Source organism: Prionailurus bengalensis, chromosome A1 (assembly GCF_016509475.1).
Source record: "Prionailurus bengalensis isolate Pbe53 chromosome A1, Fcat_Pben_1.1_paternal_pri, whole genome shotgun sequence".
In the NCBI taxonomy this organism is placed as follows: Eukaryota; Metazoa; Chordata; class Mammalia; order Carnivora; family Felidae; genus Prionailurus; species Prionailurus bengalensis.
In genome coordinates this window covers 163,863,060-164,007,238 of record NC_057343.1, presented here as the reverse complement: position 1 = coordinate 164,007,238, position 144,179 = coordinate 163,863,060, and the positions used below count along the sequence as shown (strand labels likewise).

Here is a 144,179-nt window from a genome sequence, read left to right as displayed (position 1 = left end):
TATGGATGCAAAAATTTTCAATAAGATACTAGCAAATCGAATTCAACAGCATATAAAAAGAATTATTCACCATGATCAAGTGGGATTCATTCCTGGGATGCAGGGCTGGTTCAACATTCAGAAATCAATCAACGTGATACATCGCATTAATAAAAGAAAAGATAAGAACCATATGATCCTGTCAATCGATGCAGAAAAGGCTTTTGACAAAATCCAGCACCCTTTCTTAAAAAAAACCCTTGAGAAAGTCGGGATAGAAGGAACATACTTAAACATCATAAAAGCCATTTATGAAAAGCCCACAGCTAACATCATCCTCAATGGGGAAAAACTGAGAGCTTTTTCCCTGAGATCAGGAACACGACAGGGATGCCCACTCTCACCGCTGTTGTTTAACATAGTGTTGGAAGTTCCAGAGTCAGCAATCAGACAACAAAAGGAAATCAAAGGCATCCAAATTGGCAAAGATGAAATCAAGCTTTCGCTTTTTGCAGATGACATGATATTATACATGGAAAATCCGATAGACTCCACCAAAAGTCTGCTAGAACTGATACATGAATTCAGCAAAGTTGCAGGATACACAATCAATGTACAGAAATCAGAAATCAGTTGCATTCTTATACACTAACAATGAAGCAACAGAAAGACAAATAAAGAAACTGATCCCATTCACAATTGCACCAAGAAGCATAAAATACCTAGGAATAAATCTAACCAAAGATGTAAAAGATCTGTATGCTGAAAACTATAGAAAGCTTATGAAGGTAATTGAAGAAGATATAAAGAAATGGAAAGACATTCCCTGCTCATGGATTGGAAGAATAAATATTGTCAAAATGTCAATACTACCCAAAGCTTTCTACACATTCAGTGCAATCCCAATCAAAATTGCACCAGCATTCTTCTCGAAACTAGAACAAGCCATCCTAAAATTCATATAGAAACACAAGAGGCCCCGAATAGCCAAAGTAATTTTGAAGAAGATGACCAAAGCAGGAGGCATCACAATCCTAGACTTTAGCCTCTACTACAAAGCTGTCATCATCAAGACAGCATGGTATTGGCACAAAAACAGACACATAGACCAATGGAATAGAATAGAAACCCCAGAACTAGACCCACAAATGTATGGCCAACTAATCTTTGACAAAGCAGGAAAGAACATCCAATAGAAAAAAAAACAGTCCCTTTAACAAATGGTGCTGGGAGAACTGGACAGCAACATGCAGTAGGCTGAAACTAGACCACTTTCTCACACCATTCACAAAAATAAACTCAAAATGGATAAAGGACCTGAATGTGAGACAGGAAACCATCAAAACCCTAGAGGAGAAAGCAGGAAAAGACCTCTCTGACCTCAGCCTTAGCAATCTCTTACTTGACACATCCCCAAAGGCAAGGGAATTAAAAGCAAAAATGAATTACTGGGACCTTATGAAGATAAAAAGCTTCTGCACAGCAAAGGAAACAACCAACAAAACTAAAAGGCAACCAATGGATGGGAAAAGATATTTGCAAATGACATATCGGACAAAGGGCTAGTATCCAAAATCTATAAAGAGCTCACCAAACTCCACACCTGAAAAACAAATAACCCAGTGAAGAAATGGGCAGAAAACATGAATAGACACTTCTCTAAAGAAGACATCCGGATGGCCAACAGGCACATGAAAAGATGCTCAACGTCGCTCCTCATCAGGGAAATACAAATCAAAACCACACTCAGATATCACCTCATGCCAGTCAGAGTCACCAAAATGAACCAATCAGGAGACTATAGATGCTGGAGAGGATATGGAGAAACGGGAACTCTCTTGCACTGTTGGTGGGAATGCAAACTGGTGCAGCCACTCTGGAAAACAGTGTGGAGGTTCCTCAAAAAATTAAAAATAGACCTACCCTATGACCCAGCAATAGCACTGCTAGGAATTTACCCAAGGGATACAGGAGTACTGAGGCATAGGGGCACTTGTACCCCAATGTTCATAGCAGCACTCTCAACAATAGCCAAATTATGGAAAGAGCCTAAATGTCCATCAGCTGATGAATGGATAAAGAAATTGTGGTTTATATACACAATGGAATACTACGTGGCAATGAGAAAGAATGAAATATGGCCCTTTGTAGCAACATGGATGGAACTGGAGAGTGTGATGCCAAGTGAAATAAGCCATACAGAGAAAGACAGATACCATATGGTTTCACTCTTATGAGGATCCTGAGAAACTTAACAGAAACCCATGGGGCAGGGGAAGGAAAAAAAAAAAAGAGGTTAGAGTGGGAGAGAGCCAAAGCATAAGAGACTGTTAAAAACTGAGAACAAACTGAGGGTGGATGGGGGGTGGGAGGGATGGGAGGGTGGGTGATGGGTATTGAAGAGGGCACCTTTTGGGATGAGCACTGGGTGTTGTATGGAAACCAACTGGACAATAAATTTCATATATTGAAAAAAATTTAAAAAAAAAGAAAGAAATGAAAGAAGAACTAAATAAGTAGAGATATTCCGTGTTCATCAATAGGGAGACTCAATATTATCAAGATCTCAGTTCTTCTCAAATTAACCTTAGCTTCAATATGATTCTAACAAATTATTTTACAGATAGGACAAACTGAATCTAAAGTTTATATGGAGAGAAAAAAGACTCAGAATAGGCAACAAAATATTGCAAGAGAAGAATAAAGTTGGTGGAGTAAATCTATCTGATTTTACGGCAGTATAAAGCTACGGTAATCAAGATACTGTGGTATTGGTGAAAGAACAGACAAATAGATCAATGGAACGTAATAGTCCAGAAATAGATCTACATAAATATATTCAATTTATCTTTGACAAAGGGGCAAATGTAATATGATGGAGCAAATAATCTCTTCACTTAATGGTCTGGAACAATTGGATATCCTCATACCTCATACAAAGACAGACTTTATACCCTTCACAAAAATTAAATTTAAATGAATCACAGACCTAAATGTAAAATGCAAACATTTTACATTTACATCTACAAAACTCATAGAGGACAACATGGGAGAAAACCTACAAAATCTTGAGTAAAATGATGACTTTTTAGATTAAATATCAAAGGCACCATCCATGAAAGAAATAATTGGTAAGCTGGATTTAATTAAAATTTATTGTCTCTGCAAAAGACAATGAGAAGCTGAACCACAAACTGGAAGAAAATATTTGCAAAAGAACTGATAAAGGATTGATATACAAAATATAAAAGAACTCTTAAAACTCAACAATAAGGAAAACAAACAACCTGATTGAAAAAAATGAGCCAAAGACCTTAGCAAATATCTCACTAAAACAAACAAACAAATAAATAAAAATACAGATGTCAAATAAGCATATGAATAGATGTTCCACATCATATGTCATCAGGAAAATGCAAATTAAAATGAGATATCACTATACACCTATTAGAATGGCTAAAATTTGAAGTATTGACACCTCCAAATCCTCATGAGAACATGGAGCAACAAGATTCTCATTCATGACTGGTGGGAATGCTAAACGGTACAGCCACATTGGAAGACAGTTTGGTGGTTTCTTAGAAGAGTAATCACACTCTTACCATGAGATTCAGCAATCACATTCATTGATATTTACTCAAAGGAGTGAAAATTTATATCCACACAAAAATTTACACGTGGATGTTTACAGCACATTTATTCATAATTACTAAAACTTGAAAGCAAACAATCTGGTCTTCAGTAGGTAATGGATAAACTGGTACATCTAGACAATGGGATATTATTCAGTGCTAAAAAAAAATGAGCTATCATGCCATGACAAGATATGGAGGAAATTAAATGCATATTACTAAGTGAAAAAAACTAATCTGGAAAGGCTACATATTGTACAATTCCAACTACATGACATTTCAGCAAAGGTAAAACTATGGAAACAGTAAAAAGGTGAATAGTTGCCAGACGTTAAGGGGGACGGAGGTATAAATAGAGCATAGATAATTCTTAGGGCAGTGAAACTATCTGTATATTCTAATGGTGGATAGATATCATTAAAATTTTGTCCAAACCCATGAAATGTACATCAAGAGTAAACCTAAAGTAAATTATAAATTTGATAATAATTTGTCAATGTAATTTCATCAGTTGTAACAAATGTACTACTCTGGTGAGGCATGTTAATGATGGAGGAGGCTATGCGTGTGTTGGACAGGGGATAGGGTTTATATAAAAAATCAGTGTACCTCCTCTCATTTTTGCTATAAACCTAAAACACAGCTCTAAAAAATAAAAGGTATTATAAAAAATGTACTCTTGACCTATTAGAATATTTTTTTCCATAAAGTTACTTTTGCCTTCTTTTTCTGCCTCTTTTTTTTTGCCTTCTTTTCTTCCTTTTTTTTTTTTTTAATTTTTTTTTTCAACGTTTATTTATTTTTGGGACAGCGGGAGACAGAGCATGAACCGGGGAGGGGCAGAGAGAGAGGGAGACACAGAATCGGAAATAGGCTCCAGGCTCTGAGCCATCAGCCCAGAGCCTGACGCGGGGCTCAAACTCACGGACTGCGAGATCGTGACCTGGCTGAAGTCGGACGCTTAACCGACTGCGCCACCCAGGCGCCCCTTTTCTTCCTTCTTTAACTCATATATCTTTAAGACAATGTTCTGTTTATTTCATGGTAGCTGTAGCTAGTTATGCCCTTATGTGTATGGTTTTGCCACACTAAATAAATGTTATGCTTCTTGAAGGAAGGGATTCTATTTTATTTCTCTAAATTTTCTCTCTTCCAAGTATATATAGGCCTTGCTCTCTATATTTTTATAAATAAAATATAAGAAAACTTTTTTCTGCAGAATGATGTTCCATATTTATTTTCCTTTCAATTTGCATTCCATATTCTATAATTTTTCTTCAATGTACCATGCTGACATTATTATTATTATTTTGATTAATGTAATCCTTAATACATTTTGCTTCTAAAAACATTGGAGGCCGCAGGGAGCATTTTTTTTAAAGGAGAAATAAATTATAGGACTATCTAGGAAAACAGGATTTACTTGTTCTGGAAACTGATACTGAAATGTGTATGGCAATGTATTACTGAATTTACTTTTCTTCTTCCTTGTCTCTAAGACTAAAAGAAAAACATATTATGTTACTTCATTCCCATGAACTAATACAAGGAAGCTTATTAGTTCTTAAAGTCTTTAAATGTGAATTTTATATAAAAGTCATTGCATAACATAATAAGCATTATCTTTAATAGCAGGTACGTCAAAACTGCCCAAGTATTTTTCATATCCTATGTGGTAGGCAAAATTATAGCTCCTCAGATATATCTATCTCCTAATCTCTGGAGCCTGTGCATATGTTATGTTCTGTGGCAAAGGAAAATTAAGGTTGAGAATGGAATTAAGGTTCTAATTAGGTGACTTAAAATAGGGAGATTATCCTGGATTTTCCAGGTATCTTGTAATCACAGAGATCCTGAAATGTGGAAGACAGAAGCAGAAGAGTCAGTATCAGAATGATGTGAATTGAGAAAGACTCAACTGCCCATTTCTTGCTTTGAAGATAGAAGGAAGCAGGCTATGAGACAAGAAATGCCAATACCTTGATTATAATCCTACCCCTTTTGGATTTCTGGCCTTCATGATTGTAAAATAATAAATTTTTGTTGTTTTAAGTTACTAGTTTGTGGTAATTTGTTAAAGCAGCAAGAGGAAACTAATCCACCTATCTCATTAGACCTCAAAGACAGGAATGGCACTGTCATCGAGATAATATTCATCAAATATTCTATTCCCTCGCCTCACTTAAATTTTCCCGTCTCTGTGAAGTTAGATGTTACTCATTCTGACCAGTGAAAGGCGAGCAGAAGTGAAATGGGCCCTTTCAGATCAGATTCTTTTTTCCCGCGTGTTTGGTTCAGATGGTACAGCTACAAGGTGGTAGATCCTCAGTCAACCTGGGCCACAGAGTATACATGTATGGCACAGCAAACACTCTCAAGTCATTATCGAACATGTAGTGAAGCTAGACAAATTTTTTTATTATGTTAAGCCATCACAATTTGAGTGGTAATTTGTTACTGCAAAATGACATAATTTATCCTAAAAACAAATACAGGTACCAAATTATAGCTTAGTAAATATCAGGAAATAAGTTTCTTTGATTTCTAGACTCCTGGTTTAAAGAGTTTACAAAATTTACGAGACTTCATGGCTAACATTGCCTTTGGACTGTTACATCCCACCTGTACTTTTAGCACACAAGATTTACAATTCCAAATTGTGCTCTCTGGCTAGTGACTAAAAGGAAGACTGTGTATACTGGGTATCTTATTAAAAAGTCGTACATTCTTTATGAACAATGGTCAGTAGCCAAATAAAATGCAGTTATCGAAATTAAAGATGTTTTATTTTTGCTAAGGATTAATCCCACCTTTTCATAAATGTGCCTGAGGCAGAGTCTGTAGCAGTAATTCCTGGCCCAAGGAGACAATATTTTTCTCAAAGAACTTTGAGCCTCTCATACGTCTGAACAATTATTTCTTTGACAGTTCAATTTGTCAGAGAACTAAAAGTTATGATTTTATCATAGTCTAGAAATTTTAAAGGCAAGCTGTTGCCATTTGATTCAGTCAATTATAGATGAACTTTAGTGTGAATCTGTTATATAAATTAACCAAAGGTGGCCCTTAGGTTATTTCTTCACAGAGGTCTGGGGCCTATTAGCCCAAAGGCCACCAGTGCCAAACTAAAATTTTTACACATCCAAAGTTTTTAGCATAGCCTAAATAAACAGATTTGTATCCATTTTGAGCCTGATTGCTTTGCATATTATGGAAAACAATGCCCAGCATGTGCTAGCCATAGATAAAATAAACCCTGTAGTGTAAAACATCCAAGCTGCTGCTGCCCTTTGGAGCTCTGTGACCCAGACTCCCTACTCAGCTGTTGAGTGACATCACCTCCCCCCCCATCATATGATTGTTGGTAGGATTCAGTGTTTTAAGGGATGTTGGACCAACAGCCTCAGCGACTCACTAGCTTTTGACCAGAGGCAGCCCTCAGTTCCTTGTCACGTGGACCTGTCTATGTGGGCTCACATCAAGGACGTTGCTTCACCAGAACAACAAGCTAGAAGAGCCACAGAGTAAGTGCAAGCAAAATAAAAGTCACAGTCTTCTGTAGCCTAGTGTCAGAATTGACATCTCATCACTTTTTTGTACTTACCATGCCATGAATTCATAGGGAATGGGTTCCAGCAGCTTAGTCCTTTCCATTAGTTCTCACAAAGTTTTCTGCTTTGGGTGGAGCAGGCTGGAGCTTCAGTCTACCCCAAATCCCTATGGGTTTGGCTTCCTTCTTTTTCTGATCATTTTCCTTCACAAGCTTCAGGAAGCTAGCTTGGCTTTTTGAATACTTCATGGGCTCAATACGTGCATTAATTCTCTTGGCATGAATCTTGCCCTTAAACTGGTTTACAACAATGTCAACTCAATGCTGGGTAACATTGTAGACTCTTTCAGGTTTGCCATGGTAACATTTGTGGGATGTTCCTTTTTGAACAGTGCCCATTCCCTTGATGTCTACACCACCTTTCTTGTAGGTTTGTGCAACACAGCCAAAGGAACAACTTCATGTTTTCTAAAGGCCTATAGAACATATAATGGGTGTCTCTCCTCTTCCCATTTGTGTTGGGCATTTTGGTGAGTTATTGGAAGATGGTGGTTCTGGCAGAAAGGTGACATCAGTTTTTAAAAAGTTGTTTTTATTATTTTTAATTTTTATTTGAGAGAGAGAGAGCATGAGCAAGGGAGAGGGGCAGAGGGAGAGAGAAAGACAGAATCTTAAGCAGTCTCCACATCAGCATAGAGCCCTATGTGGGCAACTTGATCCCATGATCCTGGGATCCCGACCTAAGCCTAAATCAATGGATGCTCACCCAACTGAGCCACCCAGGCACCCCTCATCACTTAAAAAAAAAAAAGCTAAACTATAACTTTATTCAAAGGTGACCAGTTTTTCCACCTATGTTCTCTGTTCCATGGCCCAATCCAGACTGTCACATAGCATTTAGTTATCATATCTCCTTAGTCTCCTTGCTCTGTGATCATTCTTTCCTTGTGTTTCATGATCTTGACATTTTTTAGAAGAAATGGTAGTTATTTTGTAGAATGTCCCCCAATTTGGGTTTGTTTGATATTTGCTCATGATTATACTGACGTTTTGCATTAAGGGAAAGATAACACAAAAGTGATTTGCCCTTTCCATTGCCTCATATCATGGATATGATATCATGGATACATGATGTCATTATGTATTGCTACTATTGTTGACCTTGATAATTTGGTCAATTTTGTATGCACCAGGTTTCACTCTGGCAGAGTTCCCTTTTTATCATCTCATTCCTTCCAGTTTTAGCATATCTTGTTTGTTGGAGACAAGTCACTAAGTCTTGCCAGTACACACAAGGGAAGGGGATGACATAACGGGTTAAATGCCAGGAGATAGGGTTTATTGGGAGCCATTTAATAAGCTGCATATCATACTATGAAGGGTAACACGGGGCTACAGTGGTAGGTAAGGTAAAGATGTAGTAGGTAAAGTAATGATACATAAGTCACATAAATGACTTAACACGTTGCTGTCAAAGTGAATGATAGCTATTATGATTATTATACAGTGGTAACTTTTGTGGCTCTCTTTCAAATTGATTCATTCAATAAGTGTTTGTTGAACCCTTATTCTGATAGAACTGAAAATACAAAACTCCTCTGGTTTAGGAGGGAGATAATAATAAACAGGTTAAGGAAAATATTTGTGAATTGTGATAAATGATATAAGGAAAGTAATCAGGACAAGGTGATAGAAAATGTGTATGTGTGTGTGTGTGTGTGTGCGTGTGTGTATGATGATTATCTCAATCCAACAGAAAAAGCCTTCCTGAGATGACATTTATCCTGAGACTGAATGCTGAGAATCAGCTTTACAAGATCCTGACAATAACATTTTAGGCAGAGAGAATAACAAGTTCAAGGGCCACAAACAGAGAAGAGTTTGTTATGTGAAGGAAATAGGAGAAACTTATGACTAAAGTATATTTAGTAAGGGGTAAAGTGTTATGAAATAATGTTGGAGGTAGGTAGGGGCTAAAATAGATAGGGCTTTGAAGGGTGTGAGAAAAACATTATTTTACTCTAAGTATGATGGAATGCATTGGAGAGTTTTATGAAAGGTAACAACAAGATCTTATTTTTACAAATTTGGTCTAATTGTAAAATTACAGAAGACTTGTAATAGTGCAAGTAAGTTCCATACACCGTTCATGTGAGGTGAAAATTATATGATAATTCCAGTTTTGTATTACTCTGATCAAATCCATTCTCTTCAAAACATCTAAAATGGTATACTGGCCTTTATTTTTCTAGGATTAAAAAAAAGATGTTTCTATACCTACTATATAAGAACGAGGAATTATAATAATTTGGTCCCATTCTCTTTAAATATTTAGATAATAACTGCAAATATATTTGGGAACTATTAAAATTATCCATAGTGTTTATGCTTGGGACAGCCAAGCGTAGGGACTCCTATTGGCTGATGGAAAACTCTCTTGTGTCATTCCAAGTATCCCATCAGCAATTTTATCTTACTGCTTGAATTTTACCTTGAATTTTACCTTTAAGATATTTGCCTTTACTCTTGATTTTCTTCCTTTTTTGCAAGGAAATATAGGTATAAGTTTCTGAACTATGGACATTATAAAAGAATGCATAAATGATTACAAAGCTTTGATACCAACAATGATGCTTGAATATTATTACACACACATTATAGGAACCAATTAGTATTTATGTTTACAGTATCTTCATGCTTATAGAATACCATACTGGGGCGCCTGGGTGGCGCAGTCGGTTAAACGTCCGACTTCAGCCAGGTCACGATTTCGCCGTCCGGGAGTTCGGGCCCCGCGTCAGGCTCTGGGCTGATGGCTCAGAGCCTGGAGCCTGTTTCCGATTCTGTGTCTCCCTCTCTCTCTGCCCCTCCCCCGTTCATGCTCTGTCTCTCTCTGTCCCAAAAATAAATAAACGTTGAAAAAAAAATTATTAAAAAAAAAATACCATACTTAATTGATTTATTACACTTTGGTAAGTCTTGTGTGGCATTTATTCAATATACCTCTTATATTCAGGTACATTATTTGGGTAAATATTTGTTGGTGTACAATTGTGTATGCCTTACTGTTTGATGACTTATTCCACTTCATGAATAACTTTAAAAGTATGTAGTATTCTCATCTGGCTTTATTCTTGTTTTCTTACTTTCCACTCACATCCCAGCTTTCTTTCTTTGCTAACATGTACTTTGAATACCTGAGACATATGTAGGGAACAAGAGCCCACATACACAGTATATAGAAGCCTGAGAAATATTTCATACCTTCAGTCAAGGAGTACTATGAAGGTAGTTACAACCAACAAACATCTTAGCCAGTGAACTCTTGAATGGTTCCAGTTAAAATAGAACATGTTCCATTTATTTGCCTTGCCAAAGCCTGGAGGTAAACATAATTGCTAAACTATGGGAATAAAATCAGGGGAAGGAATAAAAATTGTTTAGTGGGAAGATAACAGAATTCTAATTCTAATTATGGTTCTGACACTAAGCAGATGTTTGATAAACACATTTTAACTAAGTTTATGTTCCTGTCAGTATTTTCTTAATGGATAATTACAGATTTTTAGCATAAGTGTGTTTCAGATTTGGAATGGTCTTCAATGGCTTGAAGCTACTTTATTTAGTCTATCCCATTTTCCCATTTTATATAGCTTTAATTCAATGGTTCTTAAACTATTTTGTCTCAGAACCTATTTATACTCTCAGCACTTACTAAGATTGCAAAGAGCTTTTGTTTATGTGGGATATATCTATTTATGTTTATCATATTAGAAATTAAAATGACACATTTTAATAATTTTGAATAGCTATAAGCTCATTACATATTAACATAAATATTTGTAAGCCTCAATAATTATAAGCCAGACCCAATAAGACAACTACCTCATGACCTCACTTATATGTAGAATCCAAAACAAAACAGAACAGTTCAATTCATGTAATAGAAAGTAGAATGTTTATTACCAGGACCTGGGAGGTGGGGGAGTGGGGGAAGGGTGATGTTGTTTAAAGAGTACAAACTTTCAGTTGTAACATAAGTACATTTGGAGATCTAATATACACCACAGGGACTATAGTTAATAATAATGTATTGGATACTAAAAATCTGCTGAGAGTAGACCTCAAGTGTTTTCCTCATACACGCAAACACACACACAAAGATAACATGTGAAAGACAGTGGATATGTGAATTAGTTGACTGTGATAATTATATCACAATGTATACATATATCAAAATGTCATATTGTATACCTTAAATATATATAATTTTTATTTGTCAATCATACCTCAATAAAGCTAGAAAAATATATTTTCAAAAATTATAGTGAGAATGGAATGGTTTTACCTTTTTTTCAAATGTTTTATGCTGGCTTAATAGGATTTTCTTATGTCTTCCTTTTGTAATATGACGCGTCAAGTAGCCTTTGGAAAAGCATCACTGTAGGCTCATGAGAAAATGAGAATCTAAAAGGCAAATAGCACCCTCATATCATTTTGAATATAGTTGTGAATTTGAAGACCCTTCGAAAAGGTTTCAGGTTTCCCCTGGGTATCCTGGGTAACCTATTGAGAACCACTTCTCTATAAAGATTTTCCTTTATTTTTATTTTTACTTTATTTAGTGCTCACTTTTGAGATAGAGGAAGAGAGAATGAGCAGGGGAGGGGCAGAGAGAGCAGGCAACAGAGGATCCTAAGTGGGGTCTGTGCTGACAGCAGAGATCCCAATGTGGGGCTTGAATCCATAAGCTGTGAGATCATGACCTGAACTGATGTCGGATGCTCAATCGACTGGTTTTCTTTTATTCTGAGTCCACATTTTTCTTCTACTTTCAAGGTCCTTGTGCTAATCTCAAGAACCATAAAGAATAAGTCTGATCTCTGTTTCAAATGATAGCCCCACTCAAATATTTTATGTCAGCTATGTTGTTAACCCTATATCTTTCCTTCAGGATCAACTTTCATAGTTATTTCAACTAATATTTATGTGAGAAATTTCAATTTTTCTTTTCACATCAGTTACATTATTCATGGGCCTGCTCTCATTAGTCATTTGTTCTTTTGGTATAACAATTAGAGATGAATAAAATATTTCAGAATAGTCTGAATGATGGAAAGTAGGGAAAAATCTTAAACTGGATTCCATGTCTCTTAAATTCATATAAATTTGATTCATATTTTAACTTGTTAATGTTCAGTTAAATCTTTCCTATTTTAAAGTTTGATTTCAGTTGATTCACAGAATTTTTAATAATCTATGTCATCTTATTAGATAAAGGATCAACAATTTAGCTCATGGATCCTAATGATATTATATAAAGTATTCATAATATTTATGCAGACACAATGCTATATATTCACCAAACTGTTTCATTTTCCTCCTGGGAATACAGCACAACCACATACTGAGCTCTTTAGCATATAGGTAGAGCATAGACTGAGTTCTGGTCAGTGGGGTGCAGGCAGAAGTGCCATATAATCCATTTCAGTGTTGGCCAGAAACCTGCAGTACAAACATCTGCAGTCTCTCCCCATTTGACTTGCTGCAAGCAAAGAACTCTGAGACAACTAGGAAGTGGGAGGAACCTGGATCCCTGAGTTCACTATTTGAAGGAAAACTTCCCAGGAAATCCTCCGGAAGAGGAAAATCCACATGGAACCTTCCATGAGCCAGAGAGAAACTGTTACACATTACGTTAGGCTCAGGGGATTTTTGATAGCCTATCCTACCAAATGTTCTCAGCTTTATTGAAACACTCTATGATGACATTAATTTGTTATTTAGTCGCTGTTTTGCCATAGTCATTTAATCAAAAAGGATCAGTCAACTTCAACTGTACTAATTGTACTAACAGTACTGTCATTTGCCCCACACTTATTTGTCTTATCCACAAGAATACAAGATAATTTTTGATAGATGCTATGGTGAAATTCAGATAAATGATGAGTAATGCTGTCATCCAGCATGAGTTGGATTGTGTTCCCTTATCCTTAATTTTCTGAAAGAATTTGTGTAGAATTGGTATTAGTTCTCCCTTAAATGCTCAGTAGAATTCAGTACTGAAGTCATTGGGCCTGAGGTTGTGGAAACATTTTTAACTGCAAATTCAATTTCTTTAATAGATATAGGTTGTTTAGGTCTCCTATTACCTCTTGAAAGATCTTTTGTAATTTGTTTTAGAGGGATTTTGTCCAATTTATCCATATTGCCAAATTTATCAGCGTTATTTATCAGTTATTTATCAGAGTTATTAAAAAATTTTTTTAATGTTTATTCATTTTTGAGAGACAGAGAGATAGAGTGTGAGTGCAGGAGGGGCAGAGAGAGAGGCAGACACAGAATCTGAGGCAGATTCTAGGCTCTGAGCTGTCAGCACAGAGCCCCAATGCGGGCTCGAACACACCAACTGTGAGATCATGACTTGAGCTGAAGTCAGATGCTTAATAGACTGAGCCACTCAGGTGCCCCAAGTTATTTTAAAATATATTTTATTTATATATATATATATATATATTTTTTTTTTTTTTTATTTATTTATCACTGTATCTTTTTAATGTCTGCAGAATCTGTGGTGATACCACCTTTCACGTTTCAGATGTTAGCAATTTGTGTTTCATCTCTTTTTCTTCTGGTCTCACTAGAGGTCTATGAAATATACTTATCAAAGAACTCTGTTTTAGTTTCATTTTTCTCTATTGTTTTCTGGTTCTATTTTATTAACTTACTCTGATCTTTATTATTTCCTTTATTCTATTTGCTTTGGATTTAATTTGTTCTTCACTTTTTGATTTCTATTGATTGATAGATTGATAGCACGAGCAGGGGAGGGGCAGAGAGAGAGGATAAGAGATTCCCAAGCAGGCTCCACACTGCCAGCACAATGCTCCATGCAGGGCTTTAACCAACAAACCAGGAGATCATGAGCTCAGCCAAAATCAAGAGTTGTATGCTTAATCGACTGAACCACTCAAGCACCCCTTTCATTCTTTAATTTCTTAAGATAGAAATTAAAGTCACTGGTTTGAAAACTTTCTTCATTTCTAGGCATATTGTAAGTTTTCCGTTAAGTACTGCTTTTTAGTAGTATCCTACAAATTCTGATGTTTTGTTTTTATTTTCATGCAGTTTATAATAATTTCTATTTTTCCTTTTGATTTTGTTTTTGATCCGTGGGTTATTTAAGAGGTGTTTGTTTTTTTTTTTTTTTTTTTTTACACATTTGGAGATTGTCCAGATACCTTTGTTACTGATTTCTAATTTATTCCCTTGTGATCAAAGAGCATATTTTGTATGGCTTGAATTCTTTTAAAATTACTGAGACTTTTTCCATTGCTCAGAATCTGGTCTATCTTGGTAATTGTCCCAAGTGTCCCATGTGTACCTTGAAAGATGTGTAGTCTTTTGTTGGTGGTGGAAAGTTTTGATAAGTGTCAGGTCCAATTTGTTGATAATGTTTTTTGAGTCCACCATACGCTTTTGATTTTCTATCCTATCAATTATTACTATCCTATCATTTATATGTATCTCTGGTATAATTGTTGTTTTGCAAAAATATTTTTCTTTGCAGTTCTATCAGTTTTGTCAATTTTGACATTGTTTTTAAGTGCATGATTTTTAGGATTCTTAAGTCCTCTCTGTGAATTTACCCCTTTATCATTAGGAAATAACCTTCTTTATCTCAAATAATATTCTTTGCTCTGAAGTCTACTTGGACTGTTATTAATGTAGTCATTCCAGATTTCTTTTGATTAGTGTCATTTTCAATGTAAAGCCTATTAGCATTGATATTTGAAGTGTATTTTTTGTAGGCAGTATTTAATTGGTTCTTGCTTTTTATATCAGATCTAACCATCTTTTCCTTTTAATTAGAATGTTTACCCTATTTCCATTTAATGTAATTATTAATATAGTTTAAATTATCACCTCATTACACGTTTTCTTTTTGTCTTATCCATTTTTTTTTCCTTTTGTCCCTCTTGTCTGCCTTCTTTGGATTAATGGAATGTTTTTTAGGGTTCCACTTTTTCCTTTCTTGGCTCTTGGTTGCTTTAGTACTTATAAGTCATTAGAGTATTATACCTTTGACATGATATCACTTCACATATAAGACGTGTATTTTTTCACATAAAATACTTATAATAATATACTTCCATTTCTTTGTACATGGCCTTTGCATTATTTTCATACATTTTACCTTAAGTGTAAACTTAAGTGTAACTTAAGAGTACCACAATACTTTTAAATTTTTGTTTAAGCAGTGAATTATCTTTTAAAGATATAGAAATAACTTAAAAATCATATATATTTCTCCATCAGCCTTAACCTACATCTCCTCATTTTTGATGCTCTTTATTCCTTTGTATAAATCATTATTTCCACATGATATCGTTTTCCTTCTGCCTAAGGTACTTCTTTTAATTTTTTTAATGTTTATTTTTGTTTTTTTGTTTTTTTGGTTTTTTTTCAATATATGAAGTTTATTGTCAAATTGGTTTCTATACAACACCCAGTGCTCATCCCAACAGGTGCCCTCCTCAATACCCATCACCCACCCTCCCATCCCTCTCACCCCCCATCAACCCTCAGTTTGTTCTCAGTTTTTAAGAGTCTCTTATGCTTTGGCTCTCTCCCACTCTAACCTCTTTTTTTTTTTTTTTCCTTCCCCTCCCCCATGGGTTTCTGTTAAGTTTCTCAGGATCCATATAAGAGTGAAACCATATGGTATCTGTCTTTCTCTGTATGGCTTATTTCACTTAGCATCACACTCTCCAGTTCCATCCACGTTGCTACAAAGGGCCATATTTCATTCTTTCTCATTGCCACGTAGTACTCCATTGTGTATATAAACCACAATTTCTTTATCCATTCATCAGCTGATGGACATTTAGGCTCTTTCCATAATTTGGCTATTGTTGAGAGTGCTGCTATAAACATTGGGGTACAAGTGCCCCTATGCATCAGTACTCCTGTATCCCTTGGGTAAATTCCTAGCAGTGCTATTTCTGGGTCATAGGGTAGTTCTATTTTTAATTTTCTGAGGAACCTCCACACTGTTTTCCAGAGTGGCTGTACCAGTTTGCATTCCCACCAACAGTGCAAGAGGGTTCCCGTTTCTCCATATCCTCTCCAGCATCTATAGTCTCCTGATTGGTTCATTTTGGTGACTCTGACTGGCGTGAGGTGATATCTGAGTGTGGTTTTGATTTGTATTTCCCTGATAAGAAGCAACGTTGAGCATCTTTTCATGTGCCTGTTGGCCATCCGGATGATTAATGTTTATTTTTGAAAGAGAGAGAGATAGAGTGTGAGCAGGGGAGAGGCAGAGAGAGAGGAAGACACAAAATCTGAAGCAGGCTCCAGGCTCTGAACTGTCAGCACAGAGCCTGACATGGGGCTCAAACCCACGAACTATGAGATCATGACCTGAGCCGAACTCGGATGCTTAACCAACTAAGCCACCCAGGCACCCCTGAAGGATTTCTTTTAACATTTGAGTAGGTGTTCTGGGTATTAAATTATTTCAGTTTTCTTTTCCTTTTTTTAATTTGTAATGTTTAAAATCTTCTTTATTTTACCTTCTTTTCTAAATATTGGCACTGTCTCTCTAATACCTTCATATGATTCTTTCCCTGGACTAGGATGGTTTCTTCATATGAATGTGCTATCTGTACTCTGCTGAATACTTGGGGGAACCCTCTGCACATTAAATCTGTGCAGCTTTCTCCTCTCCAGTATTCTTCCCTATACATTCTAGCCACTTGGTGTCCTTGGACCTTTATTTTGTCTCCAACTCAGAGTCAGCTGGATTTTCTGTGGATTTCACATCCTGCCCCACCCTTCCCACACTTAAAAACTCTCAAGGCAGTAAACTGCTCACTTGGTTTGCTTCCCATCTCTTAGAGACCACTTTTTTAATTACCTGAAATCTGGTGTCTTGAAAACCTTTTTTTTCTTTCATATGTTTTTTCTTTTTTTTTTTCTTTTGAGTGTTTCAAGAAGTTAAATCTGACCTCTATTATTCCATCTCGTCTGAAAGTGGGAGTCTCTTCAACTGGCTGTACTTTTAATGCCCATTTTTAAAAAGTTTGCCTTTGTTTCACCACAGCCTCAGAAGTTTTACTTCTTATAGCTTTTTGGTATTCTTTTATTTTCCTAGCCCATCAAATTTTCATCTCCTCTGAAAAGCTGAAGTGTGGAGATTTTTTTTTTTTCTTTAATGTTTATTTTTGAGAGAGAGACAGAGACAGAATGCAAGTGGGGGAGGGGCACAGAGAGAGGGAGACACAGAATCTGAAGCAGGTTCCAGGCTTTGAGCTGTCAGCACAGAGCTCTATGTGGGGCTCAAACTCAGTGAGATCATGACCTGAGCTGAAGTAGGAGGCTCAACCAACTGAGCCACCCAGGCACCCCATGAAGTGTGGAGATCTTTCTATCTTCTCTTCAAACAAAGAAGATACTTTGATTCTGTGAATTTTCTCTTACGCACACTTAAGTAATCCTCGGTTTTCAAAGCTCCTTTGTAGGGTATAAAATCTTCATTCTTGTCTTTTAGGAACATGCTCTGAGATTTTCACAAGTTGTAAAGTAGAAATGTAAGATTTTATAAAGGTTTTTATTTATTTTATTTATGTCCAATGATTTGAACTCTGTTCATGAACTCTCTTATTTGTATTTACAATTAAATTATTTTACTAATTAATTACAGCCTGCTAGCTCCCTCAACCTCACACTAGACTTCTACCAACTCTTAATACATTGTAAAAAGATTACTATTAAAGAATATGTAATAATTCCTCATATTGTGCTGGCTATCAATCTACCTTGTACTGGCCTATTTCCTGCTTCTGATTGTGTTGAACTGTTGGGTGTATTTGACATTAATCTTCCTAGAAGCAGTCTTCTGTAACAAATGACATCTTGATGTCCCTTATAGTTCTATAAACCTAAATTTTAATAACCTTCATCATCTACTTTCCTTTGTTAAGAAACAGTAGTGGTTAAATTGTAGAAATGACACGACCATCAAGAGTGGCAGCATGGCTGTTTTTCCACTCAGTAAAGCTGGCATTTTGCCATGATGATGACATTGTGATTATATATATTCTATAAAATCATAACATTGAAGAGTGTTTCTTGGCATCAAAATCAGATCTTGAGTAGAAAATAAATATGTTTTAGAATATTATCCTAATCATTCATTTACTGTAGGATAATTTCTTTTAGCTTAAAGCATTTCTTGATATATACAAATCCAACTATATTATCTCTGTGATATTTGTATCATAAATATTGTAGTAGGAGTTAACAGTATTTTGAGTAAATTATAATAATAATTGTTTATTAGTGAAAAGCTTAACTTGACATTGTAAATTTTACACTAGTAGTACATTTTCACTGCCTACTGGGTTAGCTTTCTCATGGGATTATAGTATTAACTGTTCACATTTTTTAAAAAATTATAATCATCTATGTTCATGGATATATGTCTTTCTTAATTATTTATTAGCATTACTAAAGAAAATATAACTGCAATTTCTTCTAAACATAAATATATTTTTCTGTGCAACTGTAATAAAATAGTATTAAAAATAATCTAGTTCAGCATTAAATTTTTCTTAGATATAATTTGTTATTTTTAATTACACATCTTGTAGAGCATTTAAAAAAGAAAAGATGAGTGGGGCGCCTGGGTGGCGCAGTCGGTTAAGCGTCTGACTTCAGCCAGGTCACGATCTCGCGGTCCGTGAGTTCGAGCCCCGCGTCAGGCTCTGGGCTGATGGCTCAGAGCCTGGAGCCTGTTTCCGATTCTGTGTCTCCCTCTCTCTCTGCCCCTCCCCCGTTCATGCTCTGTCTCTCTCTGTCCCAAAAATAAATAAACGTTGAAAAAAAAATTAAAAAAAAAAAAAAGAAAAGATGAGTGAAGAATATTAAGAAAATCACTTAGATTGTGCTATTGCTTTAATTTAATAAATATAAGATCCAGTGTTATTAATCAGTCTTTAATACTTGGATTTTTAATTACTTCAACAATATCTGCACTTTACCATCTTTGTATTCAGGCTTTCTCAAGACCCTGGAATTTTAATATTCTGTGAGCCACATAGTGTCATACTATTAAAGGATTTACATCTAGTCTGCAAGTGGAAGGGAACTAATAAATTATTAAAAGCACACATAAAGAAAAAAATGATAACATACTTAAAATAGGTATTTAAGTATATTTCCATCCTATAGGTATATCTCCATGGAAGGCCAAAATATAATGATTAGATTTAAGTATGGAATCAGAGCAAGGGGAGTTAGTGAGGTAATCATGATAGCTTCTGTCATTAAGCCACTTCATCTTGGTTCATCTAATTCCTGAAGGAAAAACCTACTGCACATTCCAGAGTATGATCCATAGGCAGGGACACCTGCTCCTGTGTCCATTGTTGGAGTTTTACTATAAAATTTGGATACTGTTCTTTATCCTACTCTCTACCCTTTAAAAATACAGCAAATGAGATCCATTAAAAGAATAGCAATATGTTCATTACCTTCTGAAATTTAACATGGTGTATTTTGACTATGCTCACTAGATTTACCCTAGATTGACAAAAGAATTAAAAAGTGGTAACTTTCCACAGAATTACAAGAGACAAAATTTATCAAAATTTTTTTTTGCTTTGCTTTGTTTTGTTGTCTTTGTTGCAAACCTGAACCCCCTTCCTTCTATCATTGCAGCACAAAGGATGTAAGGGAACAGGAAAGTGGTGTTGATAACACTTTCAGTAAGAGCAAGATGTATTTAAGATGAAGCAATAGCACTTTCGCTAATCTTTAAAAAAAGTTCTACTCTCCAGCAACGCAAAAGTGGAGATCTCTCCTTACACAGTATGGATTTAAGTGCACAATGAGTATGCTACTTTGATTTTGATGGTGTAATTTGAATTTGTTAATTCAAAGCTGCAAGAGTTAAGCCATGACCGTTTAATCATCTCATCAAAGCAAAATTTGCTGGTTGTTTAAATTATTTCATATTTCATAGATGAAATGGTGATCATATGTACACTTATACCTTTAGACATCATTTTAAGTCCATTTCTGTGGAAACTTTTTACATTAGAAGGGCTAGGGGGATTCCATATCAAGCCTGACTTGGATATCTACAAAATCTGAATATCTGCAGTTCAGAGCAGAATTAGTCTTCTAAACCTTATCAACATCAGATTACATGACTGTTGATCTCTTAGAATTGCTAGCAAACATTCTAACTGACAGTGATAGGCTGTTGAAATTCAAAGGGAGAAAATGCAAAGACCAGGGAGGATATCAGGCTGAGAACTTTGAGTTCAAGTCCTAAATAAGTGGCAGGCCATTTATTTGCTATATGACTTTAGGAGAATTACTAATTTCCTGGAATATAGATACTTTAATATGTAAAATGTAGATAATAATAGCTATTGCTCTAGTAAACATTAATAATGGAATAATATTTACCACATATTTAAAAAATGATAGTTCTGGGAGGCCTGGGTGGCTCAATCGGTTGAATATCTGACTCTTGGTTTTAGCTCAGGTCATCATCCTAGGATCTTTGGATTGAGCCCTGAGTCAGATTCCTCACTGAACTTGGAGCCAGTGTAAGATATTCTCTCTCTTTCTCTCTGTCTCTCTCTCTCTCTCTCTGTCCCTTTGCCCCTCTCCCTAGCTCACATGTGCATGCTGGTGTGCTCACTCTCTCTCTCTCAAATAAAATAACAACAAAAAAATAGTTCCTATATCTACTTATTCCCTATGTTCTCAGCCAGTCTAGACTGTCAGGGAACAAGCAACAGGATGTATGTCTGTTTCCAGTAAGATACATGTACTTTCAATCTCAATCCCTCATCTCAGTAAATAAAGCATATATAATGGAAACAAAAATTTTTACAAATTAGTACCTATCATGTGTCTAGTTCATTTCATTAAGAAATAGTGTTTGGGGGGACGCCTGGGTGGCTCAGTCGGTTAAGCGTCTGACTTTGGCTCAGGTCATGATCTCATGGTCTGTGAATTCGAGCCCCGTGTCAGGCTCTGTACTGACAGCTCAGAGCCTGGAGCCTGCTTCAGATTCTGTGTCTCCCTCTCTCTGACCCTCCCCCATTCATGCTCTGTCTCTCTCTGTCTCAAAAATAAATAAACATTAAAAAAAATTAAAAAAAAAAAGGAAATAGTGTTTAGGGGCGCCTGGGTGGCTCAGTCGGTTAAGCGGCAGACTTGGGCTCAGGTCATGATCTCATGGTTTGTGAGTTGGAGCCCTTCGTCTGGCTCTGCACTGACAGTTTGGAGCCTGGGGTTGCCTCAGATTCTGTGTCTTCCTCTCTCTCTGCCCCTCCCGGTCTTGTGCTCTGTCTCTGTTTCTCAAAAAATGAATAAGCATTAAAAAAAAAGAAGAACTAGGAGTATTTGAAAAACATTCCTCTAGACCATTTTAAATGAGCTTAGCGGGGCACCTGGGTGACTCATGTCCCGCTCTTGATTTTTGCTCAGGTCATGATCCCAGGGTTGTGGGTGTCAAGCTGCCACATCATGTTCCACGCTGAATGTGGAGCCTGCTTAAGATTCTCTCCTCTCATAGGGGAAGGGAAGGCAACAATAAGATAAAAACAGAGACAGAGGCAAACCAGAAGGGACTCCTAAACACAGAGAACAAACTTAGGGTTGCTGAAGGGGTATTGTGTGGGGGGATGGGCATTAAAGAGGGTATTTGTTGGGATAAGTACTGGGTGTCACATGTAAATGATGAATCACTAAATTCTATTCCTGAAACCATGATCACACTATATGTTAACTAACTTGAATTTAAATAAAATTAAAATAAATAAATAAAATTCTCTGTTTCTCTGTCTCTCTCTCAAAAACAAAAAAAAAGTTAAATAAGCTTAGTGACTATAGTTAGAAGAAATAAACACGTCTTTTTTTTTTTTTTTTTTTTTTTTTTTTTTTTTGAGAGAGAGAGAGAGAGCCTATAAGCAAAGGAGGGACAGGATCTTTTATTTTTAAAAAAATTTTTTTTAACTTTTTTTTGAGAGAAAGAGACAGAGCGTGAGTGCGGGAGGGGCAGAGAGAGGGAGACACCAAACTGGAAACAGGCTCCAGGCTCTGAGCTGTGAGCACAGAGCCAGACGCGGGGCTGGAACTCATGAGTGGTGAGATTATGACCTGAGGTGAGGTCAGACGCTTAACCGACTGAGCCACCCAGGCACCCTGAGAGAAAGAGAATCTTAAGCAGGCTCCAAGCCCAGTGTGGACCCTTTTGCCAGGCTCATTGACCTGAGCTGAAATCAAGAGTTTGATACTTAACCGAGTCACCCAGGCATCCCTAAACACATCTTGTTTTAGGATGAGAGGTAACCTTTCCATCACTGCATTCTCTTCTCTGGAACTAAGGCTATGCTTGGATATGACCTATCATTGCTATTCAGGAGGTATTAGTACTGAATCTAGAAGTATTTTCTTGGACAGGCAATTAGCTTAGTGTTGAATTAAGAAAGCAAAACTTGAAAATCTCTCTAAAAGTTGACAGAGCTTGATTAATTTTAGTGAAGTAATCTTTTTTAAAAGATTTTCATAATTAAGGAATTTTTAAAAAGTTAATTAATTAATTTTTAAAGTAGGCTCAGTGCCCAACGTGCGGCCTGAACTTACCACCCTGAGATTAAGTGTAGCATACTCTACCGACTAAGTCAGCCAGGCACCCCCTGAAGTAATCTTTGAATGAAAGGGCCCTTAGTGTGTTGCAAACAATATAATATAGCAAGTATAGTATCTAGTAACATCTGAGAACTCTGGTAACTTTACTAAAGGTAGTCTAGACACATTGTTGTGAAGTTTTTTTTATCATCAATAGATTTGAGGAAGTGGGTTTCTTAATACTCTGTATTCTTACGAAACTTAACAGTTCTGTGTATGTAGCCCTGATATAAAGCAAAAAGCAAATATGTGTGTGTGATTTATATTATGTTCCTTATTGCAATAAACATTTAATTTAGGGAAAGATAAACATGTTGAGATCTTGATATAGTTTTAAAAATGTCTTTGTTTAAAATATTTTTAGGATGCATTAGTGTATCTTCAGAAGGGGAGAGAGAATGGATCCTTTGAAAACCCAATCATGACATGGTCATGTCACTCCTTGGTTCCAACCTTTCCTATTTTACTCACAGTGAAAGCCAAAGTCCTTATAATGGCCTCCAAATTTGGCCCCATTCACTTCTCCCCCACCTCATCTGCACCCCTTTACCTGCCCCCAACTCCTACTGTTCTTCAACCATGTCACTCACCCCAGCCACTCTGTTCTACCAACATAAGGGACTCCCTCCCTTATCTCCTTCAGGTCTTTGCTCAAACTCACTGAGGCCTTCCCTAACCACCGTTTCTTGATGAATAAATACAAGAATGAACTTTAACTACTATTGCATAATGGTGTTCGATTTTTCAAAGTGTGTGTGTTTTTAATTTATTCCCCAGGTAGAAATTATTACATGAATATCATCATTGTTGATCTTAGATATGAAATATACAGCAGAAAGAATACCATATATAGGTTTTTAAAGTTTCCTAATTTCTGTTATCTTCAGTTTTGGGGAAGTCAAACCAAAAAGGTGGTTATGTTGTGACGTTCATGGCGGTCAGGTCTTAATGGGGAGGTGGCTGGTGGGGATTTCTGTTTCTAGGGCAGATGAGAGGTAAAAGTGTCACCAAGATGCTCAAAATCCAAAGTCTTGTACTTATGGCTGCTTGATTCTTGGAAGTCGAACCTAGTAAAGGAAATAAAACGCAGGATATTTTCTGGAACGATCTCCTGACGCAACTGTTTACAGCTTTCCTGTCAGCACCCAGGGGGAGCTTTACGGCCACCAGACTCTCACAAGCTCTGGTTAGTTCCCAGTCCCCGGGCTCTGGGAAGCAGCCAGGCCGGCTGAAGGGCCTCGCCGGGTCACCTGGCGGCGTCCTGGCCGCACGCACACGCCTCGCATTCCGGTTGGCCCGGGCGGCAACAGGTGAGGCGCGGCCTGGCGCGAATCACACAGCTGCCGGCCAGGCGCCCGCGCCCTTTGCTCCAGGCGACTGCGAGCTCGAGGAGGTAGGTCCCGGCGGCGGCGGCGGTGGCGGCGACGGCGGCGGCAGCGCCGAGAGAGCTCCTGCACGGAGGCGGGAAGTCTTCCGCACGGGGGCGCTGCCACCTGCGCAGGGGAGGTTCCAAAGGGGAACCGGGTTTTTGTGCCGCTCCGACGCGCTGGAGTTGGGAGAACCCATCCTGACCATGAAGGGCAGCAAAGGCATCGAGAACCCGGCTTTCGTCGCCTCCAGCCCGGACACCCCGCACCGTTTGTTTGCATCGCCCTCTCACGTCGAAGTCTCTGACTTGGCCATCAAATCCCAGGGACCGAATTCGAAGCCACAGGAGCCCCCGGAGCCCCAGACGTCACCGGAGGCACCCCAGCCTTCAGCGGCTCCCTCTGCTTCCCAAGAGCTGTCCAGGCCAGAGTCGCCGCCCGAGTTTGAGGAGGGACCCTGCGGGTGTGGGAACTTGCAACCGCAGTGCCTCCAGCCCTGCAACACACCCCAGGGCTTTCTGCTTTTCTATTGCCTCTTGGCCCTCACGCAAGGTAAAGTCCAGCGCCGGCTGGAGAGGGCATTGGCCCCGCGCGGGGCGCGGAGGGACCTGGCAGGCGCGCGCGCTCCGCTCAGTTGACTCGCAGTGCCTGCCCCGGCCCGGGGTCCTGAAGCGTCCCACAGGCGTCAGCAGGGCCGGGCCTCCGCATTTTAGCTTTTCCTTTGTAGCAACTTTTGAAACTGCCCTAAGGGCTCTTTATCTTTCGCGTTTAACCTCATTTGAGTCCATTCGATTCGTTTAGGGAGGGTGGAAATGACTGGAACCTTTGGGAACGGTTTGCCCTTCGGGGAATCCATTCTATACCACAAAAGCATCTATTTTCCTAAAGCCCTCGTTAAAAGGAGGTTTTTGTTTTGTTTTGCTTTGTTTTGTTTTACATTGTTTCTGCAAGGGAAGGATTAACTTTTAGATGAGGGTAGGGTAGTTCTCAAAGGAGAAGCTTGCTTGAATAGGTTAGACAGCAGCATTCATGTTTTGTTGAGGATATTGAGTTTGAGCCGTACGTAGGCACAGGTGAATGCTAGCAAACGCTCGAGGCGGTGTTGAAGGGCGAGGCTTTCGAAATAAAAGAGTTGTGCAGTATCTGTTTTGCTTAAGGATCTCTTTCAGTTTCTCTTGGGAGTTACCTGATAAAGTCCAGGTTTATACCCTTAGGAGTTTGCAGGGCAAGCCTGGTTTGGAGGAGTGAGTGGGAGAGTAGAGGAAGAATGGCTCCCAGGAAAGAAAGATTGCAGAAGGTAAAAGCGGCCGCAACATGGAATGCGGGGGGCACGGGGGTGTAAGAAACGGGAAGTTACGCCAATGTGACCCACACGTTGAAGAGAGGTGGGCCTTAAGGTAGAGGAAGGAAATGCTGAAGGCTAGTTAGAATTTGGTGGTACTGTATGTAGGTATATTTGGGTCACCTGAGTCCTAGTTTCACAGTATTTGTAAAGAGGCCATCCAAGGGTGATTGGAAGAAATGCAATCCAAGGAAAAATTTTTTTTTGGGGGGGGGGGTTGGAAATTGCTCTTTTTTTTTTTTTTTAAGATTAACCGAAGAGTAAATCTAAATATCATCTTCCTATTCTTGTTCCCACTCCCCTGTCTGAAAGGAGCTCCTTGCCCCTTGCTTTGCTCATGTTAGGTGTTAAGTGAGTATACCTTGATTGCAAGTCAACTGCAGCTCTTCTGTCAAAGGTTGTTTTGCGCTAAAAAGTTATTTTGGTTTCTGCTTTTCTCATTAGTTCACCTTCTCTCAGTGTCTTGATCTTAGTCGTCCAAAATCTCTGTTGACGCACTTCAGTGCCAAAGGAATGCAAAGTTCAAAGAAGTTGGACACAAGTAAAATTTCTTGCTTTATCTTAAAACATAGGCTGAAATGTCTATATTCCAGAATACATCATTTATTCCAGAAAACATGCATCTATTATAAAATATTGTTTAAAATCGTTATCAGATATTATTGGCACTCTTAGAAACATGTGTCAGTTTTGGCTTAGAGCTACATCTACCCAGAGGTCCCCAATTTAAGAAGCATAATCCTAGATGAAGGTGATCCAATAAATTCTTTTTTCAGTTTAAATTTGAATTATTGCCATTGAGTTTGAGTTATTACCATGTTTCTCAGACATGATCCTTGGGAGGACCATTTACATGGTATATTAAGAAGTGCTTGGGGAAAAAAAACCCAAAACCATAAAAGTCCAAACTTGTCAGGTTAGTTGACTTAACCCAGAATTTCTCAATCATAAACAGGACTTCTCATAGCACTTAATCACCTAATGTGCTTCCTATCTTCATGTATATACAATAGAGAGATACACTATGCAATATTTCTGGGAATTTCTTTTTTTAAAGCAGTGTTCTTAGAACTTGTGTAGCATAGAATTCAGAGTGGGATTAATAGGCTTAAAGTGCTGTGCCTCTACAAGAGTTTACAAATGTACTTTTTCAGAGAAGTTTTACCATAAAGGCAATGAGTTTTAACGAGTGACTTTTAATCAGTATGGTAAGTGTGCTGGGAAGTTGATTTTTTTTTTTTGGAAGGGGGGGTGTTGGGGAGGAGTTGATTTTTGGTTAGGGAAATTTTCATATTCTCAGATTCCTTATAAGCATGTCCACTTTACCTTGAAATTTTAAGAATTGTAAATTGGTTTTTGACTTACTAAGCTGGCATAAAAGTAAAATGAGTTTAATGGTAGGACTTTTAAAGCTTGTTATATCAACTGTATTGCAACACATTTCCAGTTACAGTCTTAAGCAAAATTTAAAGAAACTGTAGAAATCATGGCTTGTGTATACTCTGTTAATTAACAAATGAAAACAGTTCATGGTATCCTCTTAAGTAAAAGGGGTTATCTAGTTTCAAACTTTGTAATTTGATCAGATGTTTTTTATTTTCAATTTATATTAATGTTTAAATTGTAAATTTAATCTGTATCTGGACAAGACTTTTTTGTTAAGTCAGTCAAAATTGGATTTCCAGTTTTCCTTGATTACCTTATATTTTTCCATCAGACTTGTAATAAGCAGAGCGAGTGTGCTTTTTTTGTTTGCTTACTTTGCATATGACTTAGAATGCCATTGTTGAAAACACTCTTGCTGTGTGTTTAGTTTTGCTCTAGGACCTTTTAAATGGTAACGTTAAGGTCTATAAAAGTGTTAGAAGAAAGGAGGTTTGAGAGCTCAATTTCACCTTTCTTAAGACTAAGGCAAGGAACTCTAGTTATATATAAATATGTCTAATAATTGAACGACCTTGGAAGCAATTGAGCATTACTTTAATGACCTCTGGAGTCACCTGTAATTTTTTTATACTTTCCTGAATGAAGTCCGTGAGAGTATGGTACTCTTGGAATCTCTGTAGCAAACTGGCTTCATGAGAATTTACCAGTCTGACTTTTTATTTGTCATATAAAGAAAAATGAAGTCAGCTACATTTTGTATGTGGTAAGCATCAATTTTATTTAACACCTGAAAATTCACGAGTATACTATTTAAAAGCAAACTCATTTGTAAGGAAGTACGTTTGAGTTGCTAACTTTGAGACTTTTGAAATTGGTACATTAAAAAAAAAATCAAAATAAATGAACAGCAACACTTTAGTCACAATCAAACTTTAGTACATTTTGTTGACAATCATAATCTGTGTGGTAAAGTTAATACAAATCATGCACATAAATCTTCTTTTCTTTCTTTTAGGTGTTGTAGTAAATGGCCTCATAAATATTAGCATTTCCACTATTGAGAAGCGCTATGAAATGAAGAGTTCCCTGACGGGCCTGATATCATCAAGCTATGATATCTCATTCTGTGTGTTGTCTTTATTTGTGTCATTCTTTGGTGAAAGAGGACACAAACCAAGGTGGCTTGCATTTGCATCCTTTATGATAGGACTGGGAGCACTTGTATTTTCACTGCCAAAATTTTTTAGTGGAAAATACCAATTGGGGTCCCTATTTGAAGGTAAGTTTCTGTTGTGTTATTTATTTGTTTGTTTGTTTATTTATTTATTTATGTTTTAACTTAAGAAGTACTGTAAAACAAGGCCTTTACTTCTATCTTGCAACTTACTTGTACAGGTAAGTATGATAAAGGATTAGTCTCCTCTACTGCTTACTGTTTTGTTTTGATGTGAATTGTGTGAAGTAGGAGATTGCAGAAATAGATTGCATCATTCATCCCTTCAGTAGTTATTAAAGTTGTTAATCATCTGATATGCATTCCCCATATTACACACAGTCCTGCTCAAAAAGCAGTGATTAATTTTCCTGTGCACTTGTAGTCTCATTGGGGTTCTAAGATCTATAGTTTTCCCGTTTTTGGTTTCATTTCTGTGATTATAGCTCTGCACCCTGGACATGTTGATTCCTGATTCTTGAGGTAAAGAGAGGTGAAATTTATAGGAGAACTGAAGCTTTTCCTAAGAACTGAAGCTAGCTGTATATCTATGACTGTAGTTTAGAGACACAGAACTTCATGACTTACCTAATGTGTTGCTCCAGTTAGATGAAAGAGTACATTATTGAAAGGCTCAAAAGGAAATATTATTGTATTTCTACCTCTTTTTTCCTCCAAAGAATCGGTTTTCTTTTAAATGTTTATTTATATTTATTTTTGAGAGAGAAATAGCACATGTGTGGGAGGGATAGAGAGGGAGACAGAGAATCCAAAGCAGGCTCCAAGCTGTCAGTCCAGAGCCTGACAAGGCACTTGAACTTAACCATGAGATCATGACCTGAGTTGAAGTTGGCTGGTTAACTGACTGAGCCACCTAGGTGCTCCCCAAAGATTTAGTTTTAGTGGAAAAACAATTATGATAGAGCCAGAGGGATGTGCTGATGAAGACCTTAACATATTTTTGTCCTTCCAGGGACTTTTAATAGTAAGTATTGAGAAGAAGAGGCTATAAAATTAGCTTTCAGGAGTTAATAAGTGAAGAAAAGCCTTAGAGTAAGAAGAAAGGAGAATTGGGGACTGCTGCGATACAGGCATTATTTTTAAAAAGTTAAAGTTGTTACATTTGTGAAATGTTAATATTGAAAATTAATATTAAAGTGTTGACATTTCCTAAGACCAAATTCCTAATTATAGAATGATAACAAATAGGAAAATATTTTTAACAATTAAGTACATATTATGTAGCATGGTTTTAGGAGTGTACTAATTAGGTTAGCAGACTTCATTTGGAAATAAAAATAGAATACGCAAGCATATAGGACCAAAGACCATGTTTTTAAAGCATGGTAGAGTTTGGAATAAATGAGATAAGGAGAACATGTTATCAGTGGAAAGATCACTTATATAGATTCTAGTACATTATCTAAGAATGGAAAAGATTGTGTAAGGCCAATTTCACATAATTTCACTGGGGGTAGTTTTAGGAACAATGTATACACTAGGCTTTAATAAAAATAATTGAAATCTTAACAGTAAGGTAAAATCTTAATTGTAGTCACAAAAGAAACATGGTACTGACTTTATGATAGTAAAAATATTATTGTGTGTATAGAATTTACTTGAGAAACTTTGTACTGAATCAAATCCCTCATTCTTCCAGTTGATCAGATGCCCTACTTGTTCTTAAACTATATGAACTTTGATAAAATATCTGACTCTCTAAACTAAAACATAACACCTGTTCCAGTACAGAAGCCTGATCTGTCCTCAGCAGTCTTCTTAGCTTCATCCCTTGCCATACACACTTTGAATTGCAGTTAATCTGACCAAGTTATATTTCTCAATGGGAAATGGCCACAAGTTAAGGTGTGTGTGTGGGTGGGCAGCAGAGATGAAGCCAAGAGGATTGCTATTGCCAGATCACAAACTTTTAGTTTGTTATAGTGTACTATGCAAATTTTCACCAAGTTATTTCTGATATGTCTTATTGATGTTTTTTATTCTTTTAATTGAAGTAGATTAGATAGAGGAATTGGCTGTTGTGTGAAGTTTTTAGTGTAAACTAAGATTCATAATTTAAATAATAGCTTATCATTGGCAAATGAAAACAAAAACTCAGGCTGCTCTTATCTTCTGTCATTCATTCAATAAATATTTATTGATATGGACTGTACATAGTGCTGAGATAATAGCATTGAAACAGTTTCATGCCATCAGGGTTTTATGTAGTAGTGGGAAGAAATACAAAGCTGATAAATAAACAAGATAATTGAAGATTAAGGTGAGTGTATGAAGGAACAAATAATATGAAGTAATAGTGTATAAAAGGGCAAAGGAAAGCTGTTATAATAACAGCTGGATAACAAGGAACCGGCCTTGAAAGATGCTTTCCAGACTGGAGAAGAACATGGTTAAGGGCCTTGGAGCAGGAAAGAGCTTGGTAGGTTTTAGGAAATATCACTTTGGCCAGCATGATCAAAGCAATGGAAAATGTCGCATGTGATGAACTTGGAGAGGCAGTTAGACACCAACATGAAGCATTTCAATTTTCCTTTAAGTGCAGTGGGTAGTCATGAGAAAGTTTTTCATAGGGATGTGCATCATCTTACATTTTGAAATGATAATTTTGGCTTCTCTTGTTCTGAAGGATGGGGAGTAAATGGTAGAAAATCACCCAAGAGTTAGTTTTTTTTTTTCCCCAACTAGTCCAGGTGAGAGAGAAAGGTGGTTGGACTGGGTTGGTAGCAGTAGAGATCTAGAGAAGTGACTGGTTTTCCATAGATTTTCAAGGAAAAAGAGAAGATTTTTTTGGTAGATTAATTATGAAAGAGGAATGAATAATGACTCATAATATTAGGCTTGAACAACTGGGGCTATTGACTAGAATGTAGAAGAACAGAATTAGGCGTGGAAATCAAGAAATCAGGTTTAGTCTTAAGTGTTTACTGCATATTATATATCCAGTGTTGCCGTATATATGTTTGAGCATACATGGGTATATAAGTGTGTGAGTTACTCCTTAGTCTCCATTCTTAGAAGTATAAATATTGAGTTTAAAGGGCTTCCTTATTCTAATTTCTGATAGATAATGCCACATTGACTTTTAGGAAGGGGTATATCAGTTACTCCCCCACAATCAGTATACAAAAATGCCTAGTGAATTTTTGCATTGTTTTTCCCTTGAAGGTTTTCTTTAATAGGGATTTCTTTGTGGTATATTTGTGTGTATGTGTAGGTGTTTGCAATAAAACAGATACAAAACTCAGGACTGAAATCGCATGACATATCTAAAGGAACCCAGGCATTTAGAAACAAAAGGAATGTTAGAAATCATAAATTCCTTCTTTCACATTGTAGAACCTTAGGACATGAGGTGAAATGACTTCATAGTGATTTCGTAGGTAGATCAATAATAACTAAAACTAATATTTTTCATGCGTTGTTTAATGTTTTTCAATTTTTTATTTCTCATAGTGGGTTTATTAACTATATTGGATAATTTAAATATTTTGTTGAGTTTATTTTTTAAGTGTTTACATATTACAGAATTATCTTTATGAATTTAAACCATTTCTTCCCCAGTTTCAAATAGCCCGTTATAATGATCTTTACTTTCTTAAAAACATAATAACTTGTCTGTTCAAGTGAATTATACCAGTTTTGCAAATTTTGGATTCCATAACCAAAAATCGGAATTATTTGTCCAAGTCTAAGGAGAGTGTAGAAGAAAAGGAGATTTAAGTGGGAAAAGGATATAAAAGAGTTGAAAACTTTCTGTAAATAAATTAGAAACCAAGGAATGTATAATTTTCTTAGGTAATATAACATTGAGAGAATTAGCATATTCCTTTGTGTGCTTTTTTGTTGTTGCTGTTTTTTGAACTTGAGAGCAAGTCGGGGCTCCCTTTGAATGAGATCATCCCTGTAAGAGGAGATTAAGGTAACATAATATAGTTTGTAAGTAGAAGAAGACAAAATGTGAGAAATATGATAAACATGTACAATTTCCACAGGTGTGAGGAAAACACAAAAGAAGGTGAGGGTTAGCAAATGGTAGAATAGTGTGTTTGAAAACAGCTTGTAAAAAATAAATTTAAGTAGGTTTGGGAAAGTATTGTTTTAAGGGAAGCTTTTATGAAAACCTAAGCAATTATCTGACTTCAGAGATAATAACATTTATGAAAGGGAAGTTTTGGTTGTTACTGGATACAAAAAAAGGGAAGAATTAAAATTAAGAGAAATGCTTCTCGGGCCTAATTTTTATATATGTTAACCTGAAAATAGAATAGTGTCATAAAATATTCTTAAGTACATAATATTTGACACTCACTTTTTATATATTTTAACTTGTTATGACGTATTTCAATATAACTTTCAAATATTTAAAAATGTAATAAATAAACATAATATTTTGTTTTCATCCAGGCATTTTTTAATTCCTTACTGATGAGTGTTAATTCAGTGGTGTTAAGCAAAATAATCTCTTTGTCTCTTTGAGCCTTTGGGAGGGAGTCATTAGTAAATGCTTAGAAACTGTAGAGAAGTAATTACTAAACCCAGTAAAGCTTTTCTTTACTGACCCATAGTTGGATAATTTTTCCTAAGTTATATTATTTTCATGTTTCTCTTTTCCATTCCTTTCTCTCAGAAAAAGGTAGCTCTCAACACTTTCCATTTATTATAGCATTAAATTTCTAATGTTTTAGATTGGTATTTTAGGAAGAATTCTGTACAAAAGAACGTTAGTTATGCAAGGTGACTTTAAAATGTTGAACTAGGAAAATGACTAGCGTGGGACTCAGTGTGATTTAATTTTAGTTACTGTTTGTCTTATCTTGTGTTCATAAGGATTTGTTTTAAACATGAAATACTTGACGAGATTGGAGAAGACATAGGGCCAAGAATCTTACAGTTTTACCACCACTAATTTAATACAGTATGCTTTAATTTTGCTTGGTCTCTGAGTGTTCTTCTTTCTTGATATTCCTTCTTCCTTATACAAATCAGTTTTATTTTTCTTATATTTCAATTTTGTTATAACAGAAATTAAAAAAGGAAAGATGATATCTTAGAAAATGTAATGATATAATAAAGCAGATGATTCAAAGATTTTAAAATTTAATACACACAATAGAAGAGCTAGAACTAACTTTTAGGATAGTCAGTGCTCCAGCTGAAACCACCACAATTTTTCACATACAAGGCACTTCGGGCTTCCCCAAACTTCCTAGATTATATGAGTTACCTTGGATGCTTGCTACTGTTATTTAATGCCTCTTGAAGATCCTGATTTAGCAAGTCTGGGTAGGACTCAGGAATTTATGTATTTTAAAATTACTCATGTTATTTTATCAGTCCATTTGGGGAAACGTATGTCCATCTTGATGCTTAATTATTCTGTAAAGCTGTGTGGGCACAGAGGTTTCTTTTCGTTTCAGTATTATTGCTTTATAAATTCCTTTGAAATAGAAGTTTCACATCCATCATGAAATACTAGATCCTTTAAGGTATCCAGTTTGGTTGAAATTCAAATGACCAAGTTTCTGAAATAGAGGAAACCAACAGAGAAAATTAAGTAGGAATGCATGTGTCAATGAGGTGTTAGCAACAAACTCAGTTCTGCCTGCTCACAGCTATAATTTGTAGATAGATAGATATTTTAAAATCCATGCCTTTGAGCAAAAGAATATAATGTCCCAGCATTTCCTAAAGTATGATCTGCAGAGCAGTTTCTGAAGATGTTAAGAATATATTAAAAATACTTTCCATGGTTCAATGAGTTGGGAAATGAAACTTAAGGAGTATCTCTGTTGCATCATTAAAGAGTTAATGCATTTTGTGAATCTTTAGTTAGGGCACGTGATATATGCAGTTCTGAACTTATTGACCATTGTTATGTTTGCCCTGTTTACTGTGCTTCTGTTCATTTTATGTTTTCTCCAGGTAAGTGTTTTGGTGAACAGGCTTTAGGAAAATCTGTTCTGTGCTGTCTTAAGTCATTTTGAAAGCCATGGTTGAATTTATAAAATTCATTATTGCCAGCACTAGAACAGCATGTGATATACATTGTAGGTGTTCAAGAAGGGTTTGTTGAGTTGTCACTTGCGTTAATGAATAAACGATCCTTTCAATGGAGGCATATTAAAATCTAATGACATGCCCTTCCACAGAAGGCAGTAAGAATAATGTCAGATAGGCAGTTTGGGATTCTCTGCTCACATTTGCCATAAACTTGGCCTAAAAGTAATGGGTTATTTTCTCTTTCTTTGGCCACTGAAATGGGAAGAATTGTGTTATCAGAAGCAAAGCATAGATGATCTTTATGGGTAAGATTTGGGATCTGAAAAATTTGCAGTGTGAAAAAGGAAGCTAAAATGAGAAGCATATTCAGAAATAGTAACAAAATGCTTTGATATTCTACTTTTGGTTTTGCCTTAATTAGTTGCTGAACTGCTGATGTCCCTATGTAGCTACCATGCTTCCAAGGTGATTCTAAAATGTAGGGATTGCTTTTTGATAGACTATTAGTAGTGATTACCCTTATTTGTCTTCATGTATAAAATAAAAGGAAATGCTCTGATAAGGTATTCAAGTTGACCATAGGCATAGTTGTAACTAACCAGTATAATGTATGGGAGGCAAAAGTTAAGCAATGCTTTTTGTAGCTTCCTCAGGTTGGTAAAAATGTGGTTTGTGGCAACAAAGAAATGAGGAAATTCTATTTTCTAAGTCACTGTTACTAAAAATGAACAAATTAGCCAATGTGTGTTTTAAAGTATCTTTTCCCTTTTATTTTAATATTATTAACACATGAGTGAAAGTATGCAGTACAGCAAGAATATTAGGGTCAGACAAAACAGAGTTTAAATTTTTCCTTGAACACTATGTGGCCCTATACTATAAGCTTTATTATAAATCCTGGTGATGACAGTAACCCCTACCTCATAGGAGACTATAAACATACAGTGATAGGCAGTGCCTGGTGCATGGTAAGTGCTCGTTAACTAGTATCAATGAATAATAATGATGTTCATCTTAATTAAGTAACAGCTATATTAATATAAAAAACTACCTATCTTGGTTTGTTTAGTTATTGGCAATGGTAGATACAAAATCCTATGAACAAGTAAAAATCTTTCAATACGGTAGCTATTTTTTTTTGTTGTTGTTGTTGGTGTCACTTGATATTGATGTATATCCAAAGTCTGGCTTAATAACTCCAAAATCATGTATTAGAGAGGGTTTTAATTAGACAAGTGTCCAGGATTATATTCTTAGGAGATAAGAAAATATATTTATTTGGTGTAGCTCATCTTAATTGGATTCACTCAAAATAGTATACCAAAATACTAGCTTTTAAATAGTCGAAATACCCCTTTTAAATATCTTTAATTTTTATCTAATTTTAAACATCATGCATCCTTGGCAAGCCATTCAGAAGATCAAAACAAAAACAAAAGCAAAAAGAAATGGAATAAAAGGAAAAAATGGAATAAATGGAACAAAAAAGGAAGGAAATAAAAAATTTTTCATACCAGAACCTAGATTACCCACTGTTAATATTGTTTCGCCTTTTTAATATATATACATTTATACATGTATTCACATTCACACATAATACACACATTTACATTACACTGTCATTAACACACACTCATGCATAAACCACATCCACACACTTAATATTCGTACATCTTACATCACATTTACCCATATGCATTCAAATGTACATTTTAAGGAAACATTTTGAATTTATAGATATCTACTTTTTCTTTAAGAATATATATTAGTTATTATATATTAAAAATAGTTGCAGAGTATTTATCTTTTTATATTCATTTCATAGATAACTTATTAATCAGTCCTCTTTTTTTTTATTAGCATATTTTTCTGGTTAGAGAAGTTCTGTTGGTCACTGCAGATAATTTGGATAATACTAAGAAATAGAGAAAAAAACCCAATTCTTTATTTTTTTTTTCTCAAGGGAAACAACTTTGGGACTATGTTAGTTAATGTTTTAGTGTGCCTATTTCTTGAAGAGTTAATATAATACTGTGTATAGTTTGAAACCTTTGAGCATTCTTATTCTTATGTAACATTCCATTTTAAATTTTAACCATTCTCATAGAGTTGAATATTTATATTTGAAAATTTTTCATATTATAAACTACATCATGATAACTGTCTTTTTAATGGTTGTTTTTTTGTTTATTTATTTTGAAAGAGAGTGCATGTGTATATATGAATAGGGGAGGGGCAGAGAGAGAAAGAATCTTAAGCAGGCTCAGCACTGCAGACCCTGCCGTGGAGCTTGATCTAATGAACCATGAGATCATGACCTGAGCCCCAACTAAGAGTCAGACACTTAACCTACTGAGCCACCCATGTGCCCCCTGATTACATATTTTTGTTTAAAGATTTTACTACCGTTTGATCATTTTACAGAATTTAGCATTTTGGAATTAGCTTTTTGCACTCAGAATAATTCTCTAAAAACTCATCTGGGTTGTGTTTGTCAATTGTTAATTCCTTTTATTGCTGATTACTAAGTATTTCAGGGTATGAATGTACCATGCATGGTTTGTTTAACCATTCACCTACTAAAGATCATCTGAGTTCATCTGTTCTTTGACTCTGACAAATAAAGTGAACATTTGTACGTATTTTTGTGTGAACATAGTTCTCATTTCTCTGGGATGGATGCCCAGGAATGAAACAGTTGGGTCATGTGGTAGTTCTATGTCATTTTATTTATTTATTTATTTTTTTGAGAACTGTTAAACTGTTTTCCAGAGTGACTGTACCATTTTATAGCCCATCAGCAACGTATGAGTGATCTCATCCTTGCCATCATTTGGTGCTGTATTATTTTTTATTTTAGCCATTCTGATAGGTTGCAATAAAATCTCACTGTGGCCTTAACTTGCATTTTCCTAATGGCTAATGATATTGGGCATCTTTGCTTGTGCTCCTTTGCCATCTACTTATCTTTAGTGTAATGTCTGTTTATGTTTTTGCCTATTTTCTAACTGGATTGTTTATATTTTACTGTTAAATTTTAAAAGTTACTTATGTATCCTAAGTCATAGGTCTTTGTCAGATAGGTGATTTGCAAATATTTTCATCCAATGTATAGTTTGTCTTTTCCTACTTTTAACAGGGTTCTTCACAAGAACAAAAGTTTTTAATTTTGATGTTTAGTTTGTCAGTTTTTCTTTCTATGTTTCTGTTGTCAAGTTTAAGAATTCTTTGCCTAGTCCTAGATCCTAAAGATTATCTACTTTTTTTATTTCAAAAAGTGTTATAGTTTTCCATTTTCCATTTAAATCTGTGACACATTTTGAATTTTGACTCTTTATATTCCCATTAGCATTAGCTGTGTCTGTTTCCCCCCCCCCCTTTAATACCCCAAACATGTAAGAAATGTATTTGTCACAGTAATCATTACTGGTTGGAAAGGGGAAAATACATAGATGTCATTAGTTCAGAGAAATCCTAAAATCCCATTGGGAAGATGTTATGCTTGTTCCTTGAGTAAACCTGCTTCTTTGGAGGGGCTCAGTGTTCTCTCTTGGTCATTTTTCTCATCTTTGGCTATATTTGAAGGTGGCAAATGGAGAATATACTCCTTGGGTGGTTAGAATCTGTGTCATCCGGTTTCTTACCTATAAAATTTGGGACTAAGGGTCATTTTAATACTCATTCAGTCATAATCTCTCTGAGAAGGGGCTGGTGGTTCATTTGGTACGACGTAATGGTTTCAAACTAGTTTCTTGTCTAATTGATTCAGGTATATGTGCCAATAACCACAGTTTTAGTTTTGTTATAGAGTGTATCTTTCTTAAACTCAAGCCTCTCTCTGGACTTAAGTAAGCCTGTCAGACTAATGGGAGAGTCATACCCTTAGGTACTTTTATGTAGGCTGTATTTTCCAATTAAAAGTATTTCCTTGTGCCACATTAATCCATTTAATGATATCAACAATGGGGCCAGAGCCTTGTTTTTATCCATGTCACAGTCTGTTTTAATTGATCTTTGTTGCTCACAAAGGCCTTCTGAATTTTACCTTTTATACGATTTGAATGCGAAGCAGTTGTCTCTTCCAACTCTAAAGTTCTAATCTTACTGTTCCCTTTCAGTCCATCCAAAATACTTGGCAGATATCCACTGGCCACCCACAATGTCATTACTGTCAGTTATGTGGGTTATTGGAAGAGGCAGAAAGGCAATGTCCCGTAAAGCTCTGTAGGATATTAAATTATGTTACTTAAAAAGAGTTTCAGCACAAGCTTGCACCATTGTTCAGCATATCATTTGGCATACGGTAGACAGCAGATATTTGTTGAATAAGGAAAGGGACATCCTATAATGCACAAGAGAGCCTGCCACATGAAAGGGAAGAAGGGAGGAAGGAACTGTTTCAGAAAGTTAATGAATAAACAAACTTGCTGTATTTCTTTCTTGCAATAATTCTAAGGATCTTGAATAGAACTAAATTGTTCATGGGGCCCTTGGGCATAATGTGAAAAACATTTCTTTATTGAAAAATTATCTATAGCCATGCCATTTTCTTTTCAGAGATTGTATTTCCTATTATCTCCATTTTCTCATCAATCTGGTCATGTTTACAATTTCAATTTTATAAAAGCAGTTAATAAGTTGCTATAATAAAAACTATTTTACCTTTTGCCTGAATTTTTAAAATTGACTCAGTGGTATTAAGAAGAGGACATATTGGTCTTTTGTTTTTGATAAATATGACATTTTTCAGGATACAATCTTTGTGACAGAATTCTGGTTACTTCAAACTGAAGTATATTCTCCAGTCCTAATGTTATTTACTTTCACTTAAATTTCACTTATTGCTATCTTTAATCTATGATTTCTATCCATTCTTCATATTAATTTGTTAAATTCTGATATTTCCTGTTCATTTTTTGGCATTTATGCTTAATTTTCTTTTGTCTATTTTTATTACTATAATATTTCGAGCATATAAATTTTGTATTTGTCAGGCTTTAATTTTTATAGTATTAATTACCACTGTTACTACATTAGACTGAATTCTGGGGAGAATGCAGGGATCATAATTCATCTTTTTCAGTAGCTAAAATATTACCTACTCTGTCAGTGTTTAATAAATTGAATTAACACCCAGGGTTTTTGCCATGAAATTTAATTGAATCTTATATTCTTATTGTAACCCTTGCTTTTTACAAATATAGAAAGACCTGTAGTTTATAAGTTGTACTGGATATTCTTCATTTGCCCATCCAGATCCTAGAGAGATAGAAGCTAAGGGGATATGCTGACTTTCAGAGGCAAGGTTGGCTCCAATCCCCATTACAAGTTTCAGAGACTGAGTTGACATATATAAGTGGGAAAATTCTAAGTCTCATGGGAAGAAACCCAATCTGAGTCAATACTGTAGGGCTTCACAACCCTTTTACCAATTCCCAGACCTGATCTAGTTTACAGACACAGAGTTCATTATTGAGAGGGAGGCTAGATCTCTTTGAAGAGTTTTACAACAAAGCCAGAAGTATATATATGATGCTCTTTCCCTAAACCCATCCTAAAGCCTCTTATCCAGTGTTGAAGGGGAACGGCAGTATTCATACTCACTGGAGGTGATCAGGTAATGGCTCTGAACTGATCTGATCTCTGGAGTTCTAGAATAGTGCCATGCTCCACTGTTAAGAATGGGACTTAATAGAGGTCCAATGATAGACTTGGTCCAAAACTGCTCTCACAGTGAGATCCTCATCCTGTAACTGTCTCTAGTCTTAGGATGTAGAAAGGTAATAGATACACTAACTGGTAGAATCCCCACATTGATTATCTGACCTGTGGATTGAGTGATCTTACGGTAGGAAGAAATAATTAGAAGCCCCTAAATGAGATAGTAAACCAGAAGTAATACTATTCCTTAAGGGAATTAAGAAGTTTAGTGATACCATCAAAGATCTGAAAGTTGTAGGTGTGGTGATTCCTACCACATTCTCACTTTTTTTATGAATTTGGTGTAAATGTAGGGGAAAGTCATGGAAAATGACTTTAGATCACTGTAAACATAATACTAATTATAACTTTATTTTGATTTTATTTTTTATTACTTTAAATCATAAAGTAAACGTAACACTACTAGCCACATTTCCAGATTTGATACCTTTTCTGGAGCAAATCAACATAGAGCCTGACATCTTCTATGTATTTCTTGATGTGGCAAATATTTTCTTTCACTTTTCAACTGCACAGATAATCAAGATAGCTTGCTTTTCTGTGGAGGAACAAGAATACACCACCACTCTCTTATATGATTACTACATATGTCATCTTGCTCTTTGGTATAATGTGATCTGGAGCAGTGGTTGTGAATTGAGGCCAATTTTCTATTTCTAGAAACATTTTTGATTGTTATGACTGAATTGGTGGGTGCTACTGGTCTCACTGGGTAGAGGTCAGGGACACCGATAGACATCCCACAAAGCCTAGAGGAGAGCCCCTGCCACATTGAGGAATTATCTAGCACCAAATGTCACTAGTGCCAAGGTTGAGAAACTCTGGTCTGGAGGTACTGTGATCATAATACTATCCCATAGAACGTCATGCTGAACTTCATACTGATGGTATTAAGCTAATTGGACTTGGTTAGTTGAAATATTTTAGAAGCCTTAGTAAAGTATATGTATGCTAGAGAAAAGCCACAAAGACATCAGCAGCTTACCATGACAGTAGGGCCTGGACCATGTTGTGGTATCCACTTTGCACCTTGTACATTCTGCACTTGAATAGCCCTTGGTATACTTTTTGGGATTTAGGAGACCTCACCTACCTCATTTGTATACATTAATGTAATGTATTTATTAGGTAATGTCTAAGGTTGCCAGAATTGACTAGGAACTTAAACAGGGTAAAGTTCTTGCAGCACGTATAGGTATCGTTTTTAGCAGGCAGGGAGGATGTAGGGAGCCTCTGACAGGCCTCCACAGTGAGGCCTCTAGGTTTTTGTTGTAAGACCACACTTTTGTCTGCTTACAGTGTTCTCCATTTGAAAAGCAACTCTTGGGGTGCCTGGGCGGTGGCTTAGTTGATGGTTTCGGCACAGGTCATGATTTCATGGTTCATGAAACTGAGCTCTGCATCGGGCTCTGCACTGACAGCCTGGAGCCTGCTTGGGCTTCTCTCTCTCCCTCTCTTTGCCCCTCCCCAATGCGCATGTGTGTGTGTGTGGGGGGAGGGGTACACATGTCCACGGGTGTGCACGCTCTGTCTCTCAAAATAAATAAGCATTGAAAATAAAAAAAGAAACTCGGGTTGCTACTAGATGCTGGCGTGTTAGACATAAGCATGATTATGACCTGAACTCCCCATGATGAGGTATGTGTTATCTACTGTAACAAATCATAAAATTAGACATGTGAAGAAGTACTTGTTATTAAATGAAATGGTAGATACAAGTAGGTTTGGAAAGCATAAGTAACCATATAGGTAGGCATCTCAAATTTGTATGCTACTTGTTTTTATTACTGTGTATGTGAATGTAAAGATATTTTTGTTACTTGTTAATGCTCACTTAAGGGTATCCTTTGTGGAAGAGGTTTTCAATCAGGAACAAAGATGGTCTGTAGAGTGAATGTCACTCAGTGACTTGTGGAATTGTCCCATGTAGAAAGTACCCATCATGGTATAAGCATGGATTCAAAAACATGCCTTTCCCTCATCAAGACTGGTCTATCTACCCCCACTGCATATGGATTGCCTGATTTACCAACCGTGGGGCTCAGTCCTGAGAGCTACCGATATGCCAATATTCCCCAGAGCAACCAGTATACCCAGAAGTGGTTAAAATATATCTCTCCTTGTTGCAAATTATCTGCCTGATGTAACTATATATTCTATATATGAACTTCTTTTCACTGCCCTTCAGTGCTTCTATCGACACTCAACATTGTTCGACTTATGAAATGCCTTATTCATTATTATTATATTCTACACAACATCATTTCTGACAAAGAAACTTATTTGCAACAAAAGAAGTATGGTAGCAAACTCCTGCTCATGAAACTCACCAGTGTGTCTTCCTGTGTAGCCTAAACCCAGAAATCACCGATTTACTGGAATGATGTCTATTATGTTATAATTTGCAGAATAAAATTTTCTACTCTAGTGAACATGGTGTATGTGTTGAATAAGGCAGAAACCACTCTGTTTTGCTGGATCCTTTATAGCCAGAATACATAGGGTAAGGACCTAAGGAGTGGCAAAGGATTAGTGCCTCTTCTGTAAAAATCCATTTATGCAATTTTTGCTTTCTGCCTTGGACTCGTGGAGTCCTAGTCCCCAAAGGATTCATGCTTCTATCAGACAACACAGTCATTATTTCTTTAAAGTTAAAGCTGAGAATGTACCCTAATTATATTTTTTATCTATTTATATTAAATAATCAACAGGAAGAGAAAATGGTCACTGAACTGGCAGAAATGATAGCTTCTATAGCTTCTAGTTACTAAGGGGAAGGGAAATTGGGTTGTTTCTATACAGTGTCCAAGAAAATGTATTTCGGACTGAGAGAATTCAGTTGGGTGACTCTTAACACTCTCATACCTAATAGTACTTGTTAAAAGGATAACTATGGCAAGCAAACAGAGATAAAACAGCTGAAGACTTGTAGATGCTATGTAGTATCTCAGGCCTGTTGAGTTACAGGAAGGAAGTAAAGGGAACACAGCCTGGATGACAGGAAAGGAAGGGATGTTTGTCATCTCAGGCTTTCTGACCAGCTATAAAACGAAGTACTATAGATCTTGTTAATTATCCTACTGCCCGTGTTTTTCTCTGACACCTTATGTGAAGACTACTGGTGATAACCAACATTTCAGTGTTGATTTGAGGTGGGAGAATAACTGGATTTGGTATTACCCTAGGATGATGTATTGCTGGTAGGTTTTTGTGGATTTCTTGTGTTACAGTTTTTCATCTGGACAAAGATAAAAATGGATACTAAGAAACCCCCCCCCCAAAAAAAAAAAAGAATGGACAGTGGTGCATATCATTTGTCCTTTGAGATCTGTCATTCATTTTATCACCCTGTTTAAGAGAAGAAGCCCCATGGACTATAGCACTTTTGCCCTCTGGCTTCTAGTTGGGTTTAGCCAGTGGGAGTTTACATATTGGAAAGAAAGAGGTTGTAGTGTTTTTTTTCCTGGCGTGTTTCCCACCAGAGTTGGTGTAGAAGTTGGTATGTGCCTTAACTTAAGATGCACTTTCTGCAGTGTTTTGGTAACTGCCTAGTGGTGTTAATACCTGTTTGTTCCCTTAAGTCTTCCTTTGTAAAGAATCAACCCCATAAAACAATCCATATCTATAAAAAAAGTTAAATTTCCTTCAGTTATTCCTTTTGTCTGTATTCTACTGCAGTGTTACCTGATACATAAAAAATATCCATACATATTTTCTAATTTTAGTCTTTTAAAAATATTTTGATTTAAAGTTCCTCCTTACAAATGACTGTTGTTTGAAATGAGGTTGTGCTAATACTCTATAGCAAATTGGGAAGTTTTATATTTTCTTCTCTATATTGGAATAGTTGAAACAACACAAAAGTGTTGATTGTTTTTGATTGAGTTTTGACATAAATTCTCCAGAAAAAACCTTTCAGATAGGTTGATTTTAGAGGCAAACTTTTGATTCCCATTTCAATTTATTCAGAATCATAGATCCATACAAATTCTGTATAATTTTTTAAAGATTTTTAAAATATGTATTTATTTTGAGAGAGACAGAGTGTGAGTGGGGGAGGGGCAGAGAGAGCATGGAAGACAGAATCCGAAGCAGGCTCCAGGCTCTGAACTGTCAGCCCAGAGCCCTAGGTGGGCTCGAACTCAGTGAACCATGAGATCATGACCTGAGCCAAAGTCGGAAGCTTACCTGACTGAGCCACACAGGCATCCCAGAATTTTGTACAATTTAAAGTCAATATATTTATTTTAAGACATTTCAGATTTCTTGGTAAAGATTATACATAGGATTTTCTAATGTTTTACGAAGGTTTTATGCATTTGTGGTCATTCTTATTAGATTCATAGTGTGTTGGATTCTATTTTTCAGGGGTTTGTATTTTAGAGAAGATAAGTAGATTGACTGTAAGAAATTATATTAAAAGTTTTTGCTTTTGTTTTATTTTGATAGAAACCTTACAGAAATGTTTTGAATTTATATCCCAAATTATTTATGTAACCAATTAATTGTACTTTATGTCATTATTAACCATGAGATAAATCTGTTAAAAGGTTAGGCTCTTAAGTCTTAGAGATTTTGCAAGTAGTTAATCTAGTCCTGATTTTTCTCTTCTGTAAAATGTGGAAAGTAACGGTACTTCTTCCATATGATGTTTCTGGGGATTAGATAATACATGATAGGGAAGGATCTTGCATAAGATGACCATTCAGTAAATATAACTGTTATTGCTGTTAACATAAATAAAGATCAAATATAAGTAAGGCATGATAAGCAAGAACCTGGTGCAACTTAAAACTTCAGGGTTCATTGTCACTGAATGAAGAAAGATAGTAAATGAAGAAAAAGAGTTTCCTTTGGCCAACTCGGGAAAACTTTTAATAATAAGTGGAATTTGAACTGGACTTGAACAATGGGTATAGTTTCAGGCTGAAAAGCATATGGTGTGGTCGTTTTAGGCAACGAATATGATGTTGAATGATTTTTATGTTTTAAACTTGACTAGAAAATAGATGTTGTAAACAGTTTTTGGAAAGTCAGGCAGAGAATGTGGTTTTTTGAGAATGGTGATGAATTTTGTTTTCGGCACATGAGGTAGAAATCTGGCATTAGAAATACAGTTCTAGAGCATAAGAGATACTGGAAGGTTAAAATTGAGATTTGGAGTCATCTTCTCAGTTTCTACGTTTGTGACTCTGGATGTTCATTTCAAAGGAGAGGGGTAGTAAGAAAGAAGGTGAAAGGCAAAATCCTAAATTTTGGCAACAGGAGTCATTAAGTGATCACTGCTAAAACTAACTCTGTGAGTTATCTATACAATTGTTAAATTAAAAAATTTAATTACGTAAGGTTCTTTTGTTTTACTTGACCCTTTTGTGATACTTGAAACCAGCATTCTTCAAAAGTGTGTTTTCTAAGCATATTCTGTGAGATATTATACATTAATGGAGAAAAAGTAACTTGAATATATGACATGTGAAAAACTTTATCGTATCATGTATAAATGCATGCTTAGTACTCTCTAAGAGGAGGGTGTAATAATAGAATATTTCCTTCACTGATTTGACCATAGAAGCCTTTGGTTCATGGAAATTCTCAGAAGCTTAGGGTTCCATAAAATATACTTGGGAAATATTGCTTTATAATTCTCTAGGTGATGGTTCAGCTTATTAAATTGTAATTTAGAGATCATGGAGAATACATCGGGGGATTAGAAGATTATAATCAGAGTACTAGGTTATATTAGAAAAACCTGACTATGCATAGCATGTGACTTAGGGCTTCAGTTTCCTCATTTATAAAATGATTAAAGAAAGTTATAAAGGTTAGGTTAGGAAATGTATGTGAAAGCTTTGAGTATTGAGAAGCACCATAACTATATTTATTTATTTCGTTTTTTTTCCCTCTTGAGCAATATAATCTGAGCAAATTAGGATATATTTCATTTTATTTTTTAAAGGTTTATTTATTTCGAGAGAGAGAATGCATGCACAAGTGGGGGAGGGGCAGAGAGAGAGAGAGAGAGAGAGAGAGAGAGAGAGAGAGAGATTCCCAAGCAGGCTCTGAGCTGTCAGTATGGAGTCTGACGTGGGGCTAGATCTCATGAACTGTTAACTGTGAGATCATGATCTGAACCAAAATCCAAAGTTGAACACTTAACCAACTGAGCCACCTAGGTGCCCCTAGGATATATTTCATTTTAGTGAAAGGTCTATATGTTAGTTATCATATTCATAACTAAAGTGTTTCTCATTTGTACATTCATAATTTGATCACTGACATTTTTAAATTTCTTACCCATTCTTATATTGTTCTCAGTAGCCTCTGGCCACCTGTATTCTGAAGTCATTTAGAAGTGTTTGTGACACTTGATACACAGTAGACTGCTGGTATTCTCTAGAAAGAATATTCTCAGTAGTCCATACATCTGTGCAATTTGCAGTGTCTCTTCAAAGTCCAGTCCAGGCTGTGTGTTGGTGATGACTGTTCATGTCATGTTTCTCTGGAAACATGTTTCTCTGTTATGGAAATTGAAGTATATGGATTTACATACATATTTTTAGATTTTTGGGACATTTTCTTAAATTATATCTTTGAGTATTTTATTCCATGACATTGTTTTTTTTCTCAGGTACTTAAATTATGTGTATATGTGATCTCTTTTGACCACCATATACAGTTAACATTTATTCTATTTCTTTATCATTTATTTCTCTCATTTTTCTCATTTCTATACTATATGACTGTTATTATGTTAGTCTCTTCACCTTTATGGCCCTTTCAATTTTATCTTCATTTCTATGGGGTTTTAATTTTTCTCTTTCCTGAGCTCTGCCAGCTCATGTTTCATCTCTGCTTTCTTTCTCTCACATTTCTAAGTTATTTCATTTCCACTTTGCTGTCTTCCTTCAGATAAATAACTGCTTTGTTTCATGATGTAATGTGTGTTCACACTTTTCTTCCGCACCATGAAAATACTTTTGTGGTCTGTGTCCTAATTTTAATTTAATAAAAGTACGTTGTTCTCTCTATTTACAGCATCTTGATATAGATGCTGTTACAGCTGCTTTTGAAAATCACTTTCTTGACTCAGGTTCCCATACGAGATGAGTGAGCAGGCTGGCATCCTAGGCAGATTGATTACATAGGCAAAGGCTTTGTCATCTTTTCAGTTCCCACAAAGCTAGAGTTCTGAATTGTCTGAGATTCCTTGCACAACTGTTTGCCACCCACCCTCTACGTTTATGAACAACAGCACCCTAAGAAGTGCTGGTGCCACCTGGCTCATCTCCTGTTCCTACATCAGTTGGATGAGGGCTTCCGAATATGGGTTCCTCATATTCAGGAAGAGTATTTTTCTTACTCCTTTCTCGGGTCTTCTGCCACCAGCTGCCCTTAGCCCTGGGCATAGAGGGACCCATATCATAGACACAGACTCAAAGCTAACTTGTTTTTCTTTTAAATAAACTTTTTTTTTTTTTTAAGTTTATTTATTTTGAGAGAGTCAGAGACAGCACAAGTAGGGGAGGGGCAGAGAGAGAGAATCCCAAGCAAGCTCCTTGCTGCCAGCGCAAAGCCCGATGCAGGGCTCATGAAGCCGTGAGATCATGACCGGAGCTGAAATCAAGAGTTGGCTGCTTAACTGACTGTGCCCAGGCACCCCTAAAGAAATGTTTTTAAAGAAAGGTTTTTGAAAGATTGGTGGTAGGATTAGTGAAAAGAGGTTGTAGGAGAGGCATGTGGGGATGATCTACACTCTCTAGGCCAGAAGATGCTGGTTAGAGACTTGGACCTGGGCAGGTTTAAACAAAAGCAACAGTCCTTTCTCCTTCTTTAGGGCAGTAGCTGGGAGATGGGAAGGGGAGCTGGGGGAGAAAACTGTAGTCATTCCCCGGGAAGGGAGAAAGAGAGGCTGTTTTTGATTAAAGTCAGCCACCTCAAATTACCTAATGCAGGTAATTGGGCAGACCAGGTTCCCTATAAAACTATGTTTCTTCTCAGGAGCACCTCCTGAAAATTAAAACACAAAACAAAACAAAAAACAAAAACCCAAATGTGACTGGGGGAGTGAAATCTCATCTCAAACTGCAGCATCGTGCCCTACCCCTGGCAGCAGGATGGGCCCAGAAGAAAACATGGTTTCTTAATTTCAAGGTTTGGAAGGTAAATAAATGCCTGGGGATAGTAAACTTTGGGCCTCTGTGTGGGAATAAGGGTTGGGCTGAGCTTCATATTTAACTTACACCTACCTTGATATGTACGTTTTCTTTTTACCTTTTGCCTTTAGCTTCTGTATATGTTAGTGGGCAGGAGTGGACACTGGTTTGTCCATTAAATGAAATTCTAAGCCTTGGTTTTATTGGGAACACTCCCTATGTTCATAAACATCATAGGCACTCCCTCTTGTGGTGTATTGTCAAATCACATGCTTTTGAATTAGTGTTGGAAATACTTTGTCAGAAATTTTTTCATTTCTCAGTAGATGTTGAAACTCTAGGTTCAAGTAGTTACCTCAACTAATAATACTGCAGAATTCACGTAATAGGTAAACCTAGCTATTTTTTAAAGCTATGTTATTACAAGTGAAATTTATTTATTTATTTATTTTTTAATTTTTATTAAAAAAATTTTTTTTTTAACGTTTATTTATTTTTTTGAGACAGAGACAGAGCATGAACAGGGGAGGGTCAGAGAGAGGGAGACACAGAATCCGAAACAGGCTCCAGGCTCTGAGCTGTCAGCACAGAGCCCGACGTGGGGCTCGAACTCACGGGCTGTGAGATCATGACCTGAGCCGAAGTCAGCCGCTTAACCGATTGAGCCACCCAGGCGCCCCACAAGTGAAATTTAATAAATTATTTAACATTTTATGATGCAATGGTCTTCAGGTCTCCATGGCTTCTCAGAATGCAGTATTTCTTGGTAGGCTGAAATGTACCCTCTAGTAGTTTTTGTTTTTGTTTTTTTCAGGAAAGGTCAATTCTATGAGGTTTGAAATATGTTTATATATTTGTCTTTTGCCTTTATATTTGAGTGATTGTTTGAGTATAAAATTTGTGAGTCACATTTTTCACTGATTACTTTTTGTAATCATTCCTTTGCTTTATGAGATTAATGTTGCTCTAGAGAAGTCTGATGCCAACCAAAGTTGTTCATTTCCCTCTACATGAGTGACTATCTTTTTTCTTGACTGTACTTGTCTCTCTTTATCTTTAAAATCCAGTAACTTCATAAGGGAATGTCTTAAAGGCCCTGCATCAAATTTTCCTGGATGTTCTATGCCATTTTAAATTAGAGATAGGCCTTCACTTATTTCGGGAAAGTTTCCTAAGTTTTACCTCAGAGTAGATGCTTTTTCCTATTCTGATTGATTATGCACATGTTTGATTTTCTTTGTCTGGATCTCATATCTATAATTTTCTCTCTAATCTTTTAAGTCTTAGTTTTTATGTACTTAATTTTGTTTATATTTCAAGTCACAAAATATATATTCTGTCTTTTTGTGATTCTTATAGTGCTATTCTTTCTTTTGCCCATTTTTTTTTTTTTTAAAATTTTTTTTTTCAAAGTTTATTTTATTTTTTGGGACAGAGAGAGACAGAGCATGAACGGGGGAGGGGCAGAGAGAGAGGGAGACACAGAATCAGAAACAGGCTCCAGGCTCCGAGCCATCAGCCCAGAGCCTGACGCGGGGCTCGAACTCACGGACTGCGAGATCGTGACCTGGCTGAAGTCGGACGCTTAACCGACTGCGCCACCCAGGCGCCCCTCTTTTGCCCATTTTGATGTACTTTTATTTCTGTGGTAGTTTTCATTTTTGTTTCATGCCTTTTCTGAGTTTTTTCAGCCCATTTTTTTTCACTTCTCTTATTCATCACATTTATGAGCTTATTAAATCTCTGTTTTCAGGGGTGCCTGAGTGGCTCAGTCGGTTAAGCGTCTGATTTTGGCTCAGGTCATGATTTCTCAGTTTCTGAGTTTGAGCCCTGCATACGGCTCTGTGTAGCTCAGAGCCTGGAGCCTGCTTCAGATTCTGTGTCTCCCTCTCTCTCTGCCCCTCCCCTGCTCATGCTCTGTCTGTCTGTCTCTTTCAAAAATAAATGAACATTAAAAAAAAAAAAGTTTAAATCCCTGTTTTCAGCTTTTGCTTTTAAGAAGCTATTGTTGGGGCACCTGGGTGGTTCAGTTGGTTGAGCATCTGACTTCAGCTCAGGTCATAAACTCATGGTTCGTGAGTTTGAGCCCAGCATTGGGCTCTGTGCTGACAGCTCAGAGCCCGGAGCCTCCTTTGGATTCTGTGTTTGCCTCTCTGTTGCTTCCCCACTTGCACTCTCTTTCTCTCTCTCTCTCTCTCTCTCTCTCTCTCTCTTTCAAAAAAAAAAAAAAAGAAGCAATTGTTGCCATCACTTTTAACGTATGGCAATGTGGTAATTTTTAAATCTACATCATAGTGACATTCTCCTGGAGACTATTTTGCCATGTCATTTGCTTTTCCTCTTTGTTTATTATTTATGTTTGAATGAGGCAAATTATTCCTTGGCTAATTTTTTATGAGATGTTTGTATTAGTTTTCTATTGCTGCATAACATATTATGCAAACTAAATTTGAAACAGCACAAATGTATTATCTTACTATCTCCATGGATCAGGAGTTTGGCACAGCTGAGCTGGGTTCTCTGATCAGACTTTCAAACTCAGGGTGTCAGCTGACTACCTTCTCATTGGAGGCTCTAGAGAAGAATCTCTTTCCACGCTCATTAAACTGTTGAAGTAATCAGTAATGAAGTAATCATTAAACTGTTGAAGTAATTACTGTGAAGTAATTTTTTGGAATTGTTTAACTGAGATCTCCATTTCCTTGACAATCATCATCGAGTGTTTCTATCAGCTAAAAGCTCTGCACATTCCTTGGCACCTGGTCCTTTTCATCTTCAAAGCCAGCAGCAGCTCATATAATCTCTACTTGGCTTCAGATTTTTCTGACATATGCTGCTGCTGCCAGAGGAAGAAGACCTCTGCTTTAGAGGGCTTATATGATTGGATCGAGCACAAGCAGATAATCTCCTTCCTAATTCAAAGTCAATTGATTAATAATCTTATTCTGCAAAAACTCTTTGCCACTGTAACGTAGTCAAAGATGTAGTAATGTCCTATTCACGGTCCCAGGAATTACGATGGGGACTCTCAGAGGACCATCTTGGAGTTCTTGCTTAACATATTTTATGTAGGAGAGGAACTGGAACCCTGTTCTGGACAAGCAGGGATTCTCTCTAGTTGAGATGGATGTTCCTCATACGTAAATTTTTGAGCTTTTACCTTTTTCCCCACATACAGAGATTGCTGTTCATATTTAGAATCTTTCTGTGGCACCTCACCTCTGTGACAAACTGTATTTTTCTGCCCCACCTCACTTGCTTCACTGTGATTCTAGGTAGGCAGTAGTCTTCATACAGCTTGTTCACATTTATTTAGGTGTATTTAGTTTCTTTTTTCTATTGTAAATTGTTTTTTCTTCCATCACATTATCCAACTTGAACATGTGATACTTACTGACTTTTCATATATTAATTTTATATTTATAAATAAACTTATATTACTGAATTTTCTTACTGTTTTTAGTAGTTTTTCCATTGATTTTTTTTTCACTGTTCCTGAAAGAATTTGTAATTTCTGCGTATAGAGTTAGTTTTACCTCTTGATCCTTGATCATAGGCCTCAAGGTTCTTTCTGCCCACAATACAGTATTGAAAAGTTGCAAAGATAGTGAGTATCCTTGTCTTACTTCTTTCTGACCTTAGTAGTATGTATGTGCATATGCATATGCATGTATATATCCATACTTACATGCCCATATATTTATTTGATCATGTTAGAGACATATCTATTCCTGTTTTATGTTGATTATGTGATTTGTTGTTGACATTTGTCATATGTCTACTTAAAATCTATGAAAGTGATCATTGAATTTTCTAATTAGATCTAACTTATTAAATTTTCTTAATTTCCAAAGCATGCATCTTTAAAGAGTCATGCTACATTTTTTAATATGTTGCTGGGTTTTGTTGCTAATATATTTTTTTTGTATTGATACTTAGATATGAGATTGGTCTATTAGTTTCTGCTGTTGTTGATCTTTTTCACGTGGTATCAATATTACCAAATATTTTGGTAATTTATGGGGTGTATGGGTGGCTCAGTTGGTTAAGTGTCCAACTCTTGATTTCGGCTCAGATCATGATCTCATGGTTCCTGAAATCCAGCCCTGCATCAGGCTCTACAACTGACAGTGTGTAGCCGGCTTATGATTCTCTTTTCCTCTCTCTCTGCCCCTCCCCTGCTCATGTTCTCGTTCTCTCTCTCTCTCAAAATAAATGAATAACTTAAAAAATATTTTGGTAATTTTTAATCCTTTTTCTATATTCTGGAATAATTTAAATGGCATTAGGTATGTATGTTGTTATTATAATTGTCATTATTATTTAACATTTAAAGTTTTGGCAAAATTGATCTCTGAAACTATCTGGTCTTGGGAATTAATTTCTTGTTTTTCAAATATATTTGCTAGAAATTTGCTCTAAGTAGTCTCTTGTGAATTTAAAAAAGTCATCTCCTTTTAGTTCATTTCCTTTTTTTCCATGTATTTGTATAGTTGTAATTTCTGCTTTTTCATTATGTTAGTCAGTGGTTTATTTTATTGATTATTTCAAAGGATTTACTTTTTATTAACTTTATTATTTTTTATTTCATTAATCATATTTCTAGTCATTTGTTAATTCTTTATTGTTTTAATTAGAGGGTCCTCCTCATTGTATTCCCTTTTTAGTATTTTTTTTCTAGATATTCTTTTGCATTTTATTTCCTCCATAGATATTCTATCATAAGCTCATCTTGCTCCAGTAGTATGAATGTTGGGGGTAACTCAGAATGTGACTTATTTTTATATATTTTTAATTTTTATTTTCCTTTTTCTGTTTGGTTCTTTTTTTGTTTGAATGAGATGCTTTCCTATAAGTACTACTTTCGTTGTAGAATATGAATTTTGATGTATTTTTTTAGTATCATAATTTCTGAGCATTTTCATAATTCCAAAATTATTGATCCAAAAATAATTTAAGAGTTAAAAATTTTTTTAAGTTTAAATTTTTTGAATTCAATTTTTTTATGTGCATTTTCATTTTCTATCGCATTATAAATTTCTAGTTTATTTCATTTTGGTCATAGAATGTTATTGTTATTTACTCTTTGGAATGTATATAAATATTTTTATAGCATAATATTTGGTCAATTTTTTTAGAATTGTCCTTGGGACCTAAAAATAGAAGACACAATTTCATCATAGTATGGAATTTGACATGTTTTCCTACATGCAGTGTTACTGATAATATTGTTTAGGTCTTATCTATACTTGCTTATTTTTATTTTTATTTTTATTTTTATTTTAAATATAATCTATTGTCAAGTTAGCCAACATTTGGTGTTTATAGTGTATCCTTGCTTATTTTTAATAATTTTCACTCTTGGACTGAGAAAGATGAATATTAAAGTCTCTTCTACATTTTTCTGTCTATTCTTACATGTCTCATAATATCTGACTAATTAATATTGTTGCTGTATATTTTCATTTTTAATTTTTATGAAAGTGTAAGACTTTAGTTGTAATTGTAATTTTTTTTTTTTACTATACTTGGTATTTAGAACAATTTTAGATATACAGAATAATTGTGAAGGTAGTATTAGGTATGAGAGAATTTCCAAATATACCAAATATACCACAACCATTTCCCTCTATTATTATTTTTTAAACTTTATTTTAGAGAGAGAGAGAAGGCAAGTGGGAGAAAGGGACAGAGGGAAAGAGAGAATCTTAAGCAGGCTCTATACTCAGCATGGAGCCTGACATGGGGCTCCATCCCACAGCCCTGGGAATATGACCTGAACCAAAATCAAGAGTAGGCACTCAATGGACTGAGCAACCCAGGTGCCTCAATTTCCCCCTATCATTAAGATATTACTTTGTATGCTATATTTTTAATGATTAATGAACTAGTGTTGATATATCATCTCTTAATGTTTATACTTATTACTTGATGTCCATACTTCATTCAGGTTTCCCTAACTTTTTTCTAATGCCCTTTTTCTTTTCTTTTTTTTTTTTCAAATTTTTATTTAAATTCTAATTAGTTAACATATAGAGTTAAATTGGGCTCAGAAGTATAACTTAAGGGTTCATCACTTAGATGCTCATCACAAGTGCCGTCCTTAATACCCATCACTCATTAGGCCATTTCCCACCCATGTCTATCAACCCTGTTTGTTTTCTATAGTTAAGAGTCTCTTATGGTTTGCTTCCCTCTCTTTTTTTCTTCTTCTTTCCCTATGTCTGTTTGTTTTGTTTCTTAAATTCCAGTTGAATGAAATCATGGTATTTGTCTTTCTTTGACTTACTTCACTTAGCATAATACAATCTGGCTCTGTCCATGTGGTTGCAAATGGCAAGGTTCGTTCTTTTTTTTATGGCTGCATAATATTCTATTGTATATGTATATACCACATCTTCTTTATCCATTCATCAGTCAGTGGACATTTGGGCTCTTTTCATAATTTGACTCTTGTTGATAATTCTGCTGTAAACATCGGGGTACATGTGTCCCTTTGAATCAATATTTTTATATCCTTTGAGTAAACACCTAGTAGTGCAATAGCTGGCTTGTAGAGTAGTTCTATTTTTAATGTTTTGAGGAACCTCAATACTGTTTTCCAGAGTGGTTGTACCAGTTTGCATTCCCACCAACAGTGTAAGAGGGTTCCCCTTTGTTTGCATCCTTACCAACGTCTGTTGTTTCCTGTGTTGTTAATTTTAGCCATTCTTACAGGTATGAGGTGGTATCTCATAGTAGGTTTGATTTCTATTTCCCTGATGATGAGTGATGTTAAGCATCTTTTCATATGTCTATTGGCCATCTGGATGTCTTCTTTGGAAAAATGTCTATTCATGTCTTCTGCCCATTTCTTCACTGGCTTGTTTGTTTTTTGGGTGTTGAGTTTGATAAGTTATAGATTTTGGATACTAACCCTTTATGAGATACGTCACTTGCAAATATCTTCTATTCCATCAGTTGCCTTTTAGTTTTATTTGTTGATTGTTTCCTTCACTGTGCAGAAACATTTTATCTTAATGAGGTTCCATTGCTTCACTTTTGCTTTTGTTTCCCTTGCCTCCAGAGACACGTCTAGGAGTAAGTTGCTGCTGCTGAGGTTGAAAAGGTTTCTGCCTGTGTTTTTGTCTAGGAGTTTGATGGTTTCCTGTCTTACATTTAGGTCTTTCATCCATTTTGAATTTATTTTTGTGTATAGTGTAAGAAAGGGGTCCAGTTTCATTGTTCTGCATGTCACTGTCCAATTTTACCAGCGCCATTTGCTGAAGAGACTTTTTTCCATTGGATATTCTTTCCCGCTTAGTTGACCATATAGTTGTGGGTCCATTTCTGGGTTTTGTAGTCTGTTCCATTGATCTGTATGTGTCTTTTTTAATGCCAGTATCATATTGTCTGGATGGCTACAGCTTTGTAATATAGCTTGGAGTCTGGAATTGTGATGCCTCCAGCTTTGCTTTTCTTTTAAAAGATTGCTTTGGCTATTCAGGGTCTTTTGTGGTTCCATACAAATTTTAGGATTTTTTGTTTTAGCTCTGTGAAAAATTCTGGGGGTATTTTGATAGGGATTGCATTTAAATATATGTATTGCTTTGGATAGTATAGACATTTTAACAATATTTGTTCTTTCAGTCCATGAGCATGGAATGTTTTTCCATTTCTTTGTGTCCTCTTCAGGTTCTTTTATCAGTGTTTTATAGTTTTCAGAGTCTGGATAATCTTTTACCTTTTTGGTTATGTTTATTCCTAAAGTATCATATGGTTTATGGTGCAATTGTAAATGGAATCGATTCCCCGATTTCTCTTTCTGCTGCTTCATTATTAGTATATAGCAATGCAGCATATTTCTGTATGTTTATTTGTATCATGTGATTTTAACTGAATTTGTGTATTAGTTCTAGCATATTTTGTAGTCTTTCAGGTTTTCTACATAGAGTTTCATGTTGTGTGCAAACAGTGAAAGTTTTACTTCTTCCTTGCCAGTTGGGATGCCTTTTTATTTCTTTTTGTTTTCTGATTGCTGAGGCTAGAACTTCCAGTACTATGTTAATTAACAATGGTGAGAATGGATGTCCTCCTCTTGTTCCTGACTGTGGAGGAAAACTAGTTTTTCCCCATTGAGGATGATATTAGCTGTGGGTCTTTTGTATATGGCCTTTATGATGTTGAGGTATGTTCCTTCTATCCCTAATTTATTGAGGGTATTTATTAATAATGGATGCTTTACTTTGTCAAATGCTTTTTCTACATCTACCGAGAGGATCATTTTATTCTTATCCTTTTATTAATGTGGTGTATCACATTGATTGATTTGAAAATATTGAATCACCTTTACCTGGGAATAAATCCCACTTGTTCATGGTGAATAATTCTTTTAATGTACTGTTGGATTTGATTTGCTGGTATCTTGTTGAGAATTGTTGAATCCATGTGCATCAGGGATATTGGCCTGTAATTCTCGTTTTTAGTGGGGTCTTTGGTTTTGGAATTAAGGTAATGCTGGCCTGGTAGAATGAGTTTGGGTTTTTCTTCCATTTCTATTTTTTGGAAAACTGATAAGAATATGTATTAACTCTTCTTTAAATGTTTGGTATAATTCTCCTGGGAAGCCATCTGGCCCTGGACTTTTGTTGAGAGATTTTTAATTACACTGACTTTTTTGCTGGTTATCGATCCGTTCAAATTTTCTGTTTCTTCCTGTTTTAGTTTTGGTAGTTTATGTGTTTCTAGGAATTTATCCATTTCTTCCAGATTGGCCAATTTGTTGGCATATAATTTTCCATAATATTCTGTTATAATTGTTTGTATTTCTGTGATGTTGGTTGAGATCTTTCCTCTCTCATTTGTGATTTTATTTATTTGGATCCTTTCACTCTTCTTTTTGATAAGTCTGGCTTGGGGTTTATCAATTTTACTAATTTTTTCAAAGAACCAGCTCCTTGTTTCATTGATCTATTCTACTGTTTTTTGTTTGTTTGTTTCTATATTATTTATTTCTACTCGAATCTTTATTATTTCCTTTCTTCTGCTGGCTTTAGGCTTCATTTGTTGCTCCTTTTCTAGCTCCGTTAATTGTAAGGTTAGGTTATTTATTTGATATTTTTCTTGCTTCTTGAGATAAACCTTTATGCTATATTGCTGTATACTATATATTGCTATATACTTACCTCTTAATGACTGCTTTGGCTACATCCCAAAGATTTTGGACCATTGTGTTTTCATTTTTCATTTGTTTCCATGTATTTTTTAATTTCTTCTTTAATTTCTTGGTTAACCCATTCATTTTTAGTAGGATGTCCTTTAACCTCCATGTATTTGGTCTTCCTGAACTTTTTCCTGTGGTTGACCTCAAGTTTCATAGGTAGGAAAATATGCATGGTATAATCTCAGTCTTTTTGTATTTATTCAGGCCTGATTTATGACCCAGTATGTGATTCATTCTGTAGAATGTCCCATATGCGCTCAAAAAGAGTGTATAGTCTGCTGCTTTAAGATAAAATGTTCTGAAAGTATCTGTTAGGTCAATCTGGTCCAGTGTGTTATTCAAAGCCATGGTTTTCTTGTTGATCTTCTGATTAGATGATTTTTACATTTATGTAAGTGAGTATTAAAATCCCCTACTATTACTGAATGAAATTCTTTATGCTTGTGATTAAATGATTTATATATTTGTGTTCTTACAAGTTGGGGGCATAAGTATTTACAATTATTAGATCTTGTTGGATAGACCCCTTTATTATGATGTAGTGCCTTTCTTCATCTCTTGTTATAGTCTTTGGTTTAAAATCTAGTTTGTCTGATATAAGTAGGGCTACCCCACCTTTCTTTTGATGTCCCTTAGCATTTTAAGTGGTTGTTTATGCCTTCACTTTTAATCTACAGGTGTCTTTAGGTCTAAAATGAGTCTTTTGTAGGAAGTATATTGATGGATCTTTTTTTTCCCCCATTCTGATACCCTCTATGTTTTAAGGGGAGCATTTAGTACGTTTACATTCAGAGTGATTATTGATAGATATTAATTTAGGCCATTGTATTACCTGTAAAGTCGTTGTTTCTGGCGATTTTCTGTGTTCCTTTGTAGTCTTTGTCCCTTTTTTCCCCCATTCAAAGAGTCCCCTATAACAGTTCTTGCAAGGCTGGTGTAGTGGTCATGAACTCCTTTAGTTTTTGTTTGTCTGGGAAACTCTGTATCTCTCCTTCTATTCTGAATGACAGCCTTGCTGTATAAAGTATTCTTGCCTACATATTTTTACCATTCAGCATGTTGAATATATCATGTCACTCCCTTCAGGCCGGCCAAGTTTTTATTGATAGGTCTGCTGCTAACCTTATATGTCTTCCCTTGTAAGGTAGGGATTTCTTTTCCCTTGCTGCCCTTAGGACTTTTCCTTATGTCCGTATTTTGCAAATTTTACTATGTATGTCTTGGTGTTGGCCTGCTTTTATTGATTTTAATGAGAGGTCTCTGTGCTTGGATTTGGATGTCTGCTTCCTTCCCCGGATTAAGGAAATATCCAGGTATAATTTGCTCAAATAAACTTTCTGCTCTCTTCTGTTTTCCTCTCCTTTTGGGACTCCTAAGATAGGAATGTTATTATGCTTTATGGCTTTGCTGAGTTCCCTGAGTTTACATTTGTGATCCAGTGTTTTTCTTTTCCTCTTCTTTTTAGCTTCATTATTTTCCATAATTTTATCTTCTGTATCACTTAATTCCTCTGCTTCTCCTATCCTGTGGTTATTATATCCGGTTGATTTTGCATCTTGGTTATAACTTTTTTTTTTTAAGGCCTGACTAGTTTTTAGGTCTTTTATTTCTGCAGTAAGGGACTCCTGGTGTCTTCTATGCTTTTCTCAGGCCCAGCTAGTGTCATTATGATTGTTGTTTTAAATTCTGGATTAGACATATTACTTATATTTGTTTTTTTTTAATGTTTTTATTTGTTTTTGAGAGAGAGAGTAAAAGAACAAGTGGGGGAGGGGCACACAGAGACAGAAGATCTGAAGCAGACTCTGCACTAACAGCCAAGAACCTGATGTGGGGTTCGACCTCACGAACCATGAGATCATGACCTGAGCTGAAGTCGGATACTTAACTGATCTAGCTACCCAGGCACCTCTACATTTATCTTTTTTTATTAGATCCCTGGCTGTGACCTTTTATTATTCTTTCTTTTGGGATGAATTCCTGCATCTTGGCATTTTGTCTAGGTCTCTGTCTTCTTGTCTGTGTTACGAAAACCTGCTGTGTTTTCTGTTCCTGACAAAAATGCCTTTGTGAAGAAGAGGTCATATACTGTTAGGGCCTGGTGCTTCAAGAAGTGTCTCTAGTGTATGCTGTGTGCACTCTGCTGCTGTGTTTTGTCTGCTCTTTTTTAGGGCAGTCTTCTGCAGGGTTTTCCTTGCCTGCAATGGGAAGTATTTGGATCTTGTCCAGAGGGTGGCGGGTTTTAACTAGGTGTGCTCTGTCTGGTCTGCTTGTTAAAAGAGACTATATCCTATTCCCACTAGAGCTGAAGCTTTGCAGCACTCTGTGGTTGGTTGACTTGGTGTGTGGGGGGAAGTTTGTGCTGGTCTTCTCAGGGGAAGGACCCACTATTTTGGTTCTCAGGCACACTTGCCCTAGTAAAGAAGCACCTGCAGAGTGCAGAGGTGTGGGACTTGGTATAGTGGCTGAGGTCTTCATTATTGGTGCTGTTTTGCTCCACAAAGTCAGTCCATGCTGATGGGTGGGTGAGAGAAATGGTGCCAGCCCTCTCCTTCCTCCCCAGAGAGGGGAGCTCGATCCCACCATTGTCCGGGAAGCCTTTACAGAAGAGCAAGCATTCTTCCTCATGTCTCCCAGGCGTCCCTCAAATTCCTACCTTCACCCTGTCTGTATCTGGACTGTCTGCCTTCCCAGCAGTACAGTGCACCTGTGTTTTATCTCAGGCACACTGAGTTTTAGAACTCCAAACTTTAGAGACCCAGCATGGCGTGGACCTGTGCTGGTCCTCTCAGGGAGGGTTGCTGCACTGGGGAGGGTGCCAGCTTGTCCCAGAAGTGCAGTCATACCCATAGGCAGGAATGTGGATTATAAAATGCAGAAAAAAAACAGAGTCCAAGTTTGCCACCCTTAGCAGGTGTTTCTTCCCCTATGCTAAGGAACCAGACAGTGCAGTGCAGCCTGCTGTCTCTTTCGTTCCTTGAGAAGTAATGACATCTCTCCCAGATATACTTCAAGAAGCAAAAACTGTCTTCTCACAGTTTGTCCCAGGGGTTCCTCAGATTGCGTTGTCTACTCCCAGGCCTCCTCCATTCTTCTCCACAGGGGCACATCTTCACTTGCCGGGCTCCATACCCCCACAGCGAAGACTTCTAAAACTCCAATTTTTGAGTTCCACTGGTTGAAAAAACTCACAATAATCAGCCCCTCTCATTTTCTCAGTCCATGCTTTTAGGGAAGTGTTTTTCTTGTGCTATCCCCTGTATACTGCTCTCCTCCTACCTGCCCCCCACCCCCCTCCAGTCTCTCGGGCTCTCACCTCTCTCCATGATCAGGGCTCCCCTCTCTTCCCTGGCACCCATAATCCTTTTCTCCCCTAAATCACATCTCCACACCTTCTGCCTTCTACATTGTAGCCTCATCTTTCCCTCTAGTTGTACAGTTTGTTGTCTCAGTCTTCAGATAGATTTCCTGGGTGTTCAGAATGATTAGATATTTATCTAGCTGTGCTCGAGGGATGAGGCAACCACATACTACTTCACCGTCTTAACCTCACCTCCCCAGGCTGGATTCTCTCACTTAGCAATATGCATTTAAGATTCATCCATGCCTTTCTGTGGCTAAGTATGTCATTTCTTTTTATCAATTCTAAGAAAAGCAATAGAAATAAATTATTCAGAAATAATAGAGTAGTATATTGGATACAGTAGTGTTCATAAGTAGATCTTTGGCCTTGTTTACTTGAGGAAAATGATAAAAGAAAATGTTAAGTATTAAAGAGTCTTTTATGCAGTACTGTGAAATGGGTTATAGCTGGGCTGAGATATTGATATCTCAAGGCTTAGAGAGCTGAAGTAATTACAAGAGATTTGAGCCGGAGAAAGACTGCAAAGATCAGTGACATAAAACTGAGTGTCTTTAATAAAAGATTCTCTTTGGTTAATCCAACAGAATGCTGCATCTCTGTCTTTCCCCACTAAACTTTATTACATATGAATTAGAAATACAATTGAAAAACACAAAAACATGAGTTTAAATTGTGTGAGTCTACTTATACACACAGGTTTTTTTAATAAATACAGTACGGGAGATGTATTTTCTCTTCCTAATGGCTTTCTTAACATTTTCTTTTCTTTAGCTTACTTTACTGTGAGAAAATAATATACAATACATGTAACATACAAAATATGTGTTAATTAACTGTTTATCAATAAGAGTTCTCGTCAAAAATAGGGTATTAGTAAAGTTTTGGGAAGCCAAAAGCTATACATGGATTTTTAACTGTGCAGGGTTTGGTGCTCCAACCCCTGCATCGTTCTCAGGTCAACTGTAAAATGTTAGGATAAAATCATGTTACTATGTACATTATCTTGGAGAAGGGAAGATTTTATAAGGCAAATATCAAAGCTAGGACCTTGAAAGTATATTTGAAACATTCATAGAAAAAATATGTAAGTGACAAATAAAATAAAAAATGCTTATTGATGACCTTAAAAATTAAATTGAAAAAAATACGTGTGTTAGGTATTTTTTAACCAGTGAGATTGGTAGTAATTTAATTTTATTATGGAAGATGTTGCTGTGTTGCTGGTATGATTGCATATTTGTTTAAATTTTTGATAAGATAGTTTGGCAATATCAAAATACAAATATTTATACACTTTGACTTAGCAGTTCCACTTTTTGGAAACTACTACATATAGACTTGCATAAATATGCCAAGGAAATTATAAAAATACCTATCACAACATGTTTGTAATGACCTAAATATATTTATAATATAATAATATGTGTTTTTTTTTTTTAATGTTATTTATTTTTGAGTGAGAGAGAGAGAGCATGTGTGAGCAGGGGAGGGCAGAGAGGGAGGGAGACAGAGAATCTGTAGCAGGCTCTGTGCTGACAGCCGACAGTGCGATGTGGAATTGAACTCATGAACTGCGAGATCATGACCTGAGCTGATGTTGGACGCTTAACCGAATGAGCCACCCAGGTGCCCCAGTATGTGTTATTAATTATTAATTATTAAGTGTAAATTGTGGATTAAGTAGATACATTAGAAGACATTTATGCTATGGAATGTTATGACAGTACCAACAAAGAAATTTAAATACAGTTAAATTTCAAAGATGTCCAGGATGTAAGTGAAAATTGGAAGTTGTTGAGTATAGGTGTAGTATGTTTAGTATGACTGTACTTGTGTAAAAACAGTAAATGGATAGGAAACATGTGAATGTGTGAGAAAGTGTCTGAAAAAATAAAAAGAGCTGTTAACAAAGGTCATTACCTCCCTCTGAGTTACATGGAAGATCATAAAGTGGAGACAGGTGGGGGAAGGAAGAATTTTCTCTTTCTCTTGATCTTCTGTGGTATTTAAAATTTACTTAAACAAACATGTTGAAACTTCATGTATTACTTCTTCTGGAAAAAAACAAACACCAAAACCCCAGAGAATACTCACATGGTCAAAATACCTACCAGATTAGTAAAAAATATATTTACCTATCATAAAAAAATATGAAAAATAATAAATTAAGAAATACCTGTATGTTCAATTTTGCAATGTATCAAATAATGAGATTATTCTTAGTCTAATCTACTACCTCCAAGAAAGTGAATGATGAAACCAGAAATCACAGTTCAAATATCTGACATGGCAAAGGAGGTAACACAAATAATGCAGATTTAGCCCAGTTATAGATACAAATTATCGGCCTGAATATTCATCAACCTCTTATAATCTGAATATGTACAAAATTATGGGGTATATTTTACATTAAAAAAAATAAGTATTTTGTGCAAGGGCACCTGGATGGCTCAGTCGGTTGACATATGACTCTAGATTTCGGCTTCTCTCATGATCCCAGAGTTATAAGATAAAGCTCCATGGTCAGTTTCCAAGCTGAGAATGGAGCCTGCTTAAGATTCTCTCTCTCTCTCTCTCTCTCTCTCTCTCTCTCTCTCTCTTCCTCTGCTCCTCTCTGCACTTGTGTGCATGTTCTCTCTCTCTCTGTCAAATATAAATAAATAAATAAATACATAAATAAATAAATAAGTAAATAAATAATAAATAAGTAAATAAAATACAATATTTTATACACAAAATTTGCATCTGAAAGTTTGATGGCCATGAATCAGTTAAAGAATCTTCAGGATTGGTGCTTTGGGGGTCTTACATCATTCAGGAAGTAATCTTGATCTGATATTAAGGAAGTGAAAATAGAATTAGCTAAGGCCATTGTTAAAATGCAGATTCCTAGATATTACACCAGATTCAAAGGGAAGGGCTGGGAATATATGTATTTTTAATGTTTATTTATTTATTTATTTAGAGAGTGCATGAGAAGGGAAAGGGTGGAGAGAGAAGGAGAGAGACCAGGCAGGCTCTACACTCAATGGGGAGCTCTATGCAAGGTTGGATCCCATGACTGTGAGATCATGACCCGAGCCTAGATCAAGTGCCAGATGCTTAACTACCTGAGCCACCCAGGTGTCCTGGGCTGGGAATGTATTTTTAACAAGCATCATTGCTCATTAATATTATCCAGTGGGTTTAGGAAATCTAGATTTACTATAATATCCAGTCTTTGAGTGTGATTTTTAAGATTTTAATCAAATCTTAAAGATAAGCATTTTTCCTTTGATGATATTCAGAAGAATATCCTCTAGAGCCAAAGGTTGCTTCAAAAAATAAATTTAATAAAATAGTTCAAGCTATAATAAAGAATTAGACATAACTTCAAATATTATGGCTTTGCTGTAAACATTGAGAAATTACTGTTTTAGCCAAAATATACTATAACCTAAGTATACTTTTCACATGTGTTTAAGGTATTGATTGATGAATTCATTATGGTTCTCATACTGTACTATAACTTGGAAAGAAAAATAAAGGCTAATTTTTTTGCTTGTTTGTTTGTTTTTTTCTTTTCTTAATTTGAAAACTCCTTCCCTGGCACCACATGCTTCAATTGTGTTTACATTAATTTACCCCGAACTTTGTGAATTATGATTTTTAAAGTAATGTTTCTCAGTTTTGTTCTATGTTTTCTGTATTTTAACATAATATTTAATAAATGTTCTTTAGTAATGTATGTATTTTAAAAGTAAAGTGAAGTGATTGAAAGAAATTAAGAAGGTTATGTTAGGCAAGTCTGATTTGTAAAGACAGATAGATAAATTAAATTTCTGTAAATTCACAATTTAATTTTTTTACCCCAAAGATACTTGCTCAGCAACAAGGAATGGAACTGGTTGTACCTCTTCAAGTTCTTCACTTTCTAACTACGTGTATGTGTTCATCTTGGGACAACTCTTGTTGGGAACAGGAGGAACTCCTCTTTATACCCTGGGAACAGCTTTTATTGATGATTCTGTGCCCACACACAAATCTTCTCTTTACATAGGTAAGTTTTCTCTATAAAATAAATGTTTCAGTATCATTTCATTGGTTTTTAAATTGATAAGTAAAAGCATAACATATGCTTATGAAAAGTTGTAATTTCATAGGCATTTCTATTCAATTTCCATTAAATATTAGATAGAGCAATATTAATCTTTTTGATTATTTACTGACACATGTCCTTCAGTTGAATGCAGTTATGAGTTTTGTTGACATCCCGCTCTATATCCTGTTCCGGGCATGCCAGCCCTCCTAGAACTGCCATCCAAGCAGTAGGCTGTCTGGATTAATTGAATTCCAGGTTAATTTACACAGGGTGGGGAGATTGAGTTGGCCATTCTACCTGATTTACTAAATCTTTTATGGACTTAACTAGAGTCAACAAAAGAAACCACAAGATAGTACCCAGAACTCTGTGGACTTTTCATTTCAGACTAATCCTGGTTATGTGTGGCTCAATTCTGGGTTGGTAGCTGGGGGAGGGGGGGGTCAGGGGAAAGGCAGTGCTGAACCTAATTTTTGGTAGCATAAGTTTCTCTTAAATTCCTTCTGTGATATTCTTGCAAGGTAGAGTTTACTAGGCTGTGTGTGGCCTTACATCAAATTAATGTGTTTCACATTCTGTAAGTTTTCATCTTATCAGTTTATTATTCTAATATAGGGGGCTGCCTTAGTTCTTTTAATCTGCTGTAACAGAATACCATACACTAGTTGGCTTGTAAACAACAGAAATTTATTTCTCATGGTCCTGGAGGCTGGAAAGTCTAAGATGAGGGTACCCACAGTTTCAGGATCTGGTGAGGCCTATTTCCTGGTTCATAGATAGCCATCTTTTTCTTGTGTCCTCACATGGCAGACAGGTAAGAAAGGGCTTTCTGGGGCATCTTCTTATGAGGGCACTAATCTAATTTGTGAAGGCTCCGCTCTCATGACATAATCAGTTCCAAACATCTCACCTCCTACCATCACACTGGAAACCTACATCCCAGGTTTAAACATAGGAATTTGAGGGGACACAAACATTCGGTGTATAACAAGAACTTATTGCTATAGTAACTGAAAGTCAAGTATGTTCAAAGCAGCCCTGATGGAGACTATTAAACCTACTTAGGCTCTTCCTTAATATGAAAAACACTACACTTCTAGTTGTTTTCTCTACTTGTTTTGTGTTGGTCTCTCTGCAAAGTCTCATTGTCTCTCTCTACAAGTTCTAGCTGATCTGTATAGCTTCTCTTTCATTTACTAATTAGTAATGCTTTTATTTCAATTAGCTAGTAATGATGCTTTTCACTCTCTCAGTTTAGCATATTTCCTTTCTGAAGTCCTCTTCTGATCAATAATTCTCATAAAACAGTTTAATCTTCATGTGTTAGTAACACAAAATTAGGAAGTTTTTCAAAAATCATTTAAACACGGTAGGTAGAGTGGAGGCCCACAGGACTGTCCCAGATTTGATAAATCTCTGGGAGGACTTGCTGGACTTAGCATACAATCATATTCATAGCTGTGAATTATTACAGGGAGGGATGCCAAGGAAAATCAGCAAAGGGAAAAGTACAGACAAAAACCAGGTACAAGCTTCGAAGATTTAGCTTCCTCCTAGTGGAGCCAGACAGTTCACAATTGATTCTGCCAGCAAGGAGTTTGAAATGTTTTCTACCAGTTAAGTTCATTAGAGGTTCAATGTCCAAGGATTTTATTGGGGGTTGATCATGTAGGGACCCTTTGCCTTGCATGTATTAAAAGTTCTAGACTCTTAAAAGGAATACAAGTGGTCAGCAAAACAATATTGTTTGTACAGTGTAGGTGCAGTCAGGCAGGCACCCTAATTAGGGAATGGTGGCATCCTTCTGGACAGTTAAATAAATCCCAAATGCCAGCCAAGGGCCAGCCTTGCAGACAGGTCTTTCTAGTTAACAGTCACAGGCTGCTATGTTAACTCTTTCTTATACTGTAGGAATTTATCAAATGGTAATTTTTGAGAGCAAAGGAAAACAACAGAAGTAACAAAACTGGGAAACACATTTTATCTCTTTATGTTAAGGAAAATATGAACACTTAATTATAGTATCTTATATACCTGATTTTTTTTTTTCAATTTCAGATAACCAGTATTTTTTAGTGGGTATTTAAGTTTTGTTGTGTGAAAAACTTCCTTTTTTATGCTTTTTATCTCTTTTTATTTCCCCATTTCCAAAATCTTCCTCCTTTCTTTCTTTCTTTTAAAACAGTATCTATTTTTGGTATCATACATTATTCTATGAAACAAATTTTATACATAACAAGGCAAAAAGGGGCAAAAAGAAAATCAAAATTTGCTACCTTTTAGAGTGAATTAAAAAAAGTAGTTAATGTAACATCTCAATCCTTACAATCTTTTCCAGGCCAATCACCCTTTATTCCCTTATTTCTTTGATGCTTTCATTGGGTTAACAATCTTTGTTCTTTAATTCCAACTTTTTAATTCATTTAATGTTATTTTGTGTTTAAATCTTTCATCTTAACATGTGCAAAACATATTTGCTCTATGTTCTTATTTCTTAGCCTTTTTTCTTTCTTTTTGATAATTTAATGTTTGTTATTTCATTTCTTCGCTTTTATCAATTTCCTCCTTTTATCAATATCCTTTACTGTTCATCTACTAATGACCTTATACGCAAACTTGATATTATGAAATTCTGAAATTAATTGATATTTTTATCACATTCCTGTTTATCACAAAGGTTCTAGAATTCTTTAAGTAAAATTTTTTTTAACGCTTTCCCTGATAAATATTTTCACTGGGAATAGATAACTAGTTGACCATTGATTTTTTTTTTCAGTACTTTAAAAATACTGTTTCTTTGTCTTTTCACTTCCAATGTTTCTTATATATGTTTGCATTTTTAAGATTTTTCTGTTTGATATGATTTTCTTCAGTTTTACTTATATGATGTGTATAGGTGCAAAATTCCTTTTATTTAACTTGTTTTGGATTTATATGACTTGGATTTACATGTTTTGGATTTACATGTTGTTTTGTACTTTCATTGGCTTTAGGATATTTCCTATAATTATTTATTTAAATATAACTTCTTTCCTATTATCTCCTCTCCTAGAACTCCAATTACATGTATGCTAAGCCTTTTTTTTTTAATGCATTCTTCATCTCTTACTCTTTTCTGTATTTTTTATCCTTTGTTTTTATTTTTTGTGCTTCTCGATAAATATTTACTGACTTAATTGTATTTTCCAGTTGGTAATCTTCAGTTCTGAGGAATCTGTTGTGGATCTCTTTCATTTCACTTTGACAAAGGTGTTTTATACTTGTACCACTTTTCTCCAAACCCCACTCTGTCTTTTAATAAACTCCCAATCTCTGATATATTTGGGAACACTGCAGTCTGGGATGCCCTTTATCTGACTTCGCAGGTTGAGTTTATTTGAAGCAAAGCTGTATTTACTTTGTGAGCAAGTCTATTTGTAATTCACCCTTACTTTTAGAGTATAGCCTCCTAGGTGCCAATGTAAAACGTAGGGTAGAGGAAGTTAATAACTTCCAAGTTAGGGGCCCTGAACTACAACTTCGGTTTCCCTCCTTCCCAGACACTGCCAAGGATTGCTAACCCCCAGTGTCTCTTGTAGAATCAGCCACTATATGTAGGAAAAAAATCAGTCCCATTTTTTTAGATGTCCCTCTTCAGAATCTTGACTCTGGTCCTTCAGAATTCTTATATGTTTCCAGATCATCTTGCATGGCTTCTACTTTGGAGACTTGGTCAAGTATATAAGTCATTTTTGCCATTGACACATGCTTAGCTTTGGATATGTTATATTTTGTTCTTTTGTATATGACAATGAGAATCTCAGCAATTAATAAAAAATTCAGAAAGTGGTAATATATGAAGATACTAATGTACACATCTTTTTTGGTAAAAATTTAAATGTTATGTATGGCAAAAATTTAAGTATCAGAGAAATAAGGTTAGTTTAATTCTGCTTCAAGTTAAAGTGGAAGATTCACTAAGTGCAGGAATTTAAATTAATGGCTTACTTTTATGAAACAGACTAATGACCAGATCCAGGTTTTAAAATCAGCTGCTGTAGTGCAAAATACAGATTGCTTTTGGAGTGTCTACACAATAGAAAAGGCTTCTCATTTCACATCATTTTTTCCATAAGAATTGTGAACAGTAGCTAATATCACCATCCACAAAGGGTAGTAGTAGATGCACTACCTCTGCCACCAAGTAATGTAATGTAACTTTCCATGAATTTATAGTTGTTAGATTTATTGCGATTATTGCAGTCTAACAATTTATACACTGAATTACGTAAATATTTATATTTAAAATGTTTTATATTTATTTTTAAAATATTTTTTAAGCTGTTTGACTTGACAAGTACTATTCAATGGTATTTTTTTACTGAAAATGTGTAATTTTGGTGTAATTCTAATCATTTCATGATTTTTCTAGTGTAAAATATTTGTCTTCACTGCTGTAAGCTTTTCAAAGCACAATTGTACAGTTGACTGTCTTCAATGTCTTTGTTCTTCCAGGAATTGGCTATTCTATGTCAGTACTAGGCCCTGCTATTGGTTATGTGTTGGGAGGACAGCTGCTAAGCATGTACATTGATGTGAACATGGGACAAAGGCAAGGCGACATCTCTTTTTCTTTTATATGTTTATTTTATTTTAATAATGTTAACATCATAGAACGTTTTCAAAGAATTTCCTCAGATAGCATGAGGGATTTTTCAGGAAACAGAATTGAATACACACAATATTTATATAATACTTTATCTGCACTTCATGAATTAATGCCATACCACCCCTTAGTATAATAAATTTATTCATAAATAAGGATGGTTAATAGTCATCTTAAAATTTTCAAAATACACCTCTAGGACTTCATGCATTGCTCAGAATGAAGAATTTAATCAAAATTAGTTGTGCTTTTAGTAGATTTAGCTGGATGTAGATAGCCTGAAAAGTCTCAAAAGTCTATGATTCTCAAACTAAGTGCTGTAGTAGCTTTGATATGGTCATAAGAATTGCAATTGTGTGGTTTCAGCTCTGGCCATAGAGGATAATAAGAGGTAATACTTATTTATCCCATACTATTTTCTATAGTTTTTTATAGGTTTTGTGTGTTACATTATTTTACATACTTCTTCATTTAATTCTCTTAATAATCCTATAAGGTAGTTGATATACAGAGGTTGTTAAGTGGCTAAGACATAAATCCAAGTAGACCTTTGACTCCCAAATCTTCCTTTTAACCACTGAGTTACCTTCTCTTTTTCCGGAATATAGAGAAGTCAGTAACCTTTGGTGAGTTCACATTTTCTCATTTTACCACTAGGAATCAAAACTGCGCAATCCTTTGTGTAACTGTGAGTAATGAATAGAAAATGTGGTCATGGATATGTGATTTGCTCTTTGAGCTGTTAGTCCCAGGTTAATTTTTAGAAACTAAATAAGAAGATGTGCAGATGAAGTCCTTGAAACAGAGAACTGGGTTTTTAAGAAAGGTTTTAAATTTCAGTGGAGAATTACATGAGTTGTAGTAATGGTGTGTTTGGGAGGGAAACCTTTTTTTTTTTTTTTTTTTTTTAAGTAGGCTCCATGCCCAGCATGGAGCCCAGTGTAGGGCTTGAACTCATGACTCTGAGATCAAGGCCTGAGCTGAGATCAAGAGTTGGACCTTCAATTGACTGAGCCACCCAGGAGCCCCAGAAATATCTTGATCTAAAATGATGGGAACTGTTATAAAACTTAAGAAATTACTTTAAGAAGAACTTTACAGTCGGACAGAGAAAGACAAATACTATACAATTTCATATATATGTAAAATCTAAAAAAAAACCCAAACAAACAAACAAACAAACAAAAAAATAAGCCCATAGATGCAGAGAACAAATTTGTGGCTACCATTTGGATATGTTATATGTTATAGGTGAGGGATGGGTGAAATGGGTAAAGGGAGTCAAAAGGTACAAGCTTACAGTTATAAATGAGTCATGGGATGTAATATACAACACGATGACTATAGTTAGTAATACTGTACTGAATATTGGAAAGTTGCTAAGACAGTAAATCTTGTAAGTTCTCAAAACAAGAAAAATACTTCTGCAGCTAAGATGTTAGACTTAATGTGATCATTTTGTAATATATGGTAATATCACATTATATTGTATACCTGAAACTAATATAATATTGTATGCCAGTTACACCTCAATAAATAAATAAATAAATAAAATGAATTTTATGTTTAAGTGAATGCCTTAAGACACAGTGTATGTGCTTTTAACACAGATCAGTGATTTGTTATAAGATGTATTCAATATAGTTGAGAAGAAAAACTTAGCCAAATTAGGTAGTTTAGAAATTCTATGTATGCTTTCAGATATTTAGCATATATATATTTACTCTTAAATATTTTACACTTTTATGTCATAGTGCCATTTTGATATACTTTGTAAACCATTATTATAGTTTTCATTTATGCCTGCTTTCTGTTGTCTGATTCATCACAGTGACTCTGCTTTAAATGTTGAATGTTGTAATAATATTCCCCTATATATGTACTTGAATTACAAAGTATAGTTATCATAACTAAATTTTAGTGAACAAGGTAAAGTTGACTTTTACATTTTGTTTTTCTGTTGTATAGCATAGATATTACTGAAGATGATCCACGATGGCTGGGGGCATGGTGGATTGGATTTCTTCTGTGTTGGCTCTTTGCTTGGTCTTTGATAATTCCTTTTTTATGCTTCCCAAAACATTTACCAGGTATTCATTTTTGTTAAAATCAAAGAGTTTTATTCCAATTCTAGGCCAACTGTTGCTTTTTGTATAGTTGATAAGAACCCTAGAAAATTCATTGTTCTATAGAATTTCAGTTGTCTGCCTATGCAAACTTTTTTTTTTTCAATTTTTTTTCAATGTTTACTTATTTTTGGGACAGAGAGAGACAGAGCATGAACGGGGGAGGGGCAGAGAGAGGGAGACACAGAATCAGAAACAGGCTCCAGGCTCTGAGCCATCAGCCCAGAGCCCGACGCGGGGCTTGAATTCACGGGCCGCGAGATCGTGACCTGGCTGAAGTCGGACGCTTAACCGACTGCGCCACCCAGGCGCCCCTGCCTATGCAAACTTTTGAACATTTGTCTTTAGGAAATACTGGGTAGCAATCTTAATACTTATGGTTTTCCTTTATTTCCAGTTAATAAAATCAATAAAACTGTACATAGGCACTTTCTTACTGTATACTTAACTAAATTTGTTTTCTGTGTGTTGTCTGGAATCTTGCTTTATGTATATGCAAAGTACAAGTATCTTTCAAACTATTAGTTTGTATTCAGTTACTCACTACCCAATAATTAATCTGCCTTAAATCATTGATGTTATTTGTTGATGAGAGAACAAGTACTTTTTTTCCAATTGTCATAAAAGTAATGCTGTAGTATACTCATTTTTCACCATATTTCAATATTAGACAGTTTGTCCAAAAAGAAAAGATTAATAGAAAAGAATATCTATCCATTCCCCTTCTCTGGAAAACTTTGCTTCCATATAATCATGTAGTTCAAATTATCTATAAAAGTATTTTTCTCTAGGCTGAAGATTAAATTGTTGTTTCTATTACATGTAAAAGGTAGATGATTAACTTTGGGAATGGGCAAAAGAAAAGTTGGCAGAGTAGAAGTAGTTGGTCTCACTGATTCCTGTCTACCCCGGGCCATCCAACTTATAATTCCATGTATTGACTGTTTTCTCAGATTTATTCACAGTACCATTATTAAAAATCAAAGAGACATGATAATACATGGTAAATACTTCATCTGTGAAGCATGTTAGAATTAAAGAGAGTAGGGGCACCTGGGTGGCTCAGTCGGTTAAGCGTATGACTTCAGCTCAGGTCATGATCTCACAGTTCGTGGGTTCAAGCCCCATGTCGGGCTCTGTGCTGACAGCTCAGATCCTGGAGCCTGCTTCGGATTCTATGTCTCCCTCTGTCTCTGCCCTCCCCCCACTCGTGCTCTGTCTCTCTTTCTCTCTCAAAAATAAACATCAAAAAAAATGAAAAAAAAAAGAACTTAAGAGAGTAAAAGAAAAGAACCTCGAACATACATTGTTTAATATATAATGGATGAAAAAGAGAGCCATTCAAAAAGAAGAAAAGAATTTAAGAGATATTTTTATTTTTTTATTTTATTTTATTTTTTAACGTTTATTTGTTTTTGAGACCAAGAGAGACAGAGCATGAACGGGGGAGGGTCAGAGAGAGGGAGACACAGAATCCGAAACAGGCTCCAGGCTCTGAGCTGTCAGCACAGAGCCCAACGTGGGGCTCGAACTCACGGGCTATGAGATCATGACCTGAGTCGAAGTCGGCCACTTAACCGACTGAACCACCCAGGCGCCCCTAAGAGATATTTTTAAATAAAGAGGATAAATATATCGTTGGAACAGAATTGTCTCATCTTAATTTTTAGACTGGTTGGAACTTCCTTAGCTGATAGTAATAATTCTAGCTCTCAGAAAAAATTATATACGTAAAGGTTTGTGCAATTTTGTTGACAGAGGAACTGGCTTCTTATGTTATGGTTTTATAAACTTGTAGAAGTGGGTGTCAGTTAATAAGTAAGCATTTCCAAACTCAACACCCTCAAAACAAATAATCTAGTGAAAAAATGGGGCAAATAAACAGTTTTCCAAAGAAGACATCCATATGGCAAACAGATACCTGAAAAGATGCTTAAAAGCACTCATCATCAGGGAAATGCAAATCAAAACCACAATGAGATACAACATCACACCAGTCAGAATGGCTAAAATTAACAAAACAAGAAAGAAGTATTGGCAAGTATAGGGAGAAAGGGGAACCCGTTGCACTGTTGGTGGGAATGCAAACTGGTGTAGCCACTCTGGAAAACAGTGTGGAGGTTCCTCAAAAAAATTAAAAACAGAATTCCCCTACAACCCAGCAATTGCACTACTAGGAATTTATCCAAAGGATACAAAAATGCTGATTTGAAGGGGCACATGCACCCCAATATTTATAGTAGTGCTGTCAACAATAGCCAAAGTTTGGAAAGAGCCCTAAAGTACATCAACTGATGAATGGATTAAGAAGATGTGGTATGTATGTATGCATATATATATATATATATACACACACACACACACACACACAATGTATACACACACACACACACACACACACACACACACACACACACTGGAATAGAATACTACTCAGGGATGAAAAAGAATGAAATGTTGCCATTTGCAACAACATGGATGAGAAAGATATCACATGATTATCACTCAGAGAAAGATATCACATGATTTAACTCATGTGGAATGTTGGAAAATTAAGAGATGATCATAGGGGAAGGGAAGGAAAAATAAGATAAAAACAGAGGGAGGCAAACCATAAGAGACTCTTAAATACAGAGCACAAACTAAGGGTTGATGGGGGTGGGGCAGGTGGGATAAATGGGTGATGGGCATTAAGGAAGGCACTTGTTGGAATGAGCACTGGGTGTTATATGTAAGTGATGAATTGCTGGGTTCTACTCCTGAACCCAAGACTACACTGTAGGTTAACTAACTTCAGAATAAAAAATTAAAAAAAAATTAAAAGTAAGCATTAAAAAAATGAAGAATGAAGTGATAGAAGAAGTACATTTACTGTTTTTTTAGGTACAGCAAAAATTCAAGGTGAAAGAATTTCCCAGACTCACCAGGATAAGAGTAGTTCCTTAAAAGACACCGAGGAGAGTTTTGGAACAAGCTTTAAAGATTTTCCAGCTGCCCTAAAGGTAAAATAACACTATACACATACATGCTTGCTCTCTCTCTCTCTCTCTCTCTCTCTCACTCACACACACACACACACACACATATACACACACACCCTCCTCCACATATATAGGTAGATATTTATATTATATATACATATAAATAAGTATATATATACATATTTTCACAATGCATTTTTGCTTACTTATTATAATTCTAGCTCTTATAAATAAATAACTCCTCAGATTTAATTTTATTATGCTTTGAGTAAATGAGAACTATTCCAGGATAGAATGGTTGAAAGAACATGAGTTGTCTTAATGACAATATCAATATTCAGTGGTTTCTCTTTAGCACTATAGTTCATTATTCCATGCCACTTCCTTTATGTAATAGATCAGTTATCACTAAATTATAAATATATATTAGAGAATGTCTAACCAGTATTTTTCCCTTGTGAAATAGGTGGCAGTTAGTGGTTACTTGGTTTGAATTTGAGATTAAAGAAACAAGTGTTATGGTCTGTTCTGTTGTATTTGCACAGAAAAACATTCTTTCATTTAGCATCATAGAAGTTTTGTACATACAGGACTTTGTAATTTTACCTTTTCAAGATTTGAAATTATTTCCTTCTCAATCATTTTCATTTTCTTCCTTAAATGAAAGCCTGAAATGTTTTTAATTGATTTATCTTACCTTTTAACTCTATTCCCTCCCATGCAGGCACATTCTTGTGTTTTTCTGACATTGTTCATGATTTTTTTTTTAATTTTTTTTTCCCCAACGTTTTTTATTTATTTTTGGGACAGAGAGAGACAGAGCATGAACAGGGGAGGGGTAGAGAGAGAGGGAGACACAGAATCGGAAACAGCTCCAGGCTCTGAGCCATCAGCCCAGAGCCCGACGCGGGGCTCGAACTCCCGGACCGCGAGATCGTGACCTGGCTGAAGTCGGACGCTTAACCGACTGCGCCACCCAGGCGCCCCTGTTCATGATTTTTAATCCCAACAACGATTTTCTTTTGTAATAGTTATGTTCTATGTCATATATTTCTATTTATTTTATAAATTGTTATGTATATTACCATTTTTATGTATATTACTGCTTTTTTTTTATTCTTATGGTTTCATGCTTTGAGGTCTCAATTCTGATTCAGATCCCTCTGGATTCAGTATTTTATTGCTAGTTTTCCTCAGACAGAGTAGCATCTAAGTATCCTTGAATACTGAATGATATTTCTGACTAAATGGACCTTTTCTGATCATACTCTTTTAGTCCCAGAATTCTGTGGATGTTATCTTACTCTTTTCTAGTTAAATGTGTTGTGGTTGAGAAGTTACATCCAAGTTAGTATGATTCATTTTTATTTCTATCTATCTTTGATTTCAGGCAATATATTAGGTTATGCCTAAGTATGTGTTTTTTTTTTCCCCATTAATTCTTGCTAGAAATCCATTATCTTTTTAAACCTGAAGATTTAAATGTTTTCTGCCATTATTATTTTTTAAAAATTATTGAATGTTTTCATTCAGGTACTTTTCTCTTTTTTGTCACTACTATTATTCTTAAGTTAGATCATCTGGATCTAACTTCTAACTCTCTCTAACTCTCTTGCCTTGTCTCTTCATGACTCCTGTGAGTGGTTGTGAGTGTGTGTATTTTGCTTGATTTAATTAAATTTTTTTTCACTTAATATTCCAGAAGTATAATTTGGCTTTCACTTTGTGGGCAGATATATTAGATTAATTAATCTCTGTACTCTCCTCTGATAGTTTAAGATTCTGAGAAGTCCAGCAGTGTATCCACCTATTTAAAATTGCTGAACTCTATAACTATCTTAAGTTTCTTAACTAGTGAGTCCTTTACTCATAGAACAATACAAATTTGATACTAAGAGACCATTCTCATCTGTGTTTATAACCAAGTTCTTCATTTAGTAGACATGGGAATTCAAAACATCACACAAGGGGTAGATTTAATGTATGGAAGTTTATCATATACTGGAGAAAACCTTTCCAACCTGGCTTTTACCTCCTTTATCCCATCCTTTGCATATGATAAAGATACAGTCACCCTACTGTTGAATCAATCACCTGTCAATTCTCTAGGTGCTCCACATATAAATTTTCTCAATGTTGTATATATCAAGCTATTAATATTTCATTTTTATGCTGGAGGAAATGCTGAAATTTTACAGATAGTTATACTGTGTTTATTAAAAATTTGCCATTTCATCATGCTGCCATTTTAATGTTGCATTTTGCAGTATAATCATACTTATTCATTTGGTGAACTATATTTTTTCTTTAGAATTTGATGAGGAATACTGTCTTTATGTGTTTAGTTTTTTCAACTTCCTCAGAAGGCTTAATTACTACTGGATTTGCTACATTTTTACCTAAATTTATAGAAAATCAATTTGGATTGTCTTCCAGCTTTGCAGCTACCCTTGGAGGTAAACCATTTTTTTTCTTTGTTCATATTTAATCTAATAATTTTACTTTACTACATTAAATTTTTATTAGAATAATATATCATTTTGGATAGCCACTTCTTGAAATTTAAACTACTGATTTTAAATTTAAACTACTGATTTTGATAAAAGTTTCAGATTTTCTGTTAATAGTCTGTTGTATGAACACGAAATACAGAGGCTGTATAGCTAAAGAGAATATTTGTTGATCTTAATATTCAAAACATTATAAATCACATGATAGCATTTATGTGTTAAAACACTACTGGTGCTTGTTTTTGATGTTTCCCAGTTTGTCATGTGAGTAACTGACTACACCTGTATTCTCACTCTCTCTGTCTTCTTTCTCATCAGGGGCTGTTTTAATTCCTGGAGCTGCTCTTGGTCAGATTTTAGGTGGTGTACTTGTTTCAAAACTCAAAATGACATGTAAAAACACAATGAAGTTTGCTTTGCTCACATCTTTAGTTGCGCTTGTGCTGAGTTTTGTATTTGTTTATGCCAACTGTGAAAATGAGCCTTTTGCCGGTGTGTCTGAATCATATAATGGGTAAATATATTTCAGTACTTTTTGATATTGATATGAGAGTAAAAGCTGTGTGTGTATTTTCAAGTATATGCTTTCTTGAATAAAATAATGAAAAATTGGCTTTTTCGTATATAAGAAGATGTAAGGTTTTTTTTTTTTTTCTTGTTTTGCTGGTTTAAATAATTTGACATCTTATTAAATGTTGGGTGTTTATCTGGAGAGCAGTTGAAGAGTAACTACTCAACTATTCTCTCCTGGGCAATGTATCCTGAACTATGTTCAGGGATACAAAGATTAAAGTAACAGAATCTTTGCCCTGAAAGGACTCACATCCTAGGGAGAATTTCATATGTTGCTATTGATTTAAATCTTTAAAAATGGAGATGGCTCTATGGCGACATTAGTGTATTAGGGGGGTTGAAAATAGTCTGCAGATAAATTAAAATGAAGCTAGTCCTAGGTTATACTAATGATTATTGTTTCCACTTTAGAAGTTCATGGTTATTGTAAAGAAATAAATGACTTCTTGTTATGACCTGTAAACATGTTTCCACCTGTAACTGGTATGACCATTTTATCTTTGTATGTTTACTTTTGCCTTGTATGTTTAGTTTTGAAATCCTAAGGCATCAATTAGTGGATCAGGCAGGAGGATGTTGCATAGTGGTGCATTCATAGCCTGCAGTGTTGCTTTAATTGTTTCACTGAATGTGTTTGAGGCTGGTAAGAGAGATGGTACTCTAGGTCAAGGACTCCACAGTTCTGTAGAGTATGGCATTCCAATAACCTAAATAGAATGTACTTTGTTGGATGAGTTTGCCAGTAACGATTGTGATTTGCAGTTGCTGTCATTCTTTTACATTAATGAGATGCTGAGCATTCTAAAGCAATGTTAAGTTCACCTCTATTACATTTATTCAACATTTTTTTACTACATCCTCTGGCTGAAAAATCCCTGCTCTAAAGGAGTTTGCAATGTAGCAGGAGTGATTGGGAAAAAAACGGTAAATGAACAATGTATTAGGTAATGAGAGACACACAAAGGGCTATGAAATTCAAAAGAAGGAGAGCTTTTCAGTATCCTTTGATTAGATTCAGAAAAAGTTTCATGGTATAACAGAGAAATTGGTTTACATATTTTTTAAGGGTACAAAAAAAGCTATGAGAGTTAAAAATTTGAGAAGAGGGAAAGGCAGAGGGAGTATATTAGGCATAAATGCCTAGTAAAGGCTGGTAGGTTCAGGAACCAGTTCCAATGGGACTTAGGTCATGTTCCTAAATGAAAAAATATCTGGAATGTTGAAAGGTAGGTACAGGTAAGTACTGCAGACCTGACTTTACACCTATAAACTTTACCCAAACGTATCCTGAGAAACCACTTGTTTTTTGTATATTCCTTTTAGAACAGAAAGTTATGGATAGTTTACCACTAGTTTAATTACCTTGAAAGATGAATGATGTGGAGGTGAATCTATTTGCTATTTTCTACTTTAAACAAGAGTTCCTACCAGATAAGCTGTCCTTTGCCTAACCAGAAGGGAAGACAAGAGAGAAGGTGTCAGTTTGAGTTGTGTGTATTTATTTAGATATAAATGGAGATGGAGATAGAGTTTAATGTCGCAGAATAGGTGAGACATTGTAAATTTTTTTTCCTCTGTGGCCTCAAATTCTTTTTTTTTTTAAGTTCATTTATTTATTTTGAGAGAGAGTGTGCGCCCATGTGCTTGAGTGGGGAAGGGGCAGAGAGAGAGGGAGAGAGAGAATCCCAAACAAGCTCCATACTGTCAGTGCAGAGCCTGACACGGGGCTCCAACGCGGGAACTGTGAAGTCATGATCTGAGCAGAAATCAAGAGTTAGACGCTTAACTGAGCCACTCAGGTGCCCCTCAAATTCTTCATGTTAGCTCCGTACACTGCATATTAAAATGTCCATACCGTAGATAGTTTACTCACTATAGCCTCATCCAACAAACACATATATTAAAAAAAAAAGTAGTATATGGAAAGAGAAACAGACTAAGAAGCACAAAACATACCTTGTTAGTTATGAGGAAAAAGAAGTTATGGTTGTTAAATACAGCTTTGCAACTATGAATTAATGAATTAGGCTTATTGATAGGTTCATTTAAAATCCTGTTAAATAGTATATATTAAAAACTTAAGATTGGGGTACCTCGGTGGTTGTCAGTTATGCATCTGACTTCAGCTCAGTTCATGATCTCACCATTTGTGGGTTCAAGCCCTGCATTAGGGTTTTGCACTGACAGCCCAGAACCTGAAGCCTGCTTTGAATTCTGTGTCTCCCTCTCTCTGCCCCTCCCCCACTTGTGCATGCGCACATGTTTTCTCTCTCTCAAAAATGAATGAAACTTTAAAAAAAAACCTTAAGATTAACAATACTAATCATTTCAGAGGGTATTTTTAATATTTGTAATATTTTACATTAATTTATTATTAAATGTTTAATGTGGACACAACAATTGAAAGCAGACTGTCATTTCTAGAAATAAATTAGTTATTAAAGCTTCCTACTGTTCTCATATTGCCTTGACTCTGGGTTTGTTCTGGTAATCAGTGTTGATAATTGTGATTTGTGTTTTACTTTCTACTTAGAACCTTGTGAAATATGAAATACTGTGAAATATGAAACACAGTATTTTTTCTCTATCTGGTCTATAGCGAGAATTGCTTTACTTATCTGAAACAGCACCTTAAAGATGCATACCTATTAAGATGTTATGATAGGTTTAGGGAAATCTTTCCTTACAGTAGAGACATAATTATAGAATAGTTGGGATTCAAATAAGAAATTGACATTTAAATTCTATTATTTGTTATAAATGTGTTGCTCACATATATGGGTGTGTGTGTTTATACACGTGTATATTTTAAATATTCAGGAAATTTTTTTTTCAACGTTTATTTATTTTTGGGACAGAGAGAGACAGAGCATGAACGGGGGAGGGGCAGAGAGAGAGGGAGACACAGAATCGGAAACAGGCTCCAGGCTCTGAGCCATCAGCCCAGAGCCTGACGCGGGGCTCGAACTCACGGACCGCGAGATCGTGACCTGGCTGAAGTCGGACGCTTAACTGACTGCGCCACCCAGGCGCCCCTAAATATTCAGGAAATTTAAAATATGTTATGTATTTTAAAAACAATATGTATATATTAAGAGCATTTAAGAAACTTTTCAAGCATTGACTATTTTTCTAATAATAGTTTCCCCTTTACCTCATGAAATTAACCTTTATAAAATATATAGGCTTAAGTAGTTTATATACACTTAACTAAAAGGAATATATGCTACATTTCTCTGTTTCTACTTAAGTTTGCATCATACTGTCATACACCTTCATGTTCTTAGTAATCACATATTGATAGTGTGAGAATTTTACATTGGAAAAGTTAAGTTTAAAAATGTGTGGACGCCATTTCTAGAATTGAAGGGGTAGTATTTCTGTAGTCCCCTTACTTCTGTATCTATATCGTAAGCTAGTTGTAGGTAGACTATAATGCTTGTTTTTGAGGGTAAAATAGTGCTTGATAAAGAAATCTAGCAGCAGCCTATGGAATTGATTAGAGGAAGAGACTCCAGGCAGAGTAATGAATTATTTACAATTCACTCTTTGATCACCTTTTCTTCCAACTTCCACTGATTTGTTTCCAATTTGTTTTCTCTCCTTTACTCTTTCTTGACTCCTTATTCTCCACCTACCCCTTAAATATCATTTTCCAACATAGCAGTTATTCTCTTATAATCCTTAGATAAATCACTCATTTACTGATTTTGACCTGCAATGGAAAGCAAGGAAGTTAGCTTCATGGTGATGAGGAGGGATTTTATTATCCTTTTCTTTCTGCCCTACCTGCCTGCCTTCCTTTTCCATTTCCTTCTTTCCTCCCTCCCTTTTTCTATTCATTTCTTTTAGATATGTTTCCATCACTTTGAGTAGAGTCTAGCACAATATTGGAGCTTACTATGTATTCATGAAATAAATGGACACTTGAGACCTCTACTCTCTTGCTCTATGCTCCTTATATGGCTAATCTTATCATTATCATGGTTTCAGCCACATTTATATGCAAACAATATTAGATATCTAGCTCCAGGCTATATTTCTTCACCAAATTCTGATACTCTTAAACCTCAGTATGTATAAAACCTCATTCATCATGTCCTCCCCAAACTAGTTCTCTTTTTCTACCAAAACACCAAGTTAGACAGTATGTGGTATGGGTGTGTGTGTTTATACACGTGTATATTTTAAATATTCAGGAAATTTAAAATGTGTTATGTATTTTAAAAACAATATGTATATATTAAGAGCATTTAATAAACTTTTCAAGCATTGACTATTTTTCTAATAATAGTTTCTTGACTCTTTTGTCCTATACCCATCTTCAAACACCAAATCTTACCCCCAATATTTTAGATGATTCGACATCCAGAATCAGCCAAAATATTTCCCAAATCTGTCTCCTTTAATCAAATGTTCTATTTTGGTTCTCTACTGTTTGGCATATTATAACTGGTCTCCTTCCTTCACATTTATACTCTGCATCACTCCTGGCATTATTTCTCTAAGATGTGCTTTTGACAGTGTCACTTTCCAGTGTAAAAATACTTTGATTACCTTTTCAAAAATAGGTTAAAACCCATTGTTTTTTTAACAGGTCGATAAGGCCTTCATGTAAAGACTTTCTCAGGTAGTAGCTCCTAAAGACTCTCACCTAAACTTCAGCTTGTCCTTCAGTGCTTCTAAAGTACACTTTGCAAATACCTGTAACCATGTTCACCATATTAGTGTATAATTTTCTGTGTCTATCTCTACTCCTAGACTGAAATCTTTGAGGACAGCAACTACTTTACTCAGCTGTATTCCTGATACCTAGCACAGGGCCTAGCATTTGCTCAATGTTTATTGGTTGAATGGATGAACAAACAGGGATTGGAGAAGTATCTTTGGTTAGGGTAACCCTAACAATAACATAACGATGTTATCAAAGATATTGCATCCTATTAAAAGGCAGCATGGAACAAAACTGAGCCTGGGAACCAGGAATATTTGGTGAAGATAGAAAGCTTAATCTCTCTGGGCCCTAGTTTTCCCACTGATAAAATGAGTATGAGTATTTTGAAAACCATTATTTTATTCATTCTTGTAGATGTAAAATTTTCCGCACTCTAGGGAAATTTAGCAATGTCTGGAGACATTTTAGTTATCATAACTGAGGGATACTACTAGCATCTAATGGGTAGAGGCCAGGGATGCTGCTAGGCATCCTATAATCCACAAAAGCAGCACTCCCTCCCTGCTACCCCTTCAAAGAATAATGTAGTACCTAATGAGAAACCCTGCTTTATTTGCTTACTCTGCCTGTTTTTCTTATCACTGAGACACATTGTATTATATAAGTATTGTTTATGCTGACTCTCTCTCCCACAAGAAATTAAATTTTGTGTGAAAAGGCAGACATTTGATTTGTTTTATTCATTCAGTAATTAAGTATGTGTTGAGTGAGTAAATAAATGACTGAAGGGCAAGATCTAACAATGCTTCTGAAGAGTTCATTAAAAGTTACAATATAGATAATTTGCCTCATTTCATTTCTTGATGACAGGACAGGAGAACTGGGAAACTTGACTGCTCCTTGTAATGCCGATTGTAACTGCTTTCAATCATATTATTATCCTGTCTGTGGAGGAGATGGGGTCCAGTATTTCTCTCCCTGCTTTGCAGGTTGTAAAAATTCTCTTTTAAAAAGACAGCCAAAGGTAACTTGGGTCTTCTGCTTTACCTTAATGAGGTAGTGTGTTTGTACATTTATGGATGACCTTCTTTGTCCTTCTAGTGGAGTTATGTAGTACCTGTCTGTTCTTCCCTTGCTGGCCCACCTCCTTCATTCAGAAGCCAGCATAAAGTTTCAGTCAAAGTTAGATGGATAAACTTTAGCGATTTGCTGTACAACATTGTATGTATTGTCAACAATAATGTATTACACACTTTAAATTTGTTAAGAGGGTAGAGCTCATGCACAGTGTTCTTAATTGTGTGTGTGTGTATGCATATATACATTTTTTGTTTTTTAAAGACCCTAAGCACTCCTGCTGGAAAAGACTCTTCTTCCTTTATATTTCAGATGCATTAAATGTTGAAAAATAAATTTGGCAGTTAATCACCTACATCTTGTTACATCACTTCTATTATAGTAATGAAATATTATTTACCTTTTTACATTGTGTTATTTTCTCAACCATGCTTTATGCCCCTAGAAGTCAGGGAACTTCTTTTCTTACTAATTACAGTGTATATATTAGAAACATAATAAATATTTATTATTCTTATTTGATGCACCACAGATTCATTTTAAAATGCCCCAAATCATTAATTCTCACATACAAATTTACTTTTAATTCTAGGTTAGAATGCATATTAGTTTACCTAGATATGATTTTTTTAAACAGCTAAATAGTTTAAGAAGATCCAATAGAATTTTATTGTACTATATCTATAATCTAAAGATTTCATCTTAGCTAAATTTAAGAGTTTGGGGAAAAATAGCATTCAGATTATTAGTAGTACATAATATGTTATGGATTAATACGTAATGTGATAACTTTAAAAAGATCTGAGAGAAATATATACTGTGAAATAAGAGACCACAATGAGTAAGATACATAACAATTATGACAAAACAGTACAATCTTGAATATTTGAAATGTAGACTAGTGGAATGGCATTTCTTTTACCATATAAAGATAAGTTTAAGATTGTAAGAAAAGATTTATACATAAATAAGTAGAAAAAGCTAATTGAAAGATTCTATAAAATTACTTCAGATTTCTTCTAAAGCCAACTTGGATGTGTTTGTGTGTGTATGTGTGTGGTTGTATGCATTTATATGTTCATAAACACACACATAAATATATGTGTGCATATACATGTACACATATCTTTAATGATTTTGTGTGTAATAAATACATTAGAAATTTATCTGAACATACTAGGATTTGATCTTCCTGCAGGCTGTGTGAGAATATGAGGAACAATGTACATTTTTTTCCATATTACCTAGCTTATAGATTTTAAAACGATCATCTAAGAACATTGAAAGATGTGTCAAAAAAATATCTGTGGTGAATCATAATAGACCTAACAGACTGGGGTACCATATGTGCAATTTTAATCCATGGGATAAAACTAGATCATTACCATAAAGTACCTATGAAAAATAAATGGCCTCCAGAAGATTTTTAAGATCTCAGGTCTCAGGGTTATCATGCCTTCAAACTAGTAGACATCTGGGCTTCCTTTAGTTTTAAAACAGATTGAGAAAATTAGGTGTTTGTGTTACTTATAAGGGATCAAATTCCACAAATGAGCATGATGCATGTTACAGAATCAGAAGTATCTGAATGATAGGTAACTATTACTTTCAGAGGTAGGTATGTAGGTAGCATTTTCTTGTGTATAAAATATGATTGCTAAGGGCTATTGAATAACTCTAATCAGTAGATTACAACAAAAAGATATTTGTAGATTTTTACTCCCATAACTAAAAATGTTAGACACAAATATTATCCTGCATAAGGAAGCCAGAAAAAGAAAAAAAAAACTTTAATACCCAGAACATACTTGAACTGGTATTGGTTATTTTGATATGATTAATTTGATATTTATATTTTTCCCCAAGTACTGTAATTTCCATCTTAAATAGCAAATTGTCTTCTAGTGATTGTTTAGGAAAAGCAAGTTATTTTGACTTACAAATTTTCTATTTGTTCTGGCTTTTCATGTCTATCTGGTCCATGTCACAACTCATTTTTTCACAGGATTTTTTTCTTATGGAATATTTCAGATAGGCAAAATGCATTGATAATAATACAGTAAATACCTATGCACATTTGTTCACAGAAATATTAGTCTTATATTTTTACACTGACCCAAACAACAAAGCAAATGTTGAGTAAGAGCTAGGTATATTGCAGGTAAAATTGTATACTTTTTTATTTAAGAGAGGTATATAGTTTCATCAAGATATAAAATACTTTTCTCTTAAAATTTTAAAGGCTACATTTCTTCATTATTTGATATATCCAGGTGCTGAGTATGTAATATTCCATTTTGGGAGTGTTGTCTGCATATTTGGATATCCTGTGTCAGTACCACTGGCCTTACATTAGCTTTAGCACTGAAAAAAGGTCTCTGGCCTTTAGAATAAAAAAAGTACTATTTCCCTTTGACTTCTATGGCTCTGTTATGACTTTATTGAGGCCTTAAACTTGTAAAAAGATTTATAGTAAGAATGCAATTGAGCTGTAAAAAAACATTTAAAAAGTAATTATGCCTAACAAACTTCTTAAACTCTGATTTTTTTTTCCTAATGTTTATTTATTGTTGAGAGACAGAGAGACAGAGTGAGGATGGGGGAGGGGAAGAGAGAAAGGAGACACAGAATTTGAAGCAGGTTCCAGGCTCAGAGCTGCCAGCACAGACCCCAATGCGGGGCTTGAACTTGGGAATGGCAAGATCATGACTTAGGCCGAAGTCGGAAGCTTAACCAATTGAGCCATCCAGGCACCCCTAAACTCTGAATTTCTTTCCTACAAAAGTAATAATTGTAATCTTTTAACATGTTACCTTCCAACAGTTCATATTATTAATTTATATGTAAGTATATATTAAATAGTTAATCTTATATATTTATATATAAAATAGCCTTTAGGATAATGAAGCAATAACTTCTAGCTTATCATTGTCATAAATATGTCATCTTAGAAGGGATAGAACTTGCTTTTAGTAAAGCAATTACAGAAAGTTCAGAAGATGATAGTAAAGTTGTTTACTTGAAAGCAACATATTTTTTTCCTAGAGACTTGTGATATATTAGTTAACTTTGCGGTGACATTTGTTAAAATTATAGTGTTTGTCCTTTCAAACTATCGTAGATAGTGTGCTTCTTTACCTTCTATAATGGAAAAGAAAGCAAGAAAATAATTTGAACAAATATGATTTATTAAAAGCAGTCTGGAAGGTGAGGTCAGATAATTGGTATATTCTTGTCCATTTATTTTATAAGTTATGAGTCAGTAATAGCTTACAAGTTGAAGCAGTGAACACTACTCAAATACAGATGATTCTACTTCATAAATGTTGTCCTTTATTTTCACTTAATCTCTTAAGAGTTAATTACTCTTTTGTAGCATTATTTGTTGTTCAAAGATTAAGATTGTGTAAAATGATTGCCATGTCTGTAAATCACCTAACTTACAATGATAAAATATGTTTTCAAGATAAGCACGTGCAATATCATTATGTCTAATATTTGTAGGAATATTACAATTGTTCCTGTATTGCAAGGAATACAGAAATAACTCCTACTTCGGCAAGTTTTATTTCTGAAGCTAAAGCTGGAAAATGTGAAAGTCGATGTGCAAATTTGCCCATATTCCTTGGCATTTTCTTTGCTACAATTATCTTTACATTTATGGCTGGTACTCCTATAACTGTGTCCATCCTAAGGTATGTATTATATTGTGAAATTTGCCATCCCTAAGACAATTTGAGTGTAAAGAAAATAGACTCAGGTTCATTTGGTTCATATATTGACCACTGGTTCTAAAACTAATTCAGTTCTTATAACATTGTTACTTCTATGACATTGGAAAAGCTACTTCATTGAACCCCAGATATATGAGGTTTAAATGTGATCATGTATGTGAAAGTGTCTTAATATTGCCTATCTGGAATATACTTGACTTTAGCTTCTCTGACTCTTTCATCAGGCTTCAGTTTAAGCTATTCAACTGTGTTTGAGTATGATGGAAATATAGAGTATTCCGCATATGTCAGAATCAGAATGACCTGAATTCTACCTCATATAGTAGGTGCAGTGATATTCAACCTTCTCTAAACAATGCTCTACTAGATGAGAAGCTAGATGCCACATGGCTCTTGGCAGTGTTTTGAGCTTTCAATTTGCTCTTTTTCCTTCACAACACTTGATAAAAATGCTTATCAATTTTTTTTGATAAAAAAATCTGCCCTTTCATAAGTTCATCAGTCTTTCTATGTATTTCCTAACAACCTCTAGCTTTTTTACTCTTCAGTTTTTGTTCCCTGATACTCATTACTTTTTCACATACTTTTTGTCCAATGGAAATTTTGGAGATTCTGTCTGCAAATATTAAATAGTCTGATAACATTATCCTATGTGGAAATTGGAGTTAGAGAACTGAGAAAACGATTTTTTAAAACTTCATTTTTGGAACATTATCTATAAAACTTTTCAACTACATGTTTGTTTTTAAAAACTAGTTGATCTCTTTTATCTCCTGTCTAACTCTTGTGTGCCAGTATCATGTCTCATTTCATGTTTGATAGTGATTACTTAAAGAATCATTGTTGAATCAGATTGAGCCTCAACAACTGTTTTACAAAACCTGAATTAGTACTTTATCCCCTATGTATGGTTTCTGTCTCAAAACTTAGTAAGAATTAGAGTAATATTTATTTGTTTGTGACTTAAGTCATGTGACTTGTGACTTAAGGGATAGTAAAAAACAAGTCTTATTAATGCATGTGCTTTCTTTTTTACATTTGTTTCAATTCATACATATTCGATATATTTGTCAAACTTTGATTCTTTTTGGTGTTTTGTAGTGTTTTAGTTCATGTAACATTTTTATTCTTTTATAATTCCAGAAAGGTTCAACTCTGTATAAGCTGTTATAAATAGTTTGTTTATTTCATGCACATAACATTTACTTAATCTAGAAATGCTAAACTGGTAGAAAAATAAATTGGCTTTAAGAGCAAATATACTATATGACCACTTTTAGTTAACGTATACGTATTTGATATCTTTAGGTGTGTTAATCAGAGGCAACGGTCCCTAGCATTGGGAATACAGTTTATGCTGCTTCGATTAGTTGGTATGCCATTTTTCTTAATTCATTGGTGACTGTTGGTTATTTTTGTTGATTAGGATTATTGATTAATTCACTTAAGGGATATGCCAAGAAAATAATTTAAATGCCATAGAAAACTATGTAATTGTCATTGAAGAAAGTTGTTTTCTAATATTTGAGATGTAGTATTGTTTACAGATCACATAAGAAAATAATGACTTTACTCTTTAACCTACCTGATTGGTTAACTGTCATTTCCAATTCTGTTACAAATATAACTTTAAAGAGTGTATCATATTTATTATAAATATAACATAGGATTATCAACACATTTTTAATTGAGCACAGTAAAATACATAAATTTTTCTTATTCATGTAAAACCTATTATCAACATAAATTATGATAGAATCATATTTATAACTATTGCAATTCCTTTTCTCCCAGCATTGATCTCCATTTGGGGCATAATTATATCGTAGTAGCAATGAAAAATAATGAGTTAACAAATTTCAATTAAAATTTGGCATACATATTATGGCTAGTTAAGAATTGATGGAAGAAAGATTTTATAGAAAATTTCATAAGTTTCCAGATGTAGGAAGAAACAGAAGGACAGAAATACTGTATTATACATATAATCATATGTGTGTATGATTATTCCCACAATATTATACCCATAATATAAAGATCATTTATAAAACTAAAAACCAAAAGTTAGCAGCATTAGAAATCCTGTGAACCAACTTTCCCATCTTTAGGTGAATAAATTAAGGTTCTGGGAGATTCAGGGATTTGCCCAGGGTTACACAATTTGTGGTGAAAATGAGAATAGGAAGATGATAACTTTATTCTCAATCCAGTGCTATTTTGACTCTGTCAGTCTTCAGGTCATGAAAAAACAGACTGGATGTAACTGAAATCTTTGTGTAAGAAATACCACTTCATGTATTTGATTTGCAACAGTTGGAAACTTCCTAAAGATGTGGCAGCTTAGAGCCTCGTGACTTCATGCGAGGGAGGGGGTGTTTTTGAGATAGTATTCCTAAGCATGTTAGTATGAATGTATATGTATGTGCATGTGTGTGCATACACATGTTCACTCTTCATGCATGCACATGCACATAACACATATACTGTAGTTTAGCACTTGTGCCTCAATAATTTTGATTTTTTAAAATTAAAATAGCTAATTTCAAACATATTCATTAAATTAGGAAAGCAGTGAATTAAAATATTTACTTAGCTAAATGTTAGCCTAATGCATGCCAGATACTCTTTTTTTAAAAAAAAATTTTTTTTCAACGTTTATTTATTTTTGGGACAGAGAGAGACAGAGCATGAACGGGGGAGGGGCAGAGAGAGAGGGAGACACAGAATCAGAAACAGGCTCCAGGCTCTGAGCCATCAGCCCAGACAGAGCCTGACACGGGGCTTGAACTCACGGACCGCGAGATCGTGACCTGGCTGAAGTCGGACGCTTAACCGACTGCGCCACCCAGGCGCCCCTCAGATATTCTTATTAAAATGAATTTTTGAATTGATTAGAAGTATATAATAATTATATAATTATTTTAGAATGTTTTATCTGTTTCTTTATACCCCTATTACTTGTACATGAACTGATTGATTTATATATGTCCAGATTAATTCCTAGTCTTATTTATATAAAATATATGTATAGCCATGTATATAAAAATCTATAACTGTAGGCTATAATCTTTACTGATGTTTATTTCACATATAATTCTTCTAGGCACAATACCTGGACCAATTATATTTGGTATCACAATAGACAGCACATGTATTCTGTGGGATATTAATGAATGTGGAACTAGAGGCGCTTGCTGGATTTATGATAACATCAAGATGGCCTACATGCTAGTAGCCATAAGTAAGTGGTGATTTCTTGATAACTTTAGATTAAATTGGTAATCTCAAAAGAAAAAAAAATCTTATTGTTACTTAAGTTTTATAATGTTTATTAGTCCATGCTACTGGGGTATCCTATAGAGATCAGTTAACACAGCATGTGATGAAAGGTTTTAATGAGTCTGTTAGGCTCAGTCTCAGAAGAGAATAACATTTTACCTTTCATGAAATCACATGTAATTTTTTAAAACAACTTCTGTCAAAAATTTTTTGAAAGTCTGACAAAAAGATAAAAGACAATTCTGAAAAACTCTCTGGAATGATTGTCATCTAGATACCTGCTCTTTGGAAAGTACTTAGAGCTGAGGTAGGGAAGTATCTTTTGGCTCAGAGGCATGTTGTAAGAAATGTTTTTATAGTTTAAAAGGTTAGCTATGATGTTTAACCCTTTTTGCCTTTGGTAGCCCATCTTGGATAGTCTTGGTTAAGCAATAAATGACATTTAAGATTGCAGAAGATTGATTACGCCAATGCATGTGTTTTGCAAGAGTTAAAATTTAAAAATTTAAAAACAACCTAAAATATTAAAATATTTAAATTAAAAATAGAGGTAGAGGTTTCAAGATGGTGGCATAGGCAGACCCTGAACTCATCTCCTCCCATGGACACAATAAATTTACAGCTACATGTAGAATAATTTTCTAAAAAGGATCTTAGCATTCGACACAGCACCCCATAACAAAAGACAAAAGAGATGCATTAAGTCGGGTAGGAAAGGCAGAGACATGGCCTTGCTGAGGATCTCACCCCAGACCTAGTAACTCCACAATTGGGAGGGATCCCCAAAATAAAGAGCAGTTCCTCAACTAGTGAATGGATTGTGCTGCACAGTAGGCACCCTGACCCTGAGGACTGGCACTGGAGAGACAAGATCTCAAAACATCTGGTTGTGAAAATAAACAGAGATTAAGATCAAGAGAATCACAGAACTATAGGGAACAGAAATCCCACTCTTAAAGGGCTTATGTGCAGACCCACTCATCCTGAGATCCAGCACAAAAGCAACAGATTGAAAAGTACCCAGACTATAAGCACAGAAGACCCACTTACTAAATTTAAGGTGGCTGCTAGAGAGGCAGGAACCTGCGGTGACATTATCCAGGGACAGAAGCTCTGGTAGGTGCCATTTTTGTAATTTCATCCCAACTTGGTGGTGACAGTCTTTGAATGTCATTTTCTGTGCCCTCCCTCTTGTCTATTAGCACTAGAGGTCATGTTTGTGCACCCTGCACTGTAACCAGGCTGAGAAAATTCCCAGTACTCTACTCACCCACTGTAGAGATCTAGCCACAACTAGAAAGATAAACTTCCTGAGCGTCACCCTCCCAATGTAGCAGACAAGCTCCAACTGGATCAGGCAAACACCTTAACCACTGCCCTACCCATATGGCTGCCAACCCAAAACTGGATTGGCCAAGCACCTGGAGCCCTACCTACCCCATAAAGCAGCTGCGTCCCTATTGTAGCCAGCTAGCACTTAGTGCCCACAAAAGAATATCCATTGGGGGCCTGTGTCTGTAGCCAGGGGAGATTGTGTTTTGGGGCCACATGAAACAGCTCTTACACAAGCCCACAACTTCAAGACTGAAAAAGGTAGTCATTTTACCTAAAACATAGACTAATAACAGAGAGATAAGCAAAATGAGAAGACAGAGGAATATATTCCAAACCAAAGAACAAAGCAACTCTAAGATAAAAAGACTTTAGGGAAATAGAGATAAGCAGCCTACTGATAAAGAGTTCAAAGCAATGATCATAAAGATGCTCACCAATTTTGGGAAAAGAATGGATGAATAGCGAGACCTTCAAGAAAAATGTAGAAAATATACGAAGGTACAAGACATAACTTATAACTGAACTAAAAAATATTCTAAGGGTTTCAGCAGCAGAATGGACAAAATAATTGAATGAATCAGTGATCTGGAAGACAGCAATGGAAAACACTCAGAGGAGCAAAATGAAAATAGAATTAAAAGAAGTGATACCTTAAGGGACCTCTGGAAGAACATTAAGTGGAGTAACATTTGCATTTTAGGGGCCCCAGAAGGAGAAGAGGGGAGAAAAGGGCCAGAAAAATTATTTGAAGAAATAATGGCCGAAAACTTCTCTAATCTAGAAAAGGGAAGATTCATCAACATCTGGATCATCTGGATGTTCATCTGGATCATCAACATCCAGATATCCCAGAAAGTTCCAAATAAGATGAACCCAAAGAGTCATGCCAAGACAAATTATAATTAAAATGATAAAGGTTAAAGGTAAAAGAGAATCTTAAAAGCAGCAAGGGAATGAAATATATTACCTATAAGGTAAACCCAATAAGCCTATCAGCAGGTTTTTCAGCAGAAACTGCACAGGACGGAAAGGAGTGGCATGACATATTCAAAACCTTAAAGGAAAAAAAAAAAAACCTGTCAAGCAAGAGTACTCTAGCCAGCAAGGTTATCATTTAGAATAAAGGAGATATAAAGAGTTTTCCATGTAAGCAAAAACTAAAGGAAGTTCATCACCACTAACCCGGCCTTAACAAGAAATATTAAAGGCACTTCTCTTAAGCTAAAAAGAAAAGACACTAATTAATGAGAAAACATGAGAATAAAAATCTCACCAGTAAATGTAAATAAATAATAAAGATAGTAGATCAACCTCTAATAAAGTAAGTGTTAAGGGTAAAAGATAAAAATAGTAAAGTTCATTTAAAATGCATAATTAGTTAAGGAAACATGAAGTAAAAAGATGTAAAATGTGTTATCAAAAATCTAAAATGTGGAGAATGTGAGTATAAGTATAAAGTTTTGAAATGTGTTCAAAATTAAGTTACCATCAACTCGAAAGGGACTTATATACGTAAGATGTTATATATGAAATTTATGGTTACCACACATGTAAAAAAATTTATAGTAAATGCACAAAGGAAAAGAGAAAGGAATCTAAACAAATAAAATAAGCCACAGGAGAAGAGAAAAAGAGAAGAAGAAAGGATCAGAAACAGATTACAAATATAGCCAGAAAGCAGTTAACAAAATGGCAGTAAGTACGTACCTATGAGTAATTGCTTTAAATGTAAATGAATTAAATTCTATAATCAAAAGACATATAGTGGCTGAATGGATAAAAAACAAGACCCTTGTATATGCTACTATAAGCTCCCAGACTGAAAGTGAAGGGATAGAAAAGACATTCCATAAAAATAGAAAGAAAGCTGGAATAGCAATACTTACTTCAGACAAAATAGACTTTAAGTTTATTTATTTACTTATTTATTTGGAGAGACAGAGAGTGAGAGCAAGCATGAGCAGGGGAGGGGCAGAGAAAGAGAGAGAATCCAAAGTCTCTGTGCTCCATGCTGAGTCCAGAGTGGGGGTTAATCTCATGGACTGTGGGGTCATGACCTGAGCCAAAATCAAGACACTTACCTGACTGAGCCACCCAGATGCCCTTCAGACAAAATAGATTTTAAAACAAAGACCGGAACAAGAGACAAAGGCATTACATAATGGTAAAGGTATCAATCCAATAGCATTTGTGAACATTTCTGTACCTAACATAGCAGTACCTAAATATGTAAAGCAAATATCACCAGTATTAATGGGAGAAATAGTAATACAATAATAGTAGGGGACTTTAATACCCCACTCACATTAGTGGATAGATCATCCAGATAGACAATCAATAATGTAAGTATGGCCTTAAATATATCAAATGAACCTAAAAGATATTTACAGAGCATTCCATGCCAAAACAGCAGAATACACATTCTTTTCAAGTGCACATGGGACATTCTCCAGAATAGATTACATGCAGGGTCACAAAACAAGTTGCAATAAATTTGAGAAGACTGAAATCATATCAGGTATGTTTTCTCGCCACAAAAGTATTACACTGGAAATCAGTTACAAGAAGAAAACTGGAAAGTTCACAAAATATGTCAAGATTTATTTATTTTTCTATTAAAATTTTTTTTTAATGTTTATTTGTTTTTAAGAGAGAGAGTGAGCTGGGGAGGGGCAGACAGAGAAGGACACACAATCTGAAACAGGCTCCAGGCTCTGAGCTGTCAGCACAGAGCCTGACATCAGGCTCGAACATGCAAACTGTAAGATCATGACCTGAACCAAAGTCAGATGCTTAACTGACTGAGCCACCCAGTCACTCCAAAATATGTGAAGATTTTTAAAAAATGCTACTAAACTGGTATAGCAAGTCTGGAAAACAGTATTTAGGTTCCTCAAAAAATTAAAAATAGAACTACTCTATGACCCAGCAATTGCACTGCTACGTATTTATCTAAGGGATACAGGTGTGCTGTTTTGAAGGGTCACATGCACCCCAATGTTTATAGCAATGCTATTGACAATAGCCAAAGTATGAAAAGAGCTCAAATGTCCATCGATGGATGAATGGATAAAGAAGATGTGGTATTACTTAGCAATCAAAAAGAATGAAATATAGCCACTTGGAACTATATGTATGGAATTACAGAGTATTTTGCTAAGCGAAATTAGAGAAAGACACATACCATATGACTTCACTCATATGAGGAATTTAAGATACAGATGAACATAAGGGAAGTGAAGCAAAAATAATATAAAATCAGGGAGGAGGACAAAACATAGGAGACTCTTAAATATAGAAAACAAACAGAGGGCTGCTAGAGGGGTTGTGGGAGGGAAGGTGGGCTAAATGGGTAAGGGGCATTAAGGAATCTACTCCTGAAATCACTGTTGCACTATATGTTAATTAACTTGGATATAAATTTAAAAATAATTAAAATAAAATAATAAAATAATAAAAATAATAAAAACATGCTACTGAACAACCAGTGGATCAAAGAAGAAATCAAAAGAGAAATTAAAAAAATACCTTGAGATAAATAAAAATGGAAACACAATGTTCTAGAATTTGGGGGATGCAGCAAATAACAGTTGTAAAAGGGAAGGAAGTTCATTGTTATACAGGCCTTCCTTAGGAAACAATAAAAATCTCAAACAATCTAAGTTTACATTTAAAGAAACTAGAAAAAGAAAACAAAGCCCAAAGTTCATAGAAGGAAGGAAATAATAAAGACCAGGAGAAAAAGTAAGTGAAATAAGAGATAAATAAATAAACAAATAAATAAATAAAAATGATCAATGAAACGAAGAGTTGGTTATTTGAAAACATCAACAAAAATCAACACTTTTAACTAAACTCGTCAAGAAACAAAGAGAGCCCAAACAAAATCAGAAATGATAGAAGGGAAATTACAGTGGACACCACAGAAATACAAAGGATCATAAGAGAATATTATGAACAATAATACACCATCAAATTAGATAACCTAGAAGAAATGAGTAAGTTCCTAGAAAAATAGTCTTCCAAGACTGAGTCTTAAAGAAATAGAAAACCTGAATAAGACTAATTGCTAGTAATGAAATTGAATCAGTAATCAAAAAATACCCAACAGACAAAGGTCCAGGTTCAGATGGCTTCACAGGTGAATTCTACCAAACATTTAAAGAGTTAATACTTAATCCTTCTGAGCCCAGCATTATCCTTATATTAAAACCAAAGACACTGCAAAGAAGAAAATTACAGGCAAATATCCCTAATGAACATAAATGCAGAAGTCCTCAACAAAGTATCAAACTTAATTCAGCAGTATATTAAAAGGATCATAAACCACGACTAAGTGGGATTTGTTTCAGGGATGCAGAGTTCATCAGTACCCATAAACCAGTGTGACACATGACATTGACAAAATTAAGGATAAAAAACCTGATCATTTCCATAATTGAAGGAAAAGCATTTGACAGGATTCAACATCCATTTGTGATAAAAACTCTAAACAAAGTAGGTAAAGAGGGAACATACCTCAATAAATAAAGGACACATATGACAAACCTACAGCTAACATTTTACTCCACAGTAAAAAGATAAAAGCTTTTCTTCTATGATAAGGAACATGACAAGGATGCTTACTCTCACCACTTTTATTCAACATAGTATTGGAAGTCCACCATAAAAACTATTGGAAATAATAAGTGAATTAAGTAAAGTTGCACGATACAAAATTAGTATACAGAAATCTGTCACATTTCCCTACACTAATAGCAAACTATGAGAAAGAGAAATCAAGAAAACAACTTTTTCAATTGCACTAAGGAAATCCCAAAAGTAAACCCATATTTATATGCTCAATTAACCTACAATAAAGCAGGCAAGAACATACAGTGGAGAAAAGACAGTCTCTTCAATAAATGGTGCTGGGAAAACTGGACAGCTACATGCAAAAGAATGAAATTGGGCCTCTTTGTTACACCATACACAACAATAAAGTCAAAATGTATTAAAGGCTTCAGTGTAAGAGCTGAAACCATAAAATTCCTAGAAGAAAACGTAATAAGCTCTTTGACAGCAGCCTTAACAGTAGTTTTTTGGATCTCTGAGTTCAGGCAAGGGAAACTAAGGCAAAAATAAATAAAGGGAATGTAGTCACATTCAACTAAAAAACTTTTTTTGTACAGTGAAGGAAACCATAAACAGATGAAAAGGCAACTTAATGGGAGAAGATGCTTGGAGATGAGATGTCCAATAAGGGGTCGATATTCAAACTATATACAGAAATCATACAACTCAATAACAACCACAAAAAAGCAAACAACCAACCTGATTAAAAGATAGGCAGAGGATCTGATAGACGTTTTTCCAAAGAAGACATTCACATGGCCAACAGGCACATAAAAAGATACTTTACATCACTAATCATAAGGGAGATGCAAATCAAAAACACAGTGAGCTATCACCTCACACCTATCAGAATGGCTATTATCAAAAAGAAGAAATAACAAGTGTTGGTGAGGATGTGGAGAAAAGGGAACTCTCATGCACTGTGAGTAGGAATACAAACTGGTGCAGCCGCTATGTAAAATAGTGTGGGGGTTCCTCAAAAAATTAAAAATAGATCTATTAATTCTAAACTAAATATGATCTAGTAATTCTACTTCTGAGTGTTTCTGGGTATTTATCTGAAGAAAATGAGAATACTAATCTGATGAATATATGTACTCCTATGTTCATTGCAACATTATTTATAGTAGGTAAGATATGAAAGTAACCTAAGTGTCCATTGATAGATGAATGGATAAAGAAAATGTGGTCTATATATATAGTGGAACATTACACAGGAATAAAAAGAATGAAATCTTGTTATTTGTGACAGCATGAATGGACCTAGGTGGTATTATGCTAAATGACATAAGTCAGATAAAGACAAATAACATATGATCTCATTTATATGTGGAATCTAAAAAAAGCCAAACAAGTAAAAGAAACAAAACAAGCCAGAAACAGATTGGTAGATACAGAGAACAAACTGGTAGTTGACACAGGGGAGGGAAGGAGTGGACAGGCAAAATAGGTGAAGGGGAATAAAAGGTACAAATTTCCAGTTATAAAATAGGTCACAGGTTGTAATGTACAGCATAGGATCTATGTTCAATAATACTGTAATGACTTTATGTGGTGACAGTAACTGGACCTACGGTAGTTATCATTTCATAATGTTTAAAAATATCAAAGTATTCGTATATACTTGAAACTAATACAAATCTTATGCCAGTATAATTCAATAAAAAAATTCAGAAGTCCTAGATACAATACACACACACATATATATTTACATATTGTGCAGTTTGTTGTGACTGTGATTGTATTTTGGTATATGTATCAGGATAGCTTATTAAGCTTCAATGTGTTTAAACCTAGAGAATGATGTCTGAATTTATAATGACAGAATAATAAAATGCCCACTGAAGAAATAAATACATAAATTCAAAAATATAATAGGAGAATAAATATTAACTAGGCGAAATTAATCTTTCCACCACTTTTACTTGTTAAACATTTTTATTCACTGTGTTTTTATGCTTAAAAATTATTTAATTTGTTATGCTTGTATTTTTTAACCAAAAGGTACAGATAATGAATTTGTTCCTTTTCCTACTCTATGATGAATATGAGAATTTTTCCCCAAAACATACATACCTTTAAATTTTCTAAAAACATTGTGACAATAATACCTATGTAATTATTCTTCCTACATGTAATTCTATAAATGCATAGTTCAGTGAAAATTCCTGTTTTTCATATATGCGTTTTGAATAAAATACAATACATTTAGGTTTTGTAAAAACTACATTATGAGGTCATTTAATTTATTCAACCGTGACTTAAATTCTTATACTCTGGCCAGAAATAGTTTCTCTTCATGTAGCCAAGTTCAGAATCAGAGTTCTTTGAAAACAAAATTTGTGAAGTGAATCTGTTTCATATTTTTAGTTGATACTTAAATTTGGATGAGTATTCAATGTGATCTATTTCATGGAAGCTTTCTCCTAAGAGGCGCAGAGGCTTTTTATTTTAAAAATTGTTTTCCTTCATGGACATGAAAATTCTACAACTTACTTAGGTTCAAGGATATAGTAAGCTATTTTATTTTGTCACTGGCTTCATTCCTTGTAATTTTTTATACATACGATGTTAATAAAATTAGAAATGAAACATGGATTTATTTAATTCTCTGTAATACTTATTTTATAAGAATGTACAAGCATAACCAAGAAAAGAACAGTTATCGTATATTTTACTGTTTGAAAAGAAAGTAGAGGCTCAGTCGATTAAGCATCCAGCTCTTGATTTCGACTCAGGTCATCATCTCCTGTTTTGTGAGATTGAGTCCCACGTCGGGCTCTACACTGACAGTGGGGGACCTGCTTGCTATTCTCTCTCCATCTCTCTCTCTGCCCCTCCCCCACTTGCATGTGTGCTCTGTCTCTCTCTTTCTCAGAATAAATAAACTTAAAAAAAAGAGAAAATAAAGACTAGTTCATTGAGTTGTATAGAAATGTTTTACTGAAGAATATCACCTTTCTTTGTAAAACTTTTAAAATTTAGAATATAGAACTGTAAATAATGCTCTTCTTTAAAGTAGTTTCTATTCATGAGGAATTTTTCAGTGAGGATTAATTTTTTGTAATACTTAAAGACCCAAATGCATGATTAATTTTTGTTTTTGTATTTAGGTGTTACTTGTAAAATTATCACCGTTTTCTTCAATGGGTGTGCAATCTTTTTGTATAAGCCGCCACCATTAGACACAGATGTATCATTTCAGAGTCAGAATGCAGTTGTGACTGTTTCAGTAGAATGTGATCTCAGCAATGCAGGAAATGAAGGGTGAAATAGCAAAAGGAGACCATTTTACAACCGGAAAATTGGCCTTCATTTGTAAGAATTCACATTGCCATTGCAGCATTATCCACCCGATATGGACAATCATATTTTAAAAGTTGGTATTTTATAATTAAATGCATTTCCTGTATATTTATGAATGTGTTTGTTTTTGTTTTAATATAAGAAACAGACTTGTGCCTTCAGAACCCACCAAAAACCTCAGAACACACACACACACACACACACACACACACACTTCCCATTGTACAGGTGTGAAATAAAAAACTAATAAACTAAACTAGAAAAAAATCCAGTGATTAGTTAAAAGTTTATATCTTAAAAACAAAGTGATATTTCTATTCTTGCAACTTGTTTTAGTTTAATTATCATTACCAGTAGTTGGGGCTTATTTAGAAAATTTACGGTATAAAAATTTAAACTAACCAAATTTAGGTGATGATTTTTGAGAACTATATATACACTAGTCTGTCCATCACAAAAGGTTACTGAACTATTAGAACATAGGTTGATTATCTTCTTTGTATCCCAGTATACAGTGAATTCAGGAATAGCGTTATATTTACATATTTTCACTTTAACTCAAGAATTGCAGGAAGTAATTTGCTACTATTTCTTATATTTAACACTTTCCTTTTGTGATTCCATAATAGTATTATCCATTTATATGTCTTTTGGGAGAAATACCAACCTCAGTAAAGTGCCAATAATATATGAAAAGATTTTTTTTTAAATGACTTAGGTACATTTTAGTGCCTTTCTTTGAAAAGACTTCTTAATAAACTGTTGATCAGTATTTACATACTCAGTAATTTAATTTTTCTAATTTTAAAAACTTATCACCTAGTATATTATTTACAGCACCTAAAATAGTACTTTGCTGATAGTGGGCCTGTATTAATGTTGTTTGATTAATACATTAAATTCCACTTTTCTACTGATCATTTATTTGAAAGATAAAGTATTTCACATATAACATTATAACACTCCATTTGTTTTAGCTCAGATTGAAGCCAACTTTGTCTATTCAGAATATGGAGGAAATAGATCTGTGAATAACAGATTAAGAAAAATGTTGAAGTTCATACCTAATTTAGGGAGAAGAAGAAATCACCCTATATATGCATATATTTGATGAACAAGTCACTTAATAATTGGCATTCATAATGATTTTTAGTTGTCAAGGCTTTCATTGCATTCAGTGTGCTCAATTTTATAAGATGATACATTTTTATAAACTTTTTAAGGAAAATGGGTAAAGTGAAAATAATTTTGGCACTTTAATGAAGTCAGACTCTTACACATATTTACAAAGAATACCTCCTTTTATGACAGGGCAGTTTAGACACTACTGTAATTTATAATCATTATTTATACTTTTGGATCAACTAGATTATATGTGTTGGTATGCTACTTTAAGAACAAAATTTTTTCATAGTATTGTTTTTTCACAGTTTGTATGATTTTTAAAGTGAACTTGAAACTATAAGTTTACCTGTGGTTATTTTTGTTCATAATTGGATATATATCTTAAAACTTATTTTTAATATTTAGATTTCCTTAATTGTAGGACATAAAAATGTAACTTTCCATACACTCTTATGTATGGAAAGAATGTATACAATTGATCTAGCTTTGTAAATTGGAGAAAAATATAAGTAAAATTGTATATTTTCTTTGAATATTTTCTTTAATTATGTAAAATGTATATATGTATCTCTTTAAAAATGAGAATATTTGTATTAGGTTGTTAAGTATTTAACCTTATTAATTGGCATAGATTTTGCAGTATGTTTTATATCTGTTTATGAATACACACATTTGATGGTTGGGAAAGGGAAAATCAGTGTACTTTTGAACTTGGTGAATGTAATTTAATTCAGTGATTTCTGGTATCTCAATAGATGTATTTAATTCAATATAAACCGCATTCACTATGAAATACATGCTAAAATATTGTTCCATACTATAGTTTTCATGGATGACAGATTGACATATAAGATTTATGTTAGTAGTATACAGTTGCAGATGGCTGCTTGTCAGTTATCTGAAACTGCAAAAGTAATGTGTTGTGTGAAGGTTTTATATGTAAGTCCTCTTGGGTTATCAAAACACTCAGTACTATTTTTTTAAAGAAATCAGATTGGACGTTAATTTTAGAGGTAATGTCCTTTTCCTGCACTGCAGCATATTTCAGTATTTTTCGGCCTTTTTTTGTACCCAAAACAATAAACATTAACTTACACATTACATGTGAGTGATCAAAAATAAATAAAAGAATTTGTTTTTAAAAACTGCATGGGTAAATGGTATCAAAACATTTTAGTGTTTTTGCTAAAATGAACAGCTTATAAAAATCGTCCTCAAATAATTGGCATTTTAATTTTTCTTTTCAGATTTAATTTGACTTTCTTTTTTTTGATGCTTTATTTTGTAATAATTTTAGACTTAGGAAAAGCTGTAAAAATAGTACAAACAATTCTCCTATAAGCTTTACCCAGCTTATCTTATGTTAACATGTTAACTATCCGTAGAATGATGATGTAAACCAGCAAATTAGCATTAAAGAAATAATTAATACCACATCTGCAAAAGGGCATGGTAGAACTATTCTCTGTCATGGTAGTATATATATATTTATTAATTGTTGAACTGTACATATTAAAATGGTGCATTTTAATATATATTTGATTTGCAAAAAGAATTGATACTAGAAACAATGTTGAAAAGCCAACTATTGTTGTGTCTTTCCAAGTCTATAGAGAATTCCCTAAGAAGATCTTGCTAGTGTCTCCTGCCTATTTGATGTTTTCTTAGTTCAGTCCCATCAGAATGGAGTATGTATCCCAATATGGTGAGGGAGGAAAGGAACAAAGTTAGAAATTCATGGCTTAGGCCTAGAAACCAAAATACACAGAGCAGAAGCCTCGGCAGAATAGCTGCACTCATAACATCTGAAGATAAGAATTTCCCAACGTATGGGGGGCACGTGGGTGGCTCAGTTGGTTAAATATCTGACTTCAGGTCATGATTTTCTGGTTTGTGAGTTCGAATCCCGCATCAGGCTCTGTGCTGACAGGCTTTAGCCCGGAGCCTGCTTCAGATTCTGTGTCAACTCTGTCTCTGACTAGAGTTTGGATTGAGTGGTTGGCAATGACTAAAATGGAAGTTGCCTGTGAACTTTAAAAATTAACAACGTCAAGTGCCATCCAGGTCTGATTAAGTTTGCTTTGTTAAAAATTTCCTAGGTTATTCTGGGTTATGTGGGTGGCTCAGTCAGTTGAGCATCCAACTCTTCATTTTGGCTCAGGTCATGATCTCACCACTGGTGAGTTCCAGCCCTGAGTTGGGCTTTGTGCTGACAGCCCAGAGCCTGCTTGGGATTCTCTCTCTCTCTCTCTCTCTCTCTCTCTCTCTCTCTCTCTCTCTGTCTCTCTCTCTGTGTCTGCCCCTCCCCTGCTTATCCTTTCTTTCCCTCTCCCTCTCTCTCTCTCCCTCTCCATCTTTCAAAATAATTTTTAAAAATTCCTAGTTTATTCTAAAGTGTAATCAGTGCTGGAAACTGCTGAGAGTTGAGATACTACTGAGGCTTTTTCTAGAAGCATGTGCTCTCTGGGATGGGGTAGAGTGAGTTGGGGAAGAAAGGGTGGTAGAAAGTTGGAAAGCAATGGAGAGTTACTTGTTTTTAAATTTTTCTAAAGGCTCTTGATTTTAGAAATAAAAAAATCAGAGAACATCACTAGATTCATTCTTTTCCTGCATTAGTGAGCTATTTCAGTGGTAATGTGGACATAACACCCACTACAGGATTATTTCATGGAGAGATCCAAGAGTAGTTGGGTTGAGTGCATGGCAGCATATGGTGATGTAATGGGATAAATTCTGATAAGGAAAATAGAGAATTGACGTAGCTCAATGGAGATGGTAAAGGCACTGACCGACATAAGACAAAGACTTCCTGGTACATGCTCCTTAGCTATATTCTTGAATCTTCCAAAGAATGTGGAAACAGCTGACTCATCTGGCTTCCCAGTTACAGAAACTCTGGCACATCTTTTTGCTAGTTGTCTGCAAAGCAGAAGCTTGCCCAAGAAAAGGAAAAAATGAATCACTTTATCAACTGTCTGCCTTATTTTCTTTGTGGTATATACGTCCTGCTTTTCAATTGATTAAATAGATCTATTATTGGCTTTCCTTTTATATGAGTGAATGGTGTAAAGATAATTACCATATGTCTTTGATAAGCAATTTGAAAGTCAGAAAATTATAAACAGCAAAGCCAGTTGGGTAATACTGCTTACAAAACACTTTAAACTGAAAAAAGAAAAGGCCAGATAGTTCTAGTGAAAATATTACTTATTGTGGATCTGTTGGATATGAGGAAATGCATTAGATGTATTACACATTTTGACTCACTACAGTCTTATCAATTTCTTCTTAGGTGAGACAGCTAAAGCCCAGGGAAATTAAGTTTTCAAGGCCAAAAGGTTAGTAAGTGTCAGCACTAGAACTTGAATCTGGGTATCTGTGGCTCCAAGTCTCATGCTTTTGTTTTTATCGTTGGTATGCTGAGGTTAACTAAGTAGATATTTTTTTAAACCCCAAACACAACTTTTATTTGTGGGAATTATCCAATATCCGTCAATGCTAAAAATTATATTTTCTGAAGTTATAGTTAGTAAATAAGCAAATTTGAAGCACTAAACAAAAAATCCTTTCTGAGGTTGCAATTTATATTTTTACCAGAAGGTGGCGGTGTTGTTTCTACTATAATAGTAAAAAAAAGTGTTTTGCTTTAGGAACCTTTTTGTTGTTGGAGTATTTCTGGCTCTTTGGTAAAAATTTCATTTGCATTTTTTTCATTATCATTGTTCATATCCTTTTAGTAACTTTTCCAGAATTGTTTTCTCATTACAGATCATTGGAAGGATTTCCAGTTAGAAGAGAAACTGGTAACTAATGAGAATCATTGGTAGATTCAACTTTTGCTATTTTGACTTCTTTTCTCATTTAGAAATAGAATGATACATATTTCCAATTTAACAGTTTTCTCTCTAGATATAGACCAAGAGTGAATTTTTGATATTAATCTATATTTTACTTTTAAATAGCAAATAGCTATTTAAATTATCTTCCAATTCTTTTTAGAATTAATCCTTAAAAAACTTAGAAAAGAAGTGCCAAAAAAATCAATATTTTGATGAGGTTGTCTTTCCATTACTAAGCATGAATTTTTTACATATTAAAATTATTAACATTTCCTACTATTATACTGGGGTTTCCTCCCATCGATTTCTATAAGACCACTTCAAACTAGAATTTTAAAAATGAATCTGAAAACAACGAATCTGAAAATGTGTTCTTGTACTTATTATGTACTTGCTGTTGAAAGGAGATTTCAAGCGTGTTTATATTCCCAAACCCTTTTGGCTAACCAAATGTATTATGTATATAGTTTTATTATAAAACTGCCTTTCTCAAAGTTGTCTTTTTTTGCTAGTTGGGGCTTTAACATGTAGTGTTGTGATTAGAGTTTCTCTCCTCAAAAACTTAGCATCCAAATGGCAAAGTAAAGCATAAGTATATAAAGAGTTAACAAGTAAAGCAATTCAAGATTTAAGCCAAAAGTCAAAGCATTCAGCCTCCAGAAACATTTATTGATCCTTTACTTAATGCCAGGCTGTTTTGAGCTCCAAAAATTGGGGAAGATGCTTGGGGCGGGGGTGTGGGGGGATTGAGACAGAGACAGAGACAGAGAGGCACTTTGTCTATATTTATTTTTCGGGTACTCAGGGACGTTTGTAAATAGAACTGTATTTAATCAATCATATTAAAATACAGTTTGTTTTTATCACCAGGCATTTTTTTTTGTAGAAGAGTTGGTGTCAGGCATAGCACTGATAATTAATACAGAAATATAGTCCCTTTTCTCCTGTCCCCTTCTCAAGCCAGTGCTTACAGTCAGTAAATCTACAAAGAAATATAATATGGGGGGTTCAAATGGGTTCCAGAACACACAATGGAAGTGACTCAACAACTCTGTCTGGAATTTTAATACAGGAGGCTGACAGCTGTGTTAATGGTTTAGCAAGTGATGGATTGATGTGATGTTACAAAGCAATACTTGATCACAAATGACTTGCACAGCTCTGTGCCCAAACTGGTTTAGTTAGAGCTATCTCCCTAATGGAACAGACATTTAGAAGCCCTGATTAGAAGCATCTAACCTTCTTTTCCATAGGTACTACTGCTTTTTACTTTGTAGAGAAGAGAGAGACTATTAAATAGGACTATTCTCAGTTTCTATTCACATCTCTTTACATCCTGCTTTCAGATTAACATATATCTGTCTTTCATCTCAGCTCAGTGGAAAAGACATCTTCATTTTTCAAGGTAAACTATCAACCTCGTTCCTTCATCCATTCTGAATCCCCCTGAACTTCTTTCTCAGGACTTTGCTCAATCAATTTCCCTCTGTTCTGTAGAATATTAATCTCTGTTCTCTTTCATCCCTTTCACATCTGAAGAGTTCAAGGTTCTCCCTTCTGTAGAAAATCCTTTTTCTCCCCTCATGCCTTCAAAATGTCGAATGCCAGCCCTGATCTGCCTCTCCATATACAGGTTTATAGTGGACATCTTTCTTGGGCTAAATCCCAGGCATCAAAACTCAATTTGTCAATAACTGAACTCACCAAGTACCTTGCTTTCCCACCCTCCTCCACCTCCTTTCTTCCTTCTCTTGTTTTCTCCATTTTGATGAGTGGCTATACCCAGTTGACTCCTAGACTCCCCTGCTTTTGCGTTCTAAACTCGCCATCTATCCTGCTCCAAACCCATAAACAATCCTCATCTTGACAATTCACCATAGGCCAACAAAAAATATTGCATACAATGGTTGTAATTTAAAGGAAAGGATAACATATAAACAGTTTTGAATTTCTTCAGTAAATATGTATTGGGTTGTACTATGAGAGCAGAATAAAATAGAATGCCAGGTCTAGATTTAGACCATGTTTTTATTTCTCCATTACTTTTGTGTATTGTCAAGAGATAATTAAGGAAAAATCAAGAATGATCAAATATTAAGTTTCATTTCCTGGCTTACTTTTTGTTTTCAAACATTTCTTTCATGAATCAATGATAATATAATAATTTGAAATGAATAACTTGTTAATATAAGCTGGAAATGAAAATGCTTATTTTCTTGAATTCTTACTTTCCAACTCTGCAACACCCAGTTCATTGACCAGAGCAAGCCTTGGGGAAAAGCTATGAGATAAAACTGATGGTTTTGAATATTTTTAAAAACAATATTATCAGGCATCAATGTGTCAAAGCAAAAATTGCACTCAGTGAAGTTAAACAGGAAAGGAAGACTTTGTTCAGGTTGTTATAATAAGGAAGAGAGATTAGAACTCAGTCTGAATGCAACTTTGAAGAAACAAAAGGCAGTATGGTTTTGAAAAGTTGGGGTTTATCCAAAGGATACAAAAATGCTGACGCAAAAGGGCACATGCTCTCCAGTGTTTTTAGCAGTAATAGCCAAACTATGGAAAGAGCACAAATGTCCATAAACTGATGAATGGATAAAGAAGAATATTACTTGGCAATCAAAAAGAATGAAATATTGCCATTTGCAACAACGTGGATGGAAATAGAGTGTATATGCTCAGCAAAATAAGTCAGAGGAATTCACTCATGTAGAATTTAAGGAACGAAATAGATGAACATAGTGGAAGGGAAGGAAAATAAAATAATATAAAAACAGAAGGAAGAAAATGATAAGAGACTTTTAAATACAGAGAATAAACTGAGGGTTGTTAGAGGGGAAGTTGGTGGGGGGATGGGCTAAACGGGTGATAGGCATTAAGGAGGGCACTTCTTGGGATGAATGATGGGCATTAAAGAGGGCACTTGTTGAGATGAGCACTGGGTGTTATATGCCAGTGATGAATCACTAAATTTTCCTGAAACCAATAATCCTGAAAGCAATACTTGGACATACTATATGTTAACTAACTTGAATTTAAATTGAAAAAATAAAAATAAAAGGTGGGGGTGAGACAAAGATCATAGGCCATCTGTGTTTGCCAACTGGCTTTTACAAAAGGAAAAGTAATCATTTTCTCTCTCTTTTTTTAATTGAAGTATAGTTGACATATGATATTATACCAGCTTCATATGTATGACATAGTGATTCAACAATTTTATACATTAAATTATGCTCACTGGGATAAGTATAATTATCATCTGTCACCCTACAATGTTATTACAGTATTTTTGACTATATTCCCCATGCTCTGCTTTTCATCCCTATGATTTATTTATTTTATAATTGGAAGTTTGGACCTCTTAATTCCTTTCACCTATTTTACCCATCGCTCCTTCTCTCTCCCCAGCAGCCACTAGTTTATTCTCTGTATTTATGATTCTGTTGCTGGGTTTTTGTGGTTGTGCACTTGTTTTGTTTTTAGATTCCAAATATAAGTAAAATCATAACTTCATCACAGGAAGTTTTACAACTGAGATCAAGGAGTCCACGGAAGTTAGGCTTCTGTCCTTCCACAAAAATGGGGGGAAATGAGGATAGGGGTACTCTTTTTCTTGATAACTACATTTCAGAAAGATGGCTCCCAGGTCTTGAGAAAGACATCCTTAGGTTGTAAAATAGGCAAGCTTTTAAAAATACTTACATTTCAAAGGGGCTGGAAAAGGATTTACTGACAGTTTTCTAAAGGAAATGTTCTCAGAAAAGTAAGGGCAGGGGCCTAGAGTCAGAAAGAAGCTTGTCTAATGGTTAGTTAGGCTGAGAAAAATGTTAAGGCTGCCTTGGTCAAGCGGATGCAAATTCTTTGATTTCATTTCAATTTTCCCTGAAGTCTAAGCATATTTTATATAGCATATCCTTGTGGTTGCTTGGTATTTGATTTTAGATTTAGAGACTCTGTAATATAGTAGCCCTTGTTAAATTTGGTCTGACTTAAGCTATTATTTTTTAATTAAACAACACATTGGTCAATGATTTGTGTTCTTACTAAAAAGAGTATAACATCACATTTGGTTGCTTGAAACTGAAAAACTAAGCCACAATGTCCTCAACAGACGTTGATCCTATTTTGACTCTTTTAAATTCTGATATAAGAAGAATACTCATAAAAAGGCTGCTGTGAACCGAACAGGCAGAGATAACACAGGCTCAGACACAGTAAAGCTAATTACCTACAGTAAATGGTTTGAATGTGGGCCAATAAGAGATTGGGGAGTAAGCATATTAAAGCCACTATAATAGAAGACATGAAATGAGACAAAAGAAATGAGGGATGGAAATGTAATGCATGGAAGGAAAGTCATACAGGAGATTAAGAAAATTACATTGCTATTGTGTTTCATTCCAGTTAAAGTGAATGACCTTCATTGGCAATGGTTCATGAATCCAGTATTTATAGGAGAACACAGATGCATACAATGGCATACAGGTTAATTCCTTTTTGCCTTTTTCTTCTCCTTTTCTCTTTAATGCCTAGATAATTAGCTATACTGCAGATACACAATCTATACACATGAAACCTTAAAAGAATGGAGATGCAGTGGGCTATACTTGTCTAACTGAAGACAGGCCTTTTCCAGTGTACTGTCTTCTCCAGTCACAAATTTGCTAGACTTAACACATTAATAATTGTTTAACTGATGAAGGATGTGTTGTCAGAATTTCCCCAATTTTCAGTGAATTGCTAGGCCCAGGGAGTCTGGCCCTCTGTGGAGTGGATGCTTCCATTTTGGATGATAAGTAATTTTTTCATGAATTCATTTTCATGCTCACATAAAGGTGAATCATATGCTTATTCCCATTATAATAATAATTTATATTATTCTAATGACAAGACATCACTGGATTCTGGTGATAGGGAGAGGAAACAAAACCTAAATTTGGTGCCATCCCAGATGTATCCTAAATCAAAAGTCTGTCTCAGAATCATTCTCATTCAAATGAGTCTGCACTTAACTCTCCATGGGTGGGTGGCAGCACATATCTTTCTCTGATTAAAGTTATGAAGGTAAGAGCCACAAGATTGAGATGAGTGTACTGTATTCCTCTTTTGCACGGTAGTTTTGCAGAGATTAAGTATTGATCCAGGGGGTCCCATAGTTTCTTAGTTCACAAGGAACTAGCTGTGTCTGTCATTTTTCCATGGTGCATCTCCACCCAAAGAAGTGGCTAAGGGGGAGCAGGCTGGCTCAGTTGGTTGAGCATTTGACTATTGATTTCAGCTCAGGTCATGATCCCAGGGTCGTGGGATCAAGCCCCGCTTTGGGCTCCACTCTGAGTGTGGAGCCTGCTTAGAATTCTCTATGTCTCTGTCTCTGTCTCTGTCTCTCTCTCCTTCTGCCCCTCCCCTCCTAAATTAAAAAAAAAAAAAAAGTGGCTAACAATTATATTTGATCCCTAAATGGGTCCAATAATTTAATAAATATTACCTAAAAGTTTGTTATTTGACAGAAAACACATGCACATTGAAAGAAAACTTATATTTTTATTTCATTCTTAATCACAATTGTTAATGTATGCATGTTTTGGACACAGTGCAACTTCTCAAACCTGTAATCAGATTTGACACTGCCATCCTCTTGTCCTATCCCACATTGGTTTTCATGAGTACTTGCCGTTTATCATAGTGACTGCTGAAAACCTAGCTTTGCAAAGATATGGCATCATCTCAAGGAATGTAGTGCAGTCAAATGTTAAGATTTTGAATTCCTCAAGCTAGCAGTCTGTATGGACTATAATGTCGAATATTGCTGTGTTTCACTCTTTTATTATTTTAATCTTTATTTATTTTTGAGAGAGAGACAAAGTGTGAGCAGGGAAGGAGTGGAGAGACAGGGAGACACAGAATCCAAAGCAGGCTCCATGCGCTGAACTGTCAGCACAGAGCCTGACGCGGGGCTTGAACTCATGAACCATGAGATCATGACCTGAGCCGAAGTCGGGCGCTCAACCAACTGAACCACCCAGGGACCCCTGCTGTGTTTCACTCTTAATCTCAGAATTGTGAGTTTGAGTATCACATTGCAGAGATCGCTAATAAATAAATAAATATTTAAAAAATCCTTTTAAATATTCCACAGGACCTTTGTGAGTTTGTTATGGCCTAGTGTGATGTATAAAGGCAAATACAAATAGAAAATAAGAGGCTTAATCTTCCCTGGGGAAAATATTTCTTCTCTCTCTGTTTTCTTAGAGCAGTTACTTTAAAAAACTTGCAGTTGTAGTTTCTTTCTGTCTCCTTCTGTTGGGAGGAGATTCTGTCTTTTATTATATTTCCTGAGGTTTTGGCCTTTGTTTTAGAGTATGATCCTAGACAGAATTCTCCTCCAAGTTTTGACCTATTTAAACATTACAGTTTATGATCATTATAGATTTATACTTACAGACATTTTCACTTTTTTTATATGTTGAAGAAATGATTTGTATTCTATAACATTACCACAATGTTCTAAAAGTTAGAAGGCAGGTATGAAACTCATTTTTTAAAAATTGATTTTAGAGATGAAGAGCAATCTAACAGGGATTATGTGGCATGCCAGAAAAATGACAAGGTTAGTGCCTAGGGTAAGTATGATACCTATTTTTTCATATTATTTTAACAAATTTAGAGTATGTGGCTTTCCAGAGAGTCAAATTCAGCATCTAAATTTTTATATCTCATTCTACTTTCCATAGTGTTATGAAAGAAGAATTTTTTTTAAATGACTGACAAAGAAGACATATGGTTAAATTATGAGAAAAAGTCTTTATAATTAAAGTTTTAAAATTTGTAAGATATAAGAAATCGTGTTCAAGTCAGGTTCTGGAACTTTCTTTTCAGGAGATTATACTTTATTGATATTTTTCCATATTACTTAAAATTACAATATTGTTATAGGAGTGTTGAAACAAATAAAATAATCCTATTATCCCTTTAGTCCTTTCTCAATCTTTGTCTATTTAATTTTATAAAACTTCAAAATGCAATTGTGTTACAAGGAATGTTGCTCTACTTCACCCCCCTCCCTCCACCTTTCATTTATAATCTCATGGACATAGTCAATAACTCTCTAGGTATATCTAATCCACTGTTCAAGCAACCTCATAGATTTCCAGTGTATGAATATAATGATTAGTTTACTCTTCCTTTCCTTAATTTAAAAAAATAATATGGCAGTCCACTACCTTTAATTAGGTTTGAATGCAATTCTGGTCAGACAGGAGATGAATTTGATGAGTCTATCAGTTACCAAGACTAGACAATCTTACATGGTGGTATATAATATAGTCTTTCTGATAGATTTGATACTTCAGGACCTAAAGTGATCTTAGAAGGAAATTGAAAGAAGATAAAGTTTTCTTTGTCAGTATTTTTGAAACCATGTCATTCAACTTCATAGATCTGAGATTGGTATCTTAGAAATATTTCAAAGGAGTAACAAATTTTGAATAGAATATGAAGAGGACAAGATTAAATTTATATGGCCAATTAATCTATGACAAAAGAGGCAAGAATATACACTGGGGAAGACAACCTCTTCAACAAATGGTGTTGGGAAAACTGGACGGCAACATGCAAAAGAATGAAACTGGACCACTTATATCACACACAAAACAAATCCAAAATGGAGTTAATCTTTAGTCCAGTATAATAATGACGTGGTTTCCTCAATCAAGGGAAACAAAAGAAAATTTAATCTATCAGAACTACACCCAAAATAAAAAGGATTTTGCATGGAAAAGGAAAGAACAAGGAAATATTAACAAAACAAAAAGGCAACCTATGCAGTGAGAGAAGATATTTGCAAATGATATATGCAATAAGTTAATATCAAAAATATATAAAGTATTTATACAACTCAACACACATACATACACACACACACAGACACACACACACACACACACACACACACACACTCAATCCCATTAAAAAAAGGACAGAGGAACTGAGTAGACATTTATCCAAAGACGACATACAGATAGCCAACAGACACATGAAAACATCCTCAACATCACTAATCATTAAGGAAATGCCACTCAAATTCACAATGAGATATCACTTCACATCTGTCAGAAGGGCTAGAATCAAAAAGACTAGATATAACAAGTGCTAATGATGATGTGGAAAAAAAAGGAATCCCCATGCATTGTTGGTGGGAATGTAAATTGGTGCAGTGACAGTGAAAAACTTGTGGAGGTTCCTCAAAAAATTAATAATAGAATTAGTGTATGATTGAGTAATTCCACTACTGGGTATTTACCCAAAGAAAATGAAAATACTAAATCAAAAAGATATGTGTACTTCTATGTTTATTTCAGCATTATTTAAAATAGCCAAGATATAGAAGCAACCCAAGTGTCCACTGATAGATGAATAGAAAAGAAGATGTGGTATGTATATATGTGTATACATATATATATATAAAATTATATGTGTATATATATATATGTGTATATATATATATAAAATTATATGACATCATGGAATATCATATATATACATATATGTATGTGTGTATATATATATGTATATGTGTGTGTATATATATATATATATATATATATATATATATATAATGGAATCTTACTCAACTATCAAAAAAGAATTAGGTCTTGCCATTTACAACAACATTGATGGACCTAGAGGATATAATGTTAAGTGAAATAAGCCAGAGAAAGACTAATACGATATGATTTCACTTATACATGAAATTTAAAAAACAAAACAAATAAAAAAGACGAATTCAGACTCTTAAATACAGAGAACAAACAGGTGGTTTCCAGAGAGAAGGTGTGGAGGAGGAGGGGTGAAATAGATTGAAAAACAAACAAAAAAAAGAAAGATAGATTAGAGTGACATTGTAAATCATCCAGTAGTAATCGTGGAAGAACATAATAATTTTATTTTTTATTTATTTAAAAAAATTTTTTTTTCAACGTTTATTTATTTTTGGGACAGAGAGAGACAGAGCATGAGCGGGGGAGGGGCAGAGAGAGAGGGAGACACAGAATGGGAAACAGGCTCCAGGCTCTGAGCCATCAGCCCAGAGCCTGATGCGGGACTCGAACTCACGGACCGCGAGATCGTGACCTGGCTGAAGTCGAACGCTTAACCGACTGCGCCACCCAGGCGCCCCGAACCTAATAATTTTAAAAAGTATGAAAGATATTCTCTTTGCAGGACTGTTTGACAAATTATGATTACAGAGCATTAAAAAAATAACATAAAAAATAACATACATGGAATACCAATGGAAGTATATGAGGTTAAGATAGGGAAAAGAACATGATCTCTTAGACAAATGAAATTTTGAAGGAAATTATACAACTTCGAATGATGTATCTTTACAAAATTGAAAATAAAATATTTTAAAATGTTAAATTACATCCAAATATGACATGCAAAATTCTAAGATTTTAAAAAAGTACACATAATTTTCATGTCTTTTAGAAATTATATGAGAAAAAAGACTTTGGGTTTTTCAAGTTTATAATAGGTAGGAATTAATTTGCAAAGTAGGTTCTGGACTCTGGCAATACTATATTATTAAGTTTTCTTATCGAGTAAATATTGTAATAAATACTTATGTCAGGAAGACTAACCAATTCATTTCCATATTCTGTTTTTATTGAAATACAATATGAAAATTCAGTTATAAGGAGGTATGGTGTAGAAATAAGAACAGAAAAACTAGCTTTTTTTTCACATTGGGTTACTCTTGAACTATGCTACTCAAAAATACTGTATTTTTTAATCTCAGATGTCTTACTTCCCAATTAATTTTAGAAACAGAAATAATATAGAATTGTTTATCAACACTTGGAAATATTGCAGGTGTTTTGTGTTTTTTTTTTAATGCAGGTGTGATTCCAATTTTGAGTTACGAAATTATTATTTTCATTTAGAACTTTCTTCTTTCAATCACATTTCCATGAGAAATTATTTTGTGCAATATAAAAGTTAAAAAATATTTTTAAATCACACTGAAGAATAGTGAAAGAATAAGTGTATGACTCATTCTATCATTCATGAAGTGTGTCAGCCTGAGGGTTGATAAGACAATGTTGTACCTAAATGCATCAACTGAATGTCAACATGTAGGTACCAAGGGATCTCTGATATAACTTCTAAAATTTCTGTGAGGCATACTTTTTCTTAAAAGTAAGACAGAAAAGAAAAAATAATGTGATAAAAATGATGGAAAATCATGAAACTAGATGGAATTTTTGAGTAACTAAAATCATTTAGACACACCTCATTTTTAAATTTTCTATTAAATTAAGGCTCAGAGAGTTTAGATGACTTGCCCCATTAGGAGTGATTCAGATCATTTCTATTGTTTTACAGTTAAGAACTTGACTGAGGAGCTTGTCCTTCTGAATCCGAACAGATTCAGATTCATTCAGATTCAATGGTTGGCAGAGAGGTCCTCTGAGGAAACACTGCTAGTGTAACATGAGGGCCCTTTATTTGTCTGGAATAGAGGGCATTTCCAGAGAGTTTTTCTCAGTCTATGAGGGTGATAAGTTTAGCCAAGAATACCAATAACCCAGCTGGCCTCTCTAAATAAAATTAAAATTGCCAGTACTTCTTAAGGGCCTATTATTGCCAATATAGTATCTAAGAGTTTAAGTTCTTCAGTGACCATAGCAGTGTTTGAAAACCATTTCCTAAAATACTGTTTGTGTGATCTTGAGTGACACTTTCAACATCTCTAAGCTTCTACTTTTTATATTTAGATCAAGTAGATATCTGCCATGTACTGTTAGAATGCCTATTTAAAGCTATATGTAAAACTACTTAGTTTAGCGCCTGGTACATGTTTATTCTCAAGAAAAAGTAATCATTATTTTAGATTTCATATATGATTTTTACATAACTATAAGATATAGATAATACAGTTTTCTTAGGGATGAAGGAACTAAACCAATTTAAGAATGTCAAATAACAATTAAGTAGTATAACTGATCTCCAAACCAAGGTTCTTGTCTCAAGTTCCATACCTGGCTCACACATTAGATTTGCCTAATGATTTATATAATGCTATGTCTGAGGCTTACTTCTAAACATGTCGATTTAAATAAGAATCCTAATGTTTATTCAGAACTGACAGCTTTTTTACCCAATGCTTCTCTATGAAAAATGCTTCCCATGGCATCTGATAGTATGTTTTAATAATTAAAGAGAAAGATTCTATTATTCTTGTTATTATTTTATACACCTGAACATGTCCAACAACTTTCTCCCATTCTCTCCCACAGAATATCAAGCAGGTTTTTGATATTGATTAAATATCCATATTTATTGATAAATTGATTAATTGAATTGTTTACATTTCCTGAGTCGTTTCAAAATTCTTTGTTACAATAGGTTCTAATAGCCTCAACTGGATATTTCAAAAATAATCAGAATAAGGGAAATAAATTATCCAGCAAAATTTAACCAGTGAAGACCGTAACTAGTCAAAGAGGAAGGAAGAGATGAGGAGCTGAGCTGAAGGATACAAACATACAAAATTTAGCATAGTTACTTGTGAGGCTGGAACTGAAAACATGAGCCTGGCAAATAGAATCTGATAATGTGTTTTAGACACTGATGGCCACAATATTGGATAAAACAGCCCAAGGTTCAAAAATAAGTAACATACAAATAAAAAGGAAAGGGAAAGGAAGGGAAGGGAAGGGAAGGGACGGATTGCCAGAAAACACCACCACCACCAAGACTGATATAAATAGAAGCATAATTATAATACTTATTTTAGAAGCATGTGATAATACAAGTAATAAATGACTGAATACAGGTTGGATAAAAATTATTACAATAGGTAATGAATGGAGGGCAATACGTAAGAAATATGATATTTTGGAGGGTGATGGGCAAAATGGATGAAGAGTACAAGGTAAAGGCTTCAAGTTGTGGAACGAATTAAGTCATGAGGAAGAAAGGTATGGTATGAAGAATATAGTCAATAGTATTGTAATAGCGTGGTGTGGTGACAGATGGTAGCCATACTTGTGGAGAGCTTAGCATAAGGATAGATTTGTTGAATCATTATGTTGTACATCTAAAACTAATATAACATTGTGTGTTAATGTTAATTCAATAAAAATAATATATTTTCACCTGTCTTAATAAGAAATTAGTGGATACCATCTAAAACTGACAATGAATTAACAACAAATAATATTATTTAGTAACTAGTAAACAAGAAGGAACAGAAAACAAACTTGAAAATAGTTATCTCTAGTCAGTAGGTTGGTATATGTGTGGGGGGAGTGGGGTGAAGAGGTCAGTGTCAGTGGAACTTATTTTTATTAAGATCTCAGCACTGTTTGACATCTCAAACTCTATGTATGTATTACTTATATAAAGATTAAATTAAAGGTAAAACCTTTTGATTTATTCAGGGAAACTATTTTCATGGAGAATAACATAGACTTACAAAGGGTTTTGCGGGTGTTTTAGTGGAATGTCTAAAATTTTCCTTCAATTAAAATTTCTTTATTTTGAGAGAGAGACAGAAAAACAGAGAGAGTGAGTTTGGGAGGGGCAGAGACAGGGGAGAATCCCAAGCAGGCTCTGTGCTGTCAGTGCAGAGTTGAATGTGGGGTTTGAACTCACAAACCATGAGATCATGACCTAAGCCAAAATCAAGAGCCAGACACTTGACTGAATCACCCAGGCGCCCCCCTTCAGTTACAATTTCTTAAACTTTGATACACCTTTGATAGCATATCATCTTTCACTCTATTTCATGCATGTATTTATGAAAAAGATGCATAGGAATTGATATATCTCAAAGGGAAGCCCATTGTTTGAAGACTGTTCAAAGTCCTGATTTCTGAGATTTGGGATTTATCTGAAAATATGGAATGTACGCGGACTCTATGTCTGCACATGATGCCAGAATAATTAGCTAAACAATGAAGAATGTAATCAGTCAAGGGATTGCAAAAAGTCTTGATTCATTGCCAAGTTTTTTCTACCTTGTATGGATACAGGCTCAATGCTTGCCAGCATTTATTTAAAAAAAAAGTGTTTTAGATTCATTTGCTATGAATGGCTAAATATAACTCCAAGTTTTCAGTGTCCACACACCCACACACATACTCTTTCTTTCTTTCTTTTTTTTTTTTTTTCTCATAGAGGAAATCAAACCTTGAGTTTTAGGTAAAGTTTTTTTGTTTTGTTTTGTTTTGACCACAGTACTTCATTTTTATGCTCAGAAGCACATTATTTTGTTGAAAACTAAATACAGGCAGCTTATGGCATTAAAACAATCAGGAGTTGGTCAGAAAGGCAGACTCTGTGAGTCATTCACATGGAATAAATTTTAGGTCAATGTGTGCCTTAAGAGTTATGTGCTCCACAGAGCTTTGTGAATTAAAAAGGTCTGTGTACAAACAACAATAAAGTACTCTGAAAATCAAAGTAATCATTATTTCTCCATTACTGATAAGCAGTCTGTCAATACAAATGAATACACCTTTTTAAAAAAAATTAAAGGTAAAGGAAAAGAGTTTTATTCAAGTCCAAGTTAGGACCGCTGCCCGTGATACACGATCTTCATTCACAAAGAAGAAAGTGCTCCACGGAAGGACCATTCAGGGTTATATATACTTTTTACATAAAGAGTTACAAATCAAAAGGCATTGCAGAAAGTAACAGACCTTATCTTAAGCTTTTAATATATGCAGGACTGCATGATTCCAATCCTGTGGGAACTAGGGAGGTTTTACTCCTATCTTTATGTTTAGAATGTTTCCTCCAAGGTTATTTGTTAATGAAGCAGATGTACAATGTGTACTCTGGGCAGAAACTGAGTCCACGCTTTGAGGTTTTGTTGATTTGGGTGACTGTTAAAGTATGGTTCCTCTGAGACCCTTTTGAGCAGGGTGGGCCCACAAACATTAAAAGTTGAAAATTTCCTTCATTTTATCAAGTCTGAAGCTTTAAGATTGAGAAAATGAGAAATCATGTACTGAATTCACTGAATATCTATATATCAGAAGCTTTAAAATTAAACTAATAAAAGAAAAAGTTCATAATGTTGCTAAGATGCTACCACGAGAAATAACAAGCCTGAAGGATCTCCCAAAAAGGACCTCGCAGTCTTTTTTCTCTTCCCTCCTACTAGTACCTTTCTGACATGCTTGTATTCCATCATATATTCTCTAGTCACAAAATACGAGGCTCTTGGACCTGAACTATGACACTGCCTGGAACAGTAACATGTGCAATCCCAACAATGGCTAACTTTACAGTGATAGTGTTATTTTATGTTATTTATGAATTCGTGAATATTAAAACAGCATTAATATTGAACAAAGGCAAGGGAAAACCTGGGGTATATGATAGTGTGTACAAATAAGTAAGATTACAGACTAGTTTTCAGTGAAGTATCTTGTTTTTAATCACTCAGAATTAACTAAGATAAAACTTGTGTTTTTTTAATTTTCTTTTTTTTTCAAAGTTTATTTACTTGAGAGAGAGAGAGAGAGAGAGAGAGAGAGAGAGAGAGAGAGAGAAAGAGAGAGAGAAAGACAGAGAGAAAATCCCAAGCAGGCTCTACACTGTCAGTGCAGAGCCAGATGCAGGGCTTAATCCCAGGAACAAAGAGATCATGACCTGAGTTGAAATCAAGACTCAGATGCTTAACCAAGTGAGTCACTCAGGCACCCTGAACTTAGTTTTGACTTCAGTTTTTTTTACATTTGTTCTCAGGCTTTCCTGAGGGTATTGTTTCTGAAAGTCAAAGAATAATTTATTCTTCAACATTTGAAAACTAAGGTCTTGGGGAACTATATCTACTTTTGTAAATATTAGTTTGTACATTTCCTCATATAGCCACCCTTAGATCAGTGATAGGTGAAAATTTAATATTGCAAAACCAAATATTCCATGAACTTTGGTACATCTCCAAATCAATGTGAAAGGCAAAATATCTTGGATAAAAAATTCAAATATTGCAAAACTAGCATAATGCTGTTAGTTTAATGCCAATACAAATGACATTTTGTTAAATATCTGGTTCTTTAAACTTTAAGCTAGTTCTTTTTTTTTTTCTCTTGCCTCCTGGATGTCATTTTTTCTCCTGTTCCCAACTGTCTTCTTGTTTATATTGTATATAAGTTGCCTGAATCAGTTCTCAAGTCCAAGACATGCGTTTCTGATTCTCCGAATAGAATCACATACTCAGTGCTACCAAAACTGGATTTACACATTGCTCTTCTTGTTGACTATACTTATTGCATTACTTGCCTCAAGGTCACACAGATTCAAATCATAAATCTTTGGACTCTAGAATTTCTTACTAAACTAAGATACTGTCAATGCCCAACCACATTCCCTCAGCACATCCTAGGGAACTTATTCACAGACCTTGGCCCTACTTGCTGGCATCCTGAGGGAATTTTCTAGTCATGGGAGCAGGTTTGACCCATATATGGAACCTGCTGAAAGTGCCAGGAAGTTGATTGCTTATAATTTAAACCAACATTTTAAGCTAACATTTAAAATATATAAAACAAAGACTTTGAAAATATGGAAGTTAGTTACCTAAGGAAGGTTTTCTGTGATTTTATGGAGACTGCATAATTTTATATACTCAGCTACTGATTTATGGAAATATTATAGAGAAACTTGCAAAAACAGCTGTCAGAAAATGGAAAGAAATGTCAAAGTGTCCTCATAGTGCTAGCATAAAACATACATTTCTTTTATCATATTGTCTATTTTTTTAAAGAAGATGTGGAAATCTCTGCCTTAAACAAATCATAAAAATTACATTCCTTGTCACACAAATCTAGTAAATGTGTCCTCTATCCACCTAGTTCCTATACCAGGGCATTATCTGCCAGTCATTTTGTTCCATGGCGTATTTATTATGAGCTTGCTATTTTCTATGTGGCTTATCCATGACCTGTTAGTAATTTTTTCCTAAGCAATAAAAAAAAGGTCATGACTAAAATCATGATGGAGTACCACAACTGGGAGAAGAGAAGCATGGGGGAAGTCGATCCATGGGACATAAGCAGACTGCTAGCCCAATTAACTTTGAGTCTTCCGGTATTGTCAATAGTGCTGGTGTTGCTGACCATTCAGTCAGTGCTGAAACAGTTGGTAGAAAGGTTCCTGACGGTTCAGACAGGAATTAACGTAAGGGACCTCTCCCAAATCATCATCAGAAACATAATGCTAAAATGTAAAAAGTTTATTTGTTATATCTTATTGGTCTGCTACTGGCCTAGGTATAAAAAGTGCCTCCGAAATGGAGTACAGGGGCACCTGGATGGCTCAGTGGTTAAGCATCCAACTTTTCATTTTGGTTCAGGTCATGATCTCAAGGTTCCAGAGTTTGAGCCCTGCACTGAGCCCCACATTGGGCTCTATGCTGACAGTGCGGAGCCTGCTGGGGATTCTCTTTCTCCTTCTCTCTGCCCCTCCCCTGCTCATGCTCTCTCTGTCTCTCAAAATAAGTAAATAAATTTAAAAAATGGAAAAAAAATGTAGAGTACAGAACACGCCATATATATCCTTGCATGCATTCAAATTATCTCATATTTGGCACTTAACAAAATCACTACAGATCAGATATATTCAGAACCTGTTATGTTCCTAAAACCAGTCCAAATGTCTTCACCTATGTTAAATTCTTGAGTCCACACAACCTTTTCAGGTGAGTTTAATAGATGAGGAAATGGAGATTTGAGAAGATTAAATGACTTTGTTATTCAAATTAACCACTATAAAATGATGAAAGAATACATTTTAGGTATAGTAACATGAAACCTCATTCTCTTCTTCCTGCAAACAACACACACACAAAGTATCTGTTTGAGGCAGGTTTAGATCCAGTAAATGATTGTTCTGAACAACCTATAACTAAACGTAGTCCAGGAAATGGGTTTCAATACTTAGAAATAATAACATGCATCATAAAATTTACTGAATACTAACAGAAGCCCTGGGTAAGTAGAAGACCATAGGAAATCATCTACATTGTTTGACAACATTTGACTTTCTTCCCACTGATAAATAAAACGAAAGAAACAGCAGTATAAATAAATCAGTTGTAATCACTATTTACCTTTTATAACTTTTACTTCTCTTCACAAAATAAATCAGAAATAAAGTTATATCATATCAAAGTTTACTGGCCCAGCATTGCCACTGTCAGAGAATTTAGAAGAGAAATAGAAATGCTACTTTACCCCCAGATGCCTCTTTATCTTCCTCTAATCTTCAATTGACCTTTTTACCACCCTTTCAATGCATTCTCTTGGCTTTTATCACTGCTGGCAAATATGAAGAGGTGGGAAAATGTTGAAAAAAGGATTAAAATACTCTTCAGGATTGCTGTCTTCTCAGAGGGAAGAAAACTGCATTAATTTGACTTCTTTTTCCTTTGGCTTACTTCCCAATATGAATGGTCATAACCCTCTAGAAGATTTGTCTCTTCCTCTCCCCCCCACTCCCCATCACACTTAAAATAATGTTTTCACTAGACTAATGTTTTTCAAAAAACAGAGCAAAGATTTGGCTTCAAGCAGATTTTGTTTTCCTACCCTGCAAAACTCTTTTAGCAAAAATAAAAAATAAAAAAAATAAAGATCTGGTTAAAGCCTTGAAATTGGAAAAAGGTAAACTACAGAGAATACAAATATTCTCACTTGTTTTTCCTTATGCCTGAGAACAAAGTTTCTTGAAAATTACCAAACTTAAAAAGAAAGGTCTGATGATTTGTCGTTTTTTCTCTCATGATTATACACATTATCCGCTGTGGAATTAGGTGGTTCAAAGGAATAAATATTAGGAAATGGAGTTCTCAATTAAGGGTACTCTTTTATTTTTAATTAACTATGTCCATAAATAAAAGGAGCTCTTAAATGCAGTTACTGTTCTTTATTTAATGGTGAGATTTAAAGGATTTGGTAGGGGTATCCATAGATCGGAGCCTGGATACTTGCATACCACTTGCCTTTCCTTCGATTAGAATGAAATTATGAGAAGAAATATGAGTTTATGTAATTAAATATGGTATTAATCATAATTATATATTATTCTTTGTAATAATTACTGTAATAATAATATGCTATTCATTCTTAGTTTTGACTATTTGGCCCTGTTCTTTCATACGCTATTTGTTACCTGTAACTTTGGGGATCCAGAGATCTTTTTTTTTTTCCATGTTCACAATATTCTAATTCTCTAAGTTTAGAGAAATCAAGTCAGCATCTCTGCTTTCAGGAATGAGATTTTTCTTTGTGTAGCAAAACAAATAAGTAAATAAATAGCAGGCATCTGTGCAAAAGCTTTATTGTAATCACAAAATCCAGAGCATGGGGTTTCTGAAAAGTTCTTGACATCATTGATTGAGCCTTTAAAGGAACATCCTAATAGAAAAACTTCAGAATTAAAAAAAAAAGCAAAAAAAAAAAATTCTAGTTGTAAAATACTGCCATACTTTCAGATTCTTGCTATTTGTCTCTCATTGATATTTTATAAGAGTCATCTAGGAAAATGGAGCTTAATCTCCATCTTCAGTTATACTATTTTAGAAACTGGCCCATCAATAGGTAGAAAAATATTGCCTTCAAAATGATATGGATCAGCTCTGTGTTTTCTTCTATAACATCGCTACAGTACAAAGATGACACTGGAGAGCCATCAGGAACATGGACAAATCTTACTTAATCTAAAAACAAAGGTAAAGTGCCTTCTTACTGAGTGTCATAAAAGCAAGGACAAGCTTACTGAGGGTGGAGAAGCTGCTTTTACCAAATCACATTTCCTCATCTAGCCTTAATTGAAGTTACATGCTTAAAAAATCCTTTTGGTCATTCCTGGTATTCCAAAATTTGCATTTCATCATTTGAAATTTGGAAGTAGAGAGGCTCGTGTTATGCTAACATCAACCTTTGTTTTAAAGGGGAAAAGTTGCACCCCCCCCCATATTAATATGTAGAAAGGGTGAAGAATTATGAGGTAAGGCATTGGACTAACATCCTTTCCTCACAAAATAAATTTTCTAGGAATAATAAACCCATTATGTGAAATCATGTATTAGGGCTAAATATTTATGTTTTGATATTTATGTATTCAAATAATAGTGTTTACTTCCTATAATTTATCTGCTTTTTCTTACAATGCTATGACCTTGTAGGTTAGCACAGTTTTCATGTCCTTCCATGCCAACCTCTCTATATTAATTTATAATACAGTAAACTCATTCAAATTCAGCAACTCAATTTTAATTCTGATAACTTGGTAATGTATTCTCTTTGGGATTGTTCAACATGTCAATTTTTTTTTTTGTCATCCCCAGCTGTTTTCCAAGATGTCTTCTGTCAGGATCTCCCTTAAATCAGTGTTTCCTTTCTGTAATGATATTTATCTATTTCCTTTCTTGAGATCCTAGTGGTGTATAGTGATTGAAAGGAGAAAGAAGCTTATGAAGAGAAAAATATAAATCAGGAGGTATTTAACCAACGTGGCACTTCTTACACATGACCTGCCTTTATTTTCCTACTTGCATAAATAAATGCTAATAAATAGGCACTTCTAAGAGTAGATTGTTACTTTGTTTTTCCCAGTAATGCTAAAAGATTCATGTAAATATTCGTTCTCTTTTTCTCAAATAAAGTGAAACATCATGAAAATGAATGATCTAGAATAAGTGAATAATAATAGAATAAGTGAATAATAATAGAATAAGTGAAAAATAAGAAAGACACTTTAAGAATAATACTGTGATATGAGAAACCATGTGGAATGCTCAGACTGTATTTCCACCACACATGGAGTTCTGTAAGATCTTTTCTTTCCATTATTCACACATTTGGATATATATATATCTATATATCTATATCTATATCTATATATATATATCTATTCTATCTCTGTTTCTATCTGTCAACTCCAACAGTACCACACCATTTTGGAGTAGAGGAACAATTACATTTAGGGTGATTTATTTTTGTAATTTTTTAATGTTTATTCATTTTTGAGAGACAGAGACAGAGCATGAGCAGGGGAGGGGCAGAGAGAGAGGGAGACACATAATCTGAAGCAGGCTCCAGGCTCCCAGTTGTCAGCACAGAGGCCAACATGGGGCTCAAACCCACGAACTGAGATCATGACCTGCTCCAAAGTTGACTGCTCAACTGACTGAGCCACCCAAGTGCCCCACATTTAGGGTGACTTATATACTATAACTGGTTTCAGTGCTGAGGGGATAGCAAATTTCTTTATTCATGACTGTTTGTGACTCAGGACATTTAGGAAAGATCTGAATGAGGTTTTCCTAGTAGCCACAATGTGTTCTTATTTTTCTCTGTAATTTATAACTTTATGCTATTGTGAAAATCAAAAACAATATCTGCAGATATTAGGTCCAATACCTTCTTTTATACTCATTCTCTCTGTTTACTCATTTCCTATTCTCTCTTCAACCCACTCTAATCAGAGTTGCATTTCCACTGCTCCACTAAAGTTACTTTTTAAAAAATATTTATTTATGTATTTTTGAGGGAGAGAGAGAATGAGAGCATGAAAGCAGGGGTGGGGCAGAGAAAGAGGGAGAGAGAGAATCCCAAGCAGGCTCCACGCTGTCAGTGCAGATGTAGGGCTCAGTCTCGTGAACTGTGAGATCATGACCGGAGCCAAGATCAAGAGTCTGACACTCAACCGACTGAGCCACCCAGGCGCCCCTAAAGTTACTCTTGTATAAGTGCTTTGGGATCTCTATCTTTGAAACCCAATGAATGATCCACAGTGTTCCCTTACAGGATCTCTTAACATTTAACACCATTGGTCTATCTCACCTTTTTCAAATATTTTCTTTTCTTGACTTCTGGGTTACAACAGTCTTCAGAACCCTGCACACATAATTTTATTCTTACTTCACAAGTGGCTCCTTTTTAGACTCCTCTGATTTCTTCTCCTTTTTTTTTTTTTAACTCGTAGCCAGAATTACTATCAAACTCCATTAATTGGGACAGAGACCCTTGTGGTGTTAGGAAAGACTTGCCCCTCATGTAGCACACTACCTGCACGTTTTTCTCCTCTTTGAATCACTACATCTTGGAGCATATGGTGCTCATTGGCACAACTTTCTTCCTTCCTTTCTTTCTTTCTTTCTTTCTTTCTTTCTTTTTTTTTTTTTTCTATTTACACTCACATCCGGATGGTCTGATTTAATTTCAAAGCTTCAAATACCATCTTCTACACCTGTAATTCCCTACTTTATATCTCAAGCATTCATTGTGTTCCTAAACTCAGATGTCAGTAACTATAAATGCCTGCTTGACTTTTGTACTTGAATATGTAATAGAGCTCTTTATCAAGCGTCATTATCTGAATTGTTTTCCTCCATAAACCTGAGAGTCCTTCAGTCTCCATAAATGATACCTTCTATTTCACAACCAAACCTTGACCAAACCATGAACAGGGAAATCGTCTCAATCTTAAAAATGATACCCTGAGCTTGATTAACTCTCAATTCTTCTTCCACTGCTGCCACATTCACCCAGGCCACATAGCTTCTCACCTGGGTATTGTAGTAGCTTCAGCCCAATTTAGTTAATGAGCCACAAGAACTTCAAGTAATTCTGCTAACTAGGAGAAGATGTAGGAGTAAGGCAAACACAGAAAAATAAGCTTGAAGGTGACAGGGTCATTTGTGATGACATTTATTAACATCTGATGTTGTACATATGAAAACTAAGGATGAAAGATTGGTTTTTAGGACTCAAATAACTTTAGATGGAGAACCCTAATAGGATTTAAGACAAAAATTCTATTCCATGATAATTTTAGTGTTCTTAGGGATTTGAAAGTTGTAGGGTCGACGGGGAAAATACTACTTTGTTTACATTTAGGAAGATTAGATCTCTGGACTTCAATATGACAGGTAAGATGCAAAGGTGGGATATCACTTTAAAGTTTATATGAAGTGTGAGCAATCAATATGTGCATTTAATTAACACATTTCTACTTGTTTAGGATATTTTGCTTACTATAAGGACTAATAAAAGCTCTGATATACCAGGCTCCCCTCTGATGGCAGTAATGATTCTGACCCAATCTACTTGCTTGTACTTTCACACATTCCAATTTATCCTGAATGATCTATTTTGCCACTGGAAACAAGGTAGGATAATAAGAAATACAAAGTTCTTTTAACTAGATCTCTGAATCAGGTTTTGAATCATTGAGGTGAATCATTCTGACGTCTGGCCCCAGGCAGTGGAGAAGAAATCCAAGAAAGAGAGCTTCTGAAAAATGTCCACTACTCTCAATCCCTTCCAGGTATATGGCCCTCTCTGAGAGCACTGAGCTAAGAACTCTTTCTTGACTTTATTTCTTAAGTTTAAGTGATACATCTCATTTAAAACTCCTTCACTTCTCTTAGTATTTCTCCCTCCTTAGATTAGAATGTGGCAAGCTAGTGGCCATGAAAGAAATAAAACTGAGAAACAAAGTATATGATAAGCACTGAATCCCAGGTAACAAAAGAAAATCTCTAACATTCTAAACAATGAGGATACATTTTGTTTTAAAAACTAAAGAGTCCATCAACTGATGACTGGATAAAAAAGATGGTTGATATATACTATGGAATACTACTTGGTGATGAGAAAGAATGAAATTTGGCCATTTGCAGCAACCTGGATAGAACTGGAGGGTATTATGCTAAGTGAAATGAGTTAGTCAGAGAAAGACAGGTATCCTATGTTTTCACGCATAAGTGGATCTTGAGAAATTTAACAGAAGACCATGGGGGAGGGAAAGGGAAAAAAATTTACAGACAGGGAGGGAGGCAAACCATAAGAGACTCTTAAATACTGAGAACAAACTGAGGGTTGATGGGGGGTGGGGGAGAGGGGAAAGTGGGTGATGGGTGTTGAGGAGGGCACTTGTTGGGATGAACACAGGGTGTTGTATGGAAATCAGTTTGACCATAAATTATATTAAAAAAACTAAAGAGAAGCATATTTTATCATTGCAATAGCTCATCCTCATGGTTATTACCATGTGTACTATAAAGAGCCATGGTCTTAACCTCATACCTTATTTACAATTAAGAAACTGCTTATAATCACCCTCCGTGTAATAAAGTACTGTGCTCTTCAAATGTCCAGTAAGTACTTATTTAAAAATTATTTTATTTCACTTTGATATTTTGTTTGATATCTTTCCACACACAAGAAAATTTCACTATTAATCATAATTATGGAAAGTGAAGAAGTCTTTAAGAAAATATAAATAAGCCTAAAAGTTTGGTGAATTCAGATTTTATTATTTTGAATTTAACATAATGGTAAACACCATGAAAGACTAACAAACATTAAATTATCTGTAAGATGGAAGGACAGTGTTAATTTTTCTTTAGTGCTTTTTTTCTTTGTGTGTGTGTGTGTGTGTCCTCATAATTTGCATTTTTAATCCTTTAGCTCATATAGACCCTATCATGTTTCCTTTTGCAGTTTTTCAGTTTTGGTTTGTTTGTACCCAAAACTGTCCAAGATCAAAGCCTTATTGAGCATTTTCGGGGGGGTCATATTCACATTTCTGTATCACATTTCAACTGAAACAAGATTCAAGATGGAGTAGGTGTTGAAATGGAAAAAAATACCATGATAACATTGTCAACTAGTCTTAAATATTTCAAAAACTTTCACTTTCTTTCCTGAGTTAGGGTTTGTTTTAGAATGGTTTTAGCAGTTTGTTTTCATGTCCTGTCTCTAACATCTCCTCCTAACTTACCAGCTGGTAAAAGTGTTTTTCCTTTTCCAATTTCCTTACAAGTCCTTCCTGTTGCACTAAGGGTGGCACTTAGCTGCCAGAAGCAGCAATCCAGTTAAAGCGGCTTCATTAAGAGAAAGGTTTATTTCTTTCTTCAGGTATAAGAAATTGGAGGTGGAAAGCCAAGGAATAGTATGTTGGTGTCATGAACAATAGGGCCCCGACTACTTCTTCTTTCTACTCTACCACGCTTAGCACGTGGCTTTCATCCTAAGCTTGACTTGTGGTTCAGTATGGCTGTTGGAGTTATCATAGCATCTTTCTAAGCTGTAGAAAAAGGAAGGGCGAAGGACAAAATATTTCTCACAGGTCCTACCCAATCTCTGCTTTTACATCATTGGTCACTTCTAACTGCAACGAATGTGTCTCCTATGCTGTCCTTAGCATATGACTTTAATTCATCAAAATCTACCTTGGAAAATGTCTACTAGTTTTATTAACAGTGAAGGATATTTTCATCTGTAATGGTACAAGGTCTTAGGCTGGGATTTTCCAGACTTCAGTAATTTTAGTATCACCTTCAAATTTTTGACACATACAGCTTGGACTATCACTTAATACATTTATTTTATCTTACATAGCTTTGAAAATATTCTTTGCGATAATCTGCTTAATATCATAGGTTTGGTATTTTAGTTATGCTTTTTCAAGTCACATTAAAACAAATATCATAAATAACTATTTCAAAAAGTTGATCGATGTCTTTTCTAAAATCATCTGTACACAATTAGTTCACATACTATCAGCAATGGTTAGTTAATATTATGTGTCAACTTGACTATACTATGGTGCCCAGTTATTATGGCCAAACAGTAGTCCAGATGCTGCTGGGAAGGTATTTTTTAGATATGTTTAATATTTACAATGAGTAGACATTAAGTAAAGCAGAACACCCTCCATCATATAGATGAGCCTCATCCAATTAGTTGAAGACTTTAAGATCCTCAAGATTGCATGGTCATGAGAATCCCTGGATTGTATCTTTTCAGTGCAGATCCTGAGGGGTAGAGGGTCTTTTCCGTTAGAAAATTCCCCAGGGAAGGATTGCATCTGGCCTGGTTTGCATACCTTGCCCAGCACTTGGTACTGTTTGGACAGAAGAGTGAGGTGCTGTTATTGGCCTGACCTTGTGCATATCGAACCATACCTGTTCATGACAAATTATTTGGATTATAAGAACTGCAGTTGCTGCAGAGTATTTTTATTTGTTCATGAGTAGCTTCCTTTTGCCCCTAAGGTAACACTGTACGGGTGGAACAAACTTCTTGAAGTCTGGCTCTGGTTTCTTTTGTGCTACATTTGAGAGAGAGAAGAATAAAATAATGCTTGTGGGTGTGTGTGAAGGAGAGAGGGAAGCAGAGAGAAGGATAAGAAGGAAGGGAGAGAGAGACAAAGGAGAGGCAATACCATTAAATGAAGAGAGAAGGAGAAACTGAAAAAAAAGCAAAGCAATAAAGATCTCTATGGAAACAGAGAAAGACATGAGGAGGACAGAGAGAATATGAATTGCTAAATTGAAGATACAGGTCTGCCTCAGAACTCTCTGCCTTGGCTAAAGCCTATATGTTCATGGAAAATTTTGACTCCCCTTTGAAAAACATGGCTTTAGATGAAAAGAATTGCTTACTTGCAAGAATTGGAATGAGATTTTACAAAAATAATTGTTGAGTATTGATGCCTGACTAGATATAATTGAAAATGGTTATTATCCTATAAGTGTTTTATAAAGTGTAGTGAAATATGCCTTGAACTTAACCCCTTCAGCACAAACTATACTTCTCCTAGTTATGAAAAGCAAAATATGGAGTATATTTTGTACTCTTGGCTTTAAAACCACACACAAAAGAGGGAGAAATGGCCTGTGCATTCAAATTTTTTTTGCCTAAGGCCATGTAGAAACACAACAACATATAAGCCTGTTATCCCTCTCAAATTTAAGTCAATTATAAAATCAACAAATCCTTCCAAAGGGGCTGAGATCAGGCATCTCTTATTGAATTCCTTTCTACGTGTCAATGGTTTCTTAAGAATCTAGTAGATACATACTTATTCAGTGGTTAATGTGAATTCAGTTTCCATAACTAAAAATGTGTTGCCTCATAGAAGGGAGACTGGGAATCTGTATGGCATTTGGCTTTATGGACGTATTGAAAATGAAATATTTATGTACAAATATACTTTGAAACATATTGCAGTAAGATTTTGGGCAGGGTGTTTCTTTACAAAAAATTTTTTTTACATTTATTTATTTTTGATAGAGACAGAGCACAAGTGGGGGAGGGGCAGAGAGAGAAGGAGACACAGAATCAGAAGCAGGCTCCAGGCTCTGAGCTGTCAGCACAGAGCCCGATGTGGGGCTTGAACCCACAAACCATGAGATCATGACCTGAGGTGAAGTCAGACACTTAAACAACTTAGCCACCCAGGTGCCCCAGCGTTTTCCTTTTTAAATGTCAACCTTAATTTTACAACAAGGTTTGCATCACAGCATTGCAGCAAAATCATGGGGCACTGTTTCCTTACAATTGATTATATGAGCCCTAAATCTGACCATCCGTGCCCATTATTTGTAAGACTAATGGTGTTGTCCTCTTTCTCCATAATGGTCATGCATCCCTTGAAAGAAGGGAGAATATTTTATCCTCCATATACTTTGTTTTTAATCTTCCATATATATTTTAAAAATACTGAGCACAGATCTAAGCATATGGTGCATGCATAATTCATATTTATTGACTTGATGTGGTTCATCCTACCTTAATATGGCTGCCAGAAGATCTTGTGAATCAGCCTACAAACTAATTTCTTTTCAGATTCCCAAACCTTTCTTGCCTTAACATTCCTTTCGAAGTATCCAGTATGCTGTCCCCTGACTATAGTCTGGGCCAAAACCTTGACGAGGGCATATGAACATGTGTGTCACTGTCTGTCTCCTTCCATCTCATCTTTGCTGTTGTTTGTAAGGTATTATTTTGTGGTTTTCTTTCTTTCTTTCTTTCTTTCTTTCTTTTCCTTTCTTTCTTTCTTTCTTTCTTTCTTTCTTATTGAGTCATTAATATTTTTATTATATTCTTGGAAAGATGGATTTATGGCTGGCTACCTCCTCATTGTCATATCTTTATCCTGAATCCAGACTTATGGCTCTGCATATTTTTCACATCCAGTTTGGGAGAGCAAGTCACACATCTGGGTCCCCAAATCAGAATGGGTGATATTACAGATGGAATTGTGTCCCCTCAAAATTCAAGCCTTTATCCCTGGTATGGCTGTATTTGAAGACAAGGCCTTTAAGGAGATAATTAGGGTTAAATGAGTCTTAAGGGTGAGGCCCTAATCCAATATGACAGGTCCCTTACAAGAAGTGAAAGAAACACCAGAGATGAACATGCATGGAGGAAAAATGTTGTGAGGACACAGTGAGCTAAAAAGTTCCAGTCTGTGTTTTAGTCTACAACTGTAGAGAGAGGCCTCAGGAGAAACCAAACCTGCCAACACCTTGATCTTGAACTTCCAGCTTCCAGAACTGTAACAGATAAATTTCAGTTATTTAAGCCACTCACTCTATGGTATTTTACTATGGCAACCCGTAGCAGACTAATTGGCATCTACAAAATTTCAGAGCAGAAGGCATAGATATAGATAAGCCATTAATGTCATTAATTTATAAAAGAAATCTAGAAGGATTAAATTTTTTTATTGTTTATTTATTTTTGAGAGAGAGACAGACAGAGCATGAGCTGGGAAGGGCAAAGAGAAAGAGAGACACAGAATCTGAAGCAGGCTCCAATTGGGACTTGAACCCACAAACTATGAGATCATGACTTGAGCCAAAGTCAGTTGCTTAACCAACTGAGCCACCCAGGCACCCCATGTAAGGACTTTTTTGAGAATATACTTTTTAGTATAACATGAAGTATAACCACGTAGAGAAAAATGGGTAAATTGTGAGTGTAAATTCTGATGATCTTTTTCCAAAGTAATTCCAAAGATTACACTCATGTAATCATCAACAAGATTAAATTATAGGACACTATGATTTGTATGTAAGTACATGTGTATGTTGTGAGATAGTGATTAATTTATTTGTTCTTTATGGATATCCACATATCCAATAAATTCAGGAAAAATTATTAGAAAGATATCTATTTTTTATTATTCTTCATGCCAACTTTGCCAGAAATCAGGTTCTATCTGTATGTGTTTCTTGTTCCTATTGTTCTCTCTGTACCTGTACTACATGGTCTTAAGCACTGTAGTCCTATAAGTGTATGTTATTCAACCCTGTCTTAGGTGTCCATGCTTCTCCACCTTTTTACAGAAATGTGAGAATCAACCTGGCAATCTCCATTAAAAGAACTGCTTGGATTTTGATTGGTGTGACACTGAATCTACAAATCAATTAACAGAGACATAACATATTTATAGTATTGAATTTTCTGATTCTCAAGTGTTTTATCTTTCCATTTATTTATGTCTTAATTCCACTCTGTGATAGTTTGTAACTTTATGTGTAGAGTTTTTACAGATATTTCATTGTTTATTCATAGATATTTGATGTTTTGATAAGACTGTAAGTTACACCATTTTTTCCTCTTTTTTTTTTTTTTAGGCGGCAGAGTGATAGGGGGAGAGGAATAGATAGAGGGAGAGTTTGAATCCCAAGCAGACTTCATGCTATGAGCACAGACCCCTAATTGGTGCTTGATCCCACAACCCTGGGATCATGACCTGAACTGAAATCAAAAGTCAGATGCTCAGCCAACTGGGCCCCCAGGTGCTCCACATCATTTTACATTTATACAAATACTTCTTCTAGCTTATGCTACTACATCTAAGGTCAGCTTAATCATAGTTTGGGATAACTATTCTTGTGTTTATAAAGTTAAGGTGAAACGTTATATCTTAATAAAGTAGCTTTTTTCCCCCTAATTAAATGGATTTGAATAAGGTGAAAAACTAAAATCTAGAACCTCTTTTCACTATTTTATTTGTTGGGGGCAAACTTTAAAACTTATCATTGCCATTTTTCTTCAATTACAAAATTAGAAGGATATGAAATGGTCAAGAGGAAGTTATTACTGGAAACCCAAAAATGGTCAACAGGTATCTAATTTTATTCATTGAACAAAGAGAGCTAAAGGGGGTAAGTTCTTTTGGCAAGAACTTAAATGTATTTAAAAGGGAAGAAAACTACACTAGTTGTTTGTTTCATGCGTGGAAGAAAAGGATACATGGAATTGAAGAAGCTAGGGGGGAAAGTGTCTATTAAATAAACACCTATCATTTGTGAAGCAGTTCTAGCATCAGGTGTGGACCTTTGGTTTCTCTTGGGCAGTGATCTTATGTTTTATGTATCTAGAGTGAGATTCTATAGCTGGGTAATGAGTGGGTAGAGTGAGTGAATACATTTTAATTTCAATTCATATCAAATGACCATGATCACAGATTTAGCACCTTAGCTTTACTTCCCTGTACTTGAGACATCTATTGCTATGAATCCTGAGAAAGCAGTATTCTGACAGCATGCTGACAGCATCTATCCATGCTGACAGCAGAGAGCCTGATTCCGGGGTGAAACTCACAAACCATGATATCATGACCTGAGCTGAAACCAAGAGTTGGACATTTAACTGACTGAGCCATCCAGGTACACTTGAAAACAAAATTTTAAAGTGTCAAGAGAACATGGATGTAGAAAATATTAATTAGGAAAACTGAAATAAATCCCAATACAATTATAGTAATAAGAGCGATCTAAATATTTGTGCTTAATGGTGAAGAGTCTCAGATTTGATTATGTAAAACCAGTGTGATTCAAAAACATGGCATTATCAGGCTAGAGATTTTGAAAACACAGTAGGTAACAATGACAGATGTAGTTAACTGAATTCAACTAAAATAAATTTAAAGGAAGGCATGGGTAACAAATAAAATGCAGTAACAATAATCATTGTTAAATGATATAGTTTTAATTATGTTCAGAGACTACATATGTCTTCAAAACTATAAATGGCTGTGATTCTTATGTCCTTAATAACAAGGGAAAATGTATTATCAAAAATATCAGTGAAATCTAATTGGGAAAAGGAAAGGGTACATTTTTTTATATTAGATATAAATGAGAAAATATTTCTGCTTTTTTATCATCATTATGGGATACAATTTATACTTCTTCTAGTCTGTGTGTTTGGATAGTCCATGAGATAATTTCCAGACTTAGATTTTTTTCCCCTATGTCCTTGAATTATTGTGTTGAATGGTTCTTAATGAAATACAATATATTTTGAATAAAATTTGAAAAAAAAGTTTTTTTGGGCTACTCCATGTGGAATTTGAAAAACATGAGGCAGCCTATTAAGCTTTGGGGAGAGGGTGGAGGGGAGGAGAATGTTCTTTCAATCCAGAGTTGAGAATGATAGCTTGATAGGTGTCTGTACCTTTCCTGGAAAAGGTATATCGCTCTTAATCTTCAATCACAGCAGTCTTTATATGTTATTTTAGTGGTTATCTTAAGTAAATGTCAAATTTCTCCAATTTGCTTAGGTTGTCTTCCTGCCTAATATTGGCTTTATTCTTCATTCTGTACTTACAGCCTAACTCAGGCTCTGCTGAGGGATAGGCAACACGAGAAGACAAGACACTAGGGTTAGAGCCAGATATTGACGTAGTTTGAGAATTTCCTGAGCCATCACAGAGTTGTCAGAGTGATCTTATTTTCAGATCTGGCTATCTCAGGGCTTCAAGAATGTTGGTCACCAAAACAACATCCTCAGTGGAACACCAGCAGCCTCATGCTCATTGTTGTCCAAGGCAACTCTGGATGTCTATATGCCTGTTACTCTGGGATTTATTCAAGTGAGTGTCCATATTTTCCCCATTTTGGTGGAGTTAAAAATGAAAAGGAATATGTGATAGTAAAACTAATTGAAGAAAACCCATGGAAGTAATCAGAAAATTTAATGTGATCCAAGTGTTCTATATTCATTAACCAATTATAATTTTCATATCAATTACACTGTCAGATTAAACACACAATTTTTTTCAGAGCCTGTACTTTGCTCAACTGATCGTCACATGCTTTCAAATTAATACACGTCACCAACAATAAAAATCCTGAAGTCTGAGTAAGTTGGCAATTATGCTGATGAATAAAGAAATTAGAATATAAAGGGCGAGTCTTGCTTTGCAATACAATACTCAGTCTTCTCTTGGTAAAGGTTTCAGGTGAGTAATCTGTACCCGTACTACTCTACACATTTATGGGGCATTTTGGAGGGGACAGGCTATGGATTTATAGTAAGGTAATTTCTCTGGTGCTTATTTTTACCTTATCAGATAACCAAACGCTGCTGCTGTGTAGTAGAGGCCTTGCTCTTCATTAGACTGTGCATGTGAATCTACCAGAAGAGGAGAGAGCAGAAGACATAAAAGAATTGTCTCTCTCCAGTTACCATGTCAACATCTGCCATATTCTTCCTCAGCAGCTCCAACCCTCTCCATGATGGCTATTGGTTGTGAAGAACACGGGTATGTGTCTGTCACTATAGCTGATGCCCACCTTGTCAATGCCAATGTCTGTGCCAAAACCTAGATTCTGATACTTGGAAAATTGGGATCCAGAGTTGTGGGGGCTATAGGCCTTAGGGCTACAGAGTATTGAGCAGAACTGGAGAGCATGTTCATTTTCTGATTCTAGCTTACATTTTCTTAGAACCAAGTCTAGTATGTCATGAACGAAGATCATTTATATATGCCTGCAGGCCCATCTGCCAGTTGGCCCAGATTCTAATCTGACAATTGGCTAATACTTCATGCATCCATTTCTCTCATAAAGATCAGTTTAGGCCACCAAACTTAACCTGCTTGCACACCTCCTCCAGGAAACATCCATCATGCCTGAGTAACTCTGATTCCCAGCAAAGGACACAGGTGGGACACAGAGTGGGGAGGGGCAGAGTAGGAAACACAGAATCTGAAGCAGGCTCCAGGCTTTGAGCTGTCAACACAGAGCCCAACATGGGGCCTAAACCCATGCACCATGAGATCATGACCTGAGCCAAAGTCAAATGCTTAACCGACTGAGCCACCCAGACACACCAGAATTTGTTCCTTTCATCAACTATTGCACCTACATGAAGATGTCAATTAAAACTGAACCCAGGAATTTTGACTTGCCAGAATGTGTCCTCTTCAGAAGTTATTTTCAATTTCTTTAAGTCAAAAATTCCTGAAATGATATTTGTCTTTATAAGGATTCCCCAAAATACATTTTCTTCAGAGAATTTATATTTGAGAGGAGTAGAATTTTGATTCCTATTAAAATGATTTATCTTTATTGTTTCATTCTATTTCAAGAGCAAATCAATTTTGTAAATTCATTTCCAAATGTCTCTAGAGATCTGCTGACTACTCTCAAGCAATTACAAATAACCAAAGGGTAGACCATTATCTGAGATGGAGTGATGGTTCTATTAACTTCTAAAGTGAGCATCCGTGTGTATAAGAACAGTGAATTTTCCCTAAATTCTAATCTTAACTACCTACCTCTTAACAGGAAATAAATACAGGAGACCTTCTCTATTGAAGTGGAAATAGAGACACACATTTCGGTTGTTTATAAAAATCCACTATCTCAAGTCAATGGAAGACTATAGTAAGGAAACATGTGACACTTTCAAGATTCATAGACATTTAGGGATTTAAAGGAAATGGAAAATGGCACTTCAAAGCTAATAAACAGTTTAGGGGTTTGGTTTTCCATAGTTTCACTAGCTGGAGCAAGTTGAAGGATAGCAAGAACTATTTATTGCCTAGAAATTATTCATCAGAATTCTTACATGACGAATGAAATTTTAGAAATAAATAACATAGGTATGGGAGCAGCTAATAGGTATTTTTGAAGCACTCACTTGTAGAGGAAGTCTACCAGATAAGTTTGAGGTCTTTTAGTCTCTCAAGCCTGTGGTTGCTCATTCTAGTCATGGGGCCAGCTTCCTGGGAACTGCCGCTTGCTCTCAAGTTTCCTTGGAATGTCACAGAGATGATCATGGGTCATAGACTGCAAAGCATTCTTGAACTAAGGCAGTATAAAACACAATCTTACAGAGCCTGTATATTCTTTAAATGCCCTGCCCTGCCTTTTGCTCCCCTTTTCCTCCTCCGAGTCATTCCTAGACCACTATACATTCCCCTCTTCATCAGCTAACTTAGCAGGAGCTACTTACTTGGTTACCTATGTGCATCATCTTTCTCTTGAAAATTTCCCAGCTTTGTCATATGTTAGGAAAGCAACTCGTGCTTCACAGAATTCATACTTTTGTTATATGTTCCCAGCAGTAAAGTTGGCAAATTTTGATGAATTAATGAATCCACAGGCAAATGCAATTAGATGTTAACATGCAGCCATACTAAGGCATGACATTTAAGTTCAAATAAAGACTTTTTTTTTAATAACTCAAAATAGGGTTGGGAATTTTTTTTTTTTTAATTTTTTTTTTCAACGTTTATTTATTTTTGGGACAGAGAGAGACAGAGCATGAACGGGGGAGGGGCAGAGAGAGAGGGAGACACAGAATCGGAAACAGGCTCCAGGCTCTGAGCCATCAGCCCAGAGTCTGACGCGGGGCTCGAACTCCCGGACCGCGAGATCGTGACCTGGCTGAAGTCGGACGCTTAACCGACTGCGCCACCCAGGCGCCCCAGGGTTGGGAATTTAAGACAAGAAATCTGGCCTTGGTATTTTTCTTGATGCACACCTGAGTGGAGTCTTAAGTCAGCCAAACAGGGACACTTTGCTTTGAGGGGTTTCTGCTTTAAATTTGATTTCCAACTGCATAAATTGGATGTCCAATCTGTTACACTTTTGAAAAGCATTCATTCTGTAGTTGTCCAAGTTAGAGAAAACAGTAGAGGTTCCTGAGCAAATGTGACTTCACCATCTTTCTATGGAGCACTGTATGATGCTTCATACTAAGACCTTTTCAGATTTTAACTTAGTTTCTACTTACTTTCTACTTAATTTGGAAGATGTGTTTTTCTGCTCAGCAATCACATCCCAATATTATATAAAAGTTCTGTCCTCTATCAGGTCCTATAGCTGCCAGTCAGAGCAACAGAGCCTTTTTAGCCTCCCATAAGTCACGCAGGTGAGCTATCCTGTCCTTATAACCCAAGTTACAAGCAGAGGGAGAGGCTCCTAGTGATCATCAATTTTCTCTTCTATGGCCACAAGATGGCAATGTGATGATTTAAATTCAAAAGTTATTGAGCTTTATTTTATTGACTTTAGAGGGCTTTAAAGACCATGGAATCCACTTGAAGCAAATACTTAAGATGAACTGGAAACTGTATCCCACAATATATTTAGTGTTTTTTCCATGGTTCAGTAGTTTGTTCCATGGTCAGAATGATGCAGGCCTGGGCAATGTATGATTCCATAACCACACATTTTGCTTTCTTTTCTCCTCTAACATACTTGAGTGTAATGGTTGATGCAAGCTCATGGATTCGGCCTTTCCACAGTAACGAGGCAGTTTCAAATGACATTGACTGGCACTGGAGGACAATAGCAGACACTTTGATTTTATTTTTCTTTCTCTGAAATGTAGACAGAGTAAATTCCATCAAGGAGTTAGCTTTTGTAGGGCAATAAATCTTGTTCTTTTATAACTAAGTCATTTAACAATTCATCAAAAGCACATTGTTTTTCTCAGTGAGAGAATATATGGTGAACTTTACTTTATGAAAAATTTATTTTTTAGGTGTTTGAATCTATATTGTAGAATGTAGGATTCATTGTAGAAAAATATTTAATGTATTTAGGATCATACAATTTGAAATATGCAGGTATGTGTTTCTTTTTAATTTTTAAAAAGTTTATTTATTTATGTTGAGAGAGAGAGACCAAGCAGGGGAGGGGCAGAGAGAGAGGGGGAGAGAGAGAATACCAAGCAGGCTCCACACTGCCAGAGTGTGTATATGTGTGATATGTATATATATGCATGCGTGTGTGTGTGTGTGTGTGTGTGTGTGTGTATACACACGTATTTAGTAACTACCTAATAGAAAGTTTGTAAAGATTAAGGAAGTAATCCTTGTAGAACACTTGGTATAGTCCTTGACACACAGACATAATGCAACAATTGTTACTGTAATACTATTATTTTTTGTTGTAATACTCATGGTTGTTGTTACATTGAGAGTTATCCATGGGAACCAGTTATCTTGGTCCTGTCACAAAGCCATAGATAAAATTTTGTGTCCGACTGTCTGTTTTGGAAAGGCAGACAATAGCTAATTCATGTTGACTAAAACTTTAAGAAGTGTTTTATATGCATAATGTCTCTTCCCTCCCTCATTCTCCCTTAAAATGCCCAAATTGCCTTTTCACAAATCAGAATGGAGCTCAACTCTTTCCTCTACTGTCAGTAGTTACTGAGTACAATCTATTTTCACCACTTTAACCAATGCTCAGTTATGGTTATCTTTGACGGAACCCAAGAGTAGAGAAGCAGGAGTGAATTCCTTTACTGTTACTCATAATTACCTTAGTGGGCTGGATGTTTCCTCTCCCTGCATCTCTAGCCTTCAGGGACAGATGTCCTTGTCACCATAGTGAGCACACATTTGCCTGTATCCCATTGGACTGTAATCTACATCATCCAACTGGACGCTTTGAACTTCTTGTGTCCAGAGACTAATAGGTGAGAAGTGGAGGTACCATTTCGCAGGAGTAATTGATCCTGATCATCAGGAGGAAGTAGGACTTCAATTACACAATTGGGGCAGGGCAAGATAAACTATTTAGGTATCCCTTAGGTCTTCCTTCTTAGGGAGTGAATTGTATCCCTTCCCCCCAGGTTTGTGTGTTGAACCCTTAATGCCTAATATGACTACACTTGGAGATAGAGTACTCAAAGAGGTAATTAAGATTAAGTGAGGTCCGGGGGCGCCTGGGTGGCGCAATCGGTTAAGCGGCCGACTTCAGCCAGGTCACGATCTCGCGGTCCGTGAGTTCGAGCCCCGCGTCGGGCTCTGGGCTGACGGCTCGGAGCCTGGAGCCTGTTTCCGATTCTGTGTCTCCCTCTCTCTCTGCCCCTCCCCCGTTCATGCTCTGTCTCTCTCTGTCCCAAAAATAAATAAACGTTGAAAAAAAAAATTAAAAAAAAAAAGATTAAGTGAGGTCCTAAGAGGAGCCCTGATACAAGAAGACTGGTATCCTTGGAAGAGGAAGAGCTATGCTACCAGAGAATATGCTCTCTCTGCATGTGTAAAGGAGAAAGGCCATGTGAAGGTTTGGTGAGGGGGCAGCCATCTGCACACCAGGAAGAAGAAAGGCCTACTTGAAGAATGGACTCTAATGGACCTTGGTCTTAGACTTCCAGCCTTCAGAACCATTATTCAAACTTGGTCTGTGGTATTCTATTATGGAAGGCTGAAAAGACTAATACATTCCTGTTGCCCATTTTTTACTGTAAATGAACAGTTATAGCAATTCTAGCTTGAAAACAGCACAGTGACTTGGGGTCCAGTCCTCTCTGGAATGAGGGTTTGGGTCATGTCACCAGATATGCCCTGGAGACCAGCAGAGTTGGCAGCTGCAAGGGGAGTCTAGTATAGGTAATGAAGGAAGGTGATATTGGTATTGATGATGGGTTGGGCAGCTATTTCTACTAACCTTCGTATTTTTATTTTACATTTCTCCACAAAATTGAGGCTTACTAGATTCCAGAGGATGCTGTTTCCTGGGCATACATGCAGAGATGGAGCTTGGTGGTACAAAGGGGGTCCACATAGACAGGAATATGTGCCACTCAGATCTTTGTTGAAGGAAAGACTTACTATCCAGGTGCTGAAGCAAATAGTCTTCACCTGTTGAGTGATTGTCTCAATCACATAGCCATCTCACCTAAAGTCATGCCCTTCCAGGGTCAGTTCACATCTAATGAGTGAAGGAGGCAGAAGTATAAGGCTCACTTATTTTGTTTCAAAGCGGGACAACGCTGAAGGATCACTTTAGCTCCAGATGATTCTTGGGTCTGGTGAGCCTGTAAAACCTGTATGGCAGTTTGGCCTCTTCCTCTGCTCAATTCTAATTCTTTATCTTCCCTTCCACAATTGTTGATCCTGGCGGTGCTCCTTCCAAAACATCTTGTATGCTGAACTCTGTCTTAGAGTTTGCTTTCTGGAGAACTTAATCTATAACACTGAGTAACAATTGGGGTAATTGTATTAAAATTGGGAATGTTTAAAGCTTCCGATTTCCATTTGGGACCCAGTCATTAATTTGACGGCAAAATGCAAAGCTATACTCAACATTCTTATAGTGAACAGCTGCCTTTTGACTTAAGTGTGTGTGAGTTGGCTTGTAACCAAGAGTGTCCTAAGTGTAATCAATAGATGAGGGGTTTTTGCATGAAAATATGCAGCTGTTTTATTGAAGTTTTCACTGACAGGAACTTATCACTGTGACACCTCGTTTCCTTAGTTATAAATGTTGAAGGCAGATGGAAAAAGGCTAGCATAATAGAGATGAGAAACATTGTATTTTCCTTCTGTGGGTGATAGATAACCAGGTATAATCTTACAATCTTTGTTCTAAAATTGTGTCAAACTGACAGTCATTGTAATTGATATTAAAGGGGACCAAAACAAATGGGACAAGCTGTGTGTGATCTGTTTGAGATTAGACAACTATTCTGGTAGACAGTCTATAATTCTGTAATTATGTTCTGCAAGATCTGTGAAATAGCAACAACCAAAAGCATGGTGTTTAGCTTGCACATCACGATAAGAACAACACAATAAGTGTGTCCTACTCTGTTGATTAATTGCTTTTCAGAACAGTTCCTATCATGTGATTTTTTGTGGGGGAGGGGTGTATCAAATCTATGTATTCCATTGGGCATCCCCTTGGATGAGCTGTGTTCCTCCACTGAAACAGGTACTTAGAGAGGGAAAAAAGAGAAAAAAGGAAATAAGTTTGAAATATACAAATAGAAGAATAACCCTTTTAAAAAGTTGAACTGTACTTTATATTGCAAATTATTAAATGATAAATTTAAACATTCAACGGAGTTTTTACTTCTAGTTTTAGTATAGTAACTTAGATCTGGATTAATGGGATTTTGTGATCCAAAAGACATTTTAAAGTTATTCTTTTAGTCCTTTGCCAACCTTAGTTTTTCTTTTTTTTTAATGCCACTTTAATTTGATTTTTTATTTCAGGGAGAGAGCACATGTGCACACTGGCTCCTGAGCAGAGGGGGAGGGACAGAGAGGGAAAGAGAGAGAATCCTAAGCAGGCTTGTACTCAGCACTGAGCCCAACCTAGGGCTGATCCCATGACACTGGGATCATGACCTGAGCCAGATTCAAGGCAGACACTTAACCAGCTGAGCCACCCGGGTGCCCCACCCTTAGTTTATTTCAATGGCCCACATTTTAAAGTCCCTACCCTTTCTTGCTCACTAATGTATGTACTTTTTGTTTGTTTTTATTTCCTAAGTTTAAAACAATGTCTAAATGTAATTTTGGACATTTGCTGTTTTACATAGTAGCATTGTATCCTGGAACAAGGTTTTGAGGGTTGACATTAATGATTTGATAAGTCTAAAGAGGATGGTAGAAACTAGAGATAGCACATTATACGTGGTACATTCAAGAGTTTGGACTTGACCTACAAGACTGTGAGTAGCTTAGAAGCTGCAGGGGTAAAGTATGTGTTTTTAGAGAAATCACCCTGACAACTTTACAGAGAATGAATTATAGGAGATCTAAAATCAAAACAGAGAAAGCAGTCAATACTGTTTTTAGAGTCCAGGTGAGATGTTGGAGGGAAGATTTAAGACAGAGACTCACTACAATTAGTCTAAGTGCTGCCTCCCCCCCGCCCCCCAGGTAATAACCAAAAGGGGGAATACAAGAGCAGATAAGCCTTTCCATTGTTAATTTTAAATGTAAACTCTGTAGGCAGGTTTCTTCCTTCTTTCCTCCCTCCCTAGCTCCTTTTCTTCCTTCCTTTCTGGAATTAAATAATTACTGTGTGCCCTTGTCATGCATTATTCCCACAACTTAGTGTATGGTGGGGAATGAAGCAGGTGTAATGGTGACCCTCATGTCTGTTAGTCAAGGTTCCAGCAGGAAACCGTGACACACTCCAAATGGCATGATTTAAGAATGGTTTAGTAAAAACAATATTTTAAAAAGTGGTAGAAAGTTGTAGCATGGAGTGAGTAACAGCTGTTACCACTCTTGACTTGGAGAAACTGGGAAAGGGAGGGTTTCTGCAACCTGGAAGAAGACTGTTTTGTGGAAGGGAGCCACCTTGAGTGAAACCGTGACCTTCATTTGGGGTGAAGGGTGCTGCCAATCCATGCTGATTTCTCAGAGAGGGAGCTGGAGAATAAATATGCCAACTATGCTTCTAGCATTCTGCCCTATCCTTCCCTCCAGCACCCCGCTAGGCACTCAGTTGGCCCAACCAAAGAAAAGGGCAAAAAGCATGGAGGGGAGGGGTATGATGTTTTCTATTCAGGTCCTCATCCTAGACCAAACAGACACAGTGCAGAAGTTTGGAGAGTTAACTGGCAGGAGCATATAAGAAGTATAGAGAATGCCAGGAACCTCACAGGCATTTCTCTGTGTGTGTGTGCATGTGTTTAGCCTTTCTAGACCATATCTAATGTTTGTTTCTACTGGGTTTTACCCATAAGAAACAGTGTGAGAGAAAGATTACTATAGTATGGTTTTCCCTGTGTGCCTTCTGCCTTGGAAGCAGCCCT

General features: G+C 35.4%; 1 protein-coding gene across 1 annotated transcript; it reads left to right on the top strand.

Moving 5' to 3' along the window:
* Positions 1–24,254: 24,254 nt before the first annotated feature.
* On the top strand, positions 24,255–102,153 carry SLCO4C1 (solute carrier organic anion transporter family member 4C1). The gene is made up of 13 exons (XM_043594474.1): positions 24,255–24,797; positions 27,989–28,252; positions 64,504–64,686; positions 69,223–69,319; positions 71,342–71,463; positions 74,383–74,501; positions 76,792–76,936; positions 77,309–77,504; positions 83,109–83,262; positions 86,820–87,010; positions 88,358–88,422; positions 90,153–90,290; positions 99,391–102,153. The coding sequence occupies exons 1-13, from the start codon at positions 24,452–24,454 to the stop codon at positions 99,546–99,548; spliced, it is 2,178 nt and encodes a 725-aa protein (XP_043450409.1). The 5' UTR covers positions 24,255–24,451; the 3' UTR covers positions 99,549–102,153.
* Positions 102,154–144,179: the final 42,026 nt, after the last annotated feature.

What these genes read in the sequence shown, in the direction of transcription:
- SLCO4C1 (XM_043594474.1), top strand. Translation starts at nt 24,452, where the DNA reads ATGAAGGGCAGCAAAGGCATCGAGAACCCGGCTTTCGTCGCCTCCAGC. An exon ending in CCTCTTGGCCCTCACGCAAG is followed by an intron (nt 24,798 to 27,988) that starts GTAAAGTCCAGC and finishes TCTTTCTTTTAG; the next exon opens with GTGTTGTAGTAAATGGCCTC. An exon ending in GTGTCTGAATCATATAATGG is followed by an intron (nt 77,505 to 83,108) that starts GTAAATATATTT and finishes TCTTGATGACAG; the next exon opens with GACAGGAGAACTGGGAAACT.